This window comes from Paramisgurnus dabryanus, chromosome 22, assembly GCF_030506205.2.
Source record: "Paramisgurnus dabryanus chromosome 22, PD_genome_1.1, whole genome shotgun sequence".
NCBI lineage: Eukaryota > Metazoa > Chordata > Actinopteri > Cypriniformes > Cobitidae > Paramisgurnus > Paramisgurnus dabryanus.
The window spans coordinates 2,049,799-2,193,977 of record NC_133358.1 but is presented as its reverse complement, the minus strand read 5'-3'; the positions used below and the strand labels follow the sequence as shown (position 1 = coordinate 2,193,977).

The following is a 144,179-nucleotide window of genomic DNA, read 5'->3' as shown; positions in this document are numbered from 1 at the left end:
TTGTGGCATATAAAAAATAAACAAAAACTGCATCTAAGTTGCATTGTTTTGAGAATTATTAAAAAAAATTGGTATTTAATGAAAGTTTTAAATACATTTTAAGACTAAGGTTGTTGTGTCACCAGCCAGGGGCTGGCTGCTAATTGTATGGCCACGCCCCTTCTCGACTTCCACCTCGAGGAGGTCCCCAAAACCAACCCAATGACCAGACAACAACGAGGACAGGTAAGTATAAAAATATTCTTTATTTATTTAAATATTTAAAATGTACCGGGACTTGGGGAAAGGGAAATTAAAACTAATCTCGGGCTCTGCCCTCCAGGGGGCCACGGCCGAGTGAGTGACAGAGGGTGGGGGGGGTAACGTCGAGGAACAGGCTCCCGCCTCTGGTTCCTTCTGCCCGTGGCGCACTCCTCTTCCTTCCTGGAGGCAGAATAAAATACAATGAATGTTGGTATTGGCTTTTCCTGTCTGCGTACCTGTATTTCGCTCGCGGCACTTCACCGCTTGACTCGCACAGCTCTTTGTCGTTGACTCACTCTCCTTTCCGTCTCTCTCTCTCCACAGGCAGTGACTGGGACACAGAGGACACAATTAAATCAGGCGGGATGGCTCTCACCTCTTTGCTGGCTACAACCCTTGGTAAATGCAGTTTCTCTCACGGCTCGTTCTCTCAATGCTCACTCCTGTTCTCTCTCTCCACAGACAGCAGCTGAGACACAAGGACACAGTGAATCGATCTCCAATGGTTCTCTCACCTCTTCGCTGGCTACAGCTTCTTGGTAAGTATGGTTTTCCTTCACGGCTCGTTTCCTTAGCGCTCACGCTTGTTCTCTCTCTTTCTCCACAGACGACAGCTGGGACACAAGGACACAGTGAATCGATCTCAAATGGTTCGATCTCAAATGGTTCCCTCACCTCGTCGCTGGCTACAGCTTCTTGGTAAGTATGGCTTTCCTTCACAGCTCGTTTCCTTAGCGCTCACGCTTGTTCTCTCTCTTTCCCCACAGACGACAGCTGGGACACAAGGACACAGTGAATCGATCTCAAATGGTTCCCTCACCTCTTCGCTGGCTACAGCTTCTTGGTAAGTATGGCTTTCCTTCACAGCTCGTTTCCTTAGCGCTCACGCTTGTTCTCTCTCTTTCCCCACAGACGACAGCTGGGACACAAGGACACAGTGAATCGATCTCAAATGGTTCCCTCACCTCTTCGCTGGCTACAGCTTCTTGGTAAGTATGGTTTTCCTTCGCAGCTCGTTTCCTTAGCGCTCACGCTTGTTCTCTCTCTTCCTCCACAGACGACAGCTGGGACACAAGGACACAGTGAATCGATCTCAATTGGTTCTCTCACCTCTTCGCTGGTGACAGCTCTTGGTAAGTGTGGTTTTCTTCACAGTTCGGTTTCTTAGCGCTCACGTTGGCTATCTCGCTCTCTCCACAGACAGCAACTGGGACACAAGAATACAATGAATCGATCTCAATTTGTTCTCTCACCTCTTCGCCGGCTATAGCTCTTGATAAGTGTGGCTTCCTTCACAGCTCGATATACACGACACACTCCTCGTCTCTGTTGATCGGCAGACTTAGCAGGTTAGTATGCACTTTACAGGGCGGCGGACTTACGACAGCTGGCATCCGCAGTGTGTCAGCTGGACAGTGGTCTCTATACGACGCCGGGGACCAAACCCTCTCGGCGAGCTCGTTGGTCTGCAGAGGGGCGAGAACGTCACGCCGTCACACCGGGTCGAGCGCTGCCCTTTCCTCGGTACCCGTTGGGCGATCAAACACTGGACAGGGGCGCCCTTTTGTAGAGACCTCGGGGCGGCGGATCTCCTTTGCCTCTAGCTCTGCGACGATGAAATTACACAGGTAAGGTAGCAATGTTATTTGTAATACTCACACACCGCCAACTGCACAGTTCTTCACCGCCACTCCCAAACACACGTCCGCCAAGCGTTCGGCTGCGAAAACAATCCAGGATGCCACTCCGTTATTCAAGACTGAAACACACTCACAGCATAATCATGTACAAGTTTGCTCTAGGACCGCTTTCCTCTTCGTCTTCCCGTGACGAGTGAGTGGAGGCGGGGATACGTCTGACAAGACACAGCAATCTCACTGCAATACACGGCATTACACAGCACCACTTCAAAGTGAAAATTTCTACATCCAAAGACTCACCCACCACGCTCAGTGCACACAAAAGACGCCCGTCTTCCTCCACTTCGCTCTGGCCGAGATACGGCGATGATAACATGGCCTAGTGCTTGTTTTCGTCACTGTAGCTGCTTCATACAAGGATCCTTCGGCTCACCCACCACACTGACTCAGGGTTAGGGCCACCCGCTCTCTCTTGGAGGCACTCAAAAAGATCTACAGGTCAAGTACATGCAATTCATTTCCATAAAATGGGTTTTGTTACTCACGGCTGCTGCACTTCCTTCGTCTCACGTTCTCTACGTTAATCCACACTACACACTACAGCCGGCAGCTGACAATCCTAAAACAGGACAACACAGCTGCCCACACTCAAACAGAAGAAAAGAAGAAAGAATGCCTTCTTCTGGATATAAATCCACCTGCTGCTCAAATTGCCACAGACTTTTACAAAAGATTGCAGTTCTCGAAACAAAGTTACTTGTGGCGCTGCCGACCCTGCCAGAACATACAGCGGAGCTTCATCGTGGTCCTTCTCAACATAAAGCTGGTGAGTCCTGTGAACCTAATGCTTTTAAACAGGTCATAGTAAGCTCAGAGAAACCTAAAGAAATTGAGGACACAAACCGATGGCATAAACAGGGTGCGAGACCCAAAAGTGCTCAAGACATTAGACTGTCACGAGTGTCACAAATTGCTGCATTAGCATCATCTACCCCAGATATGGGTACAACTCGAGTAGCCAATATTGGTATTCTACCACCCCCTGTACGGCTTGAAAATAGATTTGAAGCACTAATGAGTTTGGGTGAAGAATCCCCAAATGTTAATGGACACAGATCACGTCAGCCTGTAGCTTACAGAGCTAACAGACGCTCAACATCATATAGGCAGCGGCGCTCCGCTCAGACAGCAGCCGAGCCAAACACGCTGATAGTGGGTGACAATATTATCAGAAACTTTGAAAGCAAGGCTACCCGTACATACTGTTTTCCTCGGGCAACGATTTCTGATGTTAACAAGGAACTTTGCAACATTCTGATGAAACATAAGTCTGTCAGTCGGATTGTCATACATGTGGGAAAGAATGATATTCGAAAAGAGCAGTCTGAGCTCCTTAAGGGGGATTTCAATGAACTTTTTGAAACACTTACAAGACTGAAAGTTCAATTTTTCATCAGTGGACCTCTTCCAGCCCGAGGAACAAATATGTTTTCTCGTCTACTAAGCTTAAATTCATGGCTGCAAAAAACCTGCACCATGAGAGGACTGAATTTCATTGACAATTTCAATATCTTCTGGAGTCAAAGGCAACTTTTTAACACAGATGGTATCCACCCAAACAAACTAGGTGCTAGGTTGCTTAAAGACAATATCTTTTTCTCCATGCATCATCCATCAGCTGAGTGTGCCAGTCCACTACTGAACAGCGGAAATGACCACAGGATTTTACACCAGCATCTGGATGGACATTCAGATGACAAGGATAAAACTCAGCAGTCACAACTACTGTTCACAGACACAGCTCAGGCTGAGCCCTGCCCACAGACCTCGCTACAGCTGGATTGTGAATCAACACCCAAGGACGTTTCTGTTGATAATGACCAGAGGAATGATAACACTCACTCCCAGCCTTCAGGAACACCAGAATCACAGCTGATGTCGTCACACTCTCTCTCCCTCTCTCCAACATCACCACTTCTGGGCTTTTCAGAGAAAATGGAAAAACTGGTATCTGCTGGAACAAAGCTCTCGCACTCTATTGCTGCGAGTCCCCAAATATCAACCAAGAAACAGCGGGCTCCTCAACCACCAAAGCCTTCGGGCCCAGCCCGCCCTCCCCCTCCATCTCAGAGAGCACTCCGCCCTCTGCCTCAACGTCAGGGATCACACCAGCCCTCATCTGCGAACAGCACTGGTAACTGATGTGTGTTGGGTTCCCGCTACGTCAGCAGTAACAATCAAAAATATTTTAAAAACAAGCGGGCGCCCGATGTCCCTTTAGCTTTCCCTATCTCTGTCCTGACATGTGATAGAAAGATGAAGGCCGTCTCCAGCCGCACAGCAATTCTATCTAATCTACTGCCTATTATACGTCATTCTGAGATTGATACAGTTCCAAAACCAGTTACTGTTAAGTTAGCACTTCTGAACATCCGTTCACTAAAGAACAAATCCTTTTTAGTTAATGATCTTATCACCACTAACAACCTGGACTTTATGTTTCTAAATGAAACTTGGTTAGATGACAGCTGCAGCGCTACAGTCCTCAATGAATCAGCCCCACCCAACTTTACCTTTATAAATGTCTGTAGAGCTGTTAGAAGGGGTGGAGGAATAGCTGCTTTATTCAAAGATGCCTTTCAATGCAAGCAAGTGTTACTTGGTGATTACCAGTCTTTTGAATATTTGTGTATTGCTCTAAAAGGTACACCACGCATTCTGTTTACAATTATTTATAGACCTCCCAAATACACCTCAGCATTTGTTGATGAATTTACAGAACTTTTATCAACGATTTCCTCTGAATTTGATTATTTTGTTATTGCTGGAGATTTCAATATTCATATAGACAATTCAGAAAACAATACTGCGATTGAACTGTTAAATGTTTTAAACACTTTTGATCTGACCCAGCACGTGCAAGGTCCTACACACAATCGGGGACACACTCTTGATCTGCTCATTAGCAAGGGTCTAAACATTTCATCCACTGTAATCAAGGATGAAGCGCTATCTGACCATTTCTGTGTTTACTTTGATTTATTGATCTGTCCTGCCACTGATGCTAGATCTGTCTATATCAAAAAAAGGTTCATAAATGAGAACACCAGTGAGGTATTTATGAATGCTATGTCAATGTTGCCAAACATATCCGCAGACTCTGTTGATGTTCTCCTTGAAAACTTTAACATAAAAGTTAAAGATGCTATTGATGGTATAGCTCCAGTTAAGGTCAGGGTGATCACTGGCAGACGTAGAGCACCCTGGAGAAACACAACAGCAGTACTGCACATGAAAAGAACTTGCAGAAAAGCTGAACGTATGTGGCGGAAAACAAAACTTGAAGTACATTATAGCATCTATAAGGACAGTCTTCGTGCTTTCAATGTAGAACTAGGCACAGCTAGACAGACCTTCTTCTCCAATATTATAAACAACAACATAAACCACACTCGCACTCTTTTTGCTACTGTAGAGAGACTAACAAACCCCCCAAATCAAGTTCCTAGTGAAATGCTCTCTGACAACAAATGCAATGAGTTTGCTAAGTTTTTCTCTAAGAAGATCAGTAATATCAGAATGGCAATCAATACGACCTCAAATTGTACTGTGGTCAGTCAGATATCATTGCAACAACCTCAGAAATTAGCCATTCTCTCAGAATTTGACATAATTGATATAAAAACCTTGGAAGAAACAGTACAACATCTTAAAGCATCAACTTGCAGCCTTGACACTCTCCCCACATCTTTTCTCAAAAAGGTGCTTAACTGCTTAGAAACTGACCTCTTAAAAATAGTAAACACCTCTCTGATCACAGGCACTTTTCCAGAGTCATTAAAAACAGCAGTTGTTAACCCTCTCCTAAAAAAAGAGTAACCTAGACAAAACCATACTTAGCAACTACAGACCTATCTCAAATCTTCCGTTTATAAGCAAGATCGTTGAAAAGGTTGTTTTCAATCAGCTGAACAAATTCTTAAACTCAAATGGCTATCTGGACAACTTTCAATCTGGTTTCCGTCAGCATCACAGCACAGAGACAGTGCTCATAAAGATAATAAATGATATTCGCTTAAACTCTGATTCAGGTAAAATATCAGTGCTGGTGCTACTAGATCTTAGTGCTGCCTTTGACACAGTAGATCACACCATACTCATACATAGACTGGAAAACTGGGTAGGGCTCTCTGGGATGGTTCTCAAATGGTTTAAAACATACCTACAAGGAAGAGGTTACTGTGTGAACATAGGTAACCATAAATCTGAGTGGACATCCATGACATGTGGAGTCCCACAGGGTTCAATTCTTTCACCGCTTCTGTTTAATTTGTATATGCTCCCACTTGGTCAAATAATGAAAAAGAACCAAATTGCTTACCACAGCTATGCAGATGACACCCAGATATACTTAGCCCTGTCACCCAATGACTACAGCCCCATTGACTCTCTATGTAAATGCATTGATGAAATTAACTGTTGGATGCGTCAAAACTTCCTCCAGTTAAACAAAGACAAAACCGAAGTCATTGTATTTGGAAATAAAGATGAAACTCTCAAAGTTAACACATACCTTGACTCTAGGGGTCTAAAGACACAAAATAAAGTCAGAAATCTTGGTGTAATTTTAGAGTCTGACCTTAATTTCAGTAGTCACGTGAAAGCGATAAGCAAATCAGCTTACTACCATCTCAGAAATATTGCCAGAATTAGATGTTTTGTCTCAAGACAGGACTTAGAGAAACTTGTTCATGCTTTCATCACCAGCAGGGTGGATTACTGCAATGGACTCCTTACGGGGATCCCCAAAAAGAACATTAGACAGCTGCAGCTCATACAGAACGCTGCTGCCAGAATTCTGACCAGAACCAAAAAATCTGAGCACATTACTCCAGTCCTCAGGTCCTTACACTGGCTTCCTGTTACATTTAGAATATATTTTAAAGTATTGTTACTCGTTTATAAATCACTTCATGGCTTAGGACCCAAATACATGACAGATATGCTAACTGAATATAAACCTAACAGATTACTCAGATCATTAGGATCCGGTCAGTTAGAAATACCAAGGGTTCACTCAAAACAAGGTGCGTCAGCATTTAGCTTTTATGCCACCTCTAGCTGGAATCAACTTCCAGAAGAGATCAGATGTGCTTCAACAGTAAACACTTTTAAATCTAGATTAAAAACACATCTGTTTAACTCTGCATTTACTGAATGAGCACTGTGCTGCTTCACACTGACTGCACCTTTAACTCAAGTCACTTTTACTCCTGTTTTATTCTTTTTAACATTTTAAACTGTTTTATTAAAATCACATTTATTTTCTTTAATTGTTATTTTAAATTATCATGTATCTTTGTCTTTATTGTGATCTTATCGTGTAAATCTTATTTTTACTTTTTCTTTTTCTTTTTTATATATTGTTTTCTCATTTCTGTGTAAAGCACTTTGAATGACCTCTGTGTATGAAATGTGCTATACAAATAAACTTGCCTGCCTGCCTGCCTACAAACACTCCAGATGCACAGGCAGGGCGGTTTCCAGTCGCCAACACACACTTTTCTACAGGTGTATACTCACAACACTACGTTTCTTCTTCCTTTGTTTCTCTCCTCTGGATGTCAATATTCGTTTGTTCTTCAACCTATAAGGTCTTCGGTATCTCCATCAACATAAATCCATGACACAAGACGAGAGAGAGAGCAAGCATAAAGATCGATCAGCGTATTAGGCGAGCACAACTCAGCACTTCAATACACACCAGCAACACCAACAACGACCCCAACTGTGGTTTAACTTGCTCTTAAATACTTTTCTGGGTGCTGCAATCTTCCAATCACCCGGCGCTCCTCTTAACAACTCACAGCTGTGCCTTGTTTGGCTGATTACAGCCCTCGCGATGCTACCGGATGTCCGGTGTTTCCTCTTCCCGGTCTGGGCGGAAACATCCGGGCGGAACCAAACTTTCCCAACTTTTGGTTCCGCCCAAAAGATCGTCACCCTGTGACAGTTGCACTATGAATTTACAGTTGTAATGTTTTTATTAGGGATGCACTGATATATTAGCCTATCATTTAAATCAGCAGATAAAAGCAAAATTTTCCACATTTAAAAATAGCCGATAATCAGGGAAGATTGTATCCTGAAAATCAAAAGCGTCAGAAATATGAGACTGTCCTCGAGAACTAGTGACCTAATAGTTTGTTTGTGCAAGCACCATATTATGACGTCAACAAAAGTTTTTTTTTTTCGGAAACATTTAAGGTTTTAAAGATATTTAACGCATATAAACCCACCCTTACCCTAAACCCAACCAGTTCTAAACCATAGGTCACAGGTCGGAGAAGCGGACCGCCCCTGTTGCGGGTCACGCTCCTCCTATTTCCACCCACCCCGAGGAGGTCCCAAAACACTCCAATGACCAGACAGACAAAGTATTAAAATTTGACAACTTTTATTAAACATTAAAAGGTAATAAGGGGATTTAAATATTTTAAAAAAAAGAACATCCCAGTCCTCAGGCCTTCATAGCAAGGGGGGGGGGGCATTTTGATCTGTGTTCGTGGCTGGGATTGTAAGCGGAGATAAGAGTTTACACAAGTAACTGCGACTTTAACTTTCTACTCAGGTTTGGAGCTGTAAGCAGAGGTAAGAGTTTACACAGGTATCTGCAACTTTAACTTTCTACTCAGGTTTGGAGCTGTAAGCAGAGGTAAGAGTTTACACAGGTATCTGCAACTTTAACTTTCTACTCAGGTTTGGAGCTGTAAGCAGAGGTAAGAGTTTACACAGGTATCTGCAACTTTAACTTTCTACTCAGGTTTGGAGCTGTAAGCAGAGGTAAGAGTTTACACAGGTATCTGCAACTTTAACTTTCTACTCAGGTTTGGAGCTGTAAGCAGAGGTAAGAGTTTACACAGGTATCTGCAACTTTAACGTTCTACTCAGGTTTGGAGCTGTAAGCAGAGGTAAGAGTTTGCACAGGTAACTTAGACTTCTTTCTTTTTCAAGTTTGGAGCCAGAAAGGATCCATCACTTCACACTCAGGAGGTTCAATAAATATCTGCCTTAAATCCACACTCCTCTAGCCCCAACGGGCTGTACTCTCCTCACGACTCCTCTGGTTCGTAGTGGCTCCTGTCGGCACAAGCACAGCACTCCTCTGCAAGCTTAAGTGTACACACACACACCATGAAGGCAATGACTCACCCACGGCCCTCCTCACACTTTTCGTGACTAAGGACGGAGCCAAAACTCAACCCGGTCTCGTCTTGTGGCTTGGCTGGGCGTTTTTCTTAGCAGAGGGGGAAAAAGTGCTTAAAGGATGAACGCCGGACCTCCTGCGCTTACTCCTGATTATACTCCTCGGCTCGCCCACGCTTCTCTCCACAGTGGGGCCGCAAATCTGTGTGCTAAACTCCACAACACACGTCAGGTAATATACCCTCTTCAGTATCACTGGCTATAATGTACGATGTTACTCACATGCATTTACCAGTACTTCACGACACAGTGGCCTTCCAGTACTATTTCCTGGCTCACCCACGCTTCTCACCATAGTGGGGCCGCACACTGAGTAGTAGACTCACAACACACGTCAGGTAAAGAAAGCTCCTTAATACTTCATAAACAACATCGGGGTACTCACACTATAGATGACACTCTGCTGTTCTGCTTTCCCGTTTAGCTCACCCACCGCTGTAACTCGTCCTCAACGAGGCCTTCAGCAAAGACTCTTCAATATGGCTGCTCCAACAACGTCAACACATGACACAGCACTTCCACATCACAGTGGTAAGTATTCGTTACGTACTCAGCTCAGTCGATCGTATCCTTAATACGTCCTTCACTCAGTCACTAGCGAACTCTGCTCCTTCTATGAAGATTCTACCCAGGCCTCCACTCTCTCTCCACCGGGTCGGTTTCCGTGGCCACACAACAACACAACACTGCAGCAGCCGCTGCTCCTGTACTATACAGTCACACTCCCTTCCTTCGCCTCTCTCGGCCCCGCACTCTTTCCGCTCGCTTTCCAAGCGATCCCCGGATCAACGGCGCTCTAGGCTCTTCTCAGGAAGTGTGGGTTGTGGTCCACCCTTGGCGGAGTGGCACTCGCCCCGGAAATCCAACTTCCTCTCCTTGTGTTTCTGCCACTCTATTTATCCGTCTCATCTTTACACATCCTCCAATCCCGATTCGCCACAATAACTCTGCACACCTGTTGCTTGTGAGCCGTGATTTCGTTGTCAAGGAAACCAGGAAGTAAGGGTGTTTGGGAAATTCAGTCTGGGCGGAAACCATCTTCGGGCGGAACCAATCTCCGCCGCTTTTGGTTCCGCACTATCATAGTCACCCTGTGACACATACACAACATCCAAGTAAAAGTAATTTGCGTTGCAAACCTCATTTAAATATAAACTGGAACATAGAGAATGATGCAATCAGTCATGATGAAGCGCTTCACATTCTTAGCTAACGTTATGATGCAATTGGCCAAGAGACACACGATAGTCAATGCTATTTCACAATGAAGATGACTATCATTGCTTCTTCTGGCGTCAGTTTTTCAATGAATGTTCACCAGATCCTATATTTACAGTGGATTGTGATCACTTTCTGTCTTTTCTTCAAATCAATCGATCGATTGACCTCGGTACACTTGGACATTTTTAAATACTTTTAAAAAAAAGTTGTAATTGTTTTGTATACTGTGTTTTATAGGCTATTATATAATAAATAAATAGGTAAGTTATTTTTTAATGTGTAATATAAAAACAATTGAACCTGCCAGTTTAAAATGAATCATATCCTATGCATGTCATCATAGAAAAAGTATACCCCATTTTATAATTGCATTCCCTAATATATTAAGCTTTACCTGCTGCCAGCAGAGTTGCTAATTTAAACACATCTGTTTGTTGATTTAAGGCAGGAGTGGGGAACCCTGCCCTACTGAAAAATCCAGCTAAGACCAGCAAAATCTGGTGAGCTGGTTTTAGCTGGTCTCCAGCTTGGTTTTGGCTGGTTTTGCTGGTGTATGAAGCTGGTTTTGCTGGTGTAGCAAGCTGATCTAGCTGTGTTTTTGTCACTTTTTATGCTGGTCTAGCTGGACTTAGCTGGTCAGGCTGGTAGACCAGCTGGCCCACCATCATGAACAGCTTTGTCAGGCTGGCAGGAACAGCGTAAACCACCTTAAACCAGCTAAAACCAGCTACCAGCTTATGCTGGTCTTTTTTCAGTAGGGTGGGTCCTGGAGGGCCACTGTCCTGCATAGTTTAGTTCCAACCCTAATCAAACACCTGAATTTAATTTCCAAGTAATCCTTAAGACTTTAATTTGATTTTCAGGTGTGTTTAATTAGGGTTGGAACTAAACTCTGCAGGACAGTGGCCCTCCAGGACCAGGGTTCCCCACCCCTGATTTAAGGGTATGGACAAACGACCAAAACAATCATTTGGGTTGGTGGATAAGTTAAGAACAACCTAGAACTCAAACAGTGTGATTTTGAATTGGGTGACGATGACAATACAACTGCAGTTTGTAATAAAAAGCAAAATTATTTGTATCTATCAGTATCGCCAGATGTCATTCTCTAAGTCAGGGGTGGGCATTCCTGGTCCTGGAGGGACTGTCCTGCAAAGTTAAGGTCCAACCAAAATCAAACACACCTGTATGTCAGTTCCAAGCAACCCTGTAACCTTTGATTAGTTTTTTTATGTGTGTTTGATTAGAGTTGGAGCTAAACTTGGCAGGATGGTGGCCCTCCTTTAGGATGGATGCCCACCCTTGTTTTAAGTCATAAAATATTGGTATTGATAGTTTTCGCTATCTGCCATTGATCGCAGGTTAAGAAGTTTCCTTGATTTCTTTAGTTTAGCTAAATACTGAATAGTTGTTGTGCGATAAAATGCACTACTAACCAACGAGGAGACCCTTACCAAACTATGTTTGTTTGTTTTTTGCTGTAAAAGCGTAGTAACCATGCTTTTTTTGGTGTATTGATTACTATCAGCAGTTGCCAAAACCATGGTTATTTTGAGGTTACCATGATTTCACTACAGTAACCATTATTTTTTTGTTTTAACTGTAGTAAAATCACATTGTAAAAAATGTCTGTAGAATTAACAGTATTACAGTATTATTTATGTTATTTACCGGCAACAGTTTGTTTAAACTTAAATGAACTAGAAACATTTTCAGTTTTTATCTTCTACAGTAAGTTACTGGCAACCAGCTGTATATAATTACAGCACATTTTTTATAGTGCATGATTAATTTTCATAAAGGAACAATCCTATGCTTTCACAGAATGCCATTAGAGACGACAACCCAGAAAAGAAGAATTTGTGAATTTTGGTCATAAATGTATGTGCCTCTGTTCCTAGTAAGGGAAAAAATGGCAAGCGGTCAGCTAGACCAAATATAATCCACCTATGATTAACCTACTTCTAGTCATGTTGTTTTCGCCAAAATAACTTGTATTCCATCGTGTAAGCAAAGTCAACAGGGATTACAAGATGTTTGCTTTAATTTATTCCTTTATTTTATTTCATTTATTTTGGTTAGACATCTACTAAATGTTCACAGACAGTTTAAATTTTGCCTTGTTTAGCCAAGATGTCTGGGCTGTGTTTGGACGCTATTAGATATCTTTTAAACTCAAAATTGCTTGCTGGGTGTCGCATATGGCTTGTTCACTGGGAGATTACAGATACAGGTGCTGGTCATATAATTAGAATATTTTCAAAAAGTTGATTTTTTCACTAATTCCATTCAAAAAGTGAAACGTGTATATTATATTCATTCATTACACACAGACTGATATATTTCACATGTTTATTTTTTATTTATTTTGATGATTATAACTGGAAAATCCCAAATTCAGTATCTCAGAAAAAAAAAAGAATATTACTTAAGACCAATATAAAGAAAGAATTTGTAAAAATCTTGGCCAACTCAAAAGTATGAACATGAAAAGTATGAGCATGTGCAGCAATCAATACTTAGTTGGGGCTCCTTTTGCCTGAATTACTGCAGCAGTGCGGTGTTGCATGGAGTCAATCAACACCAGCAGATGACATGGCCCAAACCATCACGGACTGTGAAAACTTTACACTGGACCTCAAGCAACATGGATTGTGTGCCTCTCCTCTCTTCCTTAAAACTCTGGGACTCTGATTTCCAAAGGAAATGATACATTTATCAGAGAACATAACTTTGGACCACTCAGCAGCAGAACAGAATCGAGACGCTTCTGACGCTGTCTGTTGTTCAAGAGTGGCTTGACACAAGGAATGCGACAGCTGAAACCCAGGTCTTGCATACAGTATGTCTGTGCGTAGTGGTTCTTGAAGCACTGACTCCAGCTGCAGTCCACTCTTGGTGAATCACCCCCACATTTTTAAATGGGTTTTATTCACAATCCTCACCAGGGTGCGGTTATCCCTATTGCTTGTACACTTTTTTCTACCACATCTTTTTCTTCCCTTCGCCTCTTTGTAAATTTGCTTGAACACACAGCTCTGTGAACAGCCAGCCTCTTTTGCAATGACCTTTTATGTCTTGCCCACCTTCAGACTCTGTTTGTCTGATGTAATGTCTGCTGAGTCTGAATCTAGTTACTTAAAGTCAGTTCAGAGTCATGACAAACATAATCCATGCAGTCTGTTATTTTACTGTAACGTGGGCTGCTTACACAAAGCGAGAGTGAGACGAATCCATGTGCAAGAAGGTTTATTGTACATCCCCGAAGGGCAGCCAAACAAATCCAAAGGCGTAATCCAGAAACAGGCAACGGGTCAAAATCCAGAACATAAATACAGAACCAGGAAACAAGATACAGGTCTATAGATGCTCGGTAATGCAGCTAAACACATATAAAAATTTGCAGATTGTCTGGGTGTGAGAACAGGCTTTATACAAAACAAACAGGAAGTGAATAGTGAAGTGTGACATGACATGATTTCAAAATAAAAGGCCAGAGACATGACTTCAAAATAAAAGACCTAACAACAGAATACAAACAGAACACAAGACAAAACCCTTACAGTTACATAAATCTGTGAAATAAAAAAAAGAAATGTTTGCTTTGTAAGGGGAACACGTTACGCTAGTAATTTTTTCCTTACATGTAAAAGGCATACTATGTAATATATTGCTTGATGTGTTGATATGTAATACTATATTTAATGTATAGCTTAATTATACAATATTTATTAGAATTTGTTTCTCATCATTCATGGGTTTAACCACTGATCTATATAAATGACTGGATTGCGCATGACGTCACAATTGTAAAGCCACCGCGCCGCCATGTTGGTATTCCTAAACATTCTATTAAATCAATGAACGTTATCAGATTTTAATGATAAAACATTACTTTACAAGTCTTCGTTTTTATATCTGAAGTTACCCTGTAGCCTTTATTATTACAATGCAAACGTCCTAAGCATGTACATAGTTATTTATTGAAAGCTGTACATTTTTCTTTTTAATCAGTTATTATACATTCATCTTCATTACAGTATCAGATCAGCAGACAGACCGCAGCATATTTAGTATTAATGACAAATGTGCTCATTCTGAAATCTAAATAAATAATCATGCTTTGTACCGTATGTGCACGCAATAATTTGTTGGTAATGCAGCAGACACACTTACCTTAACGTTTTTTATAAATTCATTATCCTGCCCGATTAAAACATAAACATTGCAAATAACAACAGAATTAACAATTCATTTACGTTCACATATCCTAAAAAATTTATATTGTGTGACTGATATGCAGTAAACCGGGTGAATTAAGATCATGATTTTGAATGAAAGTCAATGACGCCCCCTGCCAGTTGGGTATACCAAGATGGCAGCTCGAACTCTGCACTGGCTTCACCTCACGCTGTTACATTAAGCGTTCTATGCGCAATCCAGTCATTTATATCCTTTACTTCATAGAGTGCATCAGTACACAGTGAAACAAAACAACATTAACTAAGGACCATGGTGCCACATAAAAAACACAAACAAAACTACACAAATACAGTGCACTGAACACAAGACGAAAGCAAAAAAACTGTACATAAGACTACATAAATTGCATATAATAGGCAACTGTGTGCCGCAAGGGGTAGGTATTTGGCTCTGCACCAGTCTGCCACTTCATCTCCTGCTAATTTATTGTTTCATTGGTGAACTTGATAATTGGGTTCGAGATATGCATTTCTACACAGTTGTGACCCAGCAGCATTGTGGACCAGTCACACAGCCCCGTGGGGCCCCAGTGCCTAGGGTAGTGATGTTGAAAGTGTTGTTTCTGATTTGGATTACTGGGAACAAAAGGTCCAGGTTCCAGTAGAAGCTGCTTATATGACAATTTAATGATTATTGCTAGAAACAATAAAACACAGATATGCAGGATTTCTTTGTATATGGATGACACAAACTTCAAAATCATGATAACATGACTTTAAAATTTGTTACATTTATATGGGATAAATCTAGAATGTAACATTTCATATAATATTCAGTTTGACCTCCTAAAATGTAAAAATACATTCCTGAAGGTGTATCACCTGCTGTCACCGGCTTGTAACGTTTATTTACTTCTTCAGCTCACTATATTTGTTTATTTAATTTTATAAAGTGCCTTTCCCAAGCTCAAGGTCAATGTAAAATGAAAACATATAAAGACTATAGAGATATGAGGTCGAAAGTTATAAAAGTTTCAATCCCAATTTTGCACACTTTTTTAGAAAGCGTCTCTGAGCATACATAAATTCATCGGATGATGAATTTATAATTGTATGATGTACCACATCTATAGATATGATCCTTTCAATAATTCCTGCTGCATTGTGGGATTGTAGATACTCTGAAATAAAGTGAATTGAAGTTCCCCAGGATCACGGTTTGAGAGTGAGCTGGGCTGGGGTGAAAATCACAGTACTGCTGCTGAAACTTTGGAAATGTTGACTACATTTCCACACCATGATGTTGTCAAATATAAGGCAAAACAACACAATAGCATTTACTAAGATGCTTCATGACAACACACACACACACCTGGTTGTTTGGTACAGCAAATCATGTCACTTTTAGGTACCCTGCTGTGTCCTGCACTAAGCATGGAGAGTAGTTAACGTTGGACAGGCATCAACACTGAGCAGTGAACAAATCATCCCTAAGAAAAACAAAATACATCTGTTTGGAGACTTGGCCTGCTCTCTCTGGCACAGTCACAGGGCAGGGCCATTTTCCATGAGAGTAGTTAGTGACAACATCTGCAATTCCTTTTCAAGGGAAAAATAAAAACAAACCTTGACGCAATGTGGGTTCACTTAAGTGTCTTGCAATATGTTTAAACTGAACTTAAGGGATGCACTCAAAGATTCCTCATCAGCCTTCTGAGTTAATGTCAGTGGGCGGGATGACCTTTCTGAACGGAGGAATCATTGTCATCTTTATTTTGGTTTTAAGACAAGATGTGCACGTTCCGCCAAGGTCTTCAAACCCACTGGCCTTTTATGCCTTTCATTTAGTAGAGCCTGTCCACACAAAGACGGGTTTAGCTGTATACACACAAATATTTTATCGAATCGCCGGTTTGTCCAGAAAGATCCTGTGTTTGGGAGCCTGAATCTGAATCTTTTTTAAACAGGGTCCCAGAGTGGATAAATCTGTAACTTACACCCTTGCATCTTTGTGTGGGATGTCAATCCCTATATTTAAGCCCTTTTCTCGCACAGATTATGGAAAATACTTGAATTTGGAGAACACGTTAATGGAACAGGCTAGCAAGTGCACGTCATTGCGTCATTACGTCAGTAAAAAGGTGTGCTTTTGGAGCTGCTTGCATAGGATTGTGGGTGATTTGACAACGCAAAGAGCACGAAGGATACACATATGCATCCTTTCCTGTACATGGGATATATTTCAAACGAAGGTCCTTGGTTGCAATTCCGAGGATCCTCGACATTGGAACAGTCTTTCGACGGATGTCGATGATGTAGCATCCTCGAAATTTTGGCTATTGAGGATCCTTCCTTGACATTGAGAAACAGCCTATATATGGGCTAGAGTTGATGAGGATGATGGCTGGCAGATGATTATTAACACAGTACAGTGAGGAGGATGATGGGAAATGTAGTCTGGAGGGAGATGAATTGGGGAAGTGTACATACATTTGGTTGCAACCAAGTACTGTATATCTGACGGACTTGTCAGTACATCTTTTAAAATATTTTAAAAATTTACAAGCTTAAAGTTGGATTATATAAAAGTTGGACTTAACAGCATTGCATTTAGCAGTATTTAAATCTCACCTAAACAGTGATAAATGTAAGCCTTGTAAGCCCTTTTTGTTCTTGGTAGAAAAAATCTTCAAAGAACTTAAACTTTGTCTTTGCAACTCTTTAAACAGCCACGATATCTGATATGTTTTTTGATAAGGCTTGGTTAGGCTATATAATGTTTTGCTGGTTATAGACTCCCTGGGTAGAGTACAATGTGTCAGATTCCCATTATGCACTATTCTGTGGACATGAACTGTTAAATTAGATTTGCACTTTCCCATGCACTTTTTGGCTTTATTGTAAATCCCTACACCAGGGGTCTCATTGAAGCTCATTGAAGAATGTTTTACACTGCTCAATCTTTTCAATAGCAGATTCAACTATATTTTATGTAGAATTTGGCTTAATCTTTTTGCCAGTGTCAACTGTAAATGGAAATGTTTTGATTAAATCTAAATTAATCTAGAGCATCATGACGAATACAAAGATCTTGTTCACACTGTTGGTCCAAATCCGATTTTTTTCAATTGGATTCAAATCACATTCAGAACATGTGAACGACCAAAAAACACATAAAATCTGTTTTTTTCTATTCCGTTTAAGGCTAAATCCAGAGGTGGTTTGAAATCCTTTTCAAATCAAATTTCTGGAAATCCATTTTAGTAGCTTTTCGGTTAACTTACGTCATGCTGTTGCATCACGTAAAACGTAAACACGGCAGACATTAAGGATGCATTCAGGATGCTCCTCACTATTAAGTGTTATATTTTTGGAAACTTAAACCAATAGCAGATTTCAAATGTATAGGATGAATGGCCAAGGGCAGTGATCCCTGCCAATAACCTAGAGTTACTAAAGATGGGCTGAGTTTCCCAATAACAATGTCTTTTATCGTACTATGCAGAATCTAAAAGTAAAACTTAACTACAGGTTTTCTGGTTTCATGATCTCCAAACTATACTTTAGTGCAGGGATTTTCAAGCTGTCGGACGGGACCCACTTGTGGATCACACAGTTGGATAAGTAAGTGGATTGCTTAACGTATACTTTCACACATACCAGGTGCTGTCCATGGTGGTGGTGCTGAATTGGTTGATATCGATCGCTCAACAATCAATTGTTCACTCTATGCAGGGACTACTTCACTGCGTTATGTGAGATGGCTGTGTTATTCATAAAAGAAGCACTTAAGAAATAGTTATTAGGACTTATAGAATAAAAATAATACATATTGCAAACTAAATCCAACACTAAATATTTATATACATTTGAAATGAGTGTTCGAACACACAACTTCATGCCCAAATGTAACATGCCTCTACTGCCACACTACATAGCAGTTGCCTTCACTGGTCTTTGAACGAAGCATTAATATTTCAATAATGTATTAGTTTATTTACTCCACAATCAGGGCTGATTGCCAAGCAGCTACATCACATTATTGGTGTATTTCCGGTATTGGAAAACCTCCTTAATAACCACAGCTATTTATACAGTAGGAGACCCAGGTTTTAAAACAATTTTCACATAATAAAGATACCAACATGCCATTTATACACAGAAACATCAAGAATAAGAGTATGGATGTAAAGCGTGTAAAGCGTCATGCAGCAATGCATGCTAGATATCACCAAATAACTTCCAGGATTCCCAGGATGCACGGCGTTGTGAATAAATTCACTTTTTTACTATTTTCTTTTTCACCATTGATGAGATCCATAATCTGATTCTTGATGCTTGTGTGTATAAATGGTTTCTTTTTATGTGCAAATAAAGTATCAGAAAACATATGCTTTTGCTTGATCAAACAATAAATGCATAAATCAACTCACTAGATCAGTGTTTCCCAAACACTGTGCCGTGGCACACCAGTGTGCCGTGACCACTTGTTTGGTGTGCTGTGGAAAAATAACAGTGTTTGAAAAAGCGCTCGAAGCTAGCTACCAGGTTCCTGAGTTGGTCACAGCTGCGTCTTTCACTGTCATCAATTCCAGCAAGGAAATAATTTGTGAAAACTACATTTAATACAGTATAATATTGCAGTTTAACAAGTCATTTAAGCATTGCAATACAGGTTTGTACAGATATGTTAATGATTATTGTGAAAGTGGTGTGCCGTATGAATTTTTAACTTATTAAAACTTTTTTTTTTTTGAAAACACTGCACTAGATGTTGATCTTAAGCATCAGATACTAACCACCACTGTGATTATTAGCTTCTTTTTACCAAGATAAACGTGTTTTAAACAGTAAGTTGTAGCAGCCAGAGAATAAGCTAGCAAGCTCAGAGTCAAGAGTCCAACTAAAACAATAACTGATCACCATAATGAGGTCTTTAAATTAAACAAAACCAACATCTAAACCTAATAAGTGGATATTGTTTTCTACAACAATGTTTTACAGAACAATCAAATGATAATGAAAGAATGTACAATTCCTTTAACTTTCACACAACCAACAAACGTTCTTTAAACATTAACAAAACTGGACTAGAATTACAATTAATGGATTTTCTTTAACAAGAAAAATATACTTTTTGCCAGGATTTCATAGACATAGAAAATATTGTTTAGAGCAAGATGTTTGTTTTTCATTGGCTCAAGTTATAAGAAGAGTTACACCACACTCACGATCAATAAGGTGCTAGACAATAAAGTAGTCAATGAAAATAAAGACGTCTGCACACTTAAATCCTTAGCAATAGGTTTTAATAACCAAGCTGGGTCAAGTTATAAAATACAGATATGAACTATTACCCTAATTTTTTGTATTTTTTAGTTAATGATAAAAACTAATTTGTGTGTAGATGAGACAGTAACACCTTAAGATTTTAATTTGAAATAATCAAATTCAGAAATTGTAAGTTTTGTCAACAAAAAATACGTTGGAACAGCAGCACCATAAAATACTTTTTTCAGTGTGGAACAAAGGCTCCTTCAAAGTCTCTTCATAAGCAGCAACTCATTTTCTCATATTACTGCCTTCATTTGATCAATCATCTTATTGTTTTCCTTATTAAGTGACTGTATACATCTGGCAACAGCTCTTGTGATATGCGTGATGCTTATAATGCTGTGCGAATAGTGTGTGTGTGTGTGGGGGTGGGTGTGCATGTGTGTGTATGTGGTTGTCTGGACGAAGGTGTTGATCTTTCAAGAATTCCTGTAGCCTGTATCCCAGACAGGAGAGGAAAACTGATAATTCCAGCAGATTTCCTGCAGAATTCTGGCTAGAGATTAAATTCTCAGCAGAAGAGATCCCATAAAAGTCCAATACAATACCAATAGCCATAGCAACCTTTCAGTGCCGTAACCGTTCATTGCAGATGAAAGCCTGTCTGAGATTGTTTCCATAACGACTGGTTGGCGTGAGCTCCTGTGCTGGATTTTCCCATGATGGCTTTTATAGCAGTTTGTCAGCATCCGTTCATGGCAAATGCTCACTTCCTTCAACCCTGAACTTAAAACTAAAATAAGAAGGTACTTTTATTTCCTGCATACAAATATATTTTTCATGTATTTTTACAATATAACTTTAGATATTGTCCTTGCATGAGTGAAACGGGAACTAACATTTTTCTCAGTATGTTTTAAAGGATATCCTGTAGTATGGAGATGTGGAGAATTGAATTTAGATTACATGTAAGTCCACAAAAGCACTTTTGCTAATTTTGCACACTTGGTTTAGTCTTATTAAAAACATTGCAATAGTGTGCTGTAACTGTGGTTATTATGGTGTGGTTACTGTTGAAATTCCGCTGACACTTGTGGTATTATTTCATTCTTGTAGCATGAATGTCTGTTGCATATGTCTTCTTTAGCAATTACTCTCTCACACACTTCATTACCCATAATCTACATCTTTTGCATTACTTAGATAAAGTTGGATGCACTGGATGATGTTTTTAATACTTTAGCAGTAACGATGTATTTCAGACTGTTCAAACAAGATCATAGCTATAAGCCCTGTCACACTGTGGGATCTAAGTTGTCATCAATATCATAGATTTGTTAACCCTGCTGAAAAACAGCATAGACCAGCATGATTGCCATTCTGGTTTGTTGCTGGTTAAGCTGGTGGTCACCAGCACACCAGCACCAAAACACAACATATGCTGGTCTTGTTGGTATGCTGTTTTCTTAGCAGGGAACAGTCAAGTTTAGCAGCATTAGTTGTCGAAAGAGAAGCCACACTGCAGGGCTGTATCTCAAAACTTCTGATACTGGTAGGATTTTATCTCAGAAATTGTCAGAGCTGCAGTTTTCATGCATAGGCTACTGTCATTCTGGCGAATATAATATGAAATGTGTCAGACTCAGCTGTACCGCCCGATAAGTGCCTGGGTCTTGCTTTCCTGGTGAAACATCTCTCTTGGCGTCTCTCTGTACATTGACCTGAGCAACACATATGAAGCAGAATTGTTTACATTTTTAGAACAAAGGAGGAATCAACAATACACAGATAAGTCACACACCGTTACATCAGCAAATAAACCCAATCCACAGATTAACATAAAAAGAGCTATATGCACATCAAGGCAATGACGTTACTCCACTTAAATCTCAGGCAGCTAAGCCACTTTTGCTATCATACCACTGCAAGGGGATTTTTTTAGTGAAGTGATAACAATAATGACATGTCTAGTAAGAAAACATTTCAAATTCAGTCAACCCGAAAGCATTGTTATGTGACTCTATGTCAAGCCTTGAGTTAATACAACAGCCCTACTGAAAAGACCAGCTATAAACAGCCTAAGATGGTTGTCTGGTTTTGGCCGATCGCCCAGCCTGGTTGTAGCTGCCCTTTAGAAAATTAACTATAGTTAAAACCAAATAAATAACATGGTTACTAGTAAAACAATGCATTTCAAAAATGGCTGGGTTATTTTTGACCCATGATGGGTAAATATTGGACAGAACACACTGCTGGTTTAAAATTACCCCATGCTGGGTTATTATACCCCATGGTTGCATAACAACAACAACCCAACATTGGGTTATTTTTATCCCAACATGGGGTCATTTTTAACCCTGCATATCCAATATTGTCTCATATTTACCCGGGTCAAAAATAACCCAGCCATTTTTAGAGAGTGTGGTAGCCACAAAATAACCATGGTTTTGACAATCATGTTTTTCAAAAAACATAGTTAAACATAGTGTAGTGAAACCATGGCTTTGCTAATAGTAATCTAAAACCAGCCTTAGTATATACCAGCTTAAACCAGACAACCAGAGTAGCTTGGCTTTAGCTGGTCTTTTCAGTAGGAAGAGAGTAAAAAAAACTTTACTCATTTCAATAACAGAGGACACATAACTTCTTTACTAACATTTTAATTCACCTTTAATTTTGTCTATTTGATGCAATTTAATATATAACCAAATTAAAAGATTATCAATAGTGCTCAGGACAAATCAAGGAGTTTGAATATGAACTACCACCAGGTCCACAGGGCAAATTAAAGCCAAGACTAAAATTCAGTTGTTTCCTGAGCTCCTGTAACTTTTACTGACTTGCTTTGATTAAAAATAATTAAACCAGTGATGATAGACACGTGAGCCACTGTGTAGTAATACTAATTAACATAAATCTGTACTGAGTCCTTTTGGATAATGCTTTTTCTGTTTATTCTGTGCATTACACGAAACAGTCAAATCTAGCCTGCTATTAAACATTCATATAAGTTACCAATACTTGCCCAAAACTTTGTAACGGTTAGACAGGTTTATTTAATATAAGAAATATCGTTTTATTCAGGAACAATTGCCAATAATGCATACGTGTACTTGACAGCTTCTTTTTAAGATTATTCACAAGCTTACATTCACAAGCTTTTCACAGTACTGTTGTACTTATCTCACTATCCTACAATGTTATTTTTACATTCTTTTGTAGGATTACTATGTTAAATTCTAAAGTATAACTGTAGTATTAATTTTTTAAACTACCGAAGAAAATTGTGCGTTTGTCAATTTGAACGCAAATTAAATGACGCTTATAGGGCGCCGTACAGCTGTGCCCCGGATACACAGCTTTGGCATTAAAAGGTGCGCATGCGCAGACCACAGATCTACACATCGTATGGCGTGTCATTACAATTCAGTTCAGTACTGCTACGGTTTACCGGATGTTTTATAGATCAGCGCGGTGCTCTAGCGCTTCACATTCATTTAAACGCACAGACGCTGAATCATGGCCTGCACACTTATGAACATGACGCCGATTTTAATGAGTTTTATTTATTTTGTTCTGTTATTTACCGGGATTCGCTGTGACAATGATACAGATGAGGACGAGCACGCCAAACACACGTACACAGTGGATATGTTTAATAATGCGGTGTCAACAGCTCCACATTTCGTCATGTTCTTCGCACCCTGGTAACGTTAAAACAAACTCATTCATTCATTTAACTTAACACTTTCATTACATTCATATCAGCGAACAGTACCTGCATGATGTGGTAAATGTCTGTGAGTTTCTGTGTGGTTTTCAAAGTGACTTGAACGCTATTTGACACTAACAGACACACACATAATCACTTAAAATCTTTTTTTTAAATATATATATATAAACTGCATGTGAAGTTCATAAAGCATTCTCATCTAAAAACGGAAAATCCGGTGTTTAATATCAGTGGTGATGAACATTTTGCTAGACTTTTGCTACATATTTTATTTGCTTTGTGCACGTGAACTTTTAGTGTACGTGGCAGAGTATGGACAGCCATGATATAAACGTTTGCTACATTACCTCCTCTTTAAATTAGTACATGATCAAACCACCTTAACATGCTACAATCCTAATGCCATGTTATAAATCATAAACACTTTAATTAAGGTATAGGCTACTAGGTACATTACCAAATCATTTTCATTCAACATGGATTGAAACATTCAGTAGGACAATTTTTTTGCACACATTTAATTTTCATAAGTGTTTTTACTCTGTTACAATGTTGAATTACGCAACAGACATAACTATCAGTTTGTTTTTAAATCTCAGTTTGTTATATCTGCCTTTTTTATGTTAGACCTGATCTTCTGGTGGTTTTGATGTAAAATCACCTGATAAAAATCAGTGCATCCTAAATCCATACACTTTTCAGTTTAATGGTGCTTGTGCTTAAAAGGTTTTTCGATGCCATAGAAGAACTAGTTTTGGTTCATCAAAGAACCATTCAGTCAAAGGTTCTTCTAAAAAAACATCTCTCTTAAATTTTATAATCTGAAGAACCTTTATCATTACAAGTAACCTTTTTTAGGTTCTTCAGCTGTTCAAGGTTCTTTGTGGAACCATTTAGCCCAAATGGTTCTTCTATGACATTGTGAAGCACCTTTATTTTTAAGAGTGAGGTTCTTTACCAGTAAACTTTAAATAAATCTGTAGCCATTTAATATTTTGACTTTTTGGCCCGGTTTCACAGACAAGGCTTAAATCTAGTCCCAGACTAAAACGCTTGTTTGAGTTGTCCTAACCGAAAGCAACTTTCCTGTACATAACTTAAAATATATCTGTTTCATTTTTATGCCTCAAGATGCACTATAGTGTTTTAAAAGTCACATTGATAAGAATATTAAATGTATTAATTTAACTATGCTAAGCCTTGTTTGTGAAACCAGTCCATTATGTTATAAAAGCTATTATATATAAGATTGGGAAAAACAGTTTACTTTAAAAGTTTTTTTAATGTGTGCAGGTGTGGTCATTGTCAGAGACTTCAGGGGACGTGGAATGAGCTCGGAGATAAATACAACAATATGGATTCTCCTCCAGTATATGTTGTCAAAGTCGACTGCACCAAAGACACCAAGTTCTGCTCCAGTGAACATGGCATCCGTGGATATCCCACGTAAGCGTCACTGCTGCTTTATTTCTGTGTGCTATTATGCAACATCATACTCAAACAAAAGATGCAAATAAATATGAAAATCACCCTGATGTGTAGATATGTTTTATATACGTGTACTCATCTGACAGTCATGTGTTTCCCATAAAAGATGGTGCACAGTCTGAGTCTACTTTAATTAGTCATTAACTGATTTTAACTGAAGATTGTAGAAGTTAACAAGATGTTGCAATTATATTAACTTAAAGTGGGCAAGGTGCAACGCTCGGTACAGTCTCTCAAGCAATTAAAGTCCTGCCTTCCAGTGAATAGAGCCAATCATCAGTCACTAAAGACTCATGATTCTCTAGAGCAGTGGTTGCCAAACCTTTTGCCGTGTGGCCCCTTTGGTTCGGTGCATCCCTTTATGCTCCCCCAAAGAAAATGTATTCCAAAAAACATTCCAAAACTTAAAAATTGAATTAAACAAAACATATTAAACTATACACTGTAGTGCTGTTGGTTAGTATCCTTTTTTAAGGTTTAATTACACAGAAATTTTGATAAATTCAACTATTTTATAAAATGTCAAAACCGGGGGGCCCCTGGCAGTCTCAGGACCCCTAGTTTGAGAATCACTGCTCCAGAGGGAGGGGCTCTGTACTTAATGAAGCCCCTTTGTCAGACTTTGTGCTTGAGCTGTAGCGAAACCAAATCTTGGTTCAACGTTGGTTGGCAATATGAAGAGTTTAGTTGCAAAACGAGAGAAATCCATTTTTAACATTTTTGTCAAAACACGTTTATCATAATGTTATCATGTTATTGTTTTGTTTTATGGTGCTACTTAGCTGTATTTTTAAGTTATTATGGTTTAAATCAAAACAAACCAACTGCAGTTGAATTGATATTGATTGGAATGCACAATCAAAAAACGAGATTTCTGAAAAATTAAAAAAACGGAGTTATCTCGTTTTGCAACAAAACTCTTCATATGCTTTTTTACTGTGACATTAGCAAGCAATTTTTAAAGACAAATGCCTTTATCCATTTAAGAAGGTAGAACTTTCTTATAGAGACTTCACTATAATTTTGCTTAAAGGGATAGTTCACCCAAAAATTTAAGTTACTCCATGATTTATTCACAAGTCATCCTCGATGTACAGCTATATGATTGTCTTTTTTCTGAGTTATATAAGAAAATGTCCTGGCTGTTCCAAGCTTTATAATGGTAGTAAATGTTGAAGCCCAATCAAATCCATCCATCCTTCACAGAAGTTAAGTACACGACTTTCATGTAAGGGGACCCGTGGTATATGGAGATTCTACCTCATTCTAAGGTAATAAAAACAATAGTTCGTTGTTAATATCTTTATTTATTTTATATTGCATTTCCGTCAAGAGATCCTTCTGAAATTTACACAATGAACCTTTAAAACATTACAAACTAAAATAACTAGATTCCGGTAATGAATGAAGCGCGTTTACGAGAAAGAGCTGCCAGTCAGAAGCATGTACCATTGAAACAGCCAGAATATTTTCACATATAATTGTGATTGTGTTTAGTCTGAAAAAAGACAATCTCATACATCACGGATTGCATGAGGGTGAGTAAATCATTAAGTTATTTTAGTTTTTGGTGAACCATCACTTTAAGATATCTAAGATATTGACCCTGTTACTCTGTGTTCTAGTCTGAAGCTGTTTCGACCCGAGCAGGAGTCTGTGAAATATCAGGGTCCTAGAGACTTACAGTCACTGGAGAGCTGGATGCTGAAAACAATACAGGATGAACCTGAAGTAAGATCATAATTCCCATCGTGACTCGAATCCTTCTAGATCAGGGGTGTCAAACTCAAGGGCTGCGGGCCAAATCCGCCCCTGCCCCCTCATTTCATCTGGCCCGCGAGAGCTTACAAATTATGTTAATTATGTGGCCCGCGAGAGTTTACAGATTATTTTATTGTTATTATAAGTTTTTATTGCAGGTTATTTCCTACACTAATTTTTTTTAGCAGCCACCAAAACTAGTTTTTGTCCCGCCAAAGTATTTTTGTAATATAATTATATTGATTATGTTGATGATTACATCAGAGAGAACGAGCAGTACCTCGCACGCGCACTCTACTAGAGTGGCAGTGTCTTAATGCGAAAGCTGCAGCGTCCGGAGGTCACATTTCCAGGCTGCATACGTCATCATGACTAACTTGTTTCAATATATTAACAATTATAAAGTTAAATATTATTCTTCGTTTGTAGTAAATAGCGAATGTAATGGTTAGTTAACTTAAACCAGGCTTGATGATGCTGCATATGCGACCTCCGCAGGCTGCAGCCTTTGGATATGGAAACTGACAGTATCTGCTCGTTCTTTTGCTCCCTCTCCCGCACACGCACACGCGTATCCAGCGAAAAAAAAACGTTTTCCGTCTTGTTTACAGAAATGTTTCGCGATGTCCAGCTGGGATTAGTTTACAACGCGTCTATTCCCGCTAAATACACAAACTAATGACTCATCTGAATCGATTACTTTTAATAAACGATTGAAACTATTGATCTGTAGCCTACAACACTGAACTCATGAGACGTCAGTCAATCAGACACTCAAAGTCAGGTAAAAAAATCACAGCTTTTTTGTAAAGAGGGCAAGAAATGACAAGCAAGAGTATATGTGTCTAATAAATGCATATTGTGGTGGAGATTGCAAAACAGATTAGTATCTTAAAATGCCTCTCATTTTATTACCTGCACAATGAAGAATAACAGAACATTTTGAGTGTACTCACATACAACATGTGTTTTGTCACCACAATTATTTTTAAAATAATCTGTAGAATGGTTTTACTCTATACATATTATTTGCCTGGGAGTTATTAACAAAACCAAAAGTTAGCAAATGCAGAGAAAATTATGCAATGTACAGTAATAAAAGAGTTGATACATTCATACAGTCGTTCAAATACAACCGGCCCTTTGAGATTAACCGTAATGCTGATGTGGCCCAGGATGAAATTGAGTTTGACACCCCTGTTCTAGATCATAGCAGTATACACCACTTATTTGTGTTTTAAATTTTCCACTCCAGGAACCTCAGAGTGAACCTGAGCCCCCCAAAGTCCCTGAACCCAAACAGGGCCTGTATGACCTCACAGCCACAAACTTCAAATCACACATATCTAAAGGTATTTGACAATGGAAAATGTTTAAATGCTTTGAATATTAATTTTGTTCAGCTCCCGAGTTCTTCCTGTAGAAGTTCTGTAATTTCTAAAAGAACCTAACAAGACTTTACAAAGACAAAACAGTCACCATCAGGGACAGGGTCTTTCATCAGGATTTTTTATTAAGGTTTTGTTATTCCCACAGTAATCATTTGACAATATGCTTTGGACTTATGGTAACTTGACAGATTTAGGGTTTCATCCGTTATGGATAAATAAATGATTCCTGTTTGGTGGGCAGCAGGAAATGATGCACTAGTTTTTCCTTTGCCTTGCTTTGAATGTTTCTTTCAGAATTGTCCTTTAAATTATATGCTTAAACACATGTATTAGTGATGTGTGGGTCGGCGTTTTTCCAACCTGCGGGTCCCAATTTTATGAAATATTTGAGCCGCCCTACACCACTGTATCTATTTTTACAATTCGCCTTCCACCCGTGACCATTAAAATAGACATGCTAGGCATTTGTAATGTAAATGAAAACATACTGTATTTCAGTATAAAAGTGCTTGGAAACAGCCCTGTAAACTTGCAACAACATACGCTTATGAAGCATAGAACCCAGCATGGTCATGTTAATATAGAGATAGGATAATGATTATTTAACATTTACAAAGCGGAGTTTGTATTATCTATTCACAAATTCCCGACCTTAATTTCTCCCGCACCTCATCCTTCATCTTCACAGTGGGAGATACTTGGTGCTTTCGTGACGTGAGGCCAAAGGTTTGGGGATATCAAGTTACGTTGCAGGAGTTATGTTGTTACGTAGGCCTAAGTAATTTAAGCTTTTTAAAGAACCTAAAAAAATATGTGATGTCATAAGGAGCTCTTTTATAATAATACCGCACATTTAATAATACCCTTAATCTGCACTATCCTACCACAGCACCATTTAGTGCAGAAAGATGGAGAAAATAATTCACGGCACAATTGAGTTCCAATTTTAACAAACCACCATCATTGTGATCCGTGTTTGCACTTCATCAGCTCATTTGCATTTTAAAGGACACACCCAAAACGGCACATTTTTGCACACACCTACAAAGTGGCAATTTTAACATCTTATAATAAATTATCTATATGGTATTTTGAGCTAAACCTTCACATATTTGCTCTGGAGACACCAAAGAATAATATAAATAAAGTGATGAAATGTTGTAAAACTGTTGATCAGTATATGACTAGCTGTTGAAATGTTGAAATCTTACTTTCATTGTAATTGATCATATTTGGATTATTTCCTCTCTTGTGTTTGAAGGTTTTAAATATATTACTGACTTCTGCAGGGTCTCACTTTGTGAAGTTTTATGCACCTTGGTGCGGTCACTGCAAAGCAATGGCTCCTACATGGGAACAGCTCGCCACCAGTTTTGAGCACTCGGACAATGTCAAAATCAGCAAGGTGAGAAAGGGCATCATAGCCCAAAACAAAAGACTGTAGGAAGTCACATCTTTTCTTGTTAACCCTGGAGAACCCACGGGGTCAAATTTGTTCAATAGAATAAATGGGTTTTGGGATTTTCCTGGGTTCTCCGGGGTTAAGGCTAATTTGTATTTGTTACTTATGATGCTTAGACATCTATTGAGTTTAAGGTTGCTCGGCACTATGTGTCATAAATCATATGATGTACACTTGTACTGTATGTTGACTTGCTGTTGTTTGTTAAAGGTGGATTGCACACAGCACTATGAGGTGTGTTCAGATAATCAGGTGCGCGGTTACCCCACACTTTTGTTCTTCACTGATGGAGAGAAGGTAAGAACATATTTCACTTTAGAATCCCAATATATTTGGTTTGCTAATTTTTTTTTTGTAGTTGAATGGTTGATGGGGCGAATCTTACAAAGTTACAAACACTATGCACACTGTTTGCAGGTCGATCAGTACAGAGGAAAGCGTGACCTGGACTCATTTAAAGAGTTTGTGGATAATCACGTGACCGCTGCAGCATCTAAAGATGAACCTGCGGCAGAAGATGAGCACGATCATGAAATCCCTTCCGACGCTGAGCCAGAGAAACAAGAGGTCTGTGTGTCTTTAACGTGTTCATTTGTCATTTTCTGCATAGATTTGATTACTTTGTGTACACGGGAAGATGTTTGAATAGCAAGCAGAAAACTTTGTCCGGTAGATGCATGCGTACGTTTAAAGTGAGGTTGTAATTATGGGCTGAGCAGCTATTTCCTCCTGCTGATGCAAATGTGCATGTGTACACGGCACGGGTTGGTGGGCTGGCATAGACCTGATGGGTGGGTGGGGAACTTAAAGGGCTGTTATTTTCTTTTGTTAATTGGATTTCCTGTCTTCTTTTTTAAGAAGGTTCTGGAAGGCAGATGTTGTTTGATAGTTTGAGTTTTCTCTACAGATATCATGACAACTCATTTTCAATCATTTTCCTTGATGTTGAGCTTATTGTACTATGAAATTGTTACAGAACCCAACATTTCTTTTCCAGTCCAAACTAAGCGTTTGTAAACACTAAGCTTCAAAAGTTCAGAGTTTCTGGGGTTAAGGGGCGTTCACATTATAATGATAACTATAACGATAACTATATTAGCGTCCACATCACCGGGACGATAAGGCTCACACGCGGCACTTTTGCAATTGTTTACATGTCACAGAATATGCAAATATGCTGTTCTTGTTGCATTTACAGAGCGGGTAACCAGCAGATATCCTCAACATGCTGCATTTTGTGTAACTTTAAACAGTGAATCTAGTTTGTGTAATATAATATCTTATCTTTTGACATAGTCAATGTAGTAGGAATAAAGGATTACGTAGTGAATTTCACAGCAACTGCATGAGTGCTGAATACCTGAGGTCATTTTATGTAAAGAGCTTCTTCATTGTCATTTTAAGTGCGCGTGCATTTGAAGTTCCAATAGATTTGATTTGGTGTCAATGGTTAATGGTTCATCAGGTCTCAAACATGGGTAGTTTTCTTTAAAAATACCAAATTTTGAGCAAAAAGCTGAGATAATTATATTTTTGTGAAGGACTTTTGATAGAGATCAGATCCAGAACGATGATCAAAACAGTTCTTTCTGTTTGCCTTAAGGGGATACTTCCGGGTTTTGTAAGGTTTATAAGAGCGTCATCGGTAGGCCTGTAGCGATAATGTCTATATCGACCTATCAAGCGATAGGTGAACATGACGTTGGTAGTTTTTTGAGAGGCGATATATTACCATAGTGTTCACATGTGTGTTTGTTAGCAAAAAATTAATATCATTAGCATTTTAGCACGTTTTTCTGGTAAATACATACAGTTTGAACTAATACATCCTTTGACGTGAGGAGCGAAAATTCACGTAAACAAGCCAGCATCTCTACTCTGTTCCAAAACTGAGGCAATACACATAAAAAGTCATCTGAAACATAACCATAACATGCAGTCATGAGGTGTAGCTATAATAAAAGTTAATGCACGTTATGGCACATACTCACAGATGCGATCAGAGTAACACACTTGTCTAAATCAATAAACCCTTTGAAGCTGGGATTTATACTGAACAATAACTATTAGCGGTCTAAAATTTAAATGCTTATTTTATCATATTTATGTTTAAAATATTTCAAATATTCGTGTATTTCTTAAAATCAAAGTTATGTTATTAGAAAGGATGTTCTTAGATTATTATGCTGTTTTTTTGTCTCACAATCAGTGACATACTATCGACTGTCACCATTATTTTTGGGGCAATTAATTGACCGTCATTGGCAGGGAAGGGTTTTCTCTTAATTGACAACTCGTCAATGGCAAGTAATTAGGGGCCAAGCACCTATGGTGCTGTGGCACCTATTGTTTCTGTTAGTATTATTATTATTATTTTTCCGCTTCCCCAATGGGAGTCTATGGCAGCCCTATGAACCGTATGTAGGAAAATGATGAAATTTGGCACAGTTGTAGTGGTGGTCATAAATAGTCATTTGGCCAAAAATGGGGTCTCTAGCAGTAACTCTATAGCGCCACCATCATCTCAAAAATTCAATGTTCAAATGGTTATAACTCGTGATCCATTTGCTCTATGAAAATTCTACTTAGTACACGTGATTGCTCTCCTCATGCTTATTGTTTTTAATACCTTACAGTAAGACTCCACCCATTACAGTAGCGGCCATTTTGAAATGTACAGTATTTCGTTTTTTCGCTACTCCTCCTTCAAATTTGGTTCAATTCTTATGAGATTTGGCACATGTGATCTTTGGAGTGAGCCGCATAGAAATGACTGAACAGAATTTTGATATTTTTCTTTATTTAAAAGTAGGGATGCACCGATAGGATTTTTTTGGGCCGATACCGATACCGATTTAAACAGACAACTTCTGGCCGATACCGATGCCGATACCGATATTAAACACTTGTATCCAATACTATACAGTTGGTCTATTTGCTAGTTTATTTCTGCATCAAATTATTTTTACTGAACATGGATTTGATCTAATTAACATTCAACTGACCAACATAATAAGAGAGACACAAATTAAGCTAAAACAAATATAAGAAGACAGCATGACAACCTTCAAAGGTGGTTTTTGCTGTTCAGCATTTATTTTATTAACAACATTAACTCGTTTTTTTAAATATAATGGATTTCTTTATGCAGTTAATTAATAGGCCGATACCGATTGTTTTTCTTGTGCTATTGCCGATATGCCGATGGTTTCAAATTCATCAAAAATCGGCCGATAAATATCGGCGGCCGATACATCGGTGCATCACTATTTAAAAGTAATTAATGCGTAAACTTAACGAGATTGACGCAAAATTGGTTCTGAAGCTGTATCTCGGTCATTCTTTGATCAATCGAGATGAAATTTGGTACGCTTCATGTCGACCATGAAATGGGGGTCCATGCCAAATTTGGTGACAGCGCCACCTATGGGTCATGAGATAGTAAAAAAGGCTATTTTTGCGCATAACTTCTGAATCGTTTGTCAGAAAATTATGATCTTGGTGTCTACGGATTCCTTACCTCATGCCGCATCTGCCGATATGTATTATGCCGGGATTGACCGAACCGCCTGTCCGCCATTTTGAAATCTGTGATAAATTGCTATATCTTTTGAATTATCGGATATATCGGCGCAAACATCGGTAGGGAGCTTCGGCATGATGTCCTGAGGAAATCAGAGTACAGCGCCACCTAGGGGTTATAAACTATAACAGTTCTTATTGAATTGCTTATAACTTCTGAATTCTTTGGCATGTAAGCTCTTTTCTGCTGACCCTTGAGCTGTGTCTACTGAGTGGCGCATTTGTTAAGTCGTTTGCATAGAGATCCTGAGTTCATGGGTTCGAATCCCATCTGAGCCAGGTGTTAATTTCTTCTATTATAGTTTTGTTCTTTCTCACCTATTCTTTTTGACCTGTCTGTAGTTCACATATGTTCTATTTTTGCCATGTTTTCTGTTGCTGCTCTGCACTGCGGTGGTTCTGCTCTGTCATTGCTACGCTTTGGGTTCTTTGCTGAGCCTTGTGTTCTTGATGCACCTTGGGTGCTCAATGCGCCCTGAGTGATTGATAAGTTGTATCTTTCTTGCTGTGCTTTGGGAGCTCATTGCGCTGATTGTGCTTGGCCCCGTATCGCTGCTTGCAGCTATATTTAGGGGTCAAGCACCGAAGGTGCTGAGACACCTATTGTAATTGTTAGTATTATTAGGGGTCAAGCACCGAAGGTGCTGAGACACCTATTGTAATTGTTAGTATTATTATTATTATTATTATTATTATTCTGCTTCTTCTTCTTCTTCTTAGCCATAGGCGTCTATGGCAGCCCTATGAACCGTACATAGGAAAATGATGAAATTTGGCACAGTTGTAGTGGTGGTCTTAAAAAGTCATGTGACCAAAAATGGAGTCTCTAGTACTAACTCTATAGCGCCACCAGCAGTGCAAAAATTCAATGTTCAAAGGGTTATAACTTCTGATCCGCTTGATCTATGAAAATTCTACTTAGTACACGTGATTGCTCTCCTCATGTTTGTTGCTTTTAATACCTTACAGTAAAACTCCACCCATTACAGTAGCGGCCATTTTGAAATATACAGTATTCCATTTTTTCGCTACTCCTCCTTCAAATGTTGTTCAATTCTTATGAGATTTGGCACAGATGATCTTTGGAGTAAGCCGCATAGAAATGACTGAACAGAATTTTGATATTTATCTTTGTTCAAAAGTAATAAATGCGCAAACTTAACGAGGTTGACGCAAAAATGGTTCTGAAGCGGTAGCTCATTCATTCTTTGATCAATTGAAATGAAATTTGGTACACTTCATGTGGACCATGAACTTGGGGTCCATGCCAAATTTGGTGACAGCGCCACCTATGGGTCATGAGATAATAAAATAGGCTATTTTTGCCCATAACTTCTGAACTGTTTGTCAGAAAATTATGATCTTGATGTCTATGGATTGCTTACCTCATGCCGCATCTGTCGATGTGTATTATGCCGGGTTTGACCGAACCGCCTGTCCGCCATTTTGAAATTTGTCATAAATTGTTATAACTTTTGAAGTATTGGATATATTGGCGCAAAAATCGGTAGGAAGCTTCGGCATGATGTCCTGATTGTATCTGGGAAGTCAGAATACAGCGCCACCTAGGGGTTATAAACTATAACAGTTCTTATAGAACTGCTTATAACTTCTGAATACTTTGTCGGATATTAATTTCTTTGTGAATTTGTATTCACTGGTTTATGCCGATTGCAACGATGCCTCGTTTGTCATTTTCCAACATTCTGTTCATGTGTTATTGTAAAGCATATGGTAGATTATTTTTTCGCTACTCCTTTTACAAATGTTGTTTATTTTATGCCAGGTACTGCTCGTATAATGTTTGGAGCAATCCGCACAGAAATGACTGAACAGATTTTTGATATTCTGTTCTCTTTCTTAGAAATACCACTCCAAAGTTGACCGTGCCTGTGACGTTGTCTATTTGTCATAGTAAATTAATGTGACTGTATATTACATTGTATAGCATTACTATACAGAATGATGTTCTTGTCTTCAATCTCATTTGAGCTTTTTGATTCCCATATACATTGTATTTCTGATAGTTCTGCTCTGCACTGTCAGTTCTGCATCTGTGTTGATTGGCACATGTCAATCCTTGAAGCACCTAAGCTGTTTTTTGCTGCCCTTTGAGCTGTGTTAGCTGAGTTGCGCATCTGGTTAACCACATGCCATGAGATTCTGAGGTCATGGGTTCAAATCCCATGTGCAGTGATATTTTGTCTTAACTTTTTTCTCACTTAAGTTTTGTGATTTTTATACAATACATTGTATTTCAGTTATTTGTGCTCTCTGTTGTCATTTCTGCACGTTTGGTAATTGCTGGATATCAATGTTTACAGCTCTAAATCTCTATTCTATAGCTTGGACACACCAACTCAGTGGTTTAATCGTTTACTCAGTGGCGCATGTGGTAACTGTTGTGCTTTGGGAACCTGAGTTCATGGGTTTGAATCCCATGTGCAGTGGTTTTTGTCTTAACTTTTTTCTCACTTAAGTTTTGTGATTTTTATACAATACATTGTATTTCAGTTATTTGTGCTCTCTGTTGTCATTTCTGCACGTTTGGTAATTGCTGGATATCAATGTTTACAGCTCTAAATCTCTATTCTATAGCTTGGACACACCAACTCAGTGGTTTAATCGTTTAGTCAGTGGCGCATGCGGTTAGTGCGTTGCTTTGGGAACCTGAGGTCATGGGTTCGAATCCCAGCTCTTACTTTCACTTATTGAGATTTCCTTTTGTGTTCCCTTTAACACGTTCTTCTCGACCTGTCTGGTTTTCCACACGTGTTATATTTTTGCCATCTTTACTGTTGTTGCTCCGCACTGCAGTGGTTCTGCTCTGCATTTGCTTTGCTTCGGGTTCGGGCTCTGTATTGCGCGCTTTCTGCGCTTTGCGCATTTGCTGCGTCGTGTGGTTTTTGCTGTGCTTTGGGTGCTCATTGCGCTGAAGGTGCTTGACCCCGCAATTGCTGCTTGCAGCTATATTTATTATTATTATTATTCTGCTTCTTCTTCTTCTTCTTAGCCATAGGCGTCTATGGCAGCCCTATGAACCGTACATAGGAAAATGATGAAATTTGGCACAGTTGTAGTGGTGGTCTTAAAAAGTCATGTGACCAAAAATGGGGTCTCTAGTACTAACTCTATAGCGCCACCAGCAGTTCAAAAATTCAATGTTCAAAGGGTTATAACTTCTGATCCGCTTGATCTATGAAAATTCTACTTAGTACACGTGATTGCTCTCCTCATGCTTGTTGATTTTAATACCTTACAGTAAAACTCCACCCATTACAGTAGCGGCCATTTTGAAATGTACAGTATTCCATTTTTTCGCTACTCCTCCTTCAAATGTTGTTCAATTCTTATGAGATTTGGCACAGATGATCTTTGGAGTAAGCCGCATAGAAATGACTGAACAGAATTTTGATATTTATCTTTGTTCAAAAGTAATAAATGCGCAAACTTAACAAGGTTGACGCAAAAATGGTTCTGAAGCTGTAGCTCAGTCATTCTTTGATCAATTGAAATGAAATTTGGTACACTTCATGTGGACCATGAACTTGGGGTCCATGCCAAATTTGGTGACAGCGCCACCTATGGGTCATGAGATAATAAAATAGGCTATTTTTGCCCATAACTTCTGAACTGTTTGTCAGAAAATTATGATCTTGATGTCTATGGATTGCTTACCTCATGCCGCATCTGTCGATGTGTATTATGCCGGGTTTGACCGAACCGCCTGTCCGCCATTTTGAAATTTCACATAATTTGTTATATGTTTTGAACTATTGGACATATCCGCGCAAAAATTAGTAAGGAGCTTCGACATGATGTCCTGAAGGTACCTGGGAAGTCAGAGTACAGCGCCACCTAGGGGTTATAAACTATAACAGTTCTCATGGAACTGCTTATAACTTCTGAATACTTTGTCTGATATTAATTTCTTTGTGAAATTGTATTCACTGGTTTATGCCGATTGCAACGATGCCTCGTTTGTCATTTTCCAACATTCTGTTCATGTGTTATTGTAAAGCATATGGTAGATTATTTTTTCGCTACTCCTTTTACAAATGTTGTTTATTTTATGCCAGGTACTGCTCGTATAATGTTTGGAGCAATCCGCACAGAAATGACCGAACAGATTTTTGATATTCTGTTCTCTTTCTTAGAAATACCACTCCAAAGTTGACCGTGCCTGTGACGTTGTCTATTTGTCATAGTAAATTAATGTGACTGTATATTACATTGTATAGCATTACTATACAGAATGATGTTCTTGTCTTCAATCTCATTTGAGCTTTTTGATTCCCATATACATTGTATTTCTGATAGTTCTGCTCTGCACTGTCAGTTCTGCATCTGTGTTGATTGGCACACGTCAATCCTTGAAGCACCTAAGCTGTTTTTTGCTGCCCTTTGAGCTGTGTTAGCTGAGTTGCGCATCTGGTTAACCACATGCCATGAGATTCTGAGGTCATGGGTTCAAACCCCATGTGCAGTGATATTTTGTCTTAACTTTTTTCTCACTTAAGTTTTGTGATTTTCATACAATACATTGTATTTCAGTTATTTGTGCTCTCTGTTGTTATTTCTGCACGTTTTGTAATTGCTGGATATCAATGTTTACAGCTCTAAATCTCTATTCTATAGCTTGGACACACCAACTCAGTGGTTTTATCGTTTACTCAGTGGCGCATGCGGTTAGTGCGTTGCTTTGGGAACCTGAGGTCATGGGTTCGAATCCCAGCTCTTACTTTCACTTATTGAGATTTCCTTTTGTGTTCCCTTTAACACGTTCTTCTCGACCTGTCTGGTTTTCCACACGTGTTATATTTTTGCCATCTTTACTGTTGTTGCTCCGCACTGCAGTGGTTCTGCTCTGCATTTGCTTTGCTTCGGGTTCGGGCTCTGTATTGCGCGCTTTCTGCGCATTTGCTGCGTCGTGTGGTTTTTGCTGTGCTTTGGGTGCTCATTGCGCTGAAGGTGCTTGACCCCGCAATTGCTGCTTGCAGCTATATTGGTCATTGTTTCTGTTAGTAAATTTTTCTTCTTCCCCAATGGGAGTCTATGGCAGCCCTATGAAGCGTACATAGGAAAATGATGAAATTTGGCATAGTTGTAGTGGTGGTCATAAATAGTCATGTGGCCAAAAATGGGGTCTCTAGCTGTAACTCTATAGCGCCACCATTATCTCAAAAATTCAATATTCAAATGGTTATAACTCATGATCCATTAGATCTATGAAAATTCTACTTAGTGCATGTGATTGCTCTCATCCCGCTTATTGAATTTGATACTTTACATTAAGACTCCACCCATTACAGTAGCGGCCATTTTGAAATGTACAGTATTTCGTTTTTTCGCTACTCCTCCTTCAAATGTGGTTCAATTCTTATGAGATTTGGCACAGGTGATCTTTGGAGTCAGCCGCATAGAAATGACTGAACAGAATTTTGATATTTATCTTTATTCAAAAGTTATTAATGCGTGAACTTAACGAGATTGACGGAAAAATGTTTCTGAAGCTGTAGCTCGGTCATTCTTTGATCAATCGAGATGAAATTTGGTACACTTCATGTCGACCATGAACTGTGGGTCCATGCCAAATTTGGTGACAGCGCCACCTATGGGTCATGAGATATGAAAAAAGGCTATTTTTGCCCATATCTACTGAATCGTTTGTCAGAAAATTATGATCGTGGTGTCTACGGATTCCTTGGCTCATGCCGCATCTGTCGATATGTTTTATGCCGGCTTTGACCGAATCGCCTGTCCGCCATTTTGAAATTTGTGATAATTTGCTATAACTTTTGAAGTATCGGATATATCGGGGCAAAAATCGGTAGGGAGCTTCGGCATGATGTCCTGAGGAAATCAGAGAATAGCGCCACCTAGGGGTTATAAACTATAACAGTTCTTATTGAACTGCTTATAACTTCTGAATTCTTTGTATGGCATGTAAGCTCTTTTCTGCTGCTGATTGAGCTGTGTCTACTGAGTGGCACATCTGTCTAAGTCGTATGCATAGAGATCCTGAGTTCATGGGTTTGAATCCAGCCTGAGGCAGGTGTTAGTTTCTTCTATTAAAGTTTTGTTATTTCCCACCTATTCTTCTTGACCTGTCTGTAGTTCACATATGTTCTATTTTTGCCATGTTTTCTGTTGCTGCTCTGCACTGCGGTGGTTCTGCTCTGTCATTGCAACGCTTTGGGTACTTGCTGCGCTTTGTGTTCTTGATGCACCTTGGGTGGTCAGTGAGCATTGGGTTATTGATACCTTCTATGTTGCTTGCTGTGCTTTGGGTGCTCATTGCGCTAAAGGTGCTTGGCCCCGAATCGCTGCTTGCAGCTATATTATTTTTATAGTTATCGTTATAATATTAACGGCACTTTAGTTACACTAGAAACACAAAACATAACTCATGACCTTCCATGTTTACTCAAGTAATGCTGTATATAAGCTGATCAGACACTTGGGGTATCGAGGCACAGTCTGCCAATTCCTAAACACACCACACAGTATGAATAAAATGTGTTAAAAGCTGTTGGAGTTTTTGGTACAAAACTTTAACTAACATCAGAAAAGCACCTAGAGGAAGAAAATTATGAAAGTAAAAAAATGTATGATGTGACCCCTTTAAGAGTTTTGTTAATTATATTTTAAAAGTTAGGAAAATGGGGTAATTGTAAAATACCTTCACAACATGAAAAGGGTTGACCTTTCTTTTAAACAATCTTCAGAATTAGCGTCCTAATTAAGTAAACTAATCAAGTCAAGTAGTAGTGAGGCAAGTAAGTTGTATTTAACATTTAGATGATACAGTATGTTCACCTATGGGGATTCCCTTTTGGTTTATATATTAAGCTATAATATTAAGAAATGAACTGCACAGTATAGCAGTGTTAAATGTGCAGAAACTAAAACAATGTTATTCTTCCTCTCAGTCTAATGTCCTGATTCTGACTGAAAGCAACTTTGATGAGACTGTTGCCAAAGGTCTGACCTTCATCAAGTTTTATGCCCCATGGTAAGTCTTTCTATGTGTAAGTAAATATCTTTTGTATATAAGCAGTGATAATATACAGTACATATAGTACATTTTTACAAACACAGTGTCACTGTTTGATTAATGTTTTGTTTACACATTATTAGAGAAAAGGTTCATTTTGGACACCAAATGAATTAAAATAAGGCAAAGCGGGAAAATGTTATATTTAAAGCCATGTTGCCCAGCTCTATTCAGTGAATCTCTACTTGAACCAGTACACGCTGAATCTGCTCCATTATCAGATCCTGTCATCGTCTTGAGCGTTTCCTTAATGTCTGATCAAAAGAGCCGACAGTCCATGACTGTCCCACAGATTGGATTGAGTCACGCAATGTGTGTTATGTGTTTAAGGTGTGGTCACTGTAAGAATCTGGCCCCTACCTGGGAGGATCTGTCCAAGAAAGAGTTTCCCGGTCTGACTGATGTGAAGGTTGCTAAAGTGGACTGTACCCTGGAGCGAACGCTGTGCAACAGATTCTCAGTGAGTGGACCTCATTCTGTCTGAAACCTTGCCTGAGGTGCTCGAGATGTATGGGGATCTCAAAAAATTGTGAAATGAGTCATGTCCTTAAACATTATTTAGCTGTGTTTTAAACATACGTGAATTTTTTTATAAAACGAGGAATCGTACATCAAAATATTTGATGGCTTAAAATCTATCCTCCAAAATGTGTAACGTTTACTGTGCTGTCTAACACTAGCATGATCAAGTGGAAACGCAGCCAATTTTGCATTGACTTGGCAGCGCACCAATCATCCAATAGGGGATGCCACAGATATTGGAAACACACAATTGCTCCCTAACTCCTACATCACGTGTCCAAAAATTAAGTGCTGAAGAAGAAATAACCCATATCTAAGATTTAGGCCTAGTCCACACGTACACGGGTTTATTTATACATATATAAAATCTGTTATGAATCGCTGCCAATAGCATGCAAAACCAACAGATGGTGATATCCCTCACCGTAAAGCCATGTTGACCAATCAGAAGCCCTGAGAGTTTCCCCGCAGCACGTCACAGGCTAAAAACGTAATCCTTAATACACGACAACACTGCAACTGGAGTATCTAAAATCTTCACCCTGGCATGAGTTTTTATAAAAGTTCAGTTTCAGTGATGCATTTGCACATGGACGAATGGTCAAACTGCATAGAAAAAGGTACAGTTTTGAAAATACCCGTGTACATTCAATTCAATAAAATTTTATATATGTAGCGCTTTTCACAATTGTTAATTGTTGCAAAGCAGCTTTACATGAGTAGATGTAGAGGAGAACACTGAAAATCAATACATAGTATAAGAAGTAGAATATAGCGGCTAAGGATAAACTGTGTAAGCGAGCGTATTAATAATGTAACGTATACAGTAAAGTGCTAAGTTAAGCCAAAGTTGGCTGACTCTCCCTGGGATGAAAAACCCCCTAGGAGAAAACCCAGTGGGAAAAACTCCTAGAAGGACAAAAACCCTTGGGAGAAATGTGTATATATTTATATTTATATTTATACTTATATTTATACTTATATTTATATTTATATATATATATATATATATATATATATATATACGGTAGGGATAGGAAGCGGGTAAGCAGATTAAACTGGTTCAGCCGGTGGACGTTGGTCGCGCATCAGTTGGGCATCACGTTGAAGGACGAGACAGGGAGACAAAAACAGAATTCTATTAGCGTAGGGGCCGTTCGCATGTAATGCAAGTGTCATATATTATAGTGGTTTAATTCAGCTCGGTTCCAGACAGGCTAACTATTGCGGCAAGAGTAAATTACCCATATTAGGTATGTGAGTGCTTTGTTCTAGACAAAATAACTACTGCGGGAAAAGTACATTTACTGGACAATCTATGTGAATGCTTTGTTAAAGAAGAATGTCTTAAGTTTAGATTTAAATTGCTCGACTGTGTCTGATACTCGAACATTATTTGGTAAATCATTCCAGAGCTTAGGGGCCAAGTAGGAAAAGGATCTACCACCTTTAGACACTTTTGATATTCTAGGGATAATTAAGTAACCCGAATTTTGTGATTGCAGTTTACGTGGTGGATTGTATTCTGATAGTAATTCTTTAATATACGAGGGTGCTAGGCCATTTAAGGCTTTGTAGGTGATTAGTAATATTTTAAATTGGATGCGATATTTAACTGGTAGCCAGTGTAAAGATGCCAGAATTGGACTAATGTGGTCATACTTTTTAGATCAAGTAAGCACTCTTGCGGCTGCGTTTTGAACCAGCTGAAGCTTGTTTACCTGATTTGCATGGCATCCCCCGAGTAACGAGTTACAATAGTCTTTTCTAGAGGTCATAAAAGCATGGATAAGCTTTTCTGCATCTGATGCAGACAGCATATGGTGTATTTTTGAGATATTTCTAAGATGGAAGAATGCTGTGCGGCTGACGTTGGAGATATGACTATCGAAAGATAGATTGCTGTTGAACATTACGCCTAAATTCTTAACCGTTAATTCTTATGTTCAGACTGCAAGCATTAATGCTCAATTTGTATTCGTTGCTCAGATCTGATTTTTTTGTTTGACCGTTCACAATACGTGGCTAAAATCAGACACCTGTGTAAACTGGTCATGGTCGTGAACTACATCGCATCGCATGCACAAAAGAACAATAATAAGGGCAGCAAGCTGTAATACAGAAATGAACGTGCAGACTACTGAGCAGGTGTGGTGGACTTAATACGGAGCTGCGCAGACCGGCCAGTCAATGTGTTTTATCTCAATTTCGTGGGAGCGAGCGATACGAGAGCATAAGAGCCGAAGCAGTCTGCTACAAGACACTTAACTGGCATGTTTATGTCTCTCTTTCCCAGTGGACTGTGCAAAAAATATTGGCCAATGGGAGAGACCATTACATTTTGTGTGTGTGTAACTGATTGTATATTATGTACGGTTTAACATGTACATTATATTCATTACATGTTATAATACCTAAAAAGTTTTCTAAATAACGCAAAATATTTATTTTAGACAAAGTGGTTTAACCCTGGTGATTGATGTTTATTTGACTATTTATTTTTTATTATTAAATATTTGATTATTGCTCTTCGTAGGTGCGCGGATACCCAACGCTTCTGATGTTCCAGGCAGGGCAGCAGGGGGAGGAGCATAATGGGGGCCGGGACATGGAGAGCCTTCACAGATTTGTCATGAAGCAGGCCAGAGATGAGCTTTAGCTTTGCTGTCATTATCCATCTTACTTTTTCATCTTTAATTTCTCTACACAAGTCAAACCTCTCTACATGAAACATACTGTTAAATGATCTGCTTTTCTTCATTGTCCCATACCTGATGGGAGGATATTTACATGTGAATGTGAACGTACACTATTTCATTTTGATAATGGACCATTAGGTGAAATTATTGATTTGATAATTCCACTCATAGTTTTGTCTTTCCTACTTTTAAAGAAAACAGCTGCAGCTTAAGAAAGTGAGACCGTTCCATCAGCCATTGAAGATGCATATCAAATTCAGCTCAGGGACACCACTTACAATTTAAAGAGGAGCTCAACATATTCTTGTTCTTTCTGTAATCTTACAGTTGGTTTGTTGGTCTTGCCTGGTTTCACAATGTTAAGTTGGTGTTAAGGTGGTTGACCAGATAGTCTTTCAGCTTAACCAACTGGCAAGTGCCCCAAATCCTGTAAAACCATCAAACCAAGCCAATCTAACCAGTTTTGTGGCCGGCCTAGACCAGCAAACCACCTCAGATAGGTTTAGGCAGTTTTTCTTTCAGCAGGAATGACACTACTTGACTAATGCTTTTAGAAAGTAGAAGAAATCAAATCATAAAGGTTTTTTGAAGGCATATAAATGGTTATAAGTTAGGGTAGATAGCTAGTGAAAGATCAAAACGGTTATGGTACAATGAAATCTGTTTTTCATCGTTTGTTCTGCACATGTGGGTTTTTATTTTGCCCTTGATGCATTTATGATGTACATCATGTTGTTTTTGATTAGTTTTTGCCCTTTAAGGTTTGTAGCCCAGATTTATTTTTCTCAGATTTGTATCAATAATTCAGTCGGGGACATTTTAATGCTACTTTTGAACGGATTAAAGCACTTGATATTTTGAGATTACACCAGCTCTGCCTGGATGCCAATGCTTAAAAATACTGATGTTCTTAAATGGTTGGTTTTGAGTAGTTTTATTGAGTTCAACAAATGCGTTTTTCCTTTTCAAATATTCCCACACTGGAATGTTTATTTTTCTCTTTTACTGGATCTGAAAGCGAGGGAAGGAAGAAGTAATCAGTCGAAACCACATATATTCAGTGAAATGTTTATGGGAGGCATATGGTCAAAGGAGACCTCAGTGAAAATGGCAGTATTTTTGTCCTGTTTAAAGAGGGTGTACACACACTGCCTTTGGGGGGGTTTGTATAAAAAGGCACATTGCAAAAAATTTAATAAAATGTCTTTTTTTCAAAAATAGCTGTTTAATTTTGTTTCCTTTACTCTTGATATATACGTCTCTGTGGTATATATGTTTTACAAGATGCAATAAATAGGCTGTAAAATGTACAAAAGTATTTACATACAGACATCTAAACAGGATAGAGGCATGTAAACAGCAGTTTACCAGAGGTATGTAATAGAATTAAGATTATGAATAACCTGTTATTATGAGATCATTTCAGATTTTAACAGAACTGTATCATTAAATATCTTTTTTTTTTGTGAAGCATACTGATGATCATTGCAATGGATCTGTTCATTATATTAAATGTATTATTACAGTGTTCTATTCACTTTGGCAAAAATATATTAAACAAAACGACATCAGCGTTAGCATATAAAACGAGGCACAATCTATATTTTCCATGATTAAAATACACCTTTCTTGAGCCCGTTTAGTACAGAGATTTGTACCTTTTTTAAAATCCTACAAAAGACAGAAATGCATAGCTGCATGTAGTAAAAGTCTGACCGAGTCACAAATATAGACGACGAAGATGACTGGAAAATCTTACAGTCTGTATAAGCCTGCTGGTTTGTCACTTTAACAACATTTCATTTTCCATAGATCTCATTTGTCCTGTTGGAGGTTTTGCCTGTAAGGCGAGGTGCAGGTGTGCTGCAGTTAAATTATAGATCTGTGGTGTCCGACAGCATAAAAAAAAAAACACTTCCATCCTTGGAACGCCAACATAACATTTCTGTTCTTCGGGTTCTGTTGAAGTGTACAACCGCTCATTCTGACTCACCGATGTAAACCACAGGAAGTGTAGAGCAAATATCGGAAAACTTAAAATAATTTCATTTTCTCAAGACCCAAAATATAGTCCTGTGGGTTGAAGTGAATCTAGGGATCAGTGAAAAAACATTTCAGGCCATACTATGATTTTTTTGGTTAGTAGAATACAATATTAAATACAGACTGCTTTCAAGCTCATAATTTACTTTTGGGTTTTAGAAGGCATCGAGTTCATTTTCTGTTCGTAGATAGAGTTGTACTGTATATCCTTTTGGCAGTTTGTAGTGTGTTCGTATGTGAACTGGCCGTATATGTGTGAATTAAGGGGAGAAGCAGCACATTTATCAGGTCCACTCATGGTCCTTCACACCTGGATCCACTGTGGAGACATCAGGCTCAAAAGGTTGAGTTCTCAATGTTTCTGTCCTCACACACGTTTCAGTTTCGCCATGTCTCTACTGCCCAACCGCTGCATCACAGACTACATGAGCCCTGTGTCAATGGCAGCCGCATCCACGCACAACCATGTTCTTGTATTTTTTGAGAATGACGTTGGAGTTGTCATCATAGTACAGCACAGAAATCGCATGGAGTTTAGTAGGAGCGCAGCAGGGCTTTGGAACATTCTCGGGATTTCTCAGGTGGACCTGCAAAGTAAAGCAAAGCATAGTAAAGGAAAAATCTATGAAAGAAATGAACAATGAGAGAGTGTGCATTACAGGGAAGGATCTTCTTGATGACAACCAATCAAATCAGTCTACTGCATAGTGTACTGTATGTAAGACAACATTATACTGCCCTACAAAGCCAAAGCGCAGTAACTACGCATTTGGTCAAAATTGAATTAAGGGTTAAAATGGGCTTTGTGAGATCTGTTGTGTCTTGTGACAAAGTCTCCTGGTTCAATTTTGTCCCATTTCAGAGAAACGTGTGTGCCAAAATTGCAGTAACATGTTTGACTGGCTGGTGTAAAAAACTTTAAAGCCATTTTTCTCAGTTTCAGTGTTTGCGTAGATACTGCACTTAGCCTTTGGAGGGCGGTATAGTGTCAGAGACAAATGTTTACACAATTTCAGTTTTTCATCATTATTAAACACAATATATAATTCTGATGATTCAGTTGATTAGTGCAACAGTAGGATGATTATGATTTGCATAAAAACACAAACTCACCAGTGCCTGTACAATAGCATGATTAGTAGCATTCATATGGGCATTTAGGGGGAAAGAGCATTCTCCATCACAGTAGTTTGCTGCGTATCCCTCAGGAGCAATAATCCAGTCCTGAAAAAATGGCATGTTTAATTAAAAAAAGACTGCATCCACTTTAATACTCACTACACATTAAGGATCATTTATTGGTTGTTTTATGTTGCAGTGTTTGGTATGGAATGCTGATGCATGTCTATTATTTTTACCTGCCAGCCCAGTTCTCTGAAGCTGACGTACAGTTCATGCTTTCTGCAGGCGGTCTTCTGATCACTGTTGTTATATTCTGCCAATTAAAGAGAAGACATTTAACATTATCACTTGCTACATGACAATATTCATTTATTTACACAACAGAATAAAGTAAAAAAAAATTCATTGTCTGAATTTGAAACTACATTGTTACACATCAACTCTTATACGGGTGGTTTCCATGACAGGGATTAGACTAGTCCTTCACTAAAAGAAATGTAAGATGTTTACATTGTAATTATTGAAGCGAGATTTAAAGTTTAACTTAAAAAAGTTTAAATTCTCAGGGAGTCCATAGACTGATTTATAAAACGATTAGTTCACGATAAAACCCGGCCCTGACTGCTTCACCCAACGGTTCTATTATCACTGCGCCCTTAGCAACCATATGTATCAGTTTAAGAACGGTTTGTTGTTTTTATTTGAGCTTTTCATGCATATTACACATTGAAACGTTGTTGTTCCAGTCACTTTAATATTGTGTGGTAACCGTTTTATAAAAGCAATAATGTACTCAAGCAAGTGCTGTATCGTAAATAAGTAACGGCTGAAGGGGTTCTATTGACTCTGCTTTGCGTTGTGCCAAACAATGCCCTTTAGCCGTTACTTATTCACGATACAACACAGCCTCTCATACCTTATTGCCAGAGCTGGGTTGTAACGGATTACATGTAATCTGGATTACGTAATCAGATTCTAAAAATCAGATTCTAAAAATCAAGTACTTGTAATTGGATTAAAAATACTCTTAATCAGACTACTGTTACTTATTTATGGATTACATGATTACATATTATTCACATTATGGCAGTATGATGTTCACAATTTTGTAGATCTCTTTTTTTTACATTTTTAATAATAAATTTAACTGCATGCAAAATGGAGCAGCACTCAGCTTTTGATCACTGGATGCAAAGGCATTGATTTGGGTAGGGACACTAGGGACACTGAAGGTCCCTACTAATATCCAGGGAACACTGAATTGTCCCTAGCAATAATTTCGACCAAACAATGAATCCATATGTACATATAACCACTGATGTCCATCTGTTTTTTACATATTACTTATTTTATTTAAAATAAAGCAGATCTGGAGGAAATATTTTGGTTCAGTTTTTAACCCTTGTGTGGTGTTCGGGTCTGTGGGACCCGTTTTTAATGTTTACTGAAAGATAAATCATGCAATTAATTGTTGTTTCAACCTCAGATTCATTGGCCTTGGCTCATTTTTTATGAAGAACATAAAAATAAACAACTTTATAATTACTGTACACTGTACACCCCCCTACACATTTATATTACATATGTGGTGTTCGGGTCCACTGGACCCAGGGTTAATAAGAGTGTAAAAATTGAATGTGCTATGTAACTTTACTCTGTTTTTCTCCTATCTGGGACTCCTGTGAGTGCATGAGTGTGTTTGTATTTATGTCCGTAGATATGTGATGGATGCATGTCAGAGTTTTGTCATTCTACTCTTGCTGTAATGCCGCAAGCATACAACATGTTATATATCATGCATGAACATTTGTCTGTACCCACTGTCCCAAACACTTTACCTTTTGTCTAACAGGAACCATTCTACATTTTACCATTATCTCCCTTACAAAAAAATCCATAATTTTATTGTAGTAAAATTATGGTTATTTGGTATATTGGTTACCATTTGTAAAACCATGGGTTTACCACAAAACCTATGGTGTGTGTGTGTGGGTGTGTGTGTGTGTGTGTGTGTGTACCTGGTATTTATCACATTGTGGGGACCAAATGTCAGCTGTGTGCATGAGTGTGTGAGAGAGAGTGAATAATAGAGAAAGTAAAATATTATCCATATATCGTGGCCAATAGCAACACATTGTACTGCAATGTGTGTGGACCATAGATGGACACAGTATATGTGTATAAAATGCAAGGAAATGCATACACAACATAGCTACACATTAAAAATCTTCTTCTTATGTGTTGTGTTGGCTGGCATGAACAGGTTATGTGTTCAGTGTGGATAATATCTTATGATACGGCATCTGTCCAGTTGGGGCCTGTGCTGTGTAGACTGACACAAATGTGTAAAATTTCAAAATGTTCAAAGAATTAAACATCAACAGTGATGAAAAACTTTGTTTCATTTATACTTATTTAAGATAAACATGTTTTCCCCCCAATATCTGGATCAGAATAGAATTTTCTTCTTTTGTTTCATTTTACCACAAAAAACGAATGGTACTTTAGTTTATAACTAGTCCTCTACCAGTGGTAAATGACAAAAATTAACCATAAATTCTGTCTATGTTACTTGCAATAAGGCTAAAGTAAACATCTGTAAACAATTATTACATACATTTGTATGACTGCATTGATTTAAGATACTAATAATGCTCTGGGTCCACTAGACCCACAAACATCGTCTAAGTAACAAAAATATGAACACCACACAAGGGTTAACTTGCCATACCAGAATTTTTATTGGCATCACAAAAAAGTTAAAATTAACCAAAAATAATAAATAAAATAGAATTATTGTATATTTGTTGTTTTTGGCCTATAACCTTAACAAATAAGATCATGATAACAAAAATACTATTTTAACTATTGTATAGCAATAAACCTTTGTGACAATGCGGTTCTGAAGACAATTTTATTTATCCCCCCACCAATGTCAAAATCAAACTTACTGGATGTATAGACACCATTTTATTTTAAAAGAAACTCACAGTTTAAAGAAAAACTTCCATTTTATTTGTGAGGTGAAATTTTAGACCCAGCAGTGAATTTTGTGAAATTCAATTAGTTTTTTGCAATGTAGCTGTTTTTGTTTTTATTTACTTAAAATTAAGTAAATATGTTTTAAATTCATAAAGAGTGATTTTTTACATTGCACTTTAAGTTTAAGAGTTTTTATTCTATTTCAGCTTGTTGGTGAAATAGAATTGAATATATTTTTCCCCTCTTTATATATTTGAAATCATATAACATGTCAAAAGTAATCTAAATGTAATCCAAAAGTAGTCAGATTAAATTAACAACGATGTGTAATCTAAGAGATTATATTACTGACTATAAATTTTGTCATGTAATTCGTAATCAGTAACGGATTACAATTCATAAGTAATCTATACCCAGCTCTGCTTGTTGCTTACATAATGTATACCTAATATTCATTTATAAAACAAAACGTAAATCGATCATGTGTGATTTGATCGTAAAGTCTGGGTACACAAAAATCCCCCGCAAAGTCCATATTTATAAAAACTGTCTTTGATGGGGAAAAGATCTTAGCGCCACGTCAGGATCTGAGCAGACGTACGCACTTTTGCTTGTCCGATTGATGCATGTTTTTTGGAAATATAAGCCATTCTTGCTGCTCGAAAAGGATTTAAACATTGGCAGGTGCTCTTTTATATGTCAATGACATTTAATTAGGCATCGTCAGCAGCAGCAGGTAAGTTTGTGTTATGTGAAGAAGGTCTGACTGAGTGACTGAAGTCAAATTCTGACACATTTTTTCCTCTGGTGTTCTCATGGACAGGGTTTACTGTTAAATACAGTGTAGTAAGGCAGGAGAGAGAAAACTACGATATCAGTTCAAGCCAGCTGCAGTCCTTTCCTGTTGTTTGGGGTTCCCGCCCCAAAGAGCAGCACTATCCAGAGAGCTTGCTGACGAAGCATGAACATTAAGTGCCATGCAAGATGGGTTATTATTTAGGCTGAAGTCAGATGAGGTAGTGTGTCTATAGTATTGGATGAAGCCCACCTCAACATGCATATACGCAATCATGTCTGCTTTTCTCAGCAGCACATAAGCTGTTTGTTTTCTTTTTGAGCAGGCAGCTTAGGCCTTCTTAATGAAAGACATAATTCATTACTCACATTATGATGCAAGTAAATAGAATTTACTGCTCTCGCAGAAGACCAAATAAGCTGTTGACTCACCAAGACAGTAAAAATGTGCCAAAGTATACAGCAGAAATATATATTAATAATAATTAAAGGGCGCTTTAAATCAGAAAAGTTATTTGATTCTTTTTTTGACATTTACAAAATCGAATCAATGGGCATATTTGCTAATTGTCAATCAGCTATTTTTTTTGCAAGAAACACCTTGTAAGAACAGTTTTCAAATAAATATGCTTTAAAAGGTTTCCTAGAGAGGAAGTATGTCAAAGTCACAAAAGTTACCACTGGGGTACCACAGGGATCAATCTTGGACCCCCTGTACTTCTTGATACTTTATCACTGCTATCAGCTGAGATCTCCATTGTCTCTACATAACCCTCTGCCTAATCTAACTTGTCTAAGGTCGTACTCACATTGTACTTTACTCTACCAAACCTACCCGGGTGTGATTGCCCCCACTTCCCCGCAGGTCTGCACTAACCCTACACTTCTGAAGGACAAGGATATACCGAAAACTGGAAGATTTGCACTCTCTTATCAGTGTCAGCACCATGGAATCTAAGTGCAGCCAGCTTTAGATATTATTTACCTTTAGTGCAAATAGAGATATATATGCAATATACACAAAGTGACAATATTTTCTTAGTTTAAATAACATGTATGACTAAGGAAAAGTATAGAGAGATTTTGTATTTACACTAAGGGACCATATCAGCATTTTCTTAGCGATGTGCTATTTACAGAAGTGAAATCTCCAGAGCAGACTGCTTTAACCTCTTATAAGCGCACTAATTTGTGGGCGGGATGACTTCAGTTTTTTTAACACTGCTAACAATATCTATATAGCCTACTGTCTACAAACATTAATAATACTAACATATATATAACGTTCCAATATTAACATAATATTAATAATTTTTGAAGGGTCTAAGGCAGGGCTATTCAAATCTTACCCTGGAGGGCCGGAGCACTGCATAGTTTAGCTCCAACCCTGATCAAACACACCTGAGCAAGCTAATCAAGGTCTTCATGATCACTAGACAATCACAGGTGGGTAAGTTTGATTAGGGTTGGAGCTAAACTATGCAGTGCTCCGGCCCTCCAGGGTAAGATTTGAATAGCCCTGGTCTAAGGGTTTAGCATCAGTGTATGGTCTCTGTTTTGAGATACAGATGCTCTAGCATCATAAATGTAGTATTTTGTGCCAGAAGTCCAAATGACAACATGCAGAATATAAGCACTTCTTACTTTTGTGTTGATACAACGATCGCGAGTCGAATCCAGTCTGTTTCAGATGTGTGAATAACCCATGAAAAATCTCCAATAAAATACATCCAATGACCATTTTTTTCCACAAATGTGTATTATACATGAAATATAGATATATAGTCTGTTTTTACATCAGATTTCGCATGAACATCTTGTAATAGAATATAATATACAATCTGAGAACTATTTACGTCATTTCACTGTGTATAAGATAGGGCTGTCACTTTTGTGAAAAAATCATTTTCGATTTTTAATATATAATTGTTCATTGAATCGATTGTAAAATCGATTTTCCATGTCTAAAAAGACGTTTCCATTTTCAACGCCAAATAACAGACAAATGTAAAGAGAGCGCCTGAAACGCACAAGTCAGCAATATTTCTTATTCATTGTCATTAAGTTTCGTGCAGAATAAAAAACAGCAACAGTAGTGCAACATTCTCTAAAAAAATATGCAGAGTGGACTGCTGCCATAAATGAAAAACATTACTGCGGGCTTCAACCGGCTGCTTTTATGATTTAGGCAATTCAAAAATTATTTTAAATAATGATTCGATCCATTTCAAACAACTGTTCAAAAATGAAACTTTAAATAGACTTACTTGAAGTTGAGAACATGCTGTGTATTTTTTTTTATTAAACGTAACCGACACTTAGGCGGCACTAGGCAGGCATAATGAAATGCGCAAAAAGGCTAGGGCCATTACAAATTATTGGTCAGGAAAACAAGTCAATCAACATTTTAGGGGTCAAGAGCAGAGCGTTTTTCATTCACTATATGTCCATCTGTTGAGAAGACGCACTCCGACCGCACTGATGTCCCAGGGAAACTCGGGTACTTCGTTGCCAGCTGCGTATTTTGTACTGCCAATCTTCCATCACAAAAGCGGGTCGCTGTCAGCTCGCAAGGGTGGCTCCTTGTCATAACTCATCATCTCCTGTAAGGTCACAATTTCGACGCTGTCTCGTGTTGCACAGGTTTATTGACGTTGTCCTCCATTTTTTTTGCAAAACACTAGATGCAGCGATTGAAAGCGTGAAACTATAGGTGCGTAAAATTGCTGGGTATTTTCTGTCTAGCTTTCGCACACCTACTGCACTTTCGGAATTCTTTATTTTCTTTTTCTGCTTGTTTGAGAGTTTTGTTACATCTATATTTTTAACTGTTTAATTCTTTTAAAATTAATAGTGTACATATTTGGTTAAAATCGATTGCCTATTTTCGTTTTCGAAACTTTTTTTGGTTGGTCCGATCGATTGTGCAATCGAACGAAAAGTGACAGCCCTAATATGAGATTACACCGCGTTCAAACTTTGTTTTAAAAAGTAGGCGGGAGTATAATACATAATATCCAAACAGCGATGTCAAATATCGTGCCGTCATCTGACTCGGTCGTTCCTCCAATGACTCATGGAAAAATATTGATAGACAGAACGTGTAGGCAATTAGACAAAGAATCCAACGATCTTTGTGTGACGTTTTATTTCCTGGTGGAAACGGCATTTTATACGCGTACATAAGTATAAATAATAATAAGAATGAACGTGTATGCATGTAAACAAAATACTTTTATTTTGGGGCTGACTAGCACTTAGAAAAGGCACTAGTCACAAAAACCTCATTTTGGGGCCTATTGACCTCAAACGTGAAACATAACTTCTTTAGACTTGTGGCTTTGGGATCATTGCATTAGGTTTCACACACATATTTATCATTACGTTTTTAGTAATAAAAAAGATGTTATGCAAAAAAGAATGTATTCCAATGTACTTAAGGGTCTCTAACTTTTTACTTAAAATAATTTTAAAACCTGGAAATGAAGCTCAAAGTTTCTTCTTTCTAATAACACCATAGTTATGCTTATACTCTAAATGGTTTAGTAAAAACAGCCCTTTTAGTGAAAGTAGGTCTTATCACGGTTTGGGCCAGAGTGGGGGTGCTTTTCAAGAGGTTTATATGCTTTTAAATCTCTTTCTCTGTATTATTATAGCTTGTGTGCTTGCAGCTCTGTATATTGTGTTTAAATCATCATCACTTATTTTTTGGCCCCCAAAGTACAACCCCTTCTTGAGTTTCTCTCACTTTGTCCTAGTGCAGGACTAAGGTAAATATTTACCAAGAGAAATCCACCAGCAGTAGTGTCTACTGAGCTCTCTCCAATGGCTTTTAGCTGCTCCCTCAGGGCTCTCCTTACTCTCTGAACCTGTCCTATACAGACCTCCAACAGAGACTTTTATAACCTAACCACAGGCCTGAAGATGAGACCAAACTACCACTCATCAATGCCTACATTTGACACATGCACTAAAAAGGGGAAATTTATAAACCTGTTAAGAATCTGGTCATATTTCACTTCAAAATCAAGAAATACAAATATTTAGCTCATGGAATTACAATTCGGGAATATGATTGTTTCTTTTCTTTGTAAAATTTAAATTTTCATTTAATTGGGAAAAGTATTTATAGAAGTAGAACAAAACCAAAGCAAATATCAAACCTAACAGTAAGAAATATATTCTTAGCGTATTTTCTTGCTGTTGTTTATGTGGTGATTATGACCTGGACTCCCTGAACAAATATATGAAAGCATTTTAAGCATGCTGACAAAAAAAGTCTTTGTTTTCAACATATAAACACACTGACTTCCGACTGCATTCACGTACTGATTTTGTTTAGCTTTCCATTATTTACTGCCAGTATTTACAGTCAGGGGCTTTTTTAGAAGTGAAGCAGATATTTAGTGTGGAGTGTAAAGGCCAAATTTGTGGTAGCCCATAAAGCACTTCTCTTCCTGTCTGTAAAATTTAATGCCACACAGTTACCGCTGCGAGTTGCTCCTGTGGGCGTTCTCATAAGAACGTCTGCCTGCTTCTCTTATGTTGGGATGGGAATCGTATGGACTTGATTCTGATTCAACTCAGATTTAATAATTTTAGTTCTTTTGAAAAAGCCCATAAATAAACTTTGCTGTTCATCTTTAAACTATTTTCTGAGCATTTTAGCACATTTTTATGTCTGCACTGGCAAAAGATGCTTACAGATGTTCACAAAGAGATATTCACAGAATTGAATGTTATGAATATCAAAATAAGTTTAAAAAACAATGAAATCTTTCACAAATGGCTTGTCCTCCGAATTTGTTTCTACTGTTGCAATTACACAATGACATTCCTGCCTGTGACGACATGCTGGAGTAATGGGCATGACGTTCCGCATGGAATACTGTAACACCCATCCTGGAAAGAGCTGAGGCAGAAAAGCTGTCTCACCGCACTCCCATGATGACATGAAAGAGAATCCGAGTGTTGTCTGCGTCTATGTGAGGTTTATCTTTCTTCCTGTCTTTCATCACTGTGGTTATTAAAGCTCCATCTCCAGAGTTTGCCAATGTCTAATTACACCAATGGTAAACAAAAGGAGGTTGGAGGGAGGGGGCGGGCGATGAAAAACCTCAGCTGGACAGTGCCGTGTTATTATAATTCTTTAAGCGATACTGTTAACTTTGTCAGGCATGTGAGTCCAGCAGCTAATAACAGCACAGAGGTAATTACAGGTCTAACACTGGGCCAGCACTTTACTGACTTCAGCTAAACGCTTGTTAACTTGCCTCAGGCCAAAGGCCGGCAAGCTCCCCCGCACCTCCAACCGTGCATTCACGCTAAATGGGTTGTTGTTTTTTTGCACGGATAGCCGGAGTTTAAGCAATAGCCTTAGACCTCCATGAATGAATCTCTAGAAATCTGTCAAGAACATGTGAGTTCAAGACCAAACAACAGAAGTAAGAGATTCGAAATATTAGGCCACTAACATCTTTTTCCATTGCAACATTGTTTTATTTTGCACATTTCACCACCCATGCAAAATACCTTAATGTGGCAAAAACCTTTAAAGGGCACCTATTATGCTCATTTTTACAAGATGTAATAAAAGTCTCAGGTGTGCCCAGAATGTCTACATCAATTACATCATGTCCAAAATGCCCCTATTTGGGTGGGAGCAACTACGCGTTGTTTTTCGTGTCTGCACCTTTAAAAGCAAATGAGCTGCAGCTCCTTACTCCCTTACCAAATCATACTGTAAGCGCTTTCCTTTAAAATAGATCTGATTCCTGTAAATACACTCTGAGACAATAGTATCTCACTATTGAGTTGATGGACAACATGCTGTGGGTGGAAACTATGAAGGACTGACAGGGCTTTGTCAGTGTGATGTCACAATAACAAGAGAATCAAAACTGCATGTCTAATAAGACTGCTTTGGTTTAATGGAGATTATAAAAGAAAGTGGATTGTAAAAGTGGATTTTGCATAATAGGTGCCCTTACATATTGTAAACCTTTTAAATATATGTGAGCAAGTCTGTGAAAACCCAGCTTAAGTCATGTTTTTATGATTTACTGTTTACTGCATAAATCAGCCTACATAATGTAAAGCAGGGCTTCCCAAACAGATCCACCAACCTTTTTTAACTGGAAACCTATAAAAAATACATATTTGTTTTCTTTTGATAAAGTAGTCTTATTTTCAATAAGTATGAAAAAATACGTTTAATTGCAGCTACATGACATTTTTTGTGATGTTTGTGAGGTTGTTTTATTTACAGTAGACAGACTGCTGCTAGAAACATGACATCAACACAACATCATGGCAATTCATACATTAGGTATTTACGAGGTATTTCGGGTTGAGGTATAATTATTGTTTTTTTTCTTCTAATAATTGCATGTTTTTGCTCTTGTATAGCTCAGTGGTAGAGCATTGCTTTAGCAGTGCAAAAGATCATGGGTTCAAACCGTGAGAACACACATACTAATAAAAGAATGTATGTTTGATGCACTATTGGATAAAAAGCATCTGCCAAAATCCAACCCTGCTCCTGTTGAGCTACCGTCATGCAGATTTTACCTCCAACCCCAAATAAACACAGCTGAAGTGGCTAATCAAGGTGTTCAGGGTTACTTGAAAATTACAGACAGGTGTGTTGGAGCTGGGTTGCAACTGAAGTCCTCAGGACGGTAGCTCACCAGAAGCATGGAAACACCTGTACTGAGGTCATGTCAAAAGCTGTGTCCCAATTCAAAGGCTGCGACCTTCTAAGGACGTATTTTAAGACCGATTGCGTCACAGCAGCGCGACTTGAGGCTAGTAAGGCCGTCCCAATTCAAAGGATGCTTAGAATGAAGCCTCAAAATGCGTCCTCATTTCTCCGCGCTGTTAAGGATAGAACGAATGGATCCTTAAAAGCTGAGGATATCCCAAGATTCATTGCGCGTCTTCAACTGCTGCATATAATGGATGGATATTCTAAAATAAACCATTCAAAACTTTATTAAATAAAAGTGTGTATTTATCAGAAAAAATTTTCTTGTCACTGTTTTAGTATTATAAGTTATGTTTTGTGTTAATATTATTCTTTTTATGTTGCGTATATTTCTAAGGTTGATTAATTTGATATACTGTTGAATAGTTTAATCTACATCAACGTGTCATATTTTCTAAAATAAATTAATATTTTTCTGATTTCATATTTATGTTAATAAGTCAGAAACATCTCCGCTGTGTCCTGCTGACGGGCGCGTGCAGCAGGTGACGCCAATTATGGGTCCTCGAAGGTTAGACCGTCTCATTTCAGTTCTCTTCGCGAACTTCTGAGGCTTCCACCTTGAAAGACCGAGTGCTCACCTTTTAAGGTCGCATGCTTATAAAGTTGCAGCCCTTGAATTGGGGCACAGCTAAAGACTCAAATCAATGAGTGAAATCAAACTTTTAGTGCTTTTCTACCATTTTGGAATGTTTACAGTTATGTTTATGTTTACATGTGACCCTGTTTAGGCACGGCACGATTACAAACCATTCTCGGCTCAGAATGCTCAGCACGATTGTCTAACCGTGTGCGCTGATAGAAAGCGTCTCCGCTCAGGATTGATCACCCGTCAGTTGCCTGGCTACAAGTTTCTCTCTGTAGCTGGTAAAGCATATAATTTAAGCGAAGTGAACACACGTCGGGTAAAAAGTATCCTTAAAAACAAAACAAAAAAGATCATCCTCTATTACCCGCTTGCTATTTACATTGCAAAACATCTGTAAACATGTAAACATGTTATGTTACCACTAACGTGTTTGTATTACATTTTAAAGGACGCCATTATAAGCCCCACAGTGGGAAATGAAACTATAACCGTACCAGTTCAGTTGGATCGGCAAGAAATAGAGCGGTTACAGAATGAGAACTGTTTGGCATGCTGATGGAAAAGCGGCTTTTTATGTTCCAAATTATTGCATTATAATTGGAATATTGCAATAAATATTTGCGTATAAATTAGCTTTTTCATTCAGTGAGCGGAAGAGAGCAAAAACTTCACTTCCTGTAAAACTGGCGCTAAATATCAGTAAGAAAAGCGTAAAGCCACTGTATTTAACAATTTTCGTGTATGAACTCAAACGCATGTGGTGTTAATAGATTACCCATCTGAGGATCACGTTGCTATTTTGCGACCCTGAACTAATTTGCGCTGCTTTTAGTAAATTGTGTTGGTCATTATGACAATCAGCTGTTGCGCCTTGTTATTTAATTTGTGCCTTTTTAGTAAATAACCCGCAGATATTACCACTCCCATCCACTTTTTTTTTATTGTGCTCTCACACTAATTTTCCCCGTTTAGTAAATCTGGCCCTTAGGGATTTTTTTGGTAAAAGTGTTTTTAGTAAAAGCTTTACTGTAAACAGAACAGAATGTTGTACCAACATTTTTGGAAACAAACTAACAATGAACACAGACATTTAATAATCTTTGCCATTTTCAATATAAAGCTTACAATAGAATAACAATAATACAGTCCAGATATTTGTTTAAAAAATATATATTATCATTTCTTATTTCTTTAGTTTAATTTTGAGCTGACATGTTTTCAACAGATTTCATCCTTTGAAACTTCTTTTAGCCTTTTCTGTTTTGTATAAGTTACCAGTTCTGGTAAAGCAAAAAATGAATTCTTATTTTTGTATTTTGAGGGTAAAATGTGTATTTTGAAATTGTAAATAGTGATTTGACAGCATAGTATCTTGCGATATCTCAATTTGTGTAAAGATGTAGTGCTCACAGACTGTCACTGAATGCTTTGATAAGTGAGTGATTTCATATTGAAACCATATGCATACTCAACACTGCCATGATGGGACCGCTGTCACAACGGCCTCTCAACTTCCTACTTCAAATCTAAATATTTACACTTTAGACATCCCAAGTAGATCCAGGGAGAGGGAATGATGTTTTGGGTTACATAAAGTACAATCCTTCAGATTTTACTCATTAGCCAGGACACATAGCGTGCAAGGTTTGTGAGTTTCTGCACTACTGTACAAATGGGCAAAACATGCTGTCCAACTCACACACGTGGAGATAACCAAGACATTTTTATTTCTATAACCTGTGTTTCAATGCACTGTATGCATTATCATCAGCAAATGATTTGTAAATTGTTTTGATCAGGCAACAGCAAACACATTTGCATTAGTGTAGCTACATTCACAAATGCCTATTGTGTAAAGTTTATATAATGAATTGCGTAATGTTTCGCAATTACTAAAAGTAAGTCTTGAATTTATGATATATTGGATTAAATGGTTAAAGAATCTGCCAAAATGAATCAAGAAATCTTAACAGAATGACAAGATGTTAGCATAGTTACTGACTATGAACAATCTTAAAAAAAAGCCTTTAGGAATTAAGTGGAAACCATAGCCGTTAAGTTCCATATGATTCCCATGCGTACTCGTGAAACTTAGGAAACTCATCAACTTGTGTTGTAAAATATGACTTTGCCCCTTGGTTTTAGGTCTTGCATGAGAAATTACCTCTGGATTATGTGGGTTTTAGCACTAAGCTCTCTGACCCTTTACTTTCCCAGGCAAAGACCACCCCAAACCAGAGCAATAATGAAAAACAGAAACTGGATTAAGACCTCTGAGAACTGTATCTCACTGTTTTCTATACTAAATAAACATTTTCTGATTATTATCCATTGACATTTTACCACTTGATTCCAATTTTAAAGTTTGCCAATTCAATATTGATTCATTTGAGAATATTTAAGTAGCAATGTCAACAGGGCTTTTTAAATCATTACATAATTGCCTGATCACAACAGTACATTGATACTAAAGCACTCCAACTCTGCGTACTACAGATTATTTTAGGCTGTCACAAGTTATTATACAGCACCAACACAAACAAATGACACATTAGAGGAGGTGATCACAGCATTTCTCCAGACAGAAACTCAAAAGATCCTCATCCATGCCAAATGAAATAAAAACAATCTCACATAGTGTGCTTAATTAGTCTAGGCATACGATTCAGACACTAAAGCCCAAAACATACACTCTTATGCAAGTACACAGACGCTAGGACACTATTTATTTGTAATCCGAGGAGACTTTATCATTATTGGGTCTGTGTTAAGAGCTGCTGAGAGATGTAACCACACGACAGGAAATACAATAATGTTTTGGGAAAATGTTGGTTTAAAGATCTGCATTTTAGGGATGAGGAAGTGATGTTGAACACATTATTAGGAAAATTACTAGGGCTGTCAAACGATTAATTGCATACAAAACAAAAGTTTATTTTGCATAATATATTTGTGTGTGTATTATGTGTAATTATTATGTATATAGAAATACACACATACATGTATAAATTTAAGAAAAATATTCTTTATATATATATATATATATTTTTTTATTTTTTTATTTAAATAGTTGTTTTTTAAATATGTACATGTGCATATTTATATATACAAAATAATTACACACAGTGTACACACATATATTATGCAAAAACTAACTTTTATTTTGTATGCGATTAATCGCGAATAATCTTTTGACAGCCCTAAAAATGACACTATAAGGACTGGAGAAAGACATTATGTCCAGCATGTCAAGCCTACATATGTACTGCTTTCTACTCAAAAGTTTTAAATAGATTTATTAAATCCAGATCTGGTAAGGAAATAATGATCTGATCTCAAAAAATCTCATCAGAAACAAAAACATTTCCGAAGCATACCTTGTCAAACGTCTCTTGTTAAACTGAAAGTGACTTGAAAGTATAAGTATATATTAAACTGGTAACACTTTACAATAAGGTTGTATTAGTAAACATTTATAAATGGATTAACTAACATGAATAAACAATACAGTTTTCAGCATTTCTTAATTCTTGTTAATGTCGGGAATGTCAATGCAGATATTCATGTTAGTTCATGGTGCATTAACTAATGTTAAAAGTTTAAATGTTTGATTTGCAAACGTACTAGTAAATGCTATAACATGACCTAAGATTAATAAATGCTGTTGAAGTACCGTTCATTGTTAGTTCATGTTAGTCAATGCATTAACTAATTGTTAACAAATACAACCTTACTGTAAACTGTTACCATTAAAGTTGTGTCCTTTACAAAAAAGTTCACATTATGGGAAATACCACAAGCTAACCTGTATAAGCAGTTCGCTTTGATGCGTCATGTGGACTGCTGGAGCGATTACGGTTCTGTTGACGTCGTTTGCCTGTGGATCTGGTCGATCGGATACGGATTTCACTCACTTTAAAAAAGGCCACCATGAAAGGCTGCTTCTCCAGAGCACCATCACGACCTACTAACCCTGCGTCTTTGGGACTGATACTCCACCCTGTGCAAAGAAGAAGAGGTACAAAGAAGTACTTTAAATATGCACTTTCATATACTTTTAATGATTTACATACAAAGTTTACAACGAGAACAAAAATAGGGCATGTAGTAGAAACTTCTAGATATTAGCCTAAACTTATTCATGGATTGGTTGCTTAAAGTAAAAAAAAAACTATGATTTTACCGCTGCTGGTCTCAACACTGATTTGTAGACCCAGGTTATGATACGGCCTCATCACCCAGAGATTACTAGTGACTGTGATATCAAACTCCAGCCAACCTTCTTCAGCTGCCCACAACCTGCGAGACTCCAGCAGAAACAATTCAGCATCCCTGCAACAAACACATCGGAGATTATTAACTGTGGATATATAATCTATGGATATTTGTGTGTGTGTGTGTGTTACGTGTAATTATTATGTATATTTAAACACACCCACATACATATATACATTTCAGAAGTTGTATATATATATATATAATATATAATATATATAAAAATATGAATACATATATATATACATATGTAAATGTACATGAATGTCAGTGTATTTATATATACATAATAATTACACACAGCACACACTTGTATATTATGCTTTTATTTTGTATGCGATTAATCGCAATTAATCTTTTCCCAGCACTAATAAATTGCCATGAGATAGCCTTGTATGCTCTCCTTTTCAGATTCTAATCATGTTATTTCAAACATAAGTAATACAAACATCGTAATATAAATGTAAACAATATTAAAAACGAATACTTTCTTAAACACAAAAGAGCTTTCATCAATGAGTTAAATCGTACAGGGCTGGCATGTACCCATTATAGTAATTACAAACTATGTGAGGTAACAAGCATCGGGTGGGTCACTTCAAAGCTGTGGGTCAAACAGGTGTTGTGGGAACGGCCCTGCAGTGTCTCTTTATTGCTCATTAATTACAGCAGCTCTTTAAGGAGCTCCATATGAGCTTCTTCCCTGCGGTGGTTCACACGTCACATTCAGAGTAAACTCATGACGTTAATGCTGACTCATACCGTTTAGTGCCACCGGTCACTCGGTTTCACCTGGGACGGGGGTCCGAAAGAGACCACAGGGGAGCTGCTGACTCCAACAGCCCGACTGTAAAGCACCTTATACACACATTAAATTAACTGCAATAATAAAACTAGAAGTGTCAGGGCTTTTTGTTTACATAAATCGCATTTATTGCCTCTGTCATAGACTGCCATTAAAATGGGCCTATAGTTTAATAGGTTCATGCTGCTGTTGCAGGCATACAGGACTGTCCTGATATGGCTCGACACAACATAATTCTGCCGTCTTGGCAATGATAATGTTGTGATAAATCCTCATGCAAGCAGAAAATTGATGATGTGTGCCATGTTTTCTTTTCAAGATATATTTGATGCTTATGTTAAATACATGGAAATTGAGCAGTTTCATCTCTAATATGTATATTTCCTTTCAGACATGCTGTTTCCATGATGGCAATGATTTTGACTCTGCAGTTTATAAAAACAAGCAGAAATTTGAATGGATAATCACAATGGATCGTACAAAACTGTGTGCTATGCTATTTGAGCTGTAAAGTTTTCTAAATATTGCTTTAATTTTTTTCTAGATGGATGGACTGTTGGTTATGTGATACTGATGTTATTTCTATGGGTGGAGTTTTCTCGGTGGTTTCATTTTAGATTGGAAGTGTTTACAATATTGATTATAAGTTATGTAATATGATGTTTTGTTTATAAAATCTTGTGGCTATAGTTTAGATTCTGTATGTATTTAGAAGTTTATCCAGGTGCTATATACAGTACCATGCCACAGATGTCCTATAGACACCCAGCATACAGTATATTACAGTAAACAAGATCTCAGTTTGTGCAGATTATTTTTTGTGGCACGCCACAAATTCTGTTTATAGAAGTTAGCTTGTATCGTACCCGAAACGTTTCTTTAACTTATTACATACCACCCCGGTAAACATTCTTAGTGTTTGCAAGGCAGTGATTGTTTAATATTTTTTTTATACCCTATAAGCTTCTGCAAGCAATTTATTATAATTTAAGTCAGTGGCTAAAATTATACATTGTGCATTATGCATTTCTTTACGTGTGCTATGTATTTTTTTACAATGATGTACAGTACTGTAAGCTTTAACAAATATATCATTATAAATGATACAAATATATAAAGAGACATGCACTTTATTTCATCCACACAGAACCAAAACCAAAAGTCCTGTTTACACCTCCAGCAACAAAGTGACCTCATCTCATTCATTATCAATAAGAGCTGGCAACTTCACTATAACACAAGTGTCTGGGAATTTTGGTGACTAGACGTGGGCTTTTATCTGTTTTAATGATTTAGCAATGCAGCACTGCAGCTGCATGATGTTTCATGTCATTCCACGTCGACAATGAATCAGTTTTATATCACTGAAATTAACATTATATCAGACATGAACAGGTCACCATGAAGTTTCTCAGTCCAAGAACTGAAGAGGTGAATTACTTGGTCTAAAGGAGTAGCAAAGATTTTTTAATACCAAAAGTACATTTATTATTTTGGGTTTATTAAATTAAAATTAATTCACCACATGTTGCTTTCCAAGATTATTTTTGCTTATATCAAAACTATTGAAGCATGTTAAATTTAAAAGTGTCCCCGACTACAGATTTCCATATTCGAATCAGAATTGATTGACCACTTTCTGATAAAGTGACCAAAACTATTTTTCAAGTGATGAACGAAGACGAAACTGGCAATGCATTTTTATCTTTTTTTTTAGTTAAAATGAAAGGCAGTATAAAAATTCATTACATGATTCCTCATAACATTTAAAGCAACGATCACACAAAGATATAACAAAAAATTGATAACTGAACCTAAAAAATATCAAATGTTATTCAACGAACCTGTTTTATTTAGAGATTTAGCGCGTCAAAGTATTTATGATAAAAAACAACAAATGACATACAATTTGTGATTGTTAGTTTAAATCAGTGTTTCTCAAGTCCGTTCCTGGAGGCACACTGCTCTGCACATTTTGTATGTCTCTCTTATCTTACAGACTCAGTTCAGTTCATGGAGATCTCTTCTAATGAGCTGATGTTTTTAATCAGGTTTGTCAAATAAGGGAGATATACAAAATGTGCAGAGCAGTTGGCCTCCATGAATAACGTAAAGAACCATTGGTTTAATGATTTAAACTAAGCTTCATATAAAATTCCTTAAACATTAATTTATAACAAGAAAAACACATTATGACATTAATGATTTTATAGACACTACACTTTATTATTTTGCACAGAAATATCTGCTTGCTTACTTTGGGCCCTATTTTAACGATCTAAGCGCATTGTCTAAAGCGCACAGCGCAACGTCTTAATGGACGTGTCCGAATCCACTTTTGCTAATTTAACGACAGGAAAAATGGTTTGTGCGCCGAGCGCATGGTCGAAAAGGGTTGGTCCTTTTTTAATGAGTAATGGGAGTATTTTGGGTATAACGTGCAATAAACCAATAAGAGTCTCAGCTTTCTTTTAGTCATGGAAGTAAAAAAGCAGGCTTTTAATTGCTTTAAATGTATGGCTATCCAATATCATCAAAAAAATTTTTTCAAGTATGTAAGAAAAGGTTTGTACTCTAAAAATACTTTATTTGTATTACGGCTATCTGCACCTTTCAGCACTTGGACAGCGTCGGTTTTTTAAAGCATTACTTAAAAATGTTTCTCATCTCACCATATCCAACAGGTACAGAGTCATCATATACAATACATCTGTCAGGCAGCATTTAAAAAAACATTTAACAACAGATGCATTTGTTTAAAGAAAAGCATTTATTTACTTACCAGGCTACAGGTGAAGCAGCTCTTTTTGTCTCCTAACGTCTCATAATCGGTCCTCATTTATGTCCAAGAGAGTCAATAATAATCTTTTACATTTCTATCCTTTAATCTTTCATATTTAAAAGCGTTTTTGTGCTGCTGCGCATTCATGTATGTGATAAGCAAACCCCCGTTGTCGTCCCGTTTATAGGCGTATATTACTAATGCGCTCTTTAAATAACAAAAAACATATTGCGCCATTGACTTTAGAGCAGGTTTTTGTTAGTCAATGGCGTAGTCTATTTTAGTTGCCTCAAAATAGCAATGCGCCAACAATGCGCCTGAACACACCTCGTTTTCAGACCAGAACGCCCATGGGCCCAAAAGGGGGCGCAAATGCATTTGCTATTTAAACAACGTGGCGCTAAACGTGAAAATGATCATTGCACAGGGTGGAAACTAGCAAAAGACACTTGCGTCGCGCATTGGACTGCATTGCGCCGCATTGCGCCGGGTGTAAGATAGAGCCCTTTAACTTTGATCATCTTTGTATTTTTTTATGTACAGAAACACCTGATGATTCCTATATTATTTGATTCAAGAATCTCTTTTCTAACATTTGAAAGTGAACACCGACCATAATATTAAATCACAAACACACAATCGTGTCAAATATAAGTTTGGTGCAGATATTTTTCGTGTCATCAACAAAATTGAAAGAAACTGCTTACCCGTTTTATAGCTCAACTTTTGACAAGATAACCACCCTGTTTTAAATACATTTTTAAACTTATTTAGTTTAAAAGCTGTTTAGTTGCATGAATTCCTAAATATGATCTTAAATATAACATGCAGAGTTCATTCGGCTAATGTGCCAGCACGCAACAGCGAAACATTGTTACAACGAAAAGCAATCCAAATTAGATCAGAATTTACATTTATAATAAATAAAAAATAAAAGTCAGAGTCAAGTAAGGTGCAAAACAAATGTGTGCAAAATGCCTGAAGTGCAGGGGAACAAAACACAAGCCACAAATAATTTAATTAGGTTAACCCAAGTGATCTATAAATACAAAATAAATAAATGATTAAAATAACGAAAGTATAGTCAGAATTGGCAGCTTTATTTTTTTAACTGCAAAAACAAATAGACAGCTGTCTGCTTCACAATGATTTATTAACCTGGAAACATTTTACCATATGGATTAGGGGTGTGACGAGACACTTAATCCACGAGACGAGACGAGACACGAGATTGGGTTCACGAGAACGAGACGAGACGATATTTTTACACTTTTTAAGAAACCCTCGATGATAAAATAAATGAATAAGAAACTGAAATCATGTTATTTATAAATGTTTTAACTAATCAAGGACTGCCCCTAACAATTATTTTACTAACTGATAATGAAGTAATTTGTTATTTTTGGGTAATAAAAATAGACCCAAGTGAGCAGTAGCCTTTAAAATTACATAATAACGAAGATGCAATAATAATTGGTTCAAATAAAGTATTAAAACCAAGTTACATTAAACAACATTACATTAACAAACACATTACATTTGTGGTCTATAAATAAATAGCATTATGTATATATTATAACAAATGCCTGCAGGGGGCGATAGTAGACTCGTCTCTCGGATGCTATCTTCACTTTCACTTTCACTTTCACTTTAGACGGAAAAAAACGCTTATTTTTTAGCCAAACAATGTTTAAATCCATTTGAATATTTAATATACGTCCATTTCTTTACAATAGAAATGAACATGCAGACATTAAATCATGTAAATTCTGTGATGGTTTAATCTGCTGAGACTTCACATCTGACACTGATCTACAGAAAAACACAACACATCTCAGACTTCATACGAGCTCCCAAACGAACATTATTGGAAACCCAAACAAAAAAGCAAATGCAGTAAAAGACAGAATATAATGCATGCACTCAGGGGCGTCAGTTTGTGTTGAAAAGTGGTGGGGACAAAAGATAAGATAAACATATGTGACCCTAGACCACAAAAACCATTCGTACAGTGCAAAAAATGATTTTCAAGAAAAAAAATTCTTAGTATTTCTATTTTTAGTAAAAATATATCTACAAATTCTTAAATTAAGTTGCTTTTTCTTGATGAGCAAAATGACCTAAGAAAATAAGTCTAGTTTTTAGACCAAAAATATCAAATGTAATCGAAATTAAATGTAAAAGAATCTGCCAATGGGGTAAGCAAAAAATCTTGAAAATTTTTCTTAAACAATAAATTCAAGAAAATTCAAGAAAAAATTACTTACCCCATTGGCAGATTTTCTTGCTTGTTTTATGCACAAAATCACTTAAATTTGATATTTTTGGTCTAAAAACTAGATTTTTGCTAATCGAAAAAGGCATCTTAATTTAAGAATTTTTAGATATTTTTACTGAAAACAAGACAAAAATACTAAGAATTTTTTCTTGAAAATCTGACTTTCTTTCTTAGTATTTTTGTCTTGTTTTCAGTAGAAATATCAAAATCAAGATACTTTTTCTTGATGAGCAAAATGACGTAAGAAAATGAAACTAGTTTTTAGACAAAAAATATACAATTTAAGTGAATTTGTGCTTAAAACAAGCAAAAATATCTGCCAGAGACAATTTTGCTGTAATTAAGTGTTTAAGAAAAAAGAAATCTTATTTTTACTTTTTTTTCTCTCACCCCATTGGCAGATATTTTTGCTTGTTTTAATCACAAATTCACTTAAATTGTATATTTTTTGTCTACAAACTAGACTTATTTTCTTACGTCATTTGCTCATCAAGAAAATACATCTTGATTTAAGAATTTTTTGATATTTCTACTGAAAACAAGACAAAACTAAGAAAGTCATTTTTGCAGTTTAAGTCGCACATGTATTACTTGATTTTTCAGAACATTTTAACCAAATGCTTTTTAAAAAGTGGTGGGGACAAAATCAGCCATTTCAAAAAGTGGTGGGGACATGTCCCCAGCATCCCCAGTGTAAATGACACCTATGCATGCACTGTAAGAGGCTAATTATACCAACCACGCTTTAAACGCTTGGAAACGCAAGGCGCGACGCACTGCCTTTAAAAAAAAAAGAGCAGTGCGTGTCGACGCGGCTTTTAATATTGCTAGGCAACCACCTAATCAGCTGTCTTGTCAATCAAATATTGAAGCGTGCGCTCTTTTGCTGTTGACTGTCATATTAGCAGAAACTTTAAAAAGAGGATGCTTGATCTGACCTTGTTTGAGGGTGAGAGGTGCACAAACACGCAGGAGAGAGTGAGCGAGTGGAGTCCGGTTCTTCAAAGCAACTGTAACCTTCCCTCACCACAACGTAAGGCCCGCATCTCCCCTCATTCGAGTGGACAATGGAAAGACGCGAATGACGTCGGGCGCTTCTCCGCTCTCAGCGTTCCTTCAAAGGCGCGTGCTGCGGCCGCCGGCAAAAACCGCAAGGCGCTCAGCGCGCATAAACAGCGCGCAAACGCTCCATGCCCATAGAATATCATTTAAAAAAGGCGCCTGCAACTGCCTCCTCCGGAGGTCGCATATGCAGGCTGCATACGTCATTAAGGTTTATTTCAGATCATTAACTGAGCATTACATTCGCAAGTCGTGAGCATATTACAACAATTTGCGATTAACTAAATTATTAGTAAACTTTATAATTGTTAGTCTCTAAAAAGACAGTCTTTATGAAGTAAATGCAGTTTAAAAATGCGACCTCCGAAGGATGCAGCCTTTTTTTTGAGAAACGGCCAGAATTTCACCTACACAAGAAATCTCGCGAGACACACTTAATCTCGCGATACACATTTAATCTCGCGAGATCTCGTCGCACGAGATCTCGTCACATCCCTAATATGGATGTGTAGCCCTGTCATGGAGGTTGTTGGATTAATTCACGCACTTAAATATTTATTGAAAGCTATTTATTTTCATATTATTTGCATAGTGTTTTCATAATGATAATAGGCTGTATATTACAGTTTTTCTGGGTTGCTTAAACACATTTCTTGAAACTATGCCTCATATTCTCAAAACAGTAAACACAAATCCATAACATCTCACCCAGAGGTGGAAAGAGTAATAAAATATTGTACTCAAGTAAAAGTAAAGTTACTTTAATATTATTTTACTTAAGTAAAAGTAAAGTTACTGGTCTAAAAATCTACTCAAGTAAAAGTAAAAAGTAAGTCATTTTAACTTTACTCAGAGTAAAAGTTACTTTTTTTTTTAAGCGGGGAGAGGTGGAGGATTCTAGTTTACTTCAAAAACGACAAGGGAATAGAAATCTCAAACTAGTTGTTTTTAATTGTAGGAACATTATAACAATTAAAGTGCAATAACAAAAAGTTAATAAAATTAAAAGCTTTTTTAAACTAAGAAACATTTATGGAATTGTTTAATGATTTTTACAGGTGAGTTATGCACTTTTGAAGGTGGTCAGCAGCTAGTAAATCACTATAGTAAGTTTTTAATTGATGTATTGCTGGTAACATACATTATTTTATTAAACTATAGTTTAAATGAGCATATAATGAGATGAGTGCCATGGCTATATTTGACACGTTTATTGTCCTCTAGCTTCCCTGACCTGGGTACCTGATGTCAGACCTTTATTCTTCTTCTCTCTCTCTCTCTCTCTCTCTCTCTCTCTCTCTCTCTCTCTCTCTCTCTTTCTCTCTCTCTCTGTAATGTCTAATGACTTGCGCATTCTCAATATGTTCTGAAGTTGTGTTTGACTTGACGCGAAGCTGTTAGACCTCGGAAGATAATGCGCATGGTATTAAAAACGCGTCATGCAAATGAGCGGTAAAAACACGGTCGGCCATTTCGTACTCAAGAGCATGAATCCTACCTTTCATAGGAATGAAACACTCGCTTCGCGTCAGTGGAAAGTGGTCGCTTTAAATATGACCATGGGTTTCTTTCATAATATTTGAACTGAGGCGGGTCTGCATTAGCGCGCGCCTGTCTCGTCCGTCTCCAGGGTTCTTTTTGCGCGTTCCCCGCCCATCTATCATCCCTTGGGCATCTTTAACATCTTGCTTTTGTACAATATTTTTTTACTTAGTAATGGATATGATTTAAAATGTAGCGAAGTACAATACTTTAAAAAAACATACTTAAGTAAAAGTAAAAGTACATAGTTTAAAAACTACTCAAAAAAGTCAAAGTACACAAAAAAACTACTCAATTATAGTAACGTGAGTAAATGTAATTCGTTAATTTCCACCTCTGAACTCACCCAATACTCCAAACATTCTATTTTCAGGTCAAAATGAAGCTCTACACTCAAAACCATTCACTCTTACTGAAAAAACTAACTTTTCCCTCAGACATCACACACAAGCTTTCATAAACACACACACACACACTACAACATAGTATTACACACTAGTGCAATAAATAAAAAAACAATATATCCAAAACTGGTAAGTTGCTTGTGGTTCTCCCCCTCAAAAACTCCTTCACCACATCCTCCTCTTCTCCCTTCTCCTCGAGCTATTTCTTTATCATGCCCTCTTCCTTTTCCTTCACCACATCCTCCTCTTCTTCCTCCTCCTTCACCACGTCCTCCTTCTTTCCCTCCTCCTCTGCCTCCTCCTCCTCCTCTTCCTCTCCCTCCTCTTCCTCCTCCACCTATTCCTTCATTTCTCTGTGGATCCATTGTTCCAATTTGAGCCTAAGCTGTGCTGACTTGAGTGAACAGTATTGAATGCTAGTGCTTTCCATATGACCACATGGTCATACTGAGAAATTCCTACAATAGTGAGAAATGTAGGAATTTGTGTGTAGAGTTTTGAAGTAAAAGTTCACCAAATCTGACTCATGTGTTAAAGCAGGGGAGTAGTGTTTATAGTTCAGCAAAATTATTGTGCTTCTAGAAAAATTGCGTTATGGTTTTGACATTTTATTTCAAAAGCCTGGTGATAGTGTTTTAGCAATCAAGAAAAACTATAATATATTGGGAGTAAGCTTTTATATGTGAAATTAGAAAATTTGCACCCTTATATTGCCAAAATTTAATGATCTTCAGTTCATAACACATCTGCGATGATTCGACTGTGCGATTGGTAGTCGAATCAGGCTTCTCCTATCGATGCATCGAATCTTCGACTATAAGGGGTCATCCCTAGTTAAATTACGTGGTTAATATTAATAAAAAAGTTATTGTTTTAGTGTTTGCTGCCTTTATTCCTGATCTTGTTGTTGTCTCTTTTAGTTATCTGTTGTATTTACAGTTATTTGTTTTTTTAATGAATGATGTTTGATGATTGCCACCATGATTAAGGTTTGTGTAAGGTTCAATGTTGAGGTCTAACGGCGCATTCACATGGAGCGTAAGCGTTGACGCTTCCCATTCACTTTTAATGGGTGACGTCAAGCGTTGGCGAAAACGTTACGTTAACGCTTACGCCCCGTGTGAATGTACCGTAAGGCGGCGTGCACACCAAAGCTTCATTACGCGGCTGAAAATGCCCAGGGATTGCCAGCTTTCTTCAGCTGAGTGCTTTGGTTGTTGTAATACTTCTGCTTTGTTTATCTGTCATTGTATGATGTGTCGGTTGGTTTTTGTGATATTCACTCCTTCACTGTGATTGGACGGCCGTGTGAGAACTGACATTGACGAGCTGAGCTTTTCACCCAAAGTTGAATATTGCTGAGCGTGAAAAACCGCAGAGTGCAGGATTTTAGCATGGAATAAAAATCTAGCCGCTTCCATTGGAAACAACTGCAAACATACGCAGACCGAGTGCGTAAAAGCTTTGGTGTGCACGCCCCCTAAGTGCAAGTGTTTCTTGCTAGTTTCCTCCCGACGCAGTTATCATTTTCCCATCCAGTGCTACGTGATTAAAATGGCAAATGCACTTGAACCCATCTATTTGCCCATGGGAATGCTGCCTAAAAACGTAAATTGAGTTTAGGCGCATTATTGGTGCGTTGTTGTTTCGAGGCAACTGAAAACGATTGCCTGGTCTACATTCAATAGTGCAGGTTTTTTAGTTATTTAAAAAGGCATACTAGATTGTGCGTCTGGTCAGAACTTTACTTCCGGTTTCTGTTTGTTTATTGGTCTGACTAGTTGCTAAACTTAACTCTTAAACAAATACCAATATCTACGTGTTGCTTATTTTGCTTGTTATATAAATAAACTACGTTTAAAATAATTTGTTGTTATTTATTTTTATCCTAGTTTACCGGAAGTTACGTGATGACCACTGAAGCTGCTTGTTTATGTTGTTACTGCTGAAACTGTCTATAGACGGGTGCAGAATGTGCATACATTATTACATGAACATACTAAATATAGATAAAAATCAAAGGATTACAATGTAAAAGATTATTATTGTGTACATAAAGATAAAAATGCCTACATGTCATAATGGATAGTCATTGCATATATCAAAATTACCTATTTGAAGTAATGACAAATGCAGATCCGTTTCCTCTCTGGAGAAGCATTCAGCGGCATGCGCTTCACAACATGCACTTAAACTGTTAAAATATGGCCCCAAATGTGTGTAGTTTATGAATAATAATGAGTTGCAAAGTTAAAATGATTTAAAGTATGACTGTAAATAGGTATCATTTTTTCGTACAGTATGTGTCAGTGATGAGAGTAAGACAGTACACTGATTCCAGTGAAAGGTTTGACAGGTTCAAATAAACATCTTGCTCTTTGGCCGTTTTGGGTTTTCTTTAAACAATTAATGGTTTCTGTGACATCAGGTCTCACAAAATCAGGCAAGACATCTTTTGAGTATTGTGCAGAAATAAGTGGAAAAGAGATGTAGACACACTCACACACTGAGAACATAATCTTTCAAAGGTATGGATGATGCAGGGATGATTTGTGTGTGTATTTTGGCTTATATACAGCCTGCAAAATCTGATTTAGCACTGGTTATTAATAATTTTATCTCAGGGGGCTTTACGTTCACTTAGGGGTGCTTAGCCTATGAGTTACCATATGTCAGTCACTACACTTTCACTATCGTTTATCTTCTTTTCTACCTGTCAGTGCTGTTTATAATGTTAAGGCTGTTTAACTGTTTGCAGTGTCTGATCTGAGTCTTATTTTTTCCCTATACCCTATCTAATGCATTACGTACCGTTGACCATTTATGAACTACCTGTAGCAAATGTATGAACATTATTAGGAAATGCAAGGTTGTTTCAATGTAATTCAGGCCACAGTATTGCCAGATGTAGTATTGTTTCTTTACAGTCAAGGCTATGTGCAGCTTGTTGACTTGAGGTTTGCTAAGCTGCCATTTTAAGACGAATCGTCTTGCCGCATAAGCTAAATCCAGCCAGATATATAGCCCCTCTGCACCACCTTCAGACGCAAGTTATTTTTTACTTCATGGATTAAAGACTTCTTCTCTCAGCCATCTCGTGCATCTGCTTAGCTTCACTATACCACATTTCCCTTAACCAAAGTGGTTTTTTAAAGATCACAAACCATAAATGCAGTAATTACACTGTTAGAACTTGACAACTTTGCAAATTAATCTGTTTGTAAGCACATACTTTTTGCAAGCCAAACAACATTTGGGATTTACAGGCATAAAGTGGCATGTAGGAAATTGCCACAAGACATATTATAATTTGTGTCAAGGTAAACCTTGATGTACGGCGATCTGTGATTTACAAGGTCTGGTGTTATTTATCACAAAAAAATGAACCTGAATCTCAACTTCAGGTTTGTGAAAAGTAGTCTGGTGTTCAATACACGATGAAGAGCAAATGAACACAATGATAAACATTACAAACAATATTTTAGAGGAGATGAAGTTCATATAACCAGAGAATTTGGGTTTGTAACAAATAAAGCTAGTAAGTCGCCACTTGATTTTCAAGGAGCTTTGTTTTGATACAAAATGTTGTTTGGTGGCTTTCCCTGTAAAAATATGGTCAGCCTTAAACTCATACCTCATTGGCTTGTTTTTGACACTATGTTGGTCACGCCATTCGACTTTATTCAAGTGATATCCCTCCCACCACCCACAAAGTCAATGTTTGGCGTGTGTTGGTGGGATCTTTTTTAGACACCAAACTAAAGCTATTTCAGTTGTGCTTTGTGGTTATGGCCTTAGTCTACATAAAGTACATGGTAGACAAACTCTGCTGTGTTCAGCGAGGGACGTCTGAGCCCGATTTAAAACACACAGTCAATTATTCTGTTGGATAACAGAGAATGTGCACCAACAAATAAATATTTTCATGCCTGAAAGAGTCTAACAGTCCCTAAAATCATAACATTTTCCTCTAAATCAAATCTTTTTTTACAAAGCCCTTCTAATATTTATATAACTAAATACAAAAGCCCTTTGAATTTCAAACTTTCTTTAAATTACTTCATTTAGTGTAGTAATTAGAGACACATTGTGAATTACTACTTGCGAACATTTGAGTATAAAGTTATAGTTTTTTCAAAGGGCGTTGATTTGGGTAGGGATATCCAGGGAACACTGAATTGTCCCTAACAATAATTTAGACCAAAAATGAATCTCTCTATATATATATAACCACCAGCTGTGTCTTGTTTTTTTACTCATTACTTATTTTAATTAAAATTTATATATTCAGAAATCATTTACATATATATTTCACCACTGTGTACTGTAAAAATACTGTACCTCAATGCCCCGTAACGCATGTCTCTAATAGGATAAATTTTCTTAAGTCCCCCCTTCTCTAACACCGCTTTATAATTGGCCTGTTTTTTTCTTACTAATGTGAGACATAGGCTGCATTCGGTTGTACAAAGCACCAAAGCTTTGTCAACAAAAAGTCATGTGCATGATAATGCAGGCTACCGGTAAATAAGGAAGAAAGCATTCCAACAGTTTTGTTCACAAAATCTGGTAAAATTAGCAAGATTTAGGGACATTTGTTGCGTCAAATCGCCTATTTCTATACTATACAGTCAGTGAAAAGCAGTAGGCGAGGCGAGTAGTAGTATGTCCAAATTCAACGTAATTCATAGTATTCGAAAAACAATACACTAAAAGTACCCAGATGACGTACTGCTGTTGGCACAATTTTGAAGTATGCATTCGATGAACACTTTACTATCGTTAGAGAGAAGTCACCTAAAGAAGAAGAAGCAGCGTCGTAATTAGGATTCTCAAAATATTAAAAAAATAATAATAATATAAAATAAAAGTTTTTTTTGCATAATATATGTGTGTGCACTGTGTAATTATTTTCTATATTTTAATACACACACATGCATGCATGTATTTAAGAAACATTTACATTCATATATTTATTTATTTAGATTTGGATATTTTTTATATTATATATACATTTTTAAAAATATACATAAATAAACTTTTTCTTATTATGTATTTGAGTATTTATATATATATAATAACTCAATTTTATATGAGTTTCAGCTGTTCAAACAGTCTCTTTAAGCACATTATGTGTTTATCAATGACACAAACAGCCGAAGCAAGCACATAAGTGAACACATAAGTAAGTGCATTGTTTTTATTCCTGCATCCTAAATAGTGCACTTAGTGCCACCAACTATTGGCACAGATTATAAATGCTATACAAACTAGTATTTAACATGTATCCTGATATATAGTGTTAAAAGCACTCTGTTTCACGCTCTATCCGCTTCCATCACGTGCAGTATAAAATCATGCAGATATGAAATTCAGTACAAACAGCTGCAAAGGGATCCTTTTAATTGAAGAATCTTATGTTAAAACTAAAACGCATACATGTAAATATAGCTTTCAGAGCTATAGACAAACACAATTTGATTCTGATTTTTTTACAGAACACAAGATTCAAAAGGACAAAATTAATAACTGTTCTTATTTCCCCTGGGAGTGATGCTCCAACAAGGAGCAATCCTGAAAGAGTTTGGAAAGAACAAAGAAGTAAATGCAAGATTTCAAGAAAAACTATTCTGTTTGAAAAGTCTATGTGTCCACTTTAGTACAACACTGAACTATACTGGTGCTCATAGAAGAACACTACAAACAAAACATCATGGACATCTCCAGTTTTCCCAAGACCATCAGGACAATGTTCTGTGTGTAGAAAGTGAAGTTAAACTTTTGGCAAAAACTCCACAGTGCTGCACAGTGGAACTGCACACCAATAACAAAACCTCATTACAATTCTGAAGCATGATGGAGAGGGCATCGTGTTTGAGGAACATTGAATTCAAAAGTGTGTCTGGAAATTTTATAAGACCTCCATGACCTCAATTTCAAGACAAAAAATAACCTAGAGCACAAGTAGATAACTAATCTGTTTGGCTGCAAAAGAAGAAGCTTGACCTAATTTGGACAACCTAGAAATATGAATGAAACATTTGGTGGAGAGGTTGTTTATATATGTTATTTACCTGTCTGGGTGTTCTCCAATCACTTGGAACACACTAAGCAGGAACGTTTCATTGCGGAAAGCTCTGGTCACACATTCCTTGTAGATCCTGAATTCGGCAGCAGTGATGGCTTCACCCTCTGGGATCTGGGACAGGTTGAATTTAAACTCTTTATGATGTCTTCTCTGTGGAGACAACTCCCTGTCAAACTCCACTGTCCAAAGACAAAGAACAAGAGGATTTAGAGCACTATGAATCAATAGTCTTTATAAGAGACAAAAGCATTACTGTATTGCTTACATGTCAGGAGCAATCTTTAGGATTGTTCAATTTATTTAAAAGAATAACATGCATAAAATGGCTTTTAGCCCTTACAGTTCTTATGCAATGTTACATTTTCTTGTCATGTAAAACTTAAAGGTATAGCGGAAGATTTGGCTGAATTTTAGAAAAGAACCGCCCTCCACTTTTTGAAAAAAATGCACATGCGCAACACTTTACCTGCTCCCAAGAGGGAACGGCTATTAAACGTGTGCATGCACGAGCCTAGTTATTCTTGTGCACGCTCTGTTTACAAGTTGCAAACATTATTAAACTGATCAATTGAGTGAGGACTCAAGACATGATCTGCAATGGAGAAGTAGCTTGTTTGCATTTGTGTAATAAATACTATGGTGAACACTAAGAAATGAACACACAAGGTTTTCGAACATTTCAGTGTAATACCTTTTACCATTTGGTCATAAGGCTACTTTAGACAAATTGAGATGTTTACCGTGTCTGCGTGGTACCGTGCCAGGGCTAGCATCGCTAATCATAGCTTACATCAACTTTTACTATCAGTGATTTTAAATAGATTTCTCCAAATAGCATGACAAACTTTACGTGTCAAGTAGAAACTTCACAACTGAGGCATCAATGGGAAGCCCAACCTGTGTGAAATATTCTCCCAAAAACACTCTGGTCTTGTTTCTTTCTTCAGAGGCCTTTCTCTTCTTGTCATACAATTTGTACGCTTTTTCTCTTGCGACCCTCAGACATTTTGAAAAAACACTGTGAGCACCGTTGCTCACCACAAACATACACCTGAAAGTGTGCACGTGCAGAAAGGGACCAGCACATGCGACGGCCTAAGCAAACATATTACCAAAATGATTGATAACTAGGAGGACCAATAGTTTTGATGATCCACCCGGAAAAAGAAAATCCTCCGCAATACCTTTAAAGGTATAAAATTCCAATTTTTATAAAAAAATCCAGATTATTTACTCACTCCCATGTCATCCAAGATCTTTCATTGTTCAGTCGAGAAGAAATTAAGTTTTTTAATGGAAAACATTTCAGGATTTTTGTGAACACTGGAGCGGTAGTTTCCCATACGTCATTTGTGACCTTTCGTCGGGTTTAAAAGTACTGTTTGTTTCTTGCCGAAATATCGCCTGTTTCACTAGATGAGACCTTTTTACATTGGTTGGGCCCTTGGAATCTGCGTTGAAACTGCCATTTTAAACTGCATTGAAACTGTAGACTGTTGAGGTCCAATAAAGTCTATTAAATTGAGAAAAGTCCTGAAATGTTTTCCTCAAAAAACTTAATTTCTTCTTGACTGAACAAAGAAAGACATAAACATCTTGATGACATGCAGTAGGGATGAGTAAATTATCAGGATTTTTTAAATAATTTTTTAAATATAATATCCGCTCTGTAATTACACATTCAGACATTGCTGTTTTGATACTAAATTAAAAAAATATTAAATAAAAGACACAACTTCTTAACTCTCTAACATTTCACTATTTTATGAACTTAAAACATCACAAAGACATGGTAAGCAATGTGCTCAATAATGACCTGTAATTGTCTGACCTAATTCACCCATATGGTCCATACATATATGCATTTATATTACAGCACCACTTCACAGAGCACCAGATGTGCAGCGCATGTGCTGTAATAATGATTCACTTTTTCAAGTAGAAAACTAATTCTTTATTTATTCAAGCTGTTCCCACAGCAAAGGAAAATCATGACTGTTCAGTTCTCCGCAGTTTTAAGTGCTAGCAGCCACTCAGATACAGAAGAAGGAACAAGGGAAACCAGACTAGACTAGATTAACAAGAGTGTGTTTTCCCTTTAGATGACAGCTTTGTCATGCTCTTCCCCACACATCACCAACAGCCCTTCCTCTTGATCCTACAGTCGACCCATGGGCTGTATTTCTTACTGTATGTACAAGTCCAGCCGGATTCCCCACTTGTGGGCCCGGGGTAAAGTGTCCTGCTCTGATTGTATTTCCATGCCTCCCTGGGTGAGGAACACACACTTCCATCTCAACCCTCCCTCCTCAAGAGAAAGTTGTGGAATTTACCAAACTGTGAAACTGAGGAATGAATTAGAGATAACCAGGGGTTATTGGTCACTTTTCTTTTCTTGTTGAATTACAGTAGTCAAGATATGTTATTTAAGCAGGGAGTTAAACAGTTCTGCTGTCCTGATACATGCATTACCAATTACAATCAAACCTCTCGGGAAAAGTTCAAAGAGCCTAAGACGGTTCCCTGAGGGACACCCTGTCCTTGTGCTACATACTATGCCCTAACTGACTGACTAACCTTGGACAACCCACCTGCATTGTATGAAAAAGAGTACAGGCAGTATCTAGTGGGACTTTTGACCCCTTAGTGAAGATAAAAGAACGAGGCGTAGGGGGAGTCTGCTTTAGTAGAGTTCCAGCATTGGGATTTACATGGTGATGGCTTAACACCAGACCCTTTCCCGTTCACAATACGTCTGCATAATTCATACTGGGAGTAGTTTCTAGAGGTCCCCTTTGTGGTGTTTTTCACATCAGCACATTAAGTTTAAACGTGGCTGTGTCAACATACTGCTGAGACTTCTTTATTAAAAACTTCCACATGTGTTTCATCAACAGAAGCTAGTTCATCAGTAACAAAAACATTTAAGATGACAGATATATTAAAGGTCATCAGCAGATGCGGTAACAAGGGTGACGGCTCTAGAAATTACCTTGGCCCCTTTGCATAAAACAGATGGTTACAGAAATCAGATTAACCCTTAGGGTCTAACGGAAAATATATATATATAGTCCTTTCACAAACTTTCATTGCTTTATAAAAGCGGAAATTTGCAAAGATCCCTTCTTGAGAGGTTAATGGAAAAAAGAAAGCTTTCCAAATGATAGATTATACTTATATCAAACACTTGGCAATGACAGTAAGAGACACAATCTAAACCACAGAGCTCATATAATCTGATGTGGGTTTTTTTTAGCGAATAGACTCAGCGAAGATCACAACAATAACTGTGTGGTCACATACTAAACAAAAATGTGCACAGGGTTGCTTGAGAAAGCAACATTTAACAGAGACAAAGTGGAAAGTACTAAGTATCTTTCACTGTGTTGGCGTTCTTCATCATCTTCACAGATATTCTTCCCCCACACAGGAAAAGAGGCGAGGGATGTGACGACAGTGAACCAGGGAGAGGCACACACATAAAGAAATGGTATATTACAAACAATGGTAGCACTTTATTTTACAGTATGTGTACTAACCTTGTTCATATATGGAAAATAAGTTGTACTTACCGACAAATGTGTGGTACTTACTTTTAGGTATCTACATGGTAATTAATTGGTATTATTGCTGTACTTACCAGTGGTACATACTTGGTAGTTATTATGTAACTCTAAGTAAGTCCTGGGTAATAACACATACATACTTATAGTGTAGGTATACTGTAACTAACGAGAAACATTACTGTACTTACAAATAAATGTACAGTATAAGTATTTAGTATTTACAGGCAAGTTAGGGTAAATGACAGGTATTTATAGTGTACAATGATAACTAATATAAAACACTACTGTACTTACAAATTGTATATACACGATAAGTGTGTGGTACCTGCAGGCAAGTGTAAGTTATACTTATACCATACGTATATGATAACTAAGAACAAACATTTTGCCATTTTGGTACTCAGTATCTTTGTCCTTTAAACCAAGCATTAAATAACCGTATGCATTAACTACTGGTAAATACAACATTTGTCGGTAAATACAACTTATTTACCATATATGTACAAGGTAAGTACACGGACTGTAAACTAAAGTGCTACCGAAACATCTATAAAGAAACACGTATGCATAAGGCAAATAACTTTAAGCAGCTGTGGTTACCAGAAATTCAATGTAAAAATGTACCTCTACCATCAATATTTCTGGCATTATGGGGGCCCTTTTGTGAATGTATATTCTCTCTCCAAACTCATGCCTACTAAATACAGCCAATTTCAGAAATCTTGAATGTGTTCAAATGTTGACAACCCTGCTTAAAAACAATAGAAACTATCACAGAAATCCTAATGGACTTAAGAGTTATAATGGGGATTGTATTGGTTTTAAAGAAAAGTATAATTGGTCTCTGATGGTCTCTACTGGTAATGTGTTGGAATCTGTTGGTGTTATGTTATCTGGTGGATGTGAACCAATGGAAAATGTTTAAGTCCTACTGGACTTTTGTAATGGCTTTAATGGTAAACAGCTGATAGTTTATAATGGTATTATAATAAATTCCATTAGAATTTGTACTATGGAGGTATTTTTAGGCAGGGTAAAGAGAAATATTTTTGCTCTTTTCATATCCTTTGCTTTTTGCTACCCTGACCCACGCATTGTCCTGTTAAATATAATGTAGTTGTTTATCATACTTTTCCAAACAGATATTGTAAAGTAAGATTTTTGAATTTCTCTGAAATTACTAACAATTTTAACTGGGATAAATGGATATGTGACTAAAGACAGAACAGGGCTACTGTATATGATAAAGCTCGATAGTGTGTTGTTTTTACTAGAACTGATTCTTAACCTCCACCTGTGTAACATCTGTTTCTTACTTTCTGTGGTATTATCATTAGCCCACACAGGACAGGTGGGTTGTGACCTACAGTAAAGATGTGAGCTACAATAGTCAGAGATAATGAGTTATAACAAAGAGTCACTAAATACAGGTGTAAACGGGCTGTGAACGTTTGATCTCGTCCACTTTCGACCACATTCAGAGGTTGTCGAAAACCCATTTGACCGGTCTGCTTTTGCTGTAGATGCTCGTGTGGTCGAATGTGTTTGAACAGCCACAAAAGACCACCTACTCTCAGCCTACTGATCAATGTTTTTACATCGGACTTGACTGCTTGAACCCATACTGTTAAGTGAGGTCTATAGGCTTTTATTGAAGCTTGCCACCTTTTCAAGTTGTTCAAGCTTATTTTACCAATTGCTCTTAGCTCTTCCATTGACATGTACAAAACATTGTGCAGCATGTTAAAGCGGCAGACTCTGACATAATATCACTTTAAACACGTCATTGGTCCCGCTCGCGTTTTAAATGAAAGCAAAGTGACTCTGCAATAGACCAACCCCTTGAAGTAATCAGAACAGAATCGACCGAAAGCAGACAATAGAGACGGATTAAAACGCCAGGTGTTTCTCATCCACTTGTGATCTGATCAACTAAAACACATCTTTCGGATGTAAACAGGGCCACAGAGAGACTAAGAGCAAGACAGTGACATAAGGGCTGGATGGACTTCAGTGTGGTCCGTGGTCTCATATTAAATGTAAAAACCATTTCCCCTGAAGTAGCCCGCCGGTAATTCATATAATTTATTCACCACATTGACTTTTCTTCCTTATCACAACCACTCAGAAAAACAACTTTACATTTCCATTCTTGCCTCACATCCGCTTCCTCCAACTTGCCACAAGATTAATTGTGTATCTTTTTCACAATCTTCTATCACATACTCAACTTAAATAAGCATTTTTAATCAAGGAAATTTGCTCTAGAAGGAAAACATGAGATGCTTATTACAGTTTGTACTGTCATGCAAAATTTTGGTCAAAATAGAAAAAATTAAACACTACTTTAGGGATAAATAAATACAAATGGGGGGGGGGCATTTTTCTTTCCATTCGTAATAACATCATGACATGAAAATCGAGTTATACCTCAAAACTTTCCTCAGCACTGCACAAAGAGCATGTGCTGATACTAAGACTGCCAAAACATCTCATTTTCTAATTCAACCACATTGTGATGTCACATTTGTGATATTTCTATCTGACTGACTTGCACAACAACACAATAACTATTTTAATTGCTTGCGTGCCCCACGAGCTCTGAAGTGACAAGGAGAGATGCACGCAGGCCAAGTCAGTCACTAAATGTCATTTTTCAAAATATAAATTTGAATGCATTTCTTTTTTTATAACAAAGTTGAACCCAGATGTGTTCTTGATAGGTTTCTGCATACTTCTACAGATTTATAATGAACTCGTTTACTTAAATTAAGTCCCATTATGGCTAATGATTTATATTAAATAGGCCTACATTAATTAACATTACTTATGTGTACAGTATATAGCGTATTAAAGCATCATTTATATTTAAAGCCATTTTAATTATTTCACCCGATCCAAAATCAGTCACCACAAACTTGTGAGCAAAATGTTAACCATACACAAAGTCTGCAATTATTTCCTTCATCTCTTCAGCCCATGAAAGAGTCAGACACAGTTGATTTGAAAGCTGTCTCCTTCAGCTTAACCAATAAAAATGTGCTGTGAAACCAGGCATGTGAAGAATCCATCTGTGTTTATGTAATTATCCTCAAAATCTCCATTCACATTCACTTCCACCACAATCTAATTGTTCAGCTTCAGTAATTAAACGCTTCTGGCCCTCACTTTGAATCGGTGAACTCGTAGACTGCTTGTTTTCCTCCTTTTTAAAATGTGAATGATAGTTTACCCCTATTTGCAACTAAGACTTTATCTGGAAATACACAACCTCAAAACCTGGCAAAACCACAATTCTGACTCTGTTTCTTGCGACTTCTATTTCAGTTTTATTCCCAAATGTAGAAGACCGAGAATAACTTTAAGCTTCAAGTCATTTATTTTATAATCTGAATGAACTGAACTTGCAAGACACATTATATTAACACATTATTAACACAGGTCCCGTTTCTCGTGCGAAGCTTCAATAGCGTGCGTAATATAATATGTTCATGTTTCACATGTAAAAAAACATTATTTTTCACACAATTTACTTATCTCTATAGCGCTGTTTTCACTGTCCTAAAAATTGGCTAATGTCTTCCTTGTTCTATGTAGTCTCTCTTTCATAAATGCAAAATGAGTTCTGATTGTGTAGTTTGTTTAGTGTGTTGTGATTCGACAGCAGCTTAGCTTAGCCAGAGCCGTTTGAGCTTAGCTGGAATCTGACGTGTTTCTTTAGGCAAAGGTTAGTCAAAATCTCTTACATTGACGTCATATATCCGCGAAGTAGAGGGATGTAGCTCAAACCGGCCGTTCTCTACGCTGTAAAAAAAATCTGTAGAAATTGCAGCTGGGTTGCCGGTAATTTACCGTAGATTTAAATTTATGTTATTTACTGGCAATATTTTGTTCAAAGTTAAATGAACATTAAACATTTACAAGTCTTTGTCTTTACAGAGTAAAAATAAAAAAACAGCATCAAGCAAAACGTTCTGGGAAACAAAATCTGAAGCAAAAAACAGAAAAAGGTTGATGATGATTTCTGGTTCCCAGAATGCTTTGCATGAGGCTGTTATTGTATAGTTTTATTCTGTAAAGATAAAGACTTGTTAATATTTAAAATTTATTTAACTTTGAACAAACTCTTGCCAGTAAATAACATAAATGTAAATCTACAGTAAATTACTGGCAACCCAGCTGCAATAACATTGTAATTTCTACGGATTTTTTTTACAGTGCAAGAGAATTCCGAAAGAAAATCTATTTCTTGGCATTGAACTTTGTGCTTTATAATTTTGCAGGTATTATTTAAACTCTAACAGGAACATTTACACACTAACTAAAGTTTGAAAAATGGGATCACAAAAAATTGCAGCTTTAAGACCACTTTTAACCTTGTGTTAAAGTCTGTGTAAAGTCATTTTAGAGAATTATTTCTAAACACATAAATGTTAGAAATGTATTACTGCAGAAACATTTTACAAAGACTTTGAACTATGTAGTACTTAATTGTGGCATTACACCGTTCAACAGTTTTTCCACATTTCTGTGTTCAGGATTATTTTGGCAGGGCTAAAACAGTGTCTTGATAATGCACTGGAGCCACAAAACATGGCCACGATCACGAGCATCCATTCAAGTTGTAGCCATAGACTGTTAAAAAAGATGGATAACGCGACGTCACTTCCTTCCATTGTAATGAATTGAAGCCAAATATGTCCGACCATGGGCGCTGCCATGTTATGTAAAAACATCAGTTTGGAGCCAGGACATGTGCAGAAGGAATCGTTCGTGGAGCCAGAGCCGCGGTATCAAACTTCTTCCCAAACACCCACATGCTCAATTCAACCACGCCAATCATAATGTCACGCCCCGTTTATACAGTATAGCATAAAATTACTAGCTAAAATGAAATGTATCACAAAAATTAACAATTGAACATATATCAGCTTGATAACAACTACCGTTAAGGACCAAAACCATCTTTTGGAAATATATATTGGAAGTGTTCATTTTTTTTATTTAGAGTCGAGTCCCGTTCGTTTGCATGGAGAGGGCGGGGTTTATGACTTGTACTGCAGCCAGCCAACAGGGGGCCATCAAAGAGCCAGCAGCTTCACTTTTCAAGCTGTATGAGGCACACCCGGTTGTAGCGGTATCTGAAGTTGAGAGAGACATGCTTTGCAGCTTTGCAACGAGTGGGCGTGGTTTCAGCGCAGATAGCTAACACGCCCCCACTGCTTGAGAACAGCAGCTTTTTTGATTTACTTGGCTTTTTTATCATTCAAATTTGGCTGGGTGGTTAATAACACATTTTGCTGTGGTGTGACAAACTCAGAACACATTTAATATCGCTTTACGCACAAGTTCACACTTGCAGTTTTTGGGAAGTGGATTACTTTAGTTTTAAACTCTGGGTTATATATCCTACTACCTCTGAATTGCATTGTCAAGTGAGTACAGTGTGAAACGATACGATTCAATTTTTAGCAACAGAAAACCATTATGGACAGCCTTGATTCAATTCACATGCTTTGTACTTTTCAAAACATTGAAGAAGAGTGCTATATTTAATCTTAATATTTGAGAAAAACAATAAAGATGCAGAACACTGTTACAAAAGTTCCTAGGCATTTTTCCTAGATTTTTGTTTCAAGAAGACAAGAATGCAAATATAAGCGCTATTTTTACAGGGATGCTGCATTTTGTACTGTAAATTGTACATTGGTACTTCCCACAAAAAAAAAGGGTTCTTATAAAAGTCTATTTTCACCTTTTTCAAAGATCAGTGTCTCAGGAGGTCAAAAAGTTTTATGAGCTTTCTCTTTCTACATAAATAATGGCTAAAATAAATAACGACTTATATTGTGCAATAACAGTTTATGTGAATGAATGAATTCTTGAACACCACATTCTTTTAAAAGACTGAGAAAAATGAAATATGACTATCTACTTCTATAAAATAGTCATATCTTTCATGATAAAGGTTGTGAGGAAAATTTAGGCAGTGGCATGTTGTACAGAAAATGAAAGTAACACATACATTGCATTTTTGATAAATAAATAGTTAATATTTACATAAAAATATATGAAATTGTAAAAATTAACATTGCTATGTTGTATAAAGCAGCCAGAAGCAGTGAACGTTTCAGGACATCAAAATATATTGGAAAGTGCCTATTTTTTTGTAAATCTTGTAAATATGTATAATCTATGGATAGACACTGAGACCGCTGAATCTCCAGCTTTAAAGTCTTGCTGGTCATATAGTTTTGTAGTTGGGCAGCTGTGATGTGGCAGAATTTAAGTTCCCTGGGTATTTCCTAAAAACTGATCTAGGTCTCTGACCCATGAAAGGCATCAAAGTCGACACTACAGGAGTCAAAGCTCTGGGTATGGGTCAGCAAAGGTCGAAGAGTACATGGCAAACCATATGACCCTGGTGAATGGTCACAAAGATCCATCACTTAGATACATGACTCACTGGGAAAGAGAAAACCTGAAAATCATGAAGCTTATTCACGGATCCATTCGTTTTTTAACTTAAAGTTATTTGAAAAAGCCAACATGATATTATTCAGGAGATAAGTATTGATAGACAGATCGGTAGACATGCGGGGGCTGAAGGCCTGACACAACATTATAGAGATGATATAGCAAATGCTAAATTTAATTAAATACAATTTGTTAAGTACTAAAGGTAACCTTTATTTCACATATTATTGCTGCTTTCCAAACATTACAGCATCGGAGTAAAAATCTAAAAAGTGTTGTTATGTATGTGTATTGAAACCAAAATCTAAAAAATACCTTGTGGTTGATTACAGATTTAAAATGTACAGTGTACAGAAGAAAGTTAAGAATAAAATACAAACACTTTGTCTTAAACATTATGGAAGGCATTGTACAGAGCTAACTGGCATTGGGCTCTATCAGAATTGTTGTTGGCCTTTTAATTCATTATTTTATGATTTGTTTTCATGTTTGAAATTCTATAGAGTTGTAAGGCATCCAGAGAACAGCAGTAATTTGGGATAATTTGGACTGTGTTAAAAGATGTCTGAGCGTCCTCATTTCAGAAACTCATCTCAATAGTGAATGGCAGCAGTCAGAAGGCCATACCTGTGTGTCAGTAGCAGAATTACACTAAACAGAAAGGAATGTTGTACTGTACGAGCGTGAGATTTAAACCCAAATACTTGTTCTGTGTAAGAGTGTAAATAATGATCTTGTATAATACAGACTAACAGCCTCACAAGAATTGGCTGTTCTTTCTTCAACGGGCATGAAACAAATCCATTTTCACTTGAGTACTAATGCAGGCCAAAGTCCTGTCAACAAATATAATAATGTCTTTTTTTCTATAAGACAGAAATTCCCTAAAGTAGAGGGAAAAGCCTGGAAAACAAACACTTCTTTCCCGCTTTTTCTGCAAAAAGAAACGTCAATAAAAGTATAACTCACTGACAAAACTATTTTGGATGGTACATAATGTTTTGGTAATAATAAACTATTTTTAAACCACGTTACAGACTTGACATGCAGCCAAACATGTTAGTTTTATACTCGATGAAAGTGATGTGACTGTCAAGTATGGTAACACACACTCGAAATGTGACCTCTAGTGAACACACACACACACACACACACACACACACACACACACACACACATAGACACACACACAGAGCAGTGGGCACTGCAGCGGCCAGGGAGTAATTGGTGGAAACAGGCCTCGCTCAAGGGCACAACATTCCCAACCTGCCGGCCGTGAGAATCAAACTGATGGCCTTCGGGTTACAAGCCCGACTAAATATAACATTATTTTTGATACATTGTCTTACTACTCGTCCACTTTTGTTTTTCAAACTTAACTAATACTGAAAGAGTTTCTGTTATTGACCATTATTTCGTCATTAATGTCCTTTGTAATGTCGTTCTAAAAGTCCTTTGATCGGTGAGGACATCTTTCTGTATCCAAATATAGCTGTAGTGTGTGTTGAGGTATTGTGTGTTTATGAATGTCTCATCTGCTAGCATCACTACCTGTGTGTCTGTATGTTAGTGAGCATTTCAGGCAGAGAGAGAGAGAGAGAGAAAGAAAGAAAGAAAGAAAGAGAGACCTGTTAGAGCCATCTATGTGTGCTGCAGCAGGTGTGTGTGAACTCAATGCTGGCCAGAAACACAGATTTAGAGGAGGAAGTCTGTGTCAGACAGCAGAGATGGATTTTCCCTGAGGGATCTGATAAATAAGGAAAAAATATCTTTGAAAAAGGAAACGCAGCTGTTTCCAAAGGAGAAGTCAAAATATTGGTGGCTTGCATTCCAGAGCAGTAAGTAGAACAGCCAATCTCTCTCTCTCTCTCTCTCTCTCTCTTTCTCTATTCTCTGCAATTTACCTTCACAAATGTCTCCCTTTGGAAACTCTAGTTAGGACAGTCAGCTCTGAAGCTCAATCGAAACTCATCTAGAAATTAAACCTCTACTTTTTCATGGCAGCATCCAAACTAAAATGAGTTTGTATTCTGACTAATTAGTAAACTTTAAAGGGATAGTTCACCCAAAAATGAAAATTCTGTCATCATTTACACACTCTCAAGTTGTTACAAACCTGTATGAATTTCTTTGTTCTGATGAACACAAAGAAAGATATTTTGAGAAATGTTTGTAATCAAACCGTTCGTGGACCCCATTTACTTCCATAGTATTATTTTTTCCTACTATGGAAGTAAATGGGGTCCACGAACAGTTTGGACACAAACATTTCTCAAAATATCTTTCTTTGTGTTCATCAGAACAAAGAAATGTATGCGGGTTTGTAACAACATGAGAGTGAGTAAATGATGACAGAATTTTCATTTTTGGGTGAACTATCCCTTTAATCAGTATCACTTCTTACTAGTTTTTATTAAGTTAGAGTTAACTCATTGATTTGAGTGGGGACTTCAAACAATCGCATTGTAAAAAAAAAAAGATTTGTTGACTCAGTCAAGTCAACTTATCACAAGAAGCAACTCCATAAACTCCAAAACAACAATCATCTTTACTCATTACAAAACAGTTTTTGTAGTTTATGTTCATACATGTACAAAGTTACTGAGGTTTAGCTCAAATTAATTTTTTAATTATTTAGTTTGTTGTCACCATTATAGTGGTCATTGTAGGTTGTAGTTGGGATCTTGACCCTTAGCTTTTATTGAAATAATTGTCTTCCGATTGCAGCAGTGTTTAGATGTTGTCTGCTTTTATAATGTGTAATAAAATAATATTGTGACTAAGGCATTATTCATAATGATGTTGTTCTGTTAATCAAATGCATAGTTCATAGTAACATACAACCCTCATATCATTTTTCTCAAAACATTCAGTTTGCATGCTTTTTTAAAGTAAGGTTAACTTGTTGGATTTTACAATCTAGCGTTATTAGGCAGTCACCCTGGACCACAAAACCAGTCAAAAGGGTATTTTTTATTGATATTTAGACATTACCTGAAAGTTGAATAAATATGTTTTTCTAAATCCTATTGTTGGGATAGTGCAATATTTGGCCAAGATACAGCTATTTTTAAATCTGGAATCTGATAGCTTACATCAAAATATTGAGAGAATCCTCTTTAAAGTTTTGCAAATGAAGTGCTTACAACTGCATCCGCTCATAGAAATAAAGTTTTAAATATATTTACAGTAGGAAATTTACTAAATATCTTCATGCAACATGAATTTTAATAAAAATTGTGACCCATACAATGTATAGTTGGTTATTGCTACAAATATACCCATGGGACTTAAGAGGTTTTGTGGTCGAGGGTTACATATTAGCTCGGGACTATTGACAGGCTGAATGATTACGCTCCTTACAAACTTTATTAAATAAAGACACATTCATTGCTGCCTGAAGGAAACACAATGAAGTCATAAATCTGGAAAACTTATGCATTTCCTTTATATTGTCATTGTAGGCACTGCACAACATTTATTTACAAGTAGAGAGCCCCCTAGCAACAATGTCTTTATTTTTATTTTAAATTATCTAATTTTTTGTTATTTTTGTTTATTTATCATATATATATATATATATATATATATATATATATATATATATAAAGGATACACTAGTGTAATATTGATATTATTGTCCTTTGTTCAATAAAAATGCAATTGTTTGAAATTACAAGTAGAGAGTGTATGTGTGTGTTTGAGTGATTTGTAGAAGTTGTTGTGAGTGTATGTTATTAAATTCAGCTAAATACACAGAAGAGTCCTCTTCCAGCACGACATCACAAATTAACTACATGACATCACAAACAAACTACATGACATCACAAAAAAAAACTACATGACATCACAATCAAACTACATAACATCACAAATAAACCACACATCATCACAAACAAAGTACATGACATTACAAACAAACTACATGATTTCACAAACAAACTACATGTAATTACAAACAAACTACACAACATCACAAACATACTACATGACGTTACGAACCAACTACATGACATCACAAACAAACTACATGTCATCAAAAACGATCTACACGACATTACAAACATATATGACATAACAAACAAACCACGAAACATCACAAACTACACAACATCACAAACAAACTACATACATTGTATAAATGAATTCTTTCTTTATTTTCTACACTACAGCCTACACTCAGTGATAACACTGAGTATCAATAAATCCTGCAAGTTTCTCAACGCTGTGGTTACTACAGTCAGCTGACCAGATGCTGTTTACACAATACAGTATGCTGCCTTTGTGAGGTTTCTCTTGAGAGTTTTAATGCACCGCAGAAAATATTGTAACAAATTTGCAGGAAGAGCAGAAAATGCAACCTGGTTCTCTATTCCCTCTTAGCGTGACACTTTCAAAAGCCTACATTGATGTGATGTTAAGCAACAAGGGATTTATCATGTAATCAGATGTTTGGTTCTGCTTTATCTTCTCTCACCTTATCCTTCAGTCCAGTGAACATCATTTCATCTGACAGAACCAAAAGGCAATGCCACGCAAGGTTTATTGTTCTCAGATTCTTATTTATCGGGAATCACATCCCTGATACATGATCTCTGATAAAAGCAAACTGTGGACGACAGAAGCTACCTGCAGAGAACGTCGGCACATTCCTCAGGACCGATGGCAGAAAGCTGCAACCGTAAAGGCATGTCTGACGGCTATGGCGTGAGATGCAGAGATAATATCAGGACTTCATGGTTAAGACAGAAGCTAAGAGAACGTTCTCTCAAAGAAGCTTATCTGCTGACCTCATGATCATCAACATCAGCATGTGTGTTTAACTCAGATTAAAACTCACATTCCTTCTCAGATAATCGCTGTCCAAAAATCTTTAGTCCAGTGAAAGATCTCTGGGAACGGCACCCAAACTATTCAGGAATTTAAGGCAAGATAATTCATTAGGACTTTTATAAAAAAGAAATACTGTTCAGAATGCTGAAAAGTTCAACTACTTTTTTAAGAACAATCTATTATCTATAACAATCTATAGTATTTTAAAAACAAGTATTTGGCTCATGTATGACAAATTTATTTAAATTATCCCTCATTTGTAAGCTGCTATTTATAAAAGTATCTGCTAAATGTATAAATACTGTACAATGTCATCACTTTTACTTTTGACCACAATATTTATTTTAAATTTTGTTACTCTGTAAAAAGTGTCTGTTATTAAAAAAACGTATCAAAAAGTCATGTACATTTTATTTACATTTTGTAGTATTGTTGCAAATTCTGATTGTACATGATATCATTATTTTCCTGTTTTGTATCGTTTTCCATAGTTTTGTCGCATTTCATGTAATCTGAAATTTTCTGTGTGTTTTGTCTGTACTAGCATGTATGTAATGTAAAACTGCTTTGCAACAATGCAAAAATTTAAAAGCACTACTTAAATAAATGTCAACTGAAACTGCTTCATGTCTGAAATGATTTTCCTTTTTTGCTGATTTTACGAATCTATTATAATTTGTTCTTCTTTTAAGGGCTGTTTCTATGTAAGACAGAAAGGCATGTTTAGTTTAAATGTCATTTTTCATATAAATTGACTAAATGTATCATAGTCAGAGGTAAAGTATACATGGGTTAATTAGATTATGTTAATTGGATTATATTTAAAGGACAATCAAATGTGGAATCTATTGTATTTTATACAACAGTTCTTTCTGGTTCTCGAATCTGATTGGCTAAGAGGCGTGCGATATTCTGCTGATAACGGCACAGTAACCGCTTCACCATTTTGTATCATTCCGCCACCTACTGGTCATTTTAGTATTAGTGAATGGAGGTTTTTTAAACAGGCTCGTCTCTGACTGGAAAAACTGCACGCACACACACAGACGTACTGTTTTTAAACACTCTCCGTGTGTCTCATTAGTTCACTAGCTCGTGAATCAGTGTGTGAATCCCAATCGGAAGTGATTATTCCGTCAAAGATCAGCGCTCTTGGATGTTAAGTTTAACTTAATGGGAGTAATGTCACATCGTGTGGACAATCAACACTTGGAAAGAGGAATGTAAACAATAATTGTTTCTGGAGCGATCTCTCTCCTCAGAACGCCAAAACACAGTGGAACTGCAGCCCTGCTGAAAAAAACAGCATACCAGCAAGACCAGCATATGTTGTGTTTTGGTGCTGGTTTGCTAGTGAACACCAGCTAAACCAGCATCAGCACCAGCATTAGCACCAGTTAAACCAGCAACAAACCAGCATTAGCACCAGCTAAACCAGCATTAGCACCAGCTAAACCAGCATTAGCACCAGCATCCCATGCTGGTCATACCAGCATATGTTGTGTTTTGGTGCTGGTATGCTGTGACCACCAGCTAAACCAGCATAGACCAGCAAAATTCCCATGCTGGTCCATGCTGGTTTGATGCTGTTTTTTCAGCAGGGAGGTAAGCACCACAGCTTAAAAATCTGGACATTGATCATTTATTTTATCATGACGTGACTATTAAAACATGTTATGAGATATCGCCACTGATATATTTATAAGCAGCATGCAAAAAACATCTCTCTGACACTTATAAAAAACTGTTTAGTTAAAGTCTAATAATAATCGAGTGCTCGTATCGCGTTAAGATTAAATGGGAAAGCAATAGTAACATTATATAAGTATAGTTTTATTAACTTTAACTTCGCGAAAACAAAAACAACACAAAAGACACTAAATATGAATAAGAAACAAGTGATAGTTTCATCATGACACCAAATACTGCTGATTTGATCTCATTTTTGACCATCAAACACAGACAGGGCCAACATCAGAGCCATGGAGTTCCTGTCCGAGATGTAGCCCAGAGAGAGCGGTGGTCAGCGGGGCGAGTGAACACTGAAGTCCCCTCATGTTCTGGATCTCTCACGTACCGAATCTTACTAAGCAAACGTTTAAACAGGCGCTATCTTTACTAATCGACTGCAGATTTAAATATAATACATATACATTCTCGACTGAACTAATCTTAAAACTACACTTTGTGACCAAGAAACGGTAATATAAAGAAACGGCTATTCCGTCCATTGAGTTATTATGAGATTCAAAGCAGCAGAAAGTGTTACTGTCATTCTGGCCGCCCTCAAACCCGTGGCGAAAGAAAGAAGTTCCCAAACAAACAGGCTTTTAAAATAACTCCATTGTTGTTTTCTAGTTTTCTTTTTTCAAACGTGTGCCATCGAACTGTTGTATAAAAGCAATATTAGTCTCGGAGTCGTGTGATATAGATCTATATCATCATGGCTGTGATTGCCTCCTTTACTCGGCCTACGGCCTCGTGCCTCTGGCCTAATCAAAGTCGTGATGATATAGAGCTATATCACAATCCTACTCGAGCGATATTGCTTAAGTATATACTATACATATAATCATTTTTCCATTTTCTAAACTTTATTTTCATGTAAAGCTGCTTTGAAACAATAAAACATTATGAAAAGCACTATATAAAATAAACGTAAAACTAGATACTCAGATTATTAGTTATACCAAAATCATTATTAAAATGCTAATAATTTATTGCATGTATGTTTAATAATATTAAAATGAAATGTTGATCACTACATAGTTTACTTTTATCAGATGATGTATCTGTAAATGAAATGGGATATTTGACAAGAAGAAATTAATTTGATATGAATTCATTGGACATCAGCTGAATCAAAAAGTGGTTTTAGAGGAAAAATCAAGTTATAAAATTTTAATGAAAGTTTAGATTGCAATCTTCTCTGGAATAATTTGTGTATCGTCTACAGTAGGATCCAAGAATGTGCATTATAAAAAAAGTCAGATTAGATTTTCATGTGGACTTTTTGTCCAATTTGATAATCCTTCCAATGTAAGTGTAGTACTCAGCTCAGTCGAACATATTTTACCATCCTCAAATCTGTTTTGCAGATTCTTTCCAAAATCAGCAGAGAAAATGTTTGCATATTCTGGCCATAAGTCTCATGCGCTGTGTGTTTTTGAATCTTCTTATCTGTCCTGTGAGTCAATCTTGAGAAAATCCCTTTTCTTCATTACAGAGCTTGAGCATAACTCAAATTCCTTTCTTAATTTCCTTGTTAACACCCGCATGCAGACTAGAAGTGATACAGTCATCCTGAGTCAGTGACCCATGGGTAGTCTTTCAAAAGAGGTCATCCATGTTGTGCAAAACCTGCCAACATCAAACAATTCATTGACAGATTGTGGCATACTAATTACATGATGAGATGAGGGTGTAGGAACACGCTGTGGTGCAAAATAAATTGCTTAGCCCGTATTTGGAGCTCAGCGCACTGAAAGATTTTATTGAAAGCAGAAGATCAAAATAATAATGCTTTCGTTTAATAGTCTAGACAATGCATACAGCTAAAAGAAGCAGTGAATGTCTAGACCTTGTTAATCTTCTGAGAAAACCCCTAAAATGGTTTGTATGGGTCACGTTTTATTTTGCTTTACAAGCCTAAAGCCAAGCTTACAGTACCTGTGCTCTCCTGGGTGGTTGTTGACTAAGTGGGAAACTGTCAGCCGGGATCTAGTTAAAACGTGTTGTGTGATAAAGAATGGGTTTGTGTGTGTGTATAAGAGAGGAAATGTGAGTTAACACAGAAGATCCAGGTGGAAAAGTAACCATTAACCAAAAAAGAGAGAGAAAACAGGGGTGCCTTTTCCCTGTGGATTTTCCATGGATTACTGAAAGATCCCCTTTATCCATAAATAAATGCAAACACACAGTATTACCACTGCAAACAAGAGATGGGAGTTTCCTCAAAATGGTCTGTGCCAAGAAAAGCTTAGGGTATCCTCTACCCTTCTGTAAACAGATCAAGATTCATCAGCAAGAACTCCCATTGAAATTATAAACAACTTTATATCTTCTTTACTTCATGCCACAAACATCACATTACATTTTCAAATAGTTCCCTTATTCTTAGGAAACCATTGGTAATAATTCTGCTTCTGATCTCAAACAAACAAGGAGCTGATACTCTTTTAAAGAAATACTTTAACTAATATTCACCCTTATGTTGTACCAAAGTCATTTGTCTTCTACATCGTACAAAAAGATTCATTTTGAACAATGTTGACTCTTTTCCATAAGTACCGTCAGAGAAATGGTCCCAAGCTGTCACTGGGGTGGTACCCGTTAAAAAGGTCCTAATATGCACAATTTATGTACCGATACATTGTCTATACATTTGGTACCAATATGTACTTTTAAGGTAGAAGTGTGCACTCTTTGATACTACGGAGGTACTAATATACACCTCTGGACCTAAAGAGGTTACTTTTGGAAAGGGTAGTGCCCAGTGACAGTGGCATGTGGTGACAAAGATCTGTCAAACTACAAATTTGACAACAACAATAAAAGAACAATCTTTTACAATAGTTATAACTACAAATCAATTCAAATTCAGATATGGCCTACACCGATTTCATGTGAATAATGCCATCTTCATATTCAGACTTATGACATGTGAAACACGAGAGAAGTGTAAATAAGATTTAAATATTATCAATGAACTCAAATTTCAGTCTGTTCCTCACATAAAGCTGTTGTTTGGTGTCGGAGGACACAAAATATAGCAAATATAGATTTATGTTTAACACCCCTCTTTGTTGTGTCATTTCATTGATAGAGACAAGTTTTCCTAAAATTATTTTGTTTCCCACATTGGAATATAGGTTAACTATTCTTTTGTGCATTCATGCTGGATTATAAGGAAAAATGACTTACAACACACAATAATGTTAAGGTAGCTTTTCAGACTGAATTCAAGAGATTACACTATACTGTACAAAAATAATTTAAGTAAATTTGCACAGGATAATCATAAAATGATTCGCACATGAAAGCCTAGCTGTTTCTGGATAAGCTAAAACCTATTGGTCATTTTCCATTTATATTGCTAATATATGTCTATAATTCCCATTTCTCCTATATTTGGAGATTAGTCATGTGTGTGCTAGACAGATGACTACAGTACATCCAAAATAAATCATTGGTCATCCGTCTTGACTGTAAACGCACAAGAATGTGATTGTCACACTGTGAATGTAGAGTTCCACTCATATTGGGTAACCTCACATAACATTACACTTATTTCCAGGGATCATTAAAATCGTGGCCGGTCTGTGAATTAATAGTATAGCGTCTATTGCTGTCTTCAACCCATTTATTTTAATAATTTATTTTTCCCTGTGGAAAATCACTACCAGATCTCGAAAGGCCATGTTGTTGTCTTTATCCGCCTTTTGTGAAAGATATTAAACAGAGACAAAAACACCAACCAACAACTTTAAATGTGCTAACTCCCAGAAAAACATTCCTGGCAACTAACTATCAACTGTCCTATAGCATCAGCGATTAGAAGAGTTTATATTGTTATAATTAACATTAATTAGGAGACTTGTGGAGCTCGCTGTGGGAAGTTCACATAAACAAGTGAATCCAGAGATGCAAATACTCCCTCCATTAATGAGGTGTGTGTTTACTGAAGCAAACCACACAGAATCACTGAACATAAACAGACTTGTGGTCTGACACTGTGGTCAAGGTCACTATGAGCTTATTGGATGTCAGTCGCAGAGCACTGCATGCCAATATTCATCCAGACTTAGAAAAAGTTGCGGTTGGTTCAATGGTATCGTAATGTTATATCAACAGTAATACCTTAAATATGAATGTATTAATGTTACAGCTACAACGCTTGATTTAATAAATCTATTAGTAAACGCCAAAATTAACAACATGATTTAAGATTAATAAATGCTTAGATTTATTGTATTGTTCATTGTTAGTTCATGTTAGCTAAGCACTGACTAATACACCCTTTATTATACCAAACATATGATAAATCAGGGATTAAGGTGATTTCTGAAAATGTCTTATGCGTTTACAGGCAAAACTTTAGGAATACAGTAAAGTGGCCCTTAGACACATTTAGATGCTCAAAACTGAATGGCATTGCAAAATTGGCCAGAAAGTGAGTAATGTTTTTTTGAGAAGGCTATAATATTAAAAAATACAAAAACATTTTTTGAGAAGTGTATGTGCAGTATCTTTCTTTCTGTTAAATGTCACTGACTTGATCTTTTTATAATCTAATGCAATAACAATCTGACATTTTTAAGTGTGTCTTAAGTACCCAAATACTATTTGTATTGAGTCAATAAATTGAATAATTATATGATTCATTTGATTATTTTTTTTAGAAATTATTCAACATTCTCTAGGCTTATTATTACACTGCTTCAAATACTATTGTTTTAGATTAAGTTAAAATAGTTGAATCTAGTCACATGAAGCTGACAGGTTTGTATACTGAGATCTGTCCTATTAAAACATCACCTTTATAACAAAGTATGTTTGTAAAAAACAAAGAAAGTTGTAAACATGTGTCTTACCTAAATTGACAAAACTCATGACCATGTCGGCGTCGTGTAAGAAGTCAGTGTCTTGTATTGAAGCTAAAGCAGGTCGTGTTGTTGTGGTGGTGGTGGTAGTGGTAAATAAAGATCTGTACTGATCCACGTCACTTTTCTCTTCAGTTGATAAAGTGTTGTACAGATCCAGCATGAAGAGAGGTGCTGAATTATATTTCCCGCTGTTCAGATGCGGTCTGGGTCTGTGGTTTAGTCCGAGTATGGACAGAATCTCTTTCTGCATCTCTCTTTTCTCCTGAGTCCGTAATCTCCGATGGATGAAGTTTGGCTGAAGCTCAGAGACATCCAATCCAGAAGTGCTACCTGACACATAAGAGCTCCATAAGAAGCCGATCAGAGCAAACCAGATACTCTTCATCTTTACATCCAGTCTCTATTCTGTGCTCTTGATATCGACACAATATCAAATCACTTGGAAAACAAATGTTATGTCTTCTTTTCCTTTGCTTCACGCCATAGGACCTATACTATTAAAATAAACGCTTAGTTATTGGGTTGAGCAAAAACCTCTCTTCTTGCAAAAAACATTTTGTCAATGGGTTCTTGAATCGCTTTTTATTGACGTTACATTCTTTCATTTCTTGGTTCTTTATAGAATATTAATACATAAGAGATTTATATTAAAATGGAAATTATATTAAAGTACTCCAAGTCATCAGGCTGTGATCTCGTTTTCCTTTACCTTTGATATGCGTATTATCCAGTACAAAATAAATGCAACTGTCGTCCAGGGAGTTTTTCAATTTTCAAAATATCCATCAATTCCTCAGCGTGATGCGTCTCTTCTGACAGAATACAACTGGAAACTTCTGTTTGTCCCATCAAATGTTAAGTTACTGCACTTTTTTTCCTGTATTAATATAAAAGTCCCCCCGTCACTTGTCAAAGAGAGGATCTCTTTACAATCTACTCGGTTGCAGTTTAACTCACAGTGATCCTTCCTGCGCGTTTCTCTCCAGGGTTTTAAATAACGGGGCTGAATCAGGTGGACGCGTCGCGAGCCCGCCCCAAGCTCGCGCTCACTCAGAGGTGGAGCTTTAAGACAGCTTTAACATCCACCCCAAACACTCGTGTTCATGTCGTCTCTGCGTGTCTTCGTTTAGGGACAAATGACATTTTTACAATGTCAGCTGCCAGGTGTAAAACCAACTAAAGGCCCGGGTATACTTTTTTTCCGCGTCCGCGTCCGGCTCGCGCGCGCACGCGTCCGCGCAGCTTTCCGAGTATAGTCCACGCGGCTACACGCGGATGGCCGCGTTCGACACTATACGCAATACAAATGATTTCTTATTCAAATTATTAGTCTAACAGGCTGTCAGGGCAGCACTGATTTGGCGACATTTACAGTACATTAAAACATTAGGATAGGTGAAGAAAAGTAACTGATCCACCATTGCAAACACAGTTTAGAACAAACAACAAGACAACAAAGAACAGGAATCAAACAAACATGCTCCACAGCTTTCTGTTCTTGGAAGAAGTAAAAGTTAAAGAAGAAAAACGATAGTGTGTGTGGAAATGCTGTCTATTTCCTTTGTATAATTGTTTATAGTGGAGTGTCCTGTCTAAATATTTTCTTGCGCATGCGCTGTCGTACGCGGACTGTACGCGCACTGTCCGCGCGGTCTCAAATTTTGGGCTGCACGCGGACGGTCCGCGCGGCCGGCCGCGGACCCTCCTGATGACGAAAATGACGTCATGCGGACGGCGCGCATACGCGGACGTCCCGAGTATACTTTCGGCTTAACGCGACGCGAGTAGCGACTACGTTCCGTAAGGGGGCGTTCACGCGCGTACAAACAGCGGGATTGAACGAATCGGTACACAAGAGTTTCTAACAAGAGTTGTATTGTGCGTAAAGTAAACGCATGTCACGTGGCAAAATAAAATAACGCAGACAATAAACTCATTTAATCATTACATGTGCAGTAGATTGGGGATTGTATGTAATTTTGTACATGATTTATATTAACGTGACCAGGTTTTCTTCATATATAGCCGAAGCGTGACCCCTAACGACCGCACGAGGCAAACATATAAACGTACCAAATACCCTATTTTAACATGTCACCATACAAATAACGTTTTATATAAGCATAGGCTATTATCATTATTCGGTGCATTTGTGAAAATTGATAAAACAATGGTTTTACTACAATAACCATAGTTTTAGTTTGTAGTTAAGCATATGTATATATATATTGGTTCCCCAACCATTCGGCGAAAGGTTCTTTAAATAAATAAATAAAAACATTTCTTTGATGCAATATTAATGGCCAAAGCTATTTAACTCCAGTCATTTTACATAACAGTAGTTATATGACTTGTGTCAAAGATTAACAACGTTAAGTGCACTTTTTTGTTTCATTGTAGCTGTTTGGGAGTGCGAACATAAAGAAATTCCGGAAAGATGTCAAAATCATTGCAGAGAGAACATTTCAGATATTAAGATATCTTTGGCACCCTTGATTTTAATATTTTATCTGTACTCTGTGGAAATTAAACTTAAAATATGTATTTTGTTAACTTAAGCTTAATTCTTTACATTGGAAATGTGTTAATAGGCTACTTCTTACATAAAACACTGGCTTAAAAAATGGCATCACACATGTCAATGGAAAAAGTGTTACATTCTAAAAGATAAATGTACAAATTTTGAGAAGGTGAGAAAGAGGGTGTTAACCCATGATGCACAGACTGTAAAACACTGTAAAATGTGAATTGGGTCAGTGTTTTGACATGGTAAATGTTATTTGACCCTTTTATTTTTATGTCTTATGTGTTTTTATTCATTTATTATTTTTTTTCATGTATTATTTTAATGTATTTTATTATGACGTATTGTCATTATTAGTATTTTATTGTTTATTAAATTTGTGTTGGTCCCTTTTACATTTCTTTTTGGTTGTTAGATGAATGTATACATACATATTCAATATTTCTTTCATACTTTTTATAATTTAAAGAACCTTTATCACTACATATAATCATTTTATGAAGCAGAAAGGTTCTTTTGATGTTAATGGTTCTTTATTAAACCAAAAATGGTTCTTTTATGGCATCATAATTTTTAAGAGTGAAGTAACATATTGTTTTAATAGTTCAATCATTATATTTGTTGTAAAACTATGGTAGTACAAATGGTTCTTTGGTACATTACCATGTACATACTATGGTAGCCTGAATGTGACAAACAACCATAATACCACCAACAGAGTACAGTAGTTTAAAAGGATAATATAGCATTTTGTCAAATGTCAAGGGCACTGAAGTCTTTATTGTTTTATCTTGATCTGTTTGAGTTATTCTCAGTATTTTAAAAGAGTCCTCTGATGTTTGAGATTACAGACAGATGAGTAGAGTTTGTGGTCAGGGTCAGGTGCAATGCTTTAAAGATGAGACACTCTACTGAACTTACTATAATAAGAGAATAGAGCGAGAGAGAGAGAGAGAGAGAGAGAGAGAGAGAGAGAGAGAGAGAGAGAGAGAGAGAGAGAGAGCGAGCTTACATGTTTATGTTATGGAGACTGATCTCAGAAATCTCGCACACACACTATGTTGTGTCTGGTGAGATTCAGATTGACAAGATGGCTGTGTTGTTATCTCAGAGTTGATAATCTTATCTAAAGGGGGCAAAAAAGCATGCATCAAAGAGCAGCAATGCAAACCAAACCAGCCCCCCCCTTCATCATCAGCTCACAGTTACTGATAAAACTGCATAATTCTCTCAAACACACACACACACAAATACAAAACTTCTATAAAATGTGTACATTGCAGTAGAAATGACATTAATTTTACATTTTTACATAGAGCTTATAAACAACAAATGTCTTTGCTATTCACACACAGAAATTTGGTCATAAATTACTCCAATGTATGCTTTTCCAAAACATAATTTCCAAATTACTCCAATGTATGCTCCTCTGCTTTCACTTCCAAAATTCATATTCTGTCAGGCTACGTTCAGGTATTATGCAAAAAGAAATGCATAGTAAAGGGAGATGGTGCACTATTATTGAATCTCAATAAAGACATAAATACAGTGAAGGTAAAAACAGCAACTTCTATAAGTTCAGAAGGCTAAGTTGAATTGTATGGATCTTGACAGACATGATTGTGTAAAAAATAGCTCTGAAACATTCTTCAGAAATGATCATTTGTAGTTCCATTCACTAAAAATTACAGCACGCAGGTTTGGATCAACATAAATATAGTTAATAAAGAAAGACTGGTATCACACTGTGAAAGAAAGCAGAGATGAGATAAGTTGGTTCAGTGGAAAAAAAACACATTCCTTTGCAAATGTATTTCAATCAATAGCTGACAGAGTTAAACACATGCTTACACAGCTATAAATCAAAATGTGTGTACAAAATGCCAGTTGACCCGTTATAACTTTCCACTCCAACAACTGCGAAAGCAAAGCCTTTGCTTCATGATAACTAGTCTGCATGTGAAAATCCAGCTAAAGTCATTTTTGTGATTTAACATTTTCTGCATAAAATCATAATGTAAATGTGTAATGTCAATGGAAGAAATCAAACTTTAATGCTCATTGTGACCCAGAGAGAAACATTAACAGCATCAAGGAATGCAAGAGTGTAGTTTAGTTGTCATGTTTAAACTCATCCATTCTTCAAGGGTCAGTTGTTAATTGACTGTCAGTTGTGAGATGAATGACCTGTGTGTGTGTTTCTGTGTGGGGTCACTTAACAGATCATCTCTCCTGTCATCATATAGTCTAGACAGAACCTTAACAAACACACATACAACTCTCTTTCTTCAGGAAATATATGTAGGGATTTTTGCCAATGTCTGCTTAAACGTTTAGTGCATTCATGTTGATTATGAGGTTTTGATAAATCAGCCTGGTATTCAGAAAATTGCTGGTTTGAAAATGATCATTGTGTGTTTGATCAGGACATAACCTCAGGTTTCTGCACTAAGAGTACTAAACCTGATATAATTTGTGTAAAAAAAGTATCAGCTAAATGTGTACAAAAAAAACATAACACAATTAGTCCCATCACCCAAAGCGTTTGACTAAATCTATACCCAATTTATTTTGATTGTTTGAGCGACAATATTTTAGCTACAATCAGTAACTTTTGTCTCTATAATCTCTTTTTGAAACAAAGTTGCAAGTTATTTTTACATTGGTTGAAGTCAAACAGAAAGTACCCATAAAATCATACCAAACAGCTCACATTATGAATCATTCTTATAATCTCACCATTGAAACAGTTAAGTGTGTTGATTAATATGAACCATTAAAAATATGACTGTTTTACAGTGTTTAATGTTTTAATAGTGTCATATTTATCATAGTTTGACATAGTTTTAGTAATAACCTAGTATAATATTTTTATATTTATAATCTAGTATAAATCTTGTTTTATTAGAAGCCACATTGTTGCAGACCCTGTTGTACAGTATGATCTATAATACAACAAATTAAACTGAAGTATATTCCTTTACATTTTTGATAATCATCTATCTGTTTACAATTTACTTGAAGTGAATGTTCCCCCTCTCCCAGTGCCTGAGCTGAATTTCGTTGCTCCAGTAATTGCTTCAGCTTGAATAACTGGAATGCCATGGTCCGTCTCGTACTGCATGGCCTGTGTGAATGAGGTGGCATCAAAGACAGCATGGTAGGCAGAGTTACGGTCGGCACGAAGACAATGCTGTGGAAATGAGCTGACCTGTTCAGCAAGTTCAAGTGCCACTTGGAGTGCTAGAACACAAAGATAAAGATCTTAATGAAGAAAGTGGCAAAAGGAAAAAACATCTTGGAGCATTTATTCAGAGTATAATTGACCATAGGGTTGGAATCACTGAATTTGTACATTTGCACCATACACCATATTAGCAACACCTCTTAAACAACTATTTCAGTCATATACGTATATCTGCTTGAATGGAGGAAGAACAATATCTATAATCTTTCCAAAATAATTTTTGTTTCTTAACGTCACAAGGAAATTGAAATTAAAACGTTTTATATTTTATGGAAGATTGTGGGATTTTTTTAATAAATTACTTATTTGTCAGTTTCATTATTTAAAAAAAAATCATGCCCTCATAGACTAACTTTTTCCCCATCAGTGTTTTAAAAAAAAGTTCCAGCCAGTGCCAGCATTTTCCATTATTTTCACAAAAGTTTAATGCCTTCCAGAAAATGTTCTTTTTTAAATATATAAACATATAATATATCAAATGAAAGAACAGACCCTTTGTTTTTAAACAAAAAAAGTTTTCTCCTATCTTCATTTGTTTAGCTGAGATAATTGCATTTTTGTAAAGGGCTTAGATCAGATTTAAAGCGATAATCAAAAAAATACACAGAGTTTTAACTGTTTTTAACTGAGTTTTTAACTCATTTCAGAAGCCAGTTCATTCAGATATACGACACAATAGGGAAAATAAGACAATCGCTACTTCGGTTTCATGCAAACTTAGAGTTCAAAGTGTGAAAAAAACACGTTTGTTTCATGTATTTAGCAAATGCACTTGCCCAAAGTTTGGCAAGTATATCATAGCACATAGCACAGAGCTCGACCCCAGAGTTTACAGCATGGCCACCAAACCAGTGTTCCCAACTTTCATCAGTGCTTCTCATGAACCTAAAAAAAAGGATCCAAGATGCAGAAGTCTGCCCTCCAGTCTGGCAGACACTGTCTTTAATTCTTCTGTTACGGCTCCAGCCTTGTGGTGTGTTGGGCAACACACTTTTCTATGGTTTCCCCTGAGTTCGCTGCAGTCCATGAGTCCACTCCAGTGTTAGCCCCCACAGCCAAAATAGCTGGGTCCCTTGTGCTTTCTGTAAGGGAAGCCCTCTGACATCATGGCCGTCCAGGCCCTTAAGTATTTTTTTGAGTGCCCGGCCAGTGAGGCCTAGAACCACGTCGTTGAGGCCATTTTAATTTCTCCCTTGTCTATCATTAATGTCATGGCCATGGAGGCCTTTTTGTGAATCTTGTGCTCCCTGTCACATTTAAGCCAGCTGCGCCCTGGTCCAAGCCCAGGCTTGCTTTGCAGTGGCCCACGCCCGCTCCATTTTGGTCCAAGCCTGCTCTGCTGTGGCCCTAGCTAGATTTTGGACACTCTCTCTCCTTCTTCTCTCACTTCCTGCCTGTTGTGTATTTAAGCTATGCCTTTTCCATTCACAATGTGAAGTATTTTTCAGCTTAACTGTTTATTGTTCACATGTTCATTCATGTCCATGTTTATAGTTATAAAAATTGTGCCTGTTTTATTGGATTACAGTTTTTGATTACCCTTTTGTCTTATTGCCTGGTTGGATTGTCTTTTGATTTACTTGATTAATCTGTCTGCTATTCGACTTTTGCCATTTAATTTCCAGCTGATTTGGATGGATTTTAATAACATTTCTGCAATTGGATTCTACACCACAGCCATATCCTGCTTGTTACACTGGCAAGCATAACTTATTATATTGGTTATAAACGTATTATATCGGGGCAAAAATTGGCATTTGAAGCACATAATTCAGCATTTTCAACAATCCGTGGTCCTCAGCTGGCCTCGAGGTCCCCCAGTGAGCCTACTTGCACAGACACTGTGCAAAGTCAGGGAGGAAAAGAAGCGTGTCCTACTCGTGGGCCCTTACTGGCCCACCGGAACCTGTTTTCTCGAACTCATGCTCTTTGCGACAGTCCTACTTGGCAGAATCCCCCTGAGGAAGGAACCTCTTTCTCAGGACAGGGCAATGTGTCACATACGTTCAGACCTGTGGAAACTCCAGTTGGTCCCAGGATGGGACGTGGAGGTTCTAAAGAGGCTTACCCCAGTAGGTCGTACACACGATCACTTAGGCACGAGCACTTCGAGTGGTGTTGTTCTCACTGAGAATACCCCCTGAAAAAATCTCTTTTGCAGAAACACTTCGGAGCAGAGGCTTTCCCCCTCCACAATTTAAGTATATCGCTACGATTTCCATCCACCATGACCCTTCAGCAGGTAGGTCGGTCAGTCAGCACAACCTGGGCATCAGGTTTCTTTTGGGGGGGCAAGGGGCTTTAATACAGCTCAGCCCACCCTTTATGCCCTCTTGAGACTTGTTTGTGGTACTGAAAGCACTCTAGGATTGTCCCTTCAGGCTTTACAGTCAGTCAAACTGAAGTTTCACTCCATGAAAACTGTGTTGCATTGGCTTCGATAAAAGGGCAGGGGACCTGCACGCCCTTTCGGTCAATGACTTGAGTTCGGGCCCGCTGACTCCAGTGTAACGCTGAGACCCTGGCCTTGCTACATGCCCAATGTTCCCACCCCTACCTTCAAGGGTCAGGTGGTGAACCTGCAGGTGCTGCCCTCAGAGGAGGAAACCCCAGCCTTAGCTTTGTTGTGTCCTGTACACGTGCTGCAACTGTACGTGGACCGAACGCGAAGCTTCAGGACCTTAGACCAGCTCTTCGTCTGTTACGGAGGAAAGCTGAAGGGAAAAGCTGTCTCCAAGCACAATGTCACACTGGATATTGGACACTTTTGCCCTTGCCTAACAGAAGCAGGGCATGCTATGGCCGTTTAAGATATGGACGCACTCTACTAAAAGTACAGCGTTCTCTTGGCTCGTTGCTTCTTGCTGACAGACATTTGTAGAGCTGGAGGCTGTGCGACACCTAACACATTTAATAGTTTCTGTAGTGTTTGTGTTGAGCCGGTTTCCTTTTGTGTTTTCACCTCAAACCGGTAAAAGCACTGAGAGCCCCGGCTTGTGTGTCGGCTTGCAGTGCCATCTTAGCACTTTATTTTTGCCAAACAATTACTTTATTTAAGAATTTGGTACTTTTTCCAATGCCCTTGGCAGCCAGACGTGGCAGAGCGTCTGCTGCCATCCTTTCATCAGCTGAATTCTTGAAAACCTATGTTAAGGCTTGGCGTCCATATGAGTGACCCCTAGGTGGCATCCCGTGTGTATGTCCATGGAGTAAAATGAAACCCATGTTTTTCACTCAGCACAGTTGCCTCTGCAATCTCTGTACAGGTGTAGGCTCATTACAACAGGTGTGACCAACCCTGTTCCTGGAGATCTACCCTCCAGCATATTTTAGTTCAAAACCAGCTTCAACACACCTAACTTTAATTTTTAGGTAGCCCTGAAATGCTTGATTGCCAGGTTCAGGTGTGTTTCATTGGGGTTGGAGCTGTACTCTGCAGGACAGTATATCTCCAGGAACAAGGTTGGTCACCACTGCATTAGAAAGCCACCCCAGAGCCCTTAATATACAGTAAAACCCTCTGCAGTTATTCCATATTGTAATCATCACCTAAAAAACCTCTAAGGGATGTGGCTCCACAGCATTTCCAGCTAACATCCAGGTGGGTACGCTTCCCGGTGTTATCTAATGGCGCTTTTCCATTGCATAGTACCCCAGGTTTAGTTTAGTTTAGTTTGGGTCGGGTCAGCTCACCTCACTTTGGCGTGGTTAGCTTTTTAATCGAGTTTAGTATCACTTTGCAGTGGGAGGGATTATAGGCGTGTCGTTATATTTGCGCTGCCTACTGCTGTGACATCATACATTTGAGAGCGTTGTTGTACATTCCCATACATTTATTTATTTCTCAATTCACCACAAAAATTTAAATTGGCCACCACAAACAGATGTTTGCACATTGTGTTTATCACTACCTCTGTCTCACATGACAGTTTCTGCTCAAACACTTGTGGCGTCAGTCGACAGTGCTCCGCTGAGCCTCATTGAAGTTGCATAAAGCATATATAATGCAGATGTGCTCGTCGCAAGTGTTCTGCCACAAACTGCAAGTCTGGAAAAAACTGTTATGGTGTCACTGATTCTTAACCTGTGGATGTTTTTCATCGCTAAAAGGGAGTTTGGGAACTTATAGCAGAGCACAGATGAAAACCTGTTTGCTCGAGACAGTGCAAGCTAGCACTGAGGTAAAATGTATCTTTTACATTATTGCGATGACGCTGGTATTGACGATTCTCTCAGACCAATCAGGGATCTACAGTGTTTTCACATCTCGTTTGGTATCAGCTCGGGTCGCTTGGAACCCCAACCGAGGTGGTACGAAAAAATTATCGGGTACTACGTACTGCACCTACTGGAAAAGCTTCCAAAAGTAAGCTGACCCAACCCAAACTAAACCAAAACGTGGGGTACTATGCATTGGAAAAGCACCATAAGGTTAATCTAGTGGGTTAAGGAACAAGTAATAGCCGGCCTCCTCTGCATAACACCCTGTTCCGCCTACTCTAAAAAAAGAGGTGGAAGGTTTATGCAGGGCACTGGAAGGGGCAGCACTCATTGCGCTTTGCAAGGGATTCCCCCCAAAAAGGGGATTCTTGGTTACATATGTAACCTCGTTCCCTAAAGTAAGGGAATGGAGACATCACGTCCTATCCCCATGGCTTGCTGTACCACTGCTCGGCCGGGCTATGTGCTCAGCTTTCTCAGAGAAAATAGTTGAGTATGCAGTGCACCTGCCTCTCATTTATACTTGCAGTGGCACCAGCAGATGCAAATACTTCATGTCAACATTCATTGGTTCTTTAGAAAATTCTCTAAACAGATAGGTCTCTCTAGTGAGTTCCCAATACGTTGGTCATCAATGTGACCTCTTAGTTCCCTTCATTCAGGGAACAAAGGTTCCCTTTCAGTCCGTCACTACGACGTCACGTTGTGACCGACAAATTGGGGAACTCGCTTAGAGAGACCAATCTGCTTCAAGTAACTACTAAAACGCCAATGAACTTGGCATTGAGGTATTTGCATAATGCCGGCGCCGCCCCGCCAGGTGCGTATATAAGCCGCACGTGCAAGATACGAAATTAGCTTTTTCGCTTTGAAAGCCGGCAGTATCTGCTACTGAGAAGCTACTCTTCTGCTCTTTGGGAACGATTGCTAAAGTTAGTTTGGACAAGCAGTACCACAGCGGACGCTCACAGTTTCCACTGCTCTGCATCTTTTTTGTTTTGAGTTAAGTGTGTGCGTTGCTTCTCCCTGTGTGCATCATCAACTGAGCATCTAAAGAGTGACTTCCCTAAAAGAGTGATACAGAGAGCTTTGTGTCTTGTTATACAGCCACTCTCATATATCCGGAGATCAGCGTCCTTTTCAGGATGGCTTTTGTCCATGCGATCTTGGGTGCAGAAAGTACATGGGTCCAAAGGACGGTCACGAGCGTTGTCTTTTATGCTTGGGCATCGAGCATGCGGAGGCAGCGTTCGCTGGGGGTTCTTGTCCTCACTGCGAGGACATGACCCTTGTGGATCTGCAAAGACGGCTGTCATTTCTCCGGGAAAGACGACATCCCCGTCCTCCGGCTCTCAGCCTCCCCGTCCCCAGCCGGCAGAGGTACCAATGGAGACCGCAGAGTCGTGTTCTATGATGTCTGCTGAACCCGTTGCGTCTCCCTCAGGATCCGCATCTTCCGCAGCAGCCGAGGCAGGGCCCCCTTCCTCCAAAGCGGACTTGGACGTCCTTCCTCTCTGGTCGGGTCGCGACGCCGGAGTTTGACCCAGAGATGGTGGCTGTGCTCGCTGGAGCGGCGGAGACAGTTGGGTTAGAGTGGGTTAACCCCCCTCAGCTCGAACCGTCCCACCTGGATGATTGGTTCGTTACACCGGGATCCCTCCTGTGGAGCGGGGGGTCGCGATGCAACTGTGTCCGGCCACCGCTGCCTCCTCGAGAGACTGCCCAACCCTTCCTTCGCGGGCCTGCAGACAGTCGTCCGGTCTAATGGTGACTGCCCACCAGGTGTGCAGAGAGGCGGCTTCAGCTCTGCATGCAATGGCATTGCTGCAGGTTTCCAAGCGAAGGCCTTGTTGCAATATGCATGAGGGAGGATACGATATGCTTTTTCGGAGCTCCGGGCTGCCACTGATCTGGCTCTCCACGCTACGAAGGTGACAGCGCAGGCGATCAGTCGTGCCATGTACACTCTGGTGGTCCAAGAATGCCGTCTCTGGTTGTGTCTGGCTGACATGACGGATGCGGACAAGAACAAGTTCCTGGACGATCCAGTCTACCAGACCGGCCTCTTCGGCGAGTCCTTGGAGTCCTTTGCACAGCAGTTCTCCACCGCTCAGTAGTAGACTGAAGCGATCGCCAAGATCATGCCCTGACGCAAGAGAGCTGCCTCTCATCCACCAGCGCCGGCTGCCCGGTCTGCTCCTCGCCGAGGGCGCCCTGCGGCGCCTGCCCTCGTCCCCCTTCCTAGGACTACATCCCGGCAGCGGAGGGGGAACAGCCGTCAACAGCCCGCCTGAGGCGGGCGACCTGGAATTGGATGGGATCACTCTTCGGGAGATGGTGAACGTTCGGGAGACGGTGACCATTCCTTGCCCCGGTGGAGGGCCAGGTGGAATATCCTTGTTTGTTTTGTTTCTGTTCTGCCGGCTTCTCAGCCAGCACCCACAAAACCACAAAAAGAGTGCATTCCTATCTCTTTTCCAGGTCTCCAGAGGATCGAGAGAGCTGTGAGGGGGCACACACCAGCTCACCCTCCTCCTCCTCTATCGCCAGCGGGTGCCAGCCCGTCCCATGGGTTATTACGCATGATCAGCCTCGGTTACGAAATACAATTCAACCGGCACACCCCCAAATTCTCAGGCATTAGTTTCACTACAGTGAAAGCGTCCGATGCACATGTACTGCGTGCAGAAGTCGATGTCCTGCTGGCAAAGGACGCGTTCGAGCCGGTCCCTACAACCGAGATGAGGTCAGGCTTTTACAGGCCGTATTTCATAGTCCCCAAAAAAGGCGACGGGGTTACGACCGATCTTGGATTTGCACGTTCTGAACCGGACTCTCAAAAAGAGATCCTTCAGGATGTTAACGCCAAAGCTAAAATTTCAATCAATTCACCCCCAAGATTGGTTTGCAGCCATAGACCTGAAAGACGCGTACTTTCATGTGTCCATTCTCCCTCGCCACAGGCCGTTTCTCCGCTTTGCGTTCAAGGGGCGGGCATATCAGTACAAAGTACTTCCATTTGGCAGGCATGTGATTGGCTAAGGACAAAAAAGCAGGAAAATATATTGAGACCCCCCCACACACACACGCCAATCAAACTGGTGGCGGATCTATACGGATAGTAAAGAAGGACCCATAACAACTTATTTGAACAAAAAAACACATTTTAATTCATTTTACAGCTAGATGTGCAACATGCTACTTTTTTGTACAGTATGACACATAACAACTTATTTGGTGGATGTGTAACAGTGGGAATCAAAAGCAAGTGTCTTGTCCACTGCTCCATCACCACGTCTCTCTATATCAACAACCATGATAAAAAATATGTTTTAACTTATTTTTATTTTGCATTTTTACCCAACTTTAACAGCTAAATGTGCAACATGCAAATGTTCATGTCAAAAGAAGGCCTATTTTGCCGACATCCAAATAAAATGTAGGCAATGGCTTATAAAGAACTAAAGGCATGGCTACTTTTAATTTTATACTTTAAATAAATTTCCAAGCCTGTACTTTGATAATTTTACTTGAGTAAAGAAGTTAAATCAGTATTTCTATTTTTACCAGAGTATTATTTTAATACAAATATCTGTAAAATGTGCTACACAGGACCATTAGTTATAATAAAGTGTCTTAAAGGTCTCTTTTTCTAATTTTAGACCCCTGTAGATGAGTAACTTTGTTAGCTGTTAAACATGAACAATAGAAGGTTGACACTAATAAATAGAAGTAATTGTACAAAAAAGTGCAGGTGCTATTTATTTTAATCAAACTGGTCAACCTTAAAACTTTAAACACACGAAACCTTTGAAACAAACGATGATACAGAGGCCGTTTTTCAATCATAAGTCTGCAGCCTTCCGGAGGTCGCATTTCTAAGCTGCATACGTCATCAAGACTCATCAAGAGTCACAATATTAACAATAATGAAGTTTACTATTATTCTTAGTTAATCGTAAATTGTTGTAATATGTTTATCAGGGCTTGACATTAACTTTTTGAGGAACTTGTCCTTTGGACAAGTAAATTTGTGTTTCACTTGTCCATGCACAAAAGTCACTTGTCCGGGTAAAGATTTATAATATAATGTATTTTTTGTGTTTTGCTAATCAGTGGCAGACCAAGGGATTTTTCATAGGGGTGGCCAGGCAGGGGCCAGCAGTTACTCTGGGGTGGCATATAAAATCTCTATCATCCAACCTTAAAATACTTGTAAGTATTATAGTGTGTTAATCAGAATAATGTATAACATACAATTGCTACAATAATTTAATTTTTATTAAAATGAATTGAGATTAACATACAATTTATAGTCATAATTCAACCTCCATGTTTTTTAAACTATTTAATCAAATAAAACTTTTGAAATTTACTTTAAAACCAGAATTTATATCTCCCATTGCTGAAAAAACTAGAGACCAGAAAATCATGTGAATTTTGAAGGCTACTTAAATGTTTTTTACTAAGATTCATTTGGCTGCTTCTTGCTACTCTTTCTGAAGAAGGATGCTATATCTTCTGCCTTTCTCTTCATTTTTCACTCATTTCAATGATTGTCTGGCATTAAAACACTAAAGCAAAACATTAAAACATTACCATGTTTTTAAAAACGTATTAGGTTGAATGTATCTAGATTATCTGTTATATATAAAATCAATCTTAATCCTAGCATTTACGCTGTAATGTTTGTGTGGGATTTTTTAATGTACAGTGACGAACTCTGTCAGATTCAAATCGGCTGTCACGCGGCGCAAACACACGTAGGCGCGCTGAAAGAGAGATTCTCATTATAAAACAGATTCTTAAACAAGATTTTAAGCCATTTATGTGTTTTTACCGAACTTTAGAAGAGAAATTTATATTCACGCCGGAGCCTGAAGAAACATCACTCTAGACTCCACTCCGTCCCGCGATTCCCGCCCATCCGTGTTCGTCGATCAGGTTTCATGCACGAATGTAATGCTCAGTTAGGTTAAACCAGGCTCGATGAGGTAACTTATTTCCTTGCCTTTTTTCGGAACCAATATTGTTGCATCGTCCCTCTCTCAGTCGCCACCAGGATTTTCTGCAATGGCGCTCGTTTTTCCTCTCATTTCTGTGAAAATTGCTGCTCCAAATCCACCAAGTAAACCGATGTGTATATGTTTGCCGCTCTGTTTCGCGTCACGCGAGTGACAGCCAAACGTCGCAAATGAGGAGAAGAGAGGAGATAAACGATCGGGTCTGATTGGTGAATACAATCATACTTCGCCATCCGCCATTTGCGAACGGTCAGAAACACGTCCTTGTTGATACTTGGAAAGGAAGGAAAATGCATCTCTTTGTCATCTGCCACCGGTGTGGCCCTGTTGCGTGGGGACGGCGATTGTGGTTCCGTCCCGGGTTACCATGGCGACGGCTGTGAGATACCCCCCTCCCCCCTTATTTTTTTTTTTACATATCTGCATGATTCACGTAGGTCACATTTTCAGGTCGGAAAATCCGGAATTCCGGATTAATCCGGAAAAATCACATCCCTGATTTGGGCTGTCTCTCTCTCCCCTGTCTTCACGAAAGTAGTCGAGGCGGCGTTAAAACCCTTGAGAGAGAGCGGTGTTCGCATTCTGGCTTACCTCGACGATTGGCTTATTTAACAGAAGCGTGCGTCCAGTCAATCCTGACTTGCCTTGATACATTTCGAGGGAAGAATGCGGCCCTGCTGAAACAATTTCAGAAGCTCCTGGGGCATATGGCAGCAGCTGCGGCTGTGACACCCCTAGGGCTGCTCCATATGAGACCGCTTCAACGTTGGCTTCACGATCGAGTCCTGAGGAGAGTGTGGCGTGCCGGCATATACTGTGTAACTATTACACCTGCATGTCATCTAACATTCACCCCGTGGTCAGAACCCGTGTTTCTGAGGGCAGGTGTGCCCATTAAACAGGTCTCCTGGCATGCTGTTGTCCACACCGACAACATTGCGACTGTTGCGTATATCAACCGTCAAGGCGGTTTGCGCTCTCGTCACCTGTCGCATCTGGCTTGTCATCTCCTCCTTTGGAGTCAGAAGTATCTGAGGTCCCTTTGTGCCATTCACATCCCAGGGTCGCTCAACACAGCGGCAGACGCGCTCAAGGAAGGGGCACGTTATGGAACCCACGCCCCGACCTGGGGGATCTCCACGTGTGGTCGCTGAGCGCGCAGAAGGTTTAGGTGATTTACCGCAAGCAGCATCTAACACCATCGCTGCAGCGTGAGCGCCGTCTACTAGCTGTGTTTTGTTTCTGTTCCGCCGTCTTCTCAGCTTGCACCCACAAAACCACAAAAAGAGTGAATTCCTATCTCTTTTCCAGGTCTCCAGAGGATCGAGAGAGCTGTGAGCGGGCACAAACCAACTCACCCTCCTCCTCCTCTATCACCAGCGGGTGTTTCCCGAGTCTACGCTCTCCGTGCCGGAGACCAGACGACCATCACCCCTCTTAGCGGTCTCTGGTCAGTGTCACACCACACACTGTAGATGTTTGTGCTCCAATGGGACACACATCGTCAGTCACACCTGTCCCGCTCGGCTGCCCCTCTGCGGGTACACCGGTAGTGCCGCTAATTCCACTCGCACGGCCTCTGGGTGCTTTGCTTCAGCTCCCCAGCCCGTCCCGTTGGTTATTACGCACGATCAGCCTTGGTTACGAAATCCAAATCAACCGGAACACCCCAAAATTCTAATTTTGTATCTTGCACATGCGGCTTATATGTGGCTCGTTCCCTTCAGGGATTCAGGCTGTTTTTAATCTTCTGAAACCCGTCAGATCGTCTGTTAAAGCCAGTTCTATGGTGCAGATTGCACACGCTTAAGTTTTGCTTACCGGTAGATGTCACATGACAGACGCAGTCATTCCGTTACTCATCATTATGACAACATAACAAAGTTCGTCGTCAGGTTTGAAGTGATGATGACAGTAGCGAAGTGGCAATCGGGAGAGTCTGGACTTTTCCGCCACACATGGTATTTCTCACGCGGAAACACTATTTATCATATTTAATATGCTGCAGCGCCCTTAATGTATCTGGCCGCACTGCTCTCTCTATCAAGCCCGTCTCCCCTGGAGTTCTAGTCGAGCGAGCCCATCCAAAAAAAAGAAAGAGGCTACACAATAGCCAATCAGAAAATAGGACTGTTGTATCTGGGTAAGATTTCACGCAACAACCAAAAAAAAGCATATCCTCGTTTGCTTTATTTATGCTGCCAATAATTTAAGACTGTTATTCTTACACAAACTAATTTGTTAAACACATTCAAATTATATATAAAACGTAATATGTGGGAACCTCCTGCTGTCATGCTGGAACAATTCAATTAAAAGCCTGTGTCTTATAGACGCCTGTCTCTTTTAGACGCCTGGTGTGACGATAGGTTTGGGAAAATAAAAGCCCGGGCTATTATTTGAAGTTTTACGGTACATTTCTTTCTTTGAGTTTCCTCTCACCTTCCTGCCTGAAAGGCTCATTATGCTGCACATTATGCAAGTCTTTATTTCATCAGGTGTCAATCACAGATTATTCGGGAGCTTGGGCGAGCTAGGGCTCGAACTTTCAACATTCTTGCTTTGAGGCAACAGTGCTAGCCACAGGTTATTGTTAGCATGAAGGTTTAAATAGATTCATTGGCTGAATATATAGGCTGCATTGTAAGACAGATTGCGTCACAGCAGCGCGACTAAAGGATAGTAAGGCCGTCCCAATTCAAAGGCTGCTTACAACGTGACCTAAGAATGCATCCTTCTTTCTCTGGGCTACGAAGGATATAACAAATGGATCTTTCACAGCCTCGGCAATCCCAAAATTCATTACGATTTATTGAGTATAACAATTGGATATTTTAAAATAAACATTTAAAACCTATGTTAAATAAAAGTTTGTATTTATCAGAAAAGTTATGTTTTGTATTAAAAATATTATGTGTACGTTGTATATTTCTAAGGTTGATTCATTTGATATACTGTTTGTTAATTTAATCTACATCAATGTGTCATATTCTCTAAATAAAATATTTCTTTTTTGGTCCATATTTATTTAAATAAGTCTGCCACCTTCAAAGAACGAGTCCTCGCTTTTGAGGTTCTCTTGCTTTTATTGCAAGAATAAGTGGATATATAAATATATCAGAATTCATTGAATACTGAGAAATATTGATATGATATTGTTTCCATAACATTATAGATATAGATGATGGTATGAGATGAAAAAAATCCCATTTTCACAATAGTTGTGTCTGCTATGTATTATACTGATTAAAACTTAGGAACATGTAAGTTTAAAAGTTGTATATGAACCTTGACCATCGGGCACCACTCTGTTTGCCAGTCCAAAAGTCAAAGCCTCTTGTGCCTTCACAGGTCTGCCGGTAAGGATGAGATCTAGAGCACGTGATAGACCAATTAACTGTGGCAACCTCACAGTTCCTCCATCAATCAATGGCACACCTGTGTGATAGGCAGAAAAATGGTTATAGACATAGAGAGGCTAAGGATAATGAGTCCTGCTATTAACATTTAAAAATAAAACAGACATACAATAAGATTAAAAATGAAGTATACAAAGATATACAATACTATAACCAGTCAATTTCCTAAACCAGCTTTTTTAGTAATAAACTGTAGAAAATATACTTTCATCTCAAATCATCTAACTCCTTTTTGGAGAAGCACAATGGAACGAATCCAATTCTAGTGTTAGTGTTTTGAGAGAAAAAGACAGATACAGTAGATAATGAGTGGGTACATCTGTTATCAATCGTATATTCTCAGACTGTTACTTATCTGGCAATCTGTGCTGACGTGGGCTAGAGGACAGAGTTTCTCAAAGTGAAAGCATCCTTTTATATTTCCAATTTTCTTTACTCCCTTACTCAAGTCTATCAAAGTGAGTTTCAAAGTGCACACATGTAGTTTTCACACACCATGCCCGATGAGATATACATACCCAGGCGAAAAAAATGTGAACTAAAATATACTGTATTTAACTATACTTAGTAAATATACTATTTTCACACACTAATTTTGTACTTCATATACAGCGGTTGAAATAAGTATTGAACAAGCCACCATTTTTCTCAGTAAATATATTTCCAAAGGTTCTATTGACATGAAATTGTCAACAGATGTTGGTAACAACCCAAGTAATCCATACATACAAAAAACCAAAACAAATAGGTTCAGAAATTAAGTTATGTGTAATAATGTGAAATGACAAAGGGAAAAGTATTGAACACATGAAGAAAGGGAAGTGCAAAAAGGCATGGAAAGCCAAGACAACAGCTGAAAACTATCAGTAATTTAAAAGCAGTCCAGCCCCCTGTCAGTGCAAATTATTATCAGCTGCTTCAGTGCCAACTGATGGCCTACAAAAATTGCCAAGGTGTCACAGCAGCCACATCTTATGATGGGTAAAAGCAAAGAGCTGTCGCAAGACCTTTGCAACCTAATTGTTGCAAAACATAATGATGGCATTGGTTAAAAGTGCTTCCCTTTCAATACGGTTCACTTCGCATTGCGTCAGTTTGCTGACGCTATGGGGGGAAACTCCTGTTTATTCCGCGATTGAAGCCTATTGGTTAACGTCTGTAGAAAATACAGACCAATGACGTTTGAGCCCGCGCGCGGCGTGGCACACGTCCTTATATAAGTCCTCCTCCGAAGAAGAAGCCTTACTCGCCGTCGACACAAGCCCTGCAGCGGAATCCCCTGTCGTTTTCCGGCTGAGAACCGAAGATAGCAGAATCCAGGTTCGAGTGAGCCTCTCTGCTATGAATTTCCTCCGAGCGCGTCACCGGTCTGGGACCTCCCACGCCGAGACCGCTCTCATAAGCACGGTTGTTCTATCTATGTTTCATGCTCCCCCTGCTGTTCCTCTCTTTTGCTGAGACGAGCAAGCGGCGAGCTGTGAGAGTAAGATGGATGCATAGACAAGCACACACGGGCTATCCCCCCTGTGTTCTGTCACAGCACAACCGTTCATGCTTCACACTCACTGAGTCCCTCGCTCCTCACTCAGTTAGCCGCGAGATCTCTGGCACGCTCCTATGAATTCCCTCTGAGTGCTTGCCGGTTAAGAACGCCCATACGATGCATGGCTGTTCTATCTGTGTTACATGCTACCCTCTGCTGTTCCTCTCTTGTTGAGATGAACAAGTGGCGGAGCCGTAGAACTAAGATAGATGCATAGGACAAGCAAACACGGGCGGGTCCGGCCCTTGTTCTCTGTCATAACACAGCCACTCGTGCTCTACGCTCGCGGAGTCCCTCGCTCCTCCCTCCGCAGTGGCGAGGTCTCTTAGCTGCTTCTTAGAGTTAGCATGCGGTCTTGCGGCTCCTTGCCTCTAAAGTGCAGCTGTCTAGTGTTCAACGATTACAGAGCTTCATGCCCCTCCCCTCATGGAGCGGCGCAATCTCATTCGTCTGCTCGATAGGGCGAACATGCCGCTATTGGAGCACTAAGAACACTTATTATAAGGGCCAACCGGCCTGAGTCTGTCTCACTTCGGTAGAGCTCACTTTGTTTGTCTGCCCTGTAGGGGTGGCACGGTCCATGAAAAAAATCCGAACCGTTCGGTTCGCTTGTCTCGGTTCGGAGCGCGTGTGTGCCGCACGGTTCAACGGTTCATGGCATGCGCAATGTAGTCTCATGCCCTGTATGTGACCTCAGATAGCGTGTTTCCCTTTCGCGCAAAAGAAGAGGTGACTGGTTTGGAGTATAAGTACTGCAGGTTATGTTACGTGTAGAAATGGCAAGTGGGAGAGAAAAGGAAGTCTGCCCGCAGTTGGAGGATGCGCCAGCGTCGTATAAGTTTGGTGTGGAAACATATTTTTATTTCATGTTACCTATGATGACAGCGGAAATAAAACAATAGATTGAACTGCGGTCTATGGGTTGAATGTGCTCGAACAGCCACAGAAGATCACCTTCTCTCCGCCCATTTATCTAATCTGAGGTATTTTTAGCCTTTCATTGATAAAATTAAAGCGGCTGATTTCTGCGTAGTTTCATTTTGCTAGGGTGTGAAAGTTGCGCGATCTTATTTCAGAAATTGCCCCTCAAAGTAATCAGGACAGAAGTGGTCAAAAGTGGACAAAAGAGACGGATTTAAATATTACAGGTGTAAAGGTTATGTTTCTCTCTCGTCCACATAAACTCTCAGTATTAAAGCAGCCTCTCAGTGATAAACCTAAGAGCTACACTGAAGTTGGCATTTTAATAAATGCAAGTTATCTTGGTGTGCTAAAAATGCACATAAAGTTCATGTAGATGGCATTACACATTCTCTTTTTTGCCAAATAAATGAAAAGCATGTTGAAATCATCAATGTCTTCCCTCTTGCTCTATCAAAATCTCATCTGGCTTTCCTCAGAGATGGTCCCAATAATGTGCTTAAAGTCAAATTCAGTTTGTGCATGATTACATGATATAACTTTTTTTTAATACTGTATCCTAAATTATGGATAATTAATACATTCATAAGATAATACATTTCTGGAGTGTTAAAAATTTAAAGAAAAAATAACAACAAGAACTGTACCGAACCGAGAACCGTGACCATAGAACCGTGATACGAACCGAACCGAGGGTTTTGTGAACCGTGCCACCCCTACTGCCCTGTCATTTCTCTCTGGCTTAGACGGAATCAAGAGGCAGAACAAATTAGTTTGATATGCCGAGTCCCAAACACCTCCCCTTATTCAGTCCTGTCCTATATCAGTGCGCTGAAAATTGGTACATTTCTTATATACCCCGATTTTTCTGCCCTTTTAACTCTTTCACCACCAGCGTTTTTTTTAAAAGTTGCCAGCCAGCGCCAGCGTTTTTCATGATTTTCACCAACGTTTAATGCCATCCAGAAATTGTTCTTCTTTAAATATATAAACATACAATATACCAAATGAAAGAACAGACCCTCTGCTTTCAAACAAACAAAAAAAACGTTTCATCCTACCTTCAGTGGTTCTTTTGTAATCAGCTTTTGAATATGGGTAGGTTTCTGCAAAAACACCACATTTTGAGCAAAAAGCAGAGATAATTCCATTATTGTAACGGACTTTTCATAGAGATCCCATTCAGAGCGATCTTTAAAACAGACACGGACATGCAGCCGCTTGCCATAGGGCAATACTTTCAGGTTTAAAAAGTTGCGGAACCACCTGGTGGATAATAGCGGTATTGCGGAAAGATGGAAAATCTCGTCATTGGCGGGGAAGCGTTTTCTCTTAATTGACGAGATATCTGCATATGGGTTCAGTCTGACATCAAACCACCGAGACATACTGCTCTGCTCTGTGAGCCACTCTGGTCACCGTCACTACAGAGGCTCGTGCACCTGAACGGCCAAGCTCTGGTCTTACTCGCAGCATAGCTGCGTCGACAGAGAACAGACTGTCTGGGAGAAAAAGGGTTAAGTCGCGCCTCGGCTGGACTGCCCTGAAATGTTTTTTGTGTGCTCTGTTTATCCAGAAACATGTAATACTGTCAGTTATGCGACTTCACTGTAGTGGCGAACGGTATTGAATTCCTCTCTAAGAGCAATTTCCGTGCTTACTATACTGTGTATTGACACCCCAAGGCTGTACGGCAGGGGTCGGCAACAGGCGGCCCGCGGGCCAAGAGTGGCCTGCCAGCAATATTTTCTGGCCCGCCGGATTATTTTGGAAGTCCGTTTTTTATCAGACTATTTTTATTTTACAATAACAGTTTACAAATATGGCTCCTATCATTCCTTCATTAGTTTTTTCAAATTTAAACCAAAAAGAAAACAAAGAAAAACAACTTGTTTTTCTATTATTTATTTTCTGAACTAAAATGAAAAAAACAAATAGGCCTAACGACTCGTTTTCCGATTTTCTGCTTGTGCGCTCAGATCAAAAATAGAAAAAATTAATGAAACGGGTTAAGACTAATTTTTATTTAACACCTTAGCAGACATATACCAATGAAATAATTTTAAACAGATCAGGTATTGTGGTAACAGATGACAGCCGTTTTAATAATGGTTTGAATAGCAACCATGCGCCAGTTTTATTCGCTTACAGTCCGACTTTTGAACTTTTTTCATTATTATTTATTCGTAATAAATAATATGTATTACCTGATAAAACATATTTGCACTAAATGCTGCACAAAACTCTTCCACTAGCCTACTTGAGAAAAGCCGTAGCCGCGCAGTGATTTCCCCGCTGCATAGTTTATGAAACGCCCAAAAGGATTCATGCGGTGCATGATGAAATTTTAAAGTATAAAGACGGTAGCGGAACTCTGCGGTACCTTTGGACGGAGCGGGTGGTCTGACTGGCTACCCGCTTGACAGCGTATCCGCACTTCATTCTGACCACCTGTACAGCTTTAGGAGCTATTTGGTACTGAAACCATTGTCAGCCAACAACATTATTTTTGTGCAAGTATGTTTGAAATAGTTTGGCAGAAAATAGCTTACTTCATTTGTTAGTAGGGCAATATGGTTTCAGTTTATGTTGGTTAGATATTTGAGTGATAGGCTTTGTCCTATTTAATTTATGTTATTTATATTTCATTATTTTTTCTGTGACATTTTTTCTCTGCTGACAGTACAATGTTAAAAAAATATTTATATTGACACGAACACAATTTTTGTATAGCATTTATAATTGTTATAGGCTACTTAATCTCTCTCTTTCAGTAAGAGACATTTGAATTTGAGATTCTGGAAACAGGATTTAGGTTTTGCGGACCCATCAGGTCGGGAAATAAAGCGTGTGAACACAGAGTGTATTTTAAGCAATGCTGAAAAGAAAACTTTTGGGAGCTGGACGAAAAAAAAAAACAGTCCAGCACAGACCTCCTTAAACCTTAGGTGTGTATGTGTGTGTCCCGAATAAATGATAATTAAAAAAGGAATAAAGTTCAAAAGCCGGATTGTAAGAGACTTTTATGGGAGCATAAATGCCTGTAAAATGTTACCACTATAGCACTTGATCTGCTTAAAATGATTTCATTGATATATGCCTATAAGGGTGTTAAGTTAAGGAATAAATAATGGAAAAACAAGTCGTTTTTTTTCATTTTTTTTTATTTGAAAAAAAAAAACGATTGAACAAATGATACACGGACCCATCATATTCCACGATTATAGGCCTATTGCGGGTGCAAACAGACAAAGAAACAGCAGAACAACCATGTTTTAAGCAATTTTTAATGCCGTCTTTCGTCTTTTAAATAGGAAATAAAAACAATGTTGCTTGACAAAAGATTAGATTAAATTCTGTTATTTTCTCTTCCTAGAGCAGACCTTTTCATGGCTCCAAGCGTTTGACTAAGCAAAGGTCCCACCCCGAGCTGACGGCCGGGACGCTTATGCTTTGAGTTACACACGGCTGCATGAAGTTCTATCGTTACGAGCTCGCCCAGCATCTGCTGTGGGTTGGACACGCTTTACGACGACAATCAGCCTTCGGTGCGTGGAACGCCCATTTGTCTCATATCAATTACCTCGTACTGTACATACAGTCCATTTAAGGGGGTGATTTTAGCACTGCAGCAATCTCGACCGTGTTATTGTGAGAATGCCGTCAAGCAAACTACGGTGGTTTTCATTATTTACCGAGCCAGGCTGAGATCTCGCCCCCTGTACAAGCTGACGAGTCATCTCCTTTATAAGCTCATTGCATCGCTTTATAAGCTATGTTCAATCAGAGTGATACGCATCTCGTGCTTAAACCACCAAGGTGCAGACATATTCCCCCATTACAACGGGCGTGTGGAGATTGCATCCGTGAGACACGACCTATATGCCTTATGACACGTTGACACGAGCTGCTAGGACCCCTTTAGCGAGGCATCCTTATGCAAAGTCTGATCTATCCTTATCTGGTGACGGTGAAAAGTCTAAACCCTCGCAAATTGTGGTGTGGAACACTTTTCTCCTCACTACAGAGGCTAATGCACGGTGGATCTCTCCCCCTACGCTAATATCTAGGTGGCGCCGATAACAGCGAACCACGCTTTTACGACCGACCATTCATTTAATTCACAAGCCTGTCATTTCTCAGATTCGGAAGGCGGCGATAACAGAGAACCACACTTTTACGGCCGGCCTTTCATTTAATTCACAAGCCTGTCATTTCTCAGATGCGGACGGTGCCCGAGGCGCAGCGCTCTGGAACTGTCCAAGGTCCTGTATGACAGATACGTCTGACGTACATCAGACGATCAGCTGTTCATCTGCGTCACAGATCACTCACTAGAGCACCTGTCAATACAGGTTATTTATGGATCGTTGACGTTATCACCTCCCGTGACAATTATGCTCACTCGTGGTTAAACCTACTCCATGTGTGGATTAGCTTTATCTCGGGCATAGTCTTAGAGGTTTTTCATTTTGACATTTGTGACACGGCCGGCTGGTCCTCGCCATCCACGTTGTCAATTTTACAGCTTTACAGCAATTTTCCCTGCTTCGCGCACTACTGAGGTTTGTTGCATTAAAATGTGCACCCGTAAGCTCACCTGTATGCACGATATGGTTTTAAATATATGTGTCCATCGTGCGCTTAGAGAAGCTCACCTATGCACACTATAAGATTTCGGTATACACTTAAGATGCGCTTGGAGAAGCTCACCTGTATACACGGCTGTGTTATCCATTTGTGACACATACACACTGTTGTTGTTCATCTGTGTACGTTCACGGTGCGTTGGGTACCCACCGTTACGTTCATCAATCATATCTATACACATTCACGGCGCGTTCTGTGCACTGATTTATCTATACGCATTCACGGTGCACTGAAGGGTTCACCCGTGTGCGCACAACTTATTATCAGAACACATGACGGCGCACTTGAGAATCTTGCCGGCCTGTGCATTATAACACTCTGATTCATCTATATGCATTCACGATGTACTCAAGTGTTCACCTGTGCCTGTGCAATTTATTGTCAGTACACATTTACGGCGCACTTGGGAAGCTCACCGAGCTGTGCACTATAATATTACCTACTGTATATGCATCCCCAATGCGCTCGAGGGCTCACCTGGGTTCACACTATTGTGGTATCTGTATAATCCTGGCGCATATTATAGTCAGATTAGCCATTCGTGAGCTTCGCAGATCACTCACTAAGTATGCCGGTTACTAACAGTGGCTATTTAGAAGGATCGTTGAAGCCATCGCACTGGCTCATGCCTTCCTCATGAGCTATGATAATTAGAGCCCACTCTGCGCGAAGTTGGCTTCATCATGGGCTTGGTCTACAGGGGTATCTATTCTTGATATCTGCAACGTGGCTGGCTGGTCTTTGCCGTCTACCTTTGTCAGATTTTAAAGCTTAGACGTCCCTGCCCTAGGAGCGCAGGTTCTCTCCGCTTCACCATGCTCGCTCATTCATGCGTTTTATGTGTACACCGCGGTGCGCTCAGCGAGCTCACCAATGTGACTCTGAACTTACTTAATTCTCGCACACCCGCGGCGCGCTCTGTGATCTCGCCGTCTTGTAATGTTATGTGCTTCCCGGTGCATTTAAAACCCCACCGTATGCCCGTTAACATTTTATATGGTGCTTGTTCCCTGAAATAACGGGAACGAGCATTGCGTAGCTGGCCGTGCTACAAACGTCTACGCAGCGAGTGTTATTCGGCTGCGTGCTTCAGTCGAATAATAATGAGCTCTTGACGCTTGATCCCGGACTTATATAAGGACGTGTGCCACGCCGCGCGGGCTCAAACGTCATTGGTCTGTATTTTCTACAGACGTTAACCAATAGGCTTCAATCGCGGAGTAAACAGGAGTTTTCCCCCATAGCGTCAGCAAACTGACGCAATGCTCGTTCCCGTTATTTCAGGGAACCGGGGTTACTTGAGTAACCTAAGCGTTTTTTAAGTTTCTGAGTGTCAAGGCCATAATACGAAAGTGGAAAGACAATCATTTCACTATAAATTTGCCTTGACCAGGTGCTCTTTGCAACATTTCTGACAGAGGAGTGAAAAAATTATCTGAAGAGTTGTCCAAGAGCCAAGGACCACTTGTGGAGAGCTTCAAAAAGACCTGCAATTAGCAGGTACTGTTGTCTCAAAGAAAACAGTAATTAACGCACTTGGTATTTGTTTTATAACATGTTATTTTGTGTTAAAACAAAATGAATTTTTTAAAGTGATAATTCCTATATTCTTTTTTATACATGTAAGAGACGTAATTGTTAAATTAAAGTGATATTAAATATGTGTTGTAGGTTTGTCCCATCATGGAAAATGTTTTAAACCACCCAGACAATTTCAATGTTTAAAAATTGCCAAGCAAATAAAATAAGTTAACAAAATCTGGGAAATATAAGCAGCATTCTCTGCTCTGAAATGCTAGGGGCGTGTCTGCAGTAAGTGCTTAAACCGCGCACACTAGCAGGAAAGCTGTCGTCTCTTAACTTTCAAAAAAACACTATAACCTAAATGGATGCTTCCGATTGTGTTAGAAGCAGGGGAATGCTTGGTGGCTTCAGTGCATCATTGAGCCACCATTTTGGCCCTGCCCAAATAATCCTGTGATCCCAAAACTGTTTAATGGTATAACGTGTTTCACGCAATACAATTCTAACATTTATAATAGATCAGAAACAGTTCTCTGAAATGACTTTACACAGACTTTAACAAGAAGTATAGCAACATAAAGCATGAGTACACAAGTAACATGTAATCGATTAGCAGGGTCATTGATAGGTTAATAAGATGTGAAAGATCTGCCAAACACATCCAGATCTGATCATTTAGCACGTAATTAACGTGTGTTCATAGGGGATTTACAGTAGTCCATGTCTTTATGCCAATCCACAAGCTCATGTAAACCTTCACTTCTGCACACACAACGCAGACAGTGACTAACAGCAGTGTCAGTTAACACATCAGTGATTTCAGTTTACCTCAGGTGTTTCACTGAATGAATGGATCTTTCTGTGTAAGCATGAGACTGCGCTTGAACTTTTATGTCTTCCTGTGTGCGTTTATGCTGGTGATACTGGTATTCACACAACATCAAAGTCCCAACAATGCAAGCTTACACAGACAATGCCACAACGGTAATGCCACACAGAACAGTAGAAGTCAAGAAAAAACCTTTGCACGAATACACGCATATGAAATTACAAAAACACACCTCTGATGTAGAACAATCTTCTAACAATCTGATAGACCAAGAGCAGCTTTTGAGAAAGATGTATTAGAATTATTTTTAGTTGGCTAAAACATCAACTTAGCAGCTTAATGTATATTCAGTTAATTTCAGTTTAGGCTATTTAAAAGATCAAATGAAGTTATGGTGATCAGAAGTGAAGTTATTAAGTTTCCAAGATCGGTCAAATCCATCAGTATGGCTGATGCAACCTGCAATTCCAAGTCTAAGCATTAAAAGCCAAGAAAAGATCTAAAAGCTGAAAGAGAGTGTCTGAAAATCGGAGAAAGGTCGAGTCTTTTCAGTTGCTGGCAGCCTCTTACAGTGGCTAAAGTGAACGAATGGAAACTACATTCAGAACAACCGGCTCTGACCACCTGGGATGTTGGGTGGGATGCAAGTCTGAAGTTAGTACTTCTTTGAAAATGACAGCTTTCCTGGTGTCTAAGAAATACACTGCATTTAGCAAATAGAAGCAACACCATTCATAAAAAGTTGATGTTTCAAAGCAGAATGCAAGTGTGAATGTGTGTTTGCTTTTTTGGAAGCCCCCTTCACTCCTAACACCCCTAGCGCTAACAATTAAAAAAAGCTTTTTGCCACTATAAGGATTTATGGTGGTGTTTTAAATCTGGCCAAAAGACTATATTTTAAAAGACAGCATAATCATGCTTCCTAACTTTCTGAACATTGCACATGACATCAGAACCATGTTTACTCCTTACAACGCTGTCTAGAACAAGAAGCAGTTCTCTATAGTTATTTAAAACAGAGCCACTATAAGTCCCTATGGGTTTCTGCTTAACTGTACAAGTTTATACCATTACATGGCGCTCTTACATTATATTTAGGGCTTTTCCCTTTAGTTTGGTGGTGTACTGTAGTATCTTAGTACACAACAGGAAACCATTATTCTGTTGAGAAGAGTATTTAGCCACATCAGAGGGATTTCAGTGAGTTTTGGTAGCATATTTCCTTTTCCATGGCTACCGTCCGAAAACTTCTCTTTCTCATTCATTTCTCGCTGTCTGTCACCACGAGGGATTCCCCTACACTGTTCCCATCTTGGTTTCTCAAATACAGCCCTAAAATCACTTGCCAAAACAAGATTAGGTAAAATAAAACCTACAAGCAGGATGTTAAAATAAACCCTTTCCACGGATGGTGGCCAAGACGTCTATTATGTGAGATGAATGGTGTTTAAGGGCCTGCTGTGCACTGCAGGGTAAGTACAGGAGAGAGCGAGGAAAATTGACAAGAAATTAGTGGGTAGTGTCAGTACGCTCAGTCTTGTTCTGGGAGAAAAAATCTACAAATGACAGTTCTCATTAAATCTCAGCGGTAAAATGAGCGAGGAATAAAATTATTTGACAAAACATTTTTTGTGGATTTCAATGAAGCTTTTAAGGCAGATTACACCTGTTATATGACGCGGGTATCATATAGGCCATTGGAGATACAGAAATAATTGGTGGAAGATGGGTTACATGTTTAACAATTAGGACAGGAGTTTTGTTCCGATGCTTATAGGCACAATGTGTCATTTTTGTCGCTGGAGGTGGCTAAACAACAGCAATGGCAAACAACTTGATCAGGGCTCGAAATTGTGACTATTTTGGTCGCAAATGCGACCGAAGTTTAATCTGTGCGACCTTAAAATATATTTGGGAGCATTTGTTGTGGTGTGACTTGATTTAGATTGTGATGCTGCATGCTGCTGTCCCAGGTTCAGTGTTCTCTTTAACGTTATATAACCAATAAAATTTCACCATTAAGTTCTTGCGTTTAATGAAGACCACAGATTGGCTAATATGAGCGTCAATCATTCCTTGTTGCCATGCTACGTTGGTACGTGAAGCGCGAAAATGTGAAAAGACGAACCGCGAGCATGACGAGGAGTGTTGGGGGTAACGCATTACAAGTAACGGGCATTAAGTAATAATATTACTTTTCTGAAGTAACGAGTACAGTAACGCATTACATTATAAATGTACACATTAATATTTGAGTTACTTTTTTTTTAAAGTAATGCGAGTTACTTTTCAGTTTATTTTATTCAATTTAAAAATATAATAATGTACTGAATTAAAGTGAACATATTAACGTAGAATTACGCACTTTGTGCGCCTGAGCGGGAACAGTTTGAGTCAGAAACGGAGATGGCAGGCCATAGCTTGACATTTTTGCGATCATAAAAACACCTGCAAGGCCCGAAAGAGATCAAGCCTCAGCCAAGTGAGAAAAAGTAACGCAAAATTAACGTAAGCATTACTTTCCATAAAAAGTAACTAAGTAACGCAATTAGTTACTTTTTGGGGGAGTAACTTAATATTGTAATGCATTACTTTTAAAAGTAACTTTCCCCAACACTGATGACGAGAACGAGCCAACTACAGCCAATGTTACTACTGTAATTAATGACGACGATCCGGATTCAAATGTGACTCCACCTACCTAAACATTGTTGAAAACAATAATGTAAGTACACATGCAAACAAAATATATAACACTTGGCTAGTACATTTTGGATATTTGGATTATTATTGGATACAACATAATGTGCCCTTGAGCCTACAAATTCACACATACTAGTATTTGATAACATTTCATGAATGCATCAATACATAATTGAAACTATTTCTGACACATCAAATATTTTACACTTCTCTACGTAAGGAAATGTACTGTTATGATTTGTCTATGTACATTTGTCTATATGTGTGTTCCCATGTTGTATTGTTTACAGTCACTGATGATCAGGTCACCAAAAACTACCAACTCTCATTGAAAATGTCCTTACAAATTACAAAATTAAAGTCTTTAAGAGTGATGCTTTCCTAAGACTGATACTTCCCTTAATGCCACAAATAATTAGCTTTATTAGGCTTCAGTATGACCACAATAGCACTTCAGTACTAGTCTAGAGAGCAGAAGTCAAATCCTCCTGGGTGGCAGGAGTTCAGTAGAGGCAGACAGTCTGAGGATCACAGGCACACAGTGCTTGATGTAATGAAAGAGAGATGGTCATGATGATGGCTCTATGTTTTGAATGAACAGCTGGAAAAATCAGTTCCTGACAGTAAATTACAGCACTGCTGGCATATTTATACACACTGTGGTAGCTTACTGAAACGATTGGTCACTACTAAATGAAACTACACAAAATTCTGTGAGGTACTCCAATGTCTATATGAGGTACTTTAGCAACAAAAACTTTCAGTTGATTTCACATTGTGGGTTGAAACAGACATGTAACGATTAAAGAGTCTATAGTTTAAAGTGTTTTGTGCACTTACTAGAAAGCTCTGCGATTGTGCCATGGTGCATTGTTGATATCTATCATAATACCATGGTACTTTGATATTAACCATGGTACTGAATTACTACAATATTATGTGCAATGTCATTTACATTTATAAGGTAATTTAAATAATACCATGGTAATGCTATCTTACTTTTCTAAAAAAAAATATGCTATTACCGATCTACTCTTCATTTTTGTTTCCCCACTAGCAGAACTAAAGGGGCTGTTTTCAGACGTTTATATTGCTATTGGTCAGACAAACAGATAGTCCCGCTAGGGTTGTGCCAATATACGATATTATCGTCAATCGGCGACAGTTAGTGGATTGGGAAAATTACTTTTAAAAGTAATGCATTACAATATTAAGTTACTCCCAAAAAAAGTAACTAATTGCGTTACTTACTTACTTTTTATGGAAAGTAATGCTTACATTTTCTTGGCTGAGCCTTGATCTCTTTCAGGCCTTGCAGGTGTGTTTATGACTGAAAAGTTCAGCATGCAGAAATTGCATAATTCATCACAAAAATGTGGACTCTGGCCTGCCATCTCAGTTTCTGACTCAGACTGTTCCCACACAGGCATATACACTTAGAGTGCATAATGTGACTACATTTAGTTTAGTTCAGTACATCATTTTTTTTATCGAATTAATTAAACGAAAAACGTAACTTATACTTTAATGTGTACATTTATAAAGTGATGCGTTACTTTACTCGTTACTTCAGAAAAGTAATATTATTACGTAATGCACGTTCCTTGTAATGCGTTAACCCCAAAACTGGTTATATGGCCGATAGGCTAGCCTTCATGGCAATAGTTGGCATGTTTGCTCATTAACATTTACATTCTTGCATAACCCGCACTTGACATCAACGTGCATTGGGTGCTTTTCCTCCCATTAGAGAGCTTGTGGCCTTCTCCTTGAGTGAGAGAGCTTGTAATGCACGTGTCTCCAACTCTTCCTCGCACCCCAGATTGTATTGCGCGCAGCTCGGACTCGAATTAATGCCATCGTGTTTAAGAAGGTTACGGTCCTGACAGTGTTGCCAGCACTTCAGCTTCTGTTTTTGTCCACCAATCCAAATGAACAAATAAATAAATGAATAAACTATAGGCTGACGATAGGAGAATCTCAATATGGGGCATAATGTGCAACACTAAGGGGCGGTTCACATTATAACGATAACTATATTAGCGTCCACAACACCAGAAGATAACAATAACTTTATGCTAATTTGCTCACACACGTGACACTCACAAATCATTTGCCTTTAATGGCATTAGTATTGCATATTTTTTGTAATAAATTGTTACAAAAATAATTTTTTGCAATTGTTTACATGTAACTGAATATGTAAATATGCTGTTCTTGTTGCATTTACACAGCAGGTAACCAGCAGATGTACTCAACACGCTGTGTTACTCTAAACAGTGAATCTAGTAGTTTGTGTAATCTAATATCTTAACTTTTGGTCAGTGTGGTAGGAAGAAAGGATTACGTAGTGAATTTCACCGCAACTGCATCAGCGCTAGATACCTGAGGTCATTTTATGTAATGGACCTCAGCAATGACCTTCTTCACCGTGTCATCTGTCATTTCAAATGCGCGTGCACTTGAAGTTTAAATAGATTTGATTGGCTGTCAATGGTTTATCATTCATCAGATGTGGGAAAAAACGCTCAGAAAGTGATCCTTACAATATCTTTAATTCTATCTTTATCATTATAGTTGTGGTGGGAACTCTGCTATTCTCTTTAATAGTAAACAATTTTTAAAACTATATTTTTTATAGTTATTGTTATAATGTGAACGGCCCAGACCACTCAAACAATCAGACAACATTTCTGTTTGGTCAGCTTAGCTTCAGCAAAGAAGCACACCCAACTGGAAAACGTAATGCACAAGAATACTTACCAAATCTGCGGCAAAAGACCCCCATGACAGAGCTCTCCTCCACCACCCTCAGGTCCGCAAGTAGGGCCAGCTCCAAACCTCCAGCCACGGCAAACCCGCTAACTGCTGCAATCAAGGGTTTAGAGAGCCTCAGACGGGATGGTCCCTACGATAAACAACACACAACTTTTTATTTTTTATTTTACAGATCCAATCCATACACTCACTATTAATAAGACTATATTTCATATTAGCCTCACTAACACTGTGCAAATACTCTTGCTTTCATATAGCCGTGACTTCTACAGTCGAATTATTAATGTGACTTCACTGTTTTAGTGCTGTTTTAGTAATCTCCAATCATGATCATTCAAACATTTTTCCGACCACATTGCTTCTGCAAAGTATGAGGTTTTCCACAGTGTTTCCAGCTTTTAATAATTTATTGGACTGTTCCTAACTCAATTCTAGTGATTTCAGCAATCTCTCTGGTTGCTTTCCTGTCTTTTTCCCATTTTTAAACGCAGCAATGTCTTTTTCATGACCACAAGATTTGCTTTTCAACTTGAGTGTTTAAGAAACTGCCTTAGTTTGGGTCAAACAATATTTGTCCGCTGAAACCGAGTGTGCCTCATCTAAAAAGTGAAGGCGCTGGCTCTTTGATCGCCCCCTGGTGGCTGGCTGCAGTACAAGTCATAAACCCCGCCCTCTCCATGCAAACGAACGGGACTCGGCTCGAAATAAAAAAAATCCAATAAAATTTTCCGAAAGTAGTTTTGGTCCTTTAAGGCAGTTGTTATAACGCCGATATATGTTAAATTGTTCATTTTTGTAATAAGTTTCATTTTAGCTATTAATTTAATGCTATAGAAACAGGGGGTGACGTTATGATTGGCGTGGTTGAATTGAACATGCAAGCATTTGGGCAGAAGTTTGATACGCAGCTCTGCCTCTGGCTCCTAGGTCGATTCCTTCTGCGCATACCTTGCCTCCAAACTGATGTTTTTACATAACATGGCAGCGCCCATGGTCAGACATTTTTTGGCTTCAATTCATTACAATGGAAGGAAACGACATCGCAACGTCCATCTTTTTTACAGTCTATGGCTGAAACATATTCATATTTTATTAATCACTGCAATAATGATTTAACCATAGACTCTAAAGTAAAACTTAAAAGTATAATACTTTCATGTTAAATCCAATAAGCAACTTTTTTGTTTACGGTACTTTAAATTTGGTTTTATACACACTACTCAGATTTACTGTTAATTAACTCACAATCTGTATAGTGTGTGAGTTAGGTTGTGGGATGATCTGTGAGTACAGAACTGGATTCATTGGATGGAAAAACTTAGTTAATATTAATACTTAGAAGAGACTCTATGTTGGTTTCTAAGCGTACCATGGGGCCAGGACCTTGACAGACATCTTGGTCCAGTTTGAGGAATCCGGCGCTCTGGGCCAACTCCTTGAGATCATAACCAGCACAAAAATTCCCACCTAAAACAAACAATGAATAACAAGACAGCACATTACTAATATAGTTATTTCATTTAGCTGATGGTTTATCCAAAGCGACATAGAATTGCTATATATGTTAGAGGTCACACACCTCTGGAGCAACTAGGGGTTAAGTGTCTTGCTCAGGGACACAATGGTGTGTCTCAGTGGATTCAAACCCGGGTCTCTCAAACCAAAGGCGTGTGTCTTATCCACTGCGCCATCACCACCCCGATATACCCTAAGCATAGTGTTGTGATTTATTCCTTAGATAGTAAAAATGCAGCATTTTTGGCAAATCAACATATATTTTTGTTACTTTAACTCATTGACTGTGGATGACGTCCATTCGCTCTCTCCCATTGGTGAAAAGTGAAGCCGCCAGTGTCCCGATACGGCGCAGGCAGCTTGGGTCTTGAGTCTGCGCAGTAGCAATTTTGGGACCAGTCCTGGGCAGTAGTGAGCAGGAAGTAAAGCCGTGAAATCAAGGGCCGCTAGTTAGTGTATAAACATCATATCAAGAAGACACTCTGTTTTCAGCTGTAACGGCAAGTTTGTGTTGTTTTTACTATCAAAGGATGAAGTTGTAAAGAATCAATGGTTAAAATTACTGTTTCAAGGAGGGATTTACTAAACAATTGGCAATGAAAGATGATTCAGTACACACTTTATTTGGAACAACATGCGTCTCCTAACCACAACCTGTAGGAATGATTATTACATTATTTGTTTATTTTCCCTCGATTGTTCTAAAATGTCTAGTTTACTGTAATGTCTTATCGGTAACCCGTGCAATAAACTACAGTTTCGATGTGACCCGGTTAGCTTACATACTTGTTGAAATGAGTTGTAAAAATATAAAAATTTTAACTTTTAAGGATGGAATCTTAAAATATATGGTCATGAGGCACATCGTTTGAAATCTTAACCTCTCAAAACAAATTGTTCATAAATCCCCAAAAATCCACGGAAATGGAATATCCAAGCCTCTTAATCTAAAACGATTTGTTCGCCTCACAATCTTGACATTTCTGACCGAATTATGATATAAAAACTGTTTCATTGCCAGACATATGTTCGACTCTCAGTTCTCATCCAAGACTTATAATGCTACATTTGGGTGTCAAGTTTATTGTGCAACGTCTGAGGAACGAATATGCCCTCTTGTGGAATTTCAGGCGTTTCATAAGAGGTTAAAACCGTAGGTTGAATTGATTTGCAAAACCAAATTGTTTTAAGTTCATGCTGATTTTTTATTTGAAATTACATTGAACAAAATTATAACTGCAACACTTTTGTTTTTGCCTCCATTTTCCATGAGCTGAACTCAAATATCTAAGACTTTTTCTATGTTCACAAAAGGCCTATTTCTCTTAAATATTGTTCACAAATCTGTCTACATCTGTGTTGTGAGCACTTCTCTTTTGCCGAGATAATCCTTCCACCTCACAGGTGGCATATCAAGATGCTGATTAGCCAGCATGATTATTGCACATACCTGTGAAACATTTCTCAACCAATCAGAATAAAGCATTCAACAGCCCCGTGGTATAGACGGTTTCATCGGACGCATGTGCGGTGACACGATGCGCATCTGGTCTGAACTTTACTTCCAGTTTAAGTTTTTTTATGGTCTGACTAGTTGCTTAAACTGAACTCTTGAACAAATACCTCATCGAAAATAACAAATGTTTTGGGTTCCTATGTAATCTACGTGTTGTTTATTTTGTTTGTTATATAAATAAACTACATTTAAAATACTTTGTTGTTAATTATTCTTAGCAGAGTTTACCGGAAGTTACACGTTGACCATGAAAGCCGCTTGTTTATGTTGTTACTGGTGAAACCGTCTATAATTCAAAATAAAATACTTTATTTCTGTTGCTGAAATATTAATAACTGATACAGTATGCTTAGTAAATGGTATTTCTAAAATATTTGTATCAGTTTTATGTGATGTACAGGATAAGTAAGTCTCTTAGCTACAATTATGAACACAACTCTAAAATGATAGAACAAACATATGAGATGATTTTTATAAAAACTCAAACGAGAAGCAAATACTTTGTTTCTAAACACTTAAATGACTAATAACAGGCCAAATATAAATAATATTAAGTATGTTACGAAAATTAATTCATTTTAAGTTAAATTATGGTTGCACCACATGACCTTTTTAAAGCTACAGCCAATTCATCTAGATGATCATTTGTTTCATGTATAAGTTTGATCCTGCTTGAACCCAGCATTATAACAGCAATTATTCATAATTATTTAACTGAATTGTGAACATGGACACAATTTTCTTGAAGGCTACCTTATGGAATCTCGAGCAGTAAGTGAGACTGTGTAATGTCTTAAATGGTATTTTAATGTTCTTTTAAATGTCTAAGATACAGTAGTCTAGACATTAACAAAAAAACTGAACCTATGGAAACGTCATGTGAAAATAAGGGAGTTCTTGTGTGGCCATTATTACCTCTGGTACTCATTTACTTCTTCAAAGCTAAAGCAATTACAGTAATCACACGTTCTCTATGTTGTTCCCTATTAAATGTTCTCTACTGCATTCAGATTTTACCTGCTGATGGTCCTCTGGCTGGGATCCAGTTTCAGAGTGTGGGAGAGAGAAAATCTTTCATTTGACTCATGAAAAAGTGATTTAGAAAAGCTGAGTTAAGAGGCTTGATCCAGGTTGAACAAATTATTTCTATTGAAGGCGTGTATTTTAACGGCCAGGGATAATTATTTTCAACTTGGTAATATTGTCATTGTGGGACTTGACATAACACAGGACTCGTGTAGCTACATACATACAGTATACCTGTATCCAAACAATGAGAAGACTTTTTAGTCACACATCATGTGTGCCACAAACATTGCATTCAGAAGTGGCATGATGCTTTCTCTGCTATATATTGCTTAAGAATGCAATGCAGTATTGTTTATATTTCAAACACAGGCACAATAATGCGTCTGAAATCCCCTACTTCCATACAATAGTTTGCAAAAAATCATTAAGTGAAATAAGTCGTTTGTCCAAATACCCAGATGGTTTACTGCTCCTACCGAGATTTCTAAATATACATAGATGGACACTTTTCCAAGTTAGATGGACACTTTTTCCAGCTACATAGCTGAAAAATTCATTAAATTAAAAATACAGTAAGGTTTTAGTAAATATTAGATGTTTAAAAATTATTTGCACCGGTGTTGTTAAAAAAGTAACATTTAATTTGTGAGGAATACATTACTTGGTAGTAATGTATTCCTCACAAATTAAATGTTACTTTTTTAACAACACCGGTGCAAATAATTTTTAAGGTTGTTGTTAGTTTATCATAGGTGAATGAACACATTGGTCAAATTACAATAAAAACATGGCAGAGTATGTCCCCTATGTATGCTTACTGAACCCACACATACTACGCAGAATGTAGACACTTCTTTAAAATCAGTACATACTGTCACAGTACACACTTTTGGACGCAGGCTAATGAGTATGCAAATTTATCTGAGCAGGCTGTTGAGGACAGATGACAAAATATGCACAGATAACATCGCAAAGAATACTATATCCCACAAAACCACTGTGACAATCCAGCGACAATTTTACCATGTAGTGATGTAAACAACGGAGTAATCCTAACAGAAAACATTATTTCCATCCTTGATGACGTGCATAACCATACCGAGTCCATGAAGCACTGCCACTTTAAGGTTGTTGTCTTGATCAAAGGCTGACAACTCCTCTGTCAATCTGTGAGCTGTCTCCTGATTTACTGCATTACGCACTTCAGGTCTGTTAATCCCAATAAGCATCACTGCACCCCTCCTCTCAGAAATCACAGTACCACTTGCAGCTGCCACAAACAAACAAAAAAGAACCACATAAACATCAGAAATACTAAAGTCAGACAAATAAATAGTTGACAAATCCAAGATACAAAATTTTAAATGATTATGCATTTGACAATGAACACAAAATGTTCAAAAGTTATTATAAAATATCAAATGCAGAGACATTTGTTTTTAAATGCACAAATGCACAATTTGCAGCATATGCGCAAATATAACACATTGTCTTTTCAAGCAAACTTTTTCAAACCAAGCATTGATATGATAAATAAAACAAAATAACTGACTTCATAAAGACAATTAAAATCACCTTCTTTTACTACAGTTGCATGACATTTGGTTATCAAATGCAATGACATTCAGGCATTTTAAAGTACTACATCTACTGAACAAATAGCAAAAACTTACTTTTGCTTATCTTCTTGTTCTTTTATATACATTACATAAAATTATTTATATCAAAATATAGAAAATTATTTAATATTTTGTTATCCAGTAAAATTCATTCAGATACTTTTTCATGCAATTTTCTTTACTTTTTAACTGTGTAATGCACGGGATCCAGATCTAGAGGCTTGAAAATCCACAACTGACCTGGGGCCGTATTCACAAAGCATTTTATCTTACCACTAAGAGTACTCCTAAATCGCACTAAAAGATTTTAGCTAAGAGTTTTCTCTTAAAAGTTATTCACAACGCCTTTCAGACCTACTTTTAGTAAGGAAAAATGATAACTCCTAAACTAAGAGTGAGTCTTCGTTGCTACGGATGACGTCAGTTCTCATGCACGAGCTGCCTCGCAATGACCACGGTGATTGGTTGTTAGATGACAGCTGTCATGCGGAACATAACACAGACGCACCAAATCATGGAATTACAACATTGAAATATGTCTTTGTTCTACACAAAATAATAATAGTAATGCCATCAAAATGCATATATTAAAGAAAAGTCGTGAATGAAATTAAATTAAATCAAGGTAGCCTAATACCCAAATGAAAACCGTCAATTGCCTAATAATAAAAAACGACATTACATTAACACTTGCTTGATTAATTGACATCCTATTAGCCTAAATAGACTACTTAAAGCAAGGAAATGTTGCCCATATTGAAGAATCCTAATGTAATAAATAAATGACGGTGGATTATGAACTCGCCAAAACGGAAAAGAAAGCCCAACTGGATGCAGGATCAGTTACTGCTGCTGTTCCAGTTGGTGCTGGAAAAAAGAAACGTAATAAAAGGGAAATTCGGCACTGATATATCAAGCAAAACTAAGCGTGAGACATGCGAGAAAGTTATGCGCGGGTCAATGTACAAAACAACCGGCACCCGACCAACGTTTTCAACTAACCCGCCCGCAAGTCGGACCGCAAAAAATCCGCGGGTGACCTCAGGCATCCGCTCATTTCGGATCAACCCGCGCATTACTGATGGGAGATGATTTGTTGCAGATCAATGCAGCATTCCCGTGTTGCGGACCCCATACGACTGCGAGAGGCGGTGGTATGCATTACAATCGCAGTAGAGGGTTTAGATTGCAGTCTTTAAACAGATATGCCTATAATATTAAATATTTAATTTCATTATTGTTTCATGTAATTCAAAAAAACTTCCTGCTTGCCATGAATGTAATGAATTATGAAACAAATGTTATAAACAATATGCTTACATTAAAGTGTGCTTTTAAGTATGTGCAATGCTTTTGAGTTGGTGAAACTGTCCATGTTAAGGAGGATCAGCACCTAAGACATTTTAAGATCCTTTGTGAATAGGTCTTAGTGAGTTAGGAGTCCTCTCGACTTCTTTTAAGCTGTCCCAGACTTAGGTGCTACTTTTAGGGCTAAAATGCTTTGTGAATTACTCTTAGTGAAAAAAATTAGGAGTCCTAAATTTAGGAGTGACACGCCCAGTATTTTTAGGAGTTGCTCCTAAATTCGCCAGTTAGGAGCTACTTTTAGCCTTAAAATTCTTTGTGAATACGGCCCCTGATAACTAGTAAGTTACATCAGTAACTACACTAGTCAACATTTGAAGTGGATCAAAACCTTTCCTAAAAGTTGCCTTAAAACCAATACCCAATATCCGTTCTTGTCTTAGGACAACTTGGATGAATATTTTTGATCCACTTCAAATGTTGACTAGTATAGTAAGCTAAATCAAACCACTAGATAAATAAATAAATAAAATAAATGTTAGGGTTGGTCTTCACTGAAAACGAACAGCGCGATGAATGCCACGCGACAAAACAAATCAGTCGTATCTGTTTTAACGCTGATGTGCGAAACATGATCTAAACACATGATTTATAGCTACACACTACTGTCAATTCGTAGGCCAAAACATATTTATAACTTTTTGTTGACACACGAAAGTTATTCACCCATTGTAGAGCTGCTAAACTAGAACATGAGCTCACATTCGATTGGTCTACAAGTTTGTCTTTTTATTATCTTAACCAATGGACCGTTTTTTTGTTCATTTTATTAAACTTTTAAAATAATAATAATGATAATAAAACTAATACACAGAACAATAAGAATATAATATGAATAATGTATATTATATAATGTAAGTTATATCATATCATATGGTAGTCACAGCCTCAGACACGCCCACTTTGAAGTTTTTTTATCCCCAGTGATTTACAAATAAGGGAGGATTAATTATTAAAAGATATTTTAATGGCTTTTCAAAGTTACAAACACCGATGTCATGATGTGCTTTATACAAACACAGTTTAATTACGCACAACTTCAACACGTACATACTAACTTGTAATGTCATACTGCTCCCTGTCGATCAAAACAGTGCACTTTCATCTTTAAACTTTACCTGAACCTGCTTTTGTTCTTCCATCTTGAGATGTGGTGCTATACGTTGCCTGCGCTTTTATAGAATGTGCAAATCTATGGCTTAAACTCATCTGAAGAATTGCTCCTCTAAAGACTTTATTACAAGATATTCTCGCCATAGCCATTGAAAGTGTAAAATAACACTTCAATGAAGAACATTCGTTGGCATACCAAAATAAAAGTCCCAGAAACGTTCAGTGCCAAAATGAGAGCGTTCCAAAACAGTAAGAAATGTTTTTTTTTATGTAGAAAATACGCAACTAGAACAAAATGCTTCCTGTTTAATAATATATCATACTGTGCAAACCTTTTGTTGATTAAATATAGGAAAGCTTGTCAAGAAAACAATGATAGCAATTTGTCAAACAAAACAAAAAAGATATTTTTGGTTAGTACCATACATTATTTTGGTTTTGTTTTTGTAAGCCATTATTTGAATCACCTTTTATTATAAAATATGAACAACAAAGAACAATTTTGTGTGTCCGAACATGTGTCTGATATTTTATTTGTATTTTAGTGCCACAATTTAAGAGGCTGAAACTTTTATTATGAAAGGAATCTAGCGTCATTCAACCCGGAAGTTCAAGCACACTGTTTACCCAAAGCATGTTTCGCGTTGTTTTCCCACGTTTTGGGTTGCATTTGGATTTTCGTGGATTATTCAATGAACTTTAGGACTTCAGGCAATGTGCCTTTATGTTGGTTTTCCGATTTTCACTAAAATCCAAAGAAGTTTTTTCTGTTTTAAGGGCTAACTGGGCTTGGTTAGTCTGATTGTTTGTCGTAGTTTGTTGTAAAGACTTACATTTTTTGTTGTTCATAATGTCTCTAGCTGGAGCTCTTTGGCTCGCTGTGCAAGATGATTTATTCTTAAGTGGGCACAACGACAATTTAGCCACAGTCGATAACACGACACAAGAGAAGCATCGCCGTGAGAGCAGCAATATCACGCCTGAGACACGCAGTCTCCTGGATCAGTTTGACGATCGCTTTCTGTTGCAGCATTTCCATCTGAGTCGACCGTGTCTGCGGTTCATCATCGATTACATCCACGCACGTTTAAAAAAAGATGCATTTGCACCATCCGACAACCTGACTTCCGTAGAAGCAAAGACTCTTGCCACTATTTCCTTTTACGCACACGGATCTCTACCCAGTATGATTACAGATCGACTGGGAATAGATGTGAACGAGGCCGGAGAGGCAGTAAAAAGTCTTACTAAACTGTTATCAGACATGAGCCCTGATTTCATCACTTTTCCCAACAGTTATAATGATCGCATGGGTGCCGCACAAGCCTTTAAAAACGTCAGTGGCATCCCCCATGTAGTGGGTGTTTTGGGGTACTTTCATGTAAAGGTGACCCCACCGCTCGGGAGGGAGCAGTCTTATGTAAATACTCTTAGATATCATTCCGTTATGATGCAGGTAATATTTGATGTGGACGGGAATATCTTGAGTCTGGAACAGTGTTGTCCTGGAGGAACACCTGAGCACAGTATTTGGGCAAGCAGTGATATCGGGAAGCAGTTTACCACATTTCAACACGGTCATTCATGGGTCCTGGGTAAGAATAAGACGATACCACATTTCATTTAATTTAAATAATAAGTTTTATGATTCTAAAGTGTGAAACAAAAAAGCACTTAATATTCTGCAAAAATGTGCAATGTGATTGAAATGGTGACCATCAGGGCCTGAAGTTAACTTTTTTGACCACCAGCCACTGTGGCAGGTGGATTTAGAAATCCACCTGCCACAGAGACTTTTTACCAGCCAGTTTTTTTTTTTGCCCGAATAGTGAATTATAACACTGTCTTTATGGTATGAATTAAATATAATTTTTTTCAGAGCTACAAAAGTGAATTTCTCTTTGTCTTACGTTGTTTGATTAACATTAATGACACAGACTTAAGTAGTTTAATTGAGGTTACTGTCTCTTTAAGACGAACACAGACTGGTTTTTGACTCTCTATACATACACTTAAGACATAAAGAAATGTTTTATTAGAAAATGAATACTGTTGAGATCATTTTGTTTATATGCCCTGTCAAGAGCAGAAAGATTTTATGTACGCATGCTTTTAGGAACGCATATCTCCGATGTGCCCTATTGAGTCCCCTTAAACCGGCGCACGCACACAAAGACAGAGGGGGCACAAACTGCGCACATTAACGCCGCACATACGTTGTTTTTCATTACTATATTCGCAAAATGTATGTTAATGTACTACAGTATAAGGCATAGTAGCGCAACTCTCTCTAAAGTTTACACATCAAGAGCTCTGATCCGTCACAGCAGCACTATACATCTGTGCAACTGTGATTGTACAGTAGCATATGTCAGCATTGCATTCTCATCCCATCTCACCAACAGTTTAATACTTACTCGCACATCCAAACGTAGTCAGAGAAGTGCCTCATCTTCTTTCCAATCGCATGAACGTTGCGAAACAGCAGTCGCATTCTCTCAATGAATTTGCATCGGTGATATGCGCAGGTTGATAAGAAATGAGCGGGTGCCGGTTACGAGTCATCCAAAAATATTTTAATGATATTCAGGCCGCGGTCAGTCAGTCGAGTTTAAAAACTATTTCGAACAATTGCGGGCGGGGCGGGTTAGTTGAAAATGTCGGTCGGGAGTGGGTTGTTTATACAATGACCCGCGCCATCACTGATTCGCATTGGCTACCCGCCAATGTGGCTGGTAGATTGACAGTGTTACCCGCCAATTGCAAAATCCACCCGCATTTGGCGCGTGGTCGGGTGTTAATTTCATGCCCTGGTGACCATGTAAACTCAAAAAGTATGTTCTGCGATGAATCATGAAATTAGGATTGTAATTAAATAAATAAAAATGCAAGAAGTAGCAAAAGGTCTTATTTCTTCACTGTATCTGGGTAGTTGACAAATAAACCATAAATGTGTCATATGGTGTGATTTATGACATTAAAACATCTCATGTTATTTGTAACTATATCATAAAGAGATACATGTTTCTAAAGCTATTTGTATATTATGAGGGTTTTTCCCTAAAAAATATGTTGTCACCATGACTCATTCATTACATGTCAACTACCCATGTACAAACAATGTTAGTAGTATTAGAATGATTTAAAAATGAACGTGATATTAAAAACCAGAGGATCAAAACATGGTGGGGAAATGTTTATTATAAAACGGGCAGTTCTGGTTCTTCATTCTGATTGGTTGAAACGCGTTCCCGTGATAAAACGCGTACCCGTGATAAAATACACCGGTAACCTCACGGTTCAGACCACATTACATAAGTATCACTGCGCCACTGTTACTGCGTATTGATTTATGAAAATAAACACCACAGTCTATAATCATATTTTTAATTTGTCTACAATTGCACAATTATGGCGATATCCAGATAAATGTCAATAAATATTGTTGAGTCATCTCGTCGATAAAGACAAAACGGTGTCTAAGGAGTTTATAACTGAAGTTCATACGTCCGCTATTATCCACTGGGTGGCGATCTTACCCAACTTAAACACTGACGCATTCACTCAACACTGAAAACACAACGTGTAAGTTTTGATGGCTCAATCTGATCTCTTACAAAAGTTATTCACAAATATGGAATTATCTCCGCTTTTAGCTAAAAAATTTGAGAGGTGATAAGAGAACAATGAAGGTAGGATGAATGAAAGTTTTTTTGTTTGTTTTTGTTTGAAAGCGGATGGTCTGTTCTTTCATTTGATATTTTATGTTTATTTAAAGAAGATAATTTTTCTGCAAGGCATTAAACTAAAACTGGGTGGCAACTTAAAAAAAAAAAACGCTGACGGGGAAAGAGTTCAGCATGCTTCCAAACATATTTGATCATCACTTCAACAGCACAATATAAATGTTAATGTATAAATTAGATAAATGGTGATAAACACCACAGTCTTAAAACATATTTTCATTGTGTCTTTGCTGCATCTCTGTTGGTTGGGAACTGCGCTCTGTTTCAGTCACACTTGATTCTGAGGAACTACTTTGTTTGGCGGAAGAGTAATATTTGTACTAATATAATTACAACTT

At 38.1% G+C, this 144,179-nt stretch overlaps 3 protein-coding genes across 5 annotated transcripts; 1 reads left to right on the top strand and 2 right to left on the bottom strand.

Moving 5' to 3' along the window:
- The first annotated feature begins 23,280 nt into the window (after window positions 1-23,280).
- txndc5 (thioredoxin domain containing 5) lies at window positions 23,281-44,759 on the top strand. Its single transcript, XM_065287979.2, has 10 exons — window positions 23,281-23,553; window positions 24,873-25,025; window positions 26,693-26,798; window positions 28,084-28,180; window positions 29,509-29,624; window positions 29,892-29,978; window positions 30,099-30,248; window positions 40,196-40,278; window positions 40,651-40,780; window positions 43,379-44,759. The coding sequence occupies exons 1-10, from the start codon at window positions 23,366-23,368 to the stop codon at window positions 43,499-43,501; spliced, it is 1,233 nt and encodes a 410-aa protein (XP_065144051.1). The 5' UTR covers window positions 23,281-23,365; the 3' UTR covers window positions 43,502-44,759.
- A 136-nt stretch (window positions 44,760-44,895) lies between these two features.
- bmp6 (bone morphogenetic protein 6) lies at window positions 44,896-99,590 on the bottom strand. 3 transcript variants are annotated; one of them, XM_065287977.2, is made up of 8 exons: window positions 99,265-99,590; window positions 98,544-99,049; window positions 77,061-77,253; window positions 62,022-62,170; window positions 61,644-61,838; window positions 46,943-47,019; window positions 46,698-46,808; window positions 44,896-46,171 (listed from the first exon to the last, which is right to left on the bottom strand). In XM_065287977.2, the coding sequence occupies exons 2-8, from the start codon at window positions 98,938-98,940 to the stop codon at window positions 46,022-46,024; spliced, it is 1,272 nt and encodes a 423-aa protein (XP_065144049.1). In that variant the 5' UTR covers window positions 98,941-99,049; window positions 99,265-99,590; the 3' UTR covers window positions 44,896-46,021. The 3 variants fall into 3 exon arrangements, with proteins under 3 accessions (XP_065144049.1, XP_065144050.1, XP_073669311.1); XM_065287978.2 differs by having other exon boundaries at window positions 98,544-99,044; XM_073813210.1 differs by having other exon boundaries at window positions 98,544-99,590.
- A 2,173-nt stretch (window positions 99,591-101,763) lies between these two features.
- LOC135777754 (enoyl-CoA hydratase EchA19) lies at window positions 101,764-140,279 on the bottom strand. Its single transcript, XM_065287976.2, has 6 exons — window positions 140,101-140,279; window positions 137,098-137,268; window positions 133,308-133,405; window positions 131,924-132,068; window positions 116,860-117,009; window positions 101,764-104,322 (listed from the first exon to the last, which is right to left on the bottom strand). Exons 1-6 carry the CDS (start codon window positions 140,243-140,245, stop codon window positions 104,087-104,089), a joined length of 945 nt encoding a protein of 314 aa, XP_065144048.1. The 5' UTR covers window positions 140,246-140,279; the 3' UTR covers window positions 101,764-104,086.
- Between the last annotated feature and the right edge of the window lie 3,900 nt (window positions 140,280-144,179).

Excerpts from the sequence above, each read along its gene's own strand:
- txndc5 (XM_065287979.2), top strand. The coding sequence starts at position 23,366 with ATGGCCTGCACACTTATGAACATGACGCCGATTTTAATGAGTTTTATT. Across the intron at positions 40,279-40,650 it reads ATCAAGTTTTATGCCCCATG|GTGTGGTCACTGTAAGAATC; the intron begins GTAAGTCTTTCT and ends TATGTGTTTAAG. Across the intron at positions 40,781-43,378 it reads CGCTGTGCAACAGATTCTCA|GTGCGCGGATACCCAACGCT; the intron begins GTGAGTGGACCT and ends TGCTCTTCGTAG.
- bmp6 (XM_073813210.1), bottom strand. The coding sequence starts at position 98,940 with ATGAAGAGTATCTGGTTTGCTCTGATCGGCTTCTTATGGAGCTCTTAT. Across the intron at positions 62,171-77,060 it reads ATTGGAGAACACCCAGACAG|GGATGCTGAATTGTTTCTGC; the intron begins GTAAATAACATA and ends TGTTTGTTGCAG. Across the intron at positions 61,839-62,021 it reads CAGTGTTGAGACCAGCAGCG|GGTGGAGTATCAGTCCCAAA; the intron begins GTAAAATCATAG and ends TTCTTTGCACAG.
- LOC135777754 (XM_065287976.2), bottom strand. The coding sequence starts at position 140,245 with ATGGCTATGGCGAGAATATCTTGTAATAAAGTCTTTAGAGGAGCAATT. Across the intron at positions 137,269-140,100 it reads AAGAACAAAAGCAGGTTCAG|CTGCAAGTGGTACTGTGATT; the intron begins GTAAAGTTTAAA and ends TGTTTGTGGCAG. Across the intron at positions 104,323-116,859 it reads AGTGGTGCCCGATGGTCAAG|CACTCCAAGTGGCACTTGAA; the intron begins GTTCATATACAA and ends TTTGTGTTCTAG.